Source organism: Anser brachyrhynchus (assembly GCF_964034855.1).
Source record: "Anser brachyrhynchus genome assembly, chromosome: 3".
Lineage (NCBI taxonomy): Eukaryota > Metazoa > Chordata > Aves > Anseriformes > Anatidae > Anser > Anser brachyrhynchus.
In genome coordinates this window covers 90,691,577-90,835,755 of record NC_137696.1, presented here as the reverse complement: position 1 = coordinate 90,835,755, position 144,179 = coordinate 90,691,577, and positions in this window count along the sequence as shown.

The following is a 144,179-nucleotide window of genomic DNA, read 5'->3' as shown; positions in this document are numbered from 1 at the left end:
AGTTCTCCCATCATCTTTTGTGGTTTCAGAGGAAAGAAAAACACACCACGTGTGACAGTCATACATTGTGAACACCTAACAGACACAGTCCACAGCAGGACAGAAACATCAAATCATCCCAACTCATCATCAAAACAGCTTGCATTTGTGACTGGCTTTTCATCCCAAAAGGGGGATTCTCCTGCCATCAGTCACGTGCTCTTAAACACTCACACCACCAGAGCAACGTGCAGACTCCCTGGGTGTGTGGCTGAGACCAGGGGTAAAGCGGACCACTGCAGATCAATGAGGCCAATCGTAAGGTCCACAGACCCTTGCACAAGTTGCTTCCAGTCAGCAGAAAACTACCTGTTCCTCCTCAACCTCAGAAACTCTGCTTGCAGATGTTAGAAGGAACCAACAAATGCAGCCTTCTGGCCTCTGCCCCAACAAGAGTCCATCTCCAAGCTCTGGAGACGGACAACCACCTAGAATGGAAAGCTCCTGGAAAGAGTGGGTGCACAGGACAGCAAGAGAGCGAGCACAAATGGTGTGTGAGCGTGCGTGAGTGAAGGCTGTGCGTGAGTGTAAGCCTTTGCCAGTCCTTCCTTTCCCACAGCATCCCTACCGGCACGGTGCTAAGGAGCCTCTGGGACCCTGAGCCACAGCTGCACAAGTCTGGTGGTGCCCTGGGGCAACAGGCTTCGTAGGCCTGCAGCCCAACAAGGGGCGAGAGCATCTTCTCTGGCTGAAGCGGCCAGCCAGCAGCTAACTCAGCTATCAGCAAAGTCCCTCAGGACAACTTCACTGCCTTCCTGACAAAACAGTCACTGCTGTATTTGCATCTTACTTTTGACAAGAACTTTCCTGCCTATAGGTGAGGCTGTACTATCAGAGTGCATCTTTCCTCCATACAAACCCCCTTTTGAGCAAATGATTCCTTCAGCAGGATTTACACTCCAGCTGAAGTGTGTCAAATCTGTGGCTAGTAATGAGCACATGAAAATATTTTTTCAGTATTTACATATGAAAGATATCAAATAGGATCACTGTAAGATTACTTCTTCAGTGTCGCCTTCTAAAGATGTGGTGGTTTTACTCAGGTGGGCAGCCGAGTTCCACCCGATCCTTTTCCAGAGGAAGATACATAACTGCCTCTAGAGAAGGACTAGCTCACTAAACGGGTTGGCCTACTAGAGAGTCCTTCAAAAGTTTGGTTGGCCAAGGAGCTGTAGCCTGAAAGTCAGAAGTCTGCTCCATACTACGGGAAGAGAGAACGCCCCCAAGGGTAAATTACCCAACATTTTGGTATTTCTCTTAGCTACCAGAAAAGAAACAAACACACCCCAAAACCACCAACATGCGTACGTGAAAGAAAACCAAGCACGGCATGCTAGAGCTGGTCAAACAATTCTGCCAGTTAGCTCTAAGAGAGAATTTGAAGTTAGCTGTGTAGCGGAGAATAAAAACGAAAAACCAGTGCTCTCTGTGTTTGAGGGCTTTTATTATCTACCACAACGGTCTGCCCAAGAACTTGTCCCTCAGGACACCAAGTTCTTTCTGGGAGAGGTTGTGCACCAACAACAGATTCTGTCCCGGGGAGTCTCTGCTCGGAATTTTGGGGTAAGGAAAGCCAGGAGGCTGGCTTGGTTGCCTTGGTTTCCGTATGCCCACGCGTGGAGACGGTAACCTGGACACTGTGGACTGATTGTGTGCTCACCGTGAAGACACGCAGGTTAAAAGGCGGCGCCTCTTCCTGCGGCCATCACTTCTTGGAAGTGAGATTGTGACGGACGAGGTAGGACGAGGCTTTTCTCCAATGCATACTGTGAACTGTCGATCTAGCTTCACATTCGTTAGTCAAATGAGAGCGGTGAATAAGAGAATGTTTACATTTGCCTTCCTTTCAACAGGCACGCAATGTGTGCAGCAGAGTCACAGAAGGAAAATTCAACTGAGAAGAGCCAAGCGGTAAGATTAGCTCCTTACGAATACACAAGTTCATGCACTGTTTTGGACGAAGGTGGTCTAGCGCAAAGCCTGATACTGTTTGTGTGATAAGTGGGCGAGAGGGGGCAAATGAAAAAAAAAAAAAAAAAGAATGCTTCAGATACTTGTGGCTCTGCTTACTTGCAGAAGAAAAACTGCAAGCTCTTCCAGTGACAGTGTCAGAAGCGTGCAGCTAGCTCTCACGTGCACTTTCAGGGAGTCTTTAGTGGAGAAGAGATCCTCTAGTACCGTGGCCAGTGAATATTAGTCACCAGACAGAGGGAAGAACTGAAGCAGCTTCTGGTTCTCCCTCACGCATCCCTCTGCCTTCCTGCCCAGCATGGCCATCGAGCAAAAAGCAGCCAAGCCCTTAGTTTGTGCCTTCCTCCGGCACGTTTTAAGCATGATAACTTTAGAAGTGGCCAGCAAAAGTTAGGAAGTACAGTCGGCAAAGGCGGTGTGAAATGCTAAAGGTCATTGAAGCCCAGCTCCATACCTCTTTGGGTTTTCGTATTCCCCCAATTTTCTTCCTGCATTTTCATAAAGGCTAAGAAGGTTCTGCGAAGCCTGGGAAACAATTCAAGGCCCTGACAGTGTCAGACGTGCAGTCTTCACCAAGTATTTGACTTAAGAATGAATTGCCCTCAGCATTCTGTAGTGATTTAAGCGGCCATGAGCAGCTGGCAAAAGTGACTTAAAGTCAGGTTGAGGCCTAAAGTCAAATTCTTTGCTGACAAGTGCACATGCCCCAAGGGAATTTCCTTCATGAGTACCCTTGGGTTGCAGAAACCTAGCGCTTCTCCTGTGCTTCTTCTTCCCCCGTGAAATACTGCAGACCACTCAAACCCTGGTTAAAGATTTGTCCCAAAACAAAGAGAGCAAAAGTAAAGTGCCCACAAGCGAACAACGCAGACGGAAGCTCAGTCTGAAATACAAGCTATGTCATGAGGTACCCGTTGCATTGGCAGGGCGCGATGGAGCTGCCCGACTTGACCGTGCAGAAGAGCTCTGTGAAGCTCCTCACGAAGAGATGGGAGTCCGCCAGTGCTCTGGCACCCAGCCCGGCCTTCCAACGCCTGCCAGCCCCACGGTCCCTGGCACCAGAGCAAGCCAGCCCAGGCAGCACCGTGGACGAAGCTGCGGCAGACAGCGGGAGGGCGGACGTCACCCTGGGTGGCCCTCGCCGGACTGAGACCTTCCCCATCTCTGTCAAGGAGCTGCAGAGCCACTTTGAGACCCTGGGTGGCAGGAAGGTGAGTGCACGCAGGTTCCGCAGCTGAAAAGGATTCCCGCGCTCTCGCTGAGGACTCGGAGAACACTACTGCCAGAACAGCACCCCCTTCCAATCTGCTGCCTCTTCATATCCTTTCTGCCCCCTGAAAGCCCTACCTGGCTCCTCCCAGTAGCTTCTAACTCACATCCCCTCCATGTCTTCCAACAGGAAGCGGAAAGTGGCAAAAGCTCACTGCCACCAGCACTGGCCACTCAGCCTGGGAGCCAGACAGACATTTCTCTCATGGAAATGTCCAGCGTGAAACGGGGGAGGGCAATCTTTGAGAAGATGTCCTCAGGCAATGGACAGACCACCAACACTGAAGGTTAGCCTTACCACTTGGATCGGATTTCTCCCTTTAGTTCAATGCGCTCCGTCTCTGAGGTGGCAAGGGGCAAGCACACTCACCTCATCAGGGCAGCCCCCAGGCCGCCCAGGGAGAGAACGTGGTGTTCTTCTCAGTGCAAAACAAGCTTTCTAGCCTTCTCCATTTTGTCTGTTGCATTATGGAGCAGTGCCTGATGCCCATTAAATACTTGTTGAGCAAAACACAACAGAATGGTGTCTTATGTTTTGAGAAGATAACTTTTGATGAAGACAGCCCAAATTACAAATAGGATATCAAAACTATGGGCAGCATCCATCAATTACAAAAAAGTGGTATCTTCATTTTCTTCTTTGGTGAAGATAGTTTGGATTTAGCAGTGCGTTGCTTTGGTAACAATGCGTTAACTTTTATTAGTTAAAGGCATTCTGGTTTCCACAAATCAAATGCTCCGTACTTGATGTGCTCTAAAGTAAAAGTGCGACGACACAGTGGGTAAAATGTTGGCAATACTGTTTGTTTTGCTTACTGCTTTTCTTTCAAGCTTTGAAACACATGCACCCATCTCCCTCTCCCCAACTATGACGTCTCTTTGTGGTTGCAGTGGGTGGCTGCAAAGCTGTAGGAGGACTTCCAGAAGACAGCCCTCCCAACACCGGCAATACACTGACGGAATTCCAGGAGAATGTCTCCTTGAAAGACAAAATGGCTCTGTATCAGGCTGCGGTGTCAAAGGCAGAGAACAGCAACCGCTTTGCCAATGTAAGATACCAATGTCTCAATATCTTCTTAATTCTACGTTTGCTTTGCCCAGGGACAGATCGTAACCATCTTTATTTCTACAAGCAAGCTATCAGGTGGATCATAGGGTGGATGAAAATTTAAATCCCAAATTAGGAAACCTATAGAGCAAACATAGTCATCCATCAGTCTCTCTCTCTACCAAAAGAGGTTTCTCACGCTAGATGCCTTTGGTCTTTTGGACAATCCCCGTTATTTCGTGGACGTGCTCTTCCTTTCAGTCCACCTTTGCCTGAACTTCATGTATGAGGATCATGGGTGAGAGAGAGATCAGCAACACGGTTATCCTGTGATGACAAAACAAGGCAGTTTCCTTACCACAACAACTATTCTCTATCGCCAAATAATAAAATCCTGTTCAGGAGCACAGTGACTTTAGAGCTCTTGCTGCTCGAACTGAAGAATTTGAAATTACCGCATGATAAAACAGCTCAGCTATGGGTGCTCAGGTAGCCCAGAAGCCACCTGAGGGAAGCAGCCACCAGCCACGCTCGCCTTCAGAGTCCAGGTGTTTTCAAACCACGCAATTCCTGCCCACTGGCTTCTTGATTTCCTAATTGCCCTTGTGTATTTGGAACAGATTCCTGCAGTTCTTTGGGCCAAGAAGGTTCCAATTCCCTCCTCCCAACACTGCCAGCAATGGTGCTGTTAGCTCTCTCTCCCCAAAAGGAAGAACTGGAGGAAGCCTGACCCAACCGAACTGTGTTGAGAACATATGAACTGCTTCATTTCCACCCTATAACACCTTGCCCTTACTTGTTGAAATGGATGGTATGTTCTTACTGCAAATGGAAAACACCTGGCCTTATTTGATCCCTCTAGACCTCAGAGGAAATCAAGTCCTGCACTGTGCCCGGGGGCCTGGCTGCAGTGAGGAAACACTTTGAGAATGGGCAGATGACCCCTTCAATGACCACCTTTGCTCACTCCCAGCACCAGCACAAAGCTGCAGAGGTAACAATGGCATTTTGAATACTAACAAAATAGGTTTCCCCCGTTAAAGAGCTCGAGAGGAAAATAACACTATTTGCTTGATTCCAGGATTCACCATTCCCGGTGTCCCTGGAAAAATTTGCACCCCATTTTCTTTTCAACTCGCCCTCCTCGAGCCTCACCTAACTTTAACGGTTCAAACTTCTCATCACATGGGTTCCTTGTGGTGCTCGTAATCCCCTAAATCATCACGGTACACTGCCATAAAGGAACCATTTGGGCTTAACATCTGTTAAAGTAGAACTGATTTGTGACAGCCCTTCACAGGCAGAAACACAAATCCAGATTACTGTTAATTACGTGATTCTTTGTATTTGTTTTCAGGAGACCTCAAGAACCACTCAGCTCCCACTATCAAGCAGCACCAGGGAAGCTGAGTGCAGTGCGACGAGCTCCAAAGAAGCCCCACTAGAAGCCTTTCCAAGCAAAGAGGTAAGTTTATCAATTAACAATTATACCATTTGGCAGGTATGTTTTTAAAACAGTGTCCTAGACAGGGTTGTTTGGATGTGGTAATGAATGGGGCTTCCCACTCAGACTTCTCTGTGATGTTTCAAAGACAGCAGCCGAAATATGGAGTATTCTTCCATGTTGCACTAAATCCCGCAGTAACGTGAAGGTTTTGTGCACAGGTTTCTCTCGGGGAGCAAGTGACTCCAGAGACAAACGGGGCTTCTACACTCACCCGGCATACTGATGAAGCAGGTAAGAAGTGGCTTGAGAGTAATGGCTCCCAAAGGAGCACGACAAACCAAGTTCTTGGCAACTGTCTTTACTGGCACAAACGTGGGGCTGCTTTTAGGATACAGATACAGGACATTGCTCCAAGTTGTTCAGTGCCTCCTTCCTCAGCTAAGCACATTCATTGGTCTCAGTGGGACCTAAGAAACAGCTTTCCGTGCTGGTATACAGAGAGGAGTTTGGCAGAAGGAGGTAGCTTCAAATTTGTGCTGAGCTGCTGGAAAGAGCGGGGCATTTTAAGAGATGTCTGAAGACACACGCAAACCCTTGCCCCTGTATAGCCGAAACTGTGGATGATAAAGGCTCAATTTATAGCCAGGCGGAACCGGCCTGGACACCATGAGCACGGTGTAGAGGCGCTGCTTCTGCGGTCTAGTCCTGGTATTAGAATTCACGCGTTCGGTTAACACAAAGACCTCAGTCCTGTGCGAGCCCTGACATTCAGGCAATTCAGGTACGGCAAAACAGCAGGCCATAGATAACGTGTCCCTCAACACTTCTTCCATCCATTTCCTATGTATTTCTTCTCTTCATATTGTCCGTTGTTCATATACTTTTTTTTTTTTTTTAATAATAATAGTAATTATTATACTTTCCATTGCAGTAAGCAATGCAGCTATGGACGTGGAGGTCCCAAAGACTTCCACAGAGGTGTGTGACCATCAGACGGAAAGGACAGCAGAGGAAAACGCTGTTCCCATAGACAGAGAGACTGCAACATCTGTACCAGATGGCAAGGTCTGTGCCTTTATAGTAAGAGTAGACATCAGTCTGTCAAATACAGTCTGAATTTCTATTTTTACCATGTAGTTGCAATTGAAAATGCAACCTGTGAAAGCAGTAGGAATATACGGAGCTTAGCAATGACGGGCACACAAGGTGGTATTTAGTACAACCTGTAATTCAGCAAGTACTTCTATTACATGACAAACACAACTGAAAGTTGAACTCAAACGCTTCTGCTTTTCCTTTCCTTCTCTGATGAAGGAAGCCTCTTCTTTCCCTGCTTTCAGTCTCTAAAAGGCTATGTTTTCTGTCACCAGTTCCTCAGATGCACAGAAACTCTCAACTTGAGGAAAAACGAAGACAAGCGTCAAAATGTCGAGGGCTGTCCGGACCAGACAATTCCACTGACACTGCCGAGCGAAGCGCTGCACCAGCCCAAAAGCACCATGCCGTCTGCTCTTGCCAGAATGAGAGCCATGAATGCGATCATCAAGAGCCATGCACATTCTGTAAGACGGCCACGTCACCAAGGAGCTGCTGGGCTGCCAGTTCAAAGTGTCTGTGAGCAAGAAATCCCAAAGGTTCACAAAGGCGACATCTGTTCAGAGGAGCAGCTCCCTAAGCCTGGGGAGCCGCAGATGAGGGAGCCACTGAGACAACCCAAAAGCAGAAGCACTCGTGCGGCTTCCAGAATTAAGGCCATCAACGACATCCACAGGAACCTACACCATTCTCAAAGGCGTCCAAATCAGGAAGGGGCTGCTTTTCTGGTGGAGGATGCGCAAGGGTTCAAAACAACAGAATCCGGCCTGAAGAACGAAGACGCAAGCGTCACAGTCTCTGTGTTGTGCAGTAATGCACAACAAGTTGACAATAAAGAGATGAAGTGACTCAAAACTAACAGACTTGTCTGAACTTTTGCTGCCTGTCTCAACAGGTTGGAGCATCAGGCGGGGAGAAACTTCATGAAATATAACGAGGGCACGTGTAGAGCCCTGCATCGGGGCAAGAACAACCCCAGACACCAGGATAAGTTGGGGACTGCCCTGCTGGAGAGCAGCAAAGGGGGAAGGGACGTGGGTGTCCTGGCGGAGAGCTGGCTGACCATGAGCCAGCACTGTGCCCTTGTGGCCAAGAAGGCCAATGGCATCCTGGGGTGTATTAGCAGGGCTGTGGTTAGTAGGTCGAGAGAGGTTCTCCTCCCCCTCTACTCTGCCCTAGTGAGACCACATCTGCAATATTGCGTCCAGTTCTGGGCCCCCCAGTTCCAGAAGGACAGGGAACTGCTTGAGAGAGTCCAGCACAGAGCCACAAGGGTGATAAAGGGAGTGGAGCGTCTCCCTTTTGAGGAAAGGCTGAGGGAGCTGGGTCTCTTTAGTTGGAGAAGAGGAGACTGAGGGGTGACCTTCTTAATGTTTATAAATATGTAAAGGGAGAGTGTCAGGAGGACGGAGCCAGGCTCTTCTCAGCGACATCTAACAGTAGGACAGGGGGCACTGGGTGCGTGCTGGGACATAGGAGGTTCCACTTAAATGTGAGACAAAACTTTTTTATGGTGATGGTGACAGAACACCGGAACAGGCTGCACAGGGGGGATGTGGAGTTTCCTTCTCCAGAGGCATTCCAAAGCTGCCTGGACGCGTTCCTGTGTGACCTGATCTAGCTGCTCCTGCTCCGGCAGGGGCATTGGACCAGACGATCTTTCAAGGTCCCTTCCAATCCCTAACATTCAGTGATTCGGTGATTCTGTGATTCGTAGGCATCTCAGCAGTCTTCTACCATCTTTCTTTGGCAAAGGCATGTCTGGAAAGAAAAACTGTAAAAATCACAGTCAGGAGAAGAGCTCTGGATCTCCAAAGTACCAATCTGCAGGTCTGATATACAGGCTGCCATTATGTCAGGATAACAACAATCTGCTGCCCTGGAAGATTAATCTTACTTTGAAATCAGTGGGCACTGCAATACTATGTTCCTCAGAAAATCAGGACAATTATTGCCAGGTTTTGTGATTACCACTCGTTAAAATGAGGGGATACTGGATTGGGTCACCCAGGGCGTCTCTCAGGCTGAAATTTGTCATGTCAGAGCAAGAACAGGTCACACTTAGTGAAGCCGTGTAGTTCTGGGAACAAAACGTCCCTTCCTGCAATCGGCAGCTCGATTCTTTCTAGTCTTGGCTTTAGAGCACTATGCGGAGTTTATTACAATCTCCTGGAATCGGGAAGGCTCACCCTGAGCACTCTCTGGTGCACAAGTATCCAGGAAAGCCCTGCTGGGGCTCTTGTAGCCGCTTGCCTCAAGGCATTTTCCTAATCAAATTCCTACTCCTACCATGCCAGACCAGATATTCTTTCGTGCCCCCTGGCAAAGCTAATGGGCTCTGGGCTGGCTGCATTAGACCTTCTGCCTCAGCACCAGCAATGAGCCTGAGGCTACCAGGTAGCCGAAGCACATCCTCTCCAAGCAGCCCCATTCTGGAAGCATTATAGATTTGCAGTTCCCCTCCTTAGGTATATATGCAACAAGCAAAGCATCATTAGAAGCACAGCGTTTATGAGGGTTCTGAAAAATCACTTTTTTTACTCCTTAGCTAGGGCAAAGACTCCACAGATATGAGAAAAACGGTCAAATCTTTTCTAGCATTTCCCAGTTCATTATTCTTACTACTGTAGTCTTCTTCAGGCTTCACTTCAGAGTTGTGAAGGGCATCCCAAGTTCTCCTCCTCCAACTCAAATCTCTTCTCTTGCATTACCGATTATCTACTATGATCCCCCCCCTTCCCCATCCCTCCCCCTACCCCCCCTCAAACTTCTCATCTGTACTTTCGCAAAGAGAGAAAAAATCTTTTCTCTTAAATTTTCCTGTTTCCTCTGTCAGGTGTGTCCTGACATCTGACCATCTTTGTCAGGTGCTCCTCAGAGAATTTTGTTTGATGACCACTCTCCTGGGGACCAGAAGTGGAAGACCAGTTTGCCTGCAACAGGAACCATCTCCCTGCGTATCGCATTAAAACAATTCATGCAGCTATAGTAATCTTTCCATGCTAGAAGGCAGGAAGTTCTCCCATCATCTTTTGTGGTTTCAGAGGAAAGAAAAACACACCACGTGTGACAGTCATACATTGTGAACACCTAACAGACACAGTCCACAGCAGGACAGAAACATCAAATCATCCCAACTCATCATCAAAACAGCTTGCATTTGTGACTGGCTTTTCATCCCAAAAGGGGGATTCTCCTGCCATCAGTCACGTGCTCTTAAACACTCACACCACCAGAGCAACGTGCAGACTCCCTGGGTGTGTGGCTGAGACCAGGGGTAAAGCGGACCACTGCAGATCAATGAGGCCAATCGTAAGGTCCACAGACCCTTGCACAAGTTGCTTCCAGTCAGCAGAAAACTACCTGTTCCTCCTCAACCTCAGAAACTCTGCTTGCAGATGTTAGAAGGAACCAACAAATGCAGCCTTCTGGCCTCTGCCCCAACAAGAGTCCATCTCCAAGCTCTGGAGACGGACAACCACCTAGAATGGAAAGCTCCTGGAAAGAGTGGGTGCACAGGACAGCAAGAGAGCGAGCACAAATGGTGTGTGAGCGTGCGTGAGTGAAGGCTGTGCGTGAGTGTAAGCCTTTGCCAGTCCTTCCTTTCCCACAGCATCCCTACCGGCACGGTGCTAAGGAGCCTCTGGGACCCTGAGCCACAGCTGCACAAGTCTGGTGGTGCCCTGGGGCAACAGGCTTCGTAGGCCTGCAGCCCAACAAGGGGCGAGAGCATCTTCTCTGGCTGAAGCGGCCAGCCAGCAGCTAACTCAGCTATCAGCAAAGTCCCTCAGGACAACTTCACTGCCTTCCTGACAAAACAGTCACTGCTGTATTTGCATCTTACTTTTGACAAGAACTTTCCTGCCTATAGGTGAGGCTGTACTATCAGAGTGCATCTTTCCTCCATACAAACCCCCTTTTGAGCAAATGATTCCTTCAGCAGGATTTACACTCCAGCTGAAGTGTGTCAAATCTGTGGCTAGTAATGAGCACATGAAAATATTTTTTCAGTATTTACATATGAAAGATATCAAATAGGATCACTGTAAGATTACTTCTTCAGTGTCGCCTTCTAAAGATGTGGTGGTTTTACTCAGGTGGGCAGCCGAGTTCCACCCGATCCTTTTCCAGAGGAAGATACATAACTGCCTCTAGAGAAGGACTAGCTCACTAAACGGGTTGGCCTACTAGAGAGTCCTTCAAAAGTTTGGTTGGCCAAGGAGCTGTAGCCTGAAAGTCAGAAGTCTGCTCCATACTACGGGAAGAGAGAACGCCCCCAAGGGTAAATTACCCAACATTTTGGTATTTCTCTTAGCTACCAGAAAAGAAACAAACACACCCCAAAACCACCAACATGCGTACGTGAAAGAAAACCAAGCACGGCATGCTAGAGCTGGTCAAACAATTCTGCCAGTTAGCTCTAAGAGAGAATTTGAAGTTAGCTGTGTAGCGGAGAATAAAAATGAAAAACCAGTGCTCTCTGTGTTTGAGGGCTTTTATTATCTACCACAACGGTCTGCCCAAGAACTTGTCCCTCAGGACACCAAGTTCTTTCTGGGAGAGGTTGTGCACCAACAACAGATTCTGTCCCGGGGAGTCTCTGCTCGGAATTTTGGGGTAAGGAAAGCCAGGAGGCTGGCTTGGTTGCCTTGGTTTCCGTATGCCCACGCGTGGAGACGGTAACCTGGACACTGTGGACTGATTGTGTGCTCACCGTGAAGACACGCAGGTTAAAAGGCGGCGCCTCTTCCTGCGGCCATCACTTCTTGGAAGTGAGATTGTGACGGACGAGGTAGGACGAGGCTTTTCTCCAATGCATACTGTGAACTGTCGATCTAGCTTCACATTCGTTAGTCAAATGAGAGCGGTGAATAAGAGAATGTTTACATTTGCCTTCCTTTCAACAGGCACGCAATGTGTGCAGCAGAGTCACAGAAGGAAAATTCAACTGAGAAGAGCCAAGCGGTAAGATTAGCTCCTTACGAATACACAAGTTCATGCACTGTTTTGGACGAAGGTGGTCTAGCGCAAAGCCTGATACTGTTTGTGTGATAAGTGGGCGAGAGGGGGCAAATGAAAAAAAAAAAAAAAAGAATGCTTCAGATACTTGTGGCTCTGCTTACTTGCAGAAGAAAAACTGCAAGCTCTTCCAGTGACAGTGTCAGAAGCGTTCAGCTAGCTCTCACGTGCACTTTCAGGGAGTCTTTAGTGGAGAAGAGATCCTCTAGTACCGTGGCCAGTGAATATTAGTCACCAGACAGAGGGAAGAACTGAAGCAGCTTCTGGTTCTCCCTCACGCATCCCTCTGCCTTCCTGCCCAGCATGGCCATCGAGCAAAAAGCAGCCAAGCCCTTAGTTTGTGCCTTCCTCCGGCACGTTTTAAGCATGATAACTTTAGAAGTGGCCAGCAAAAGTTAGGAAGTACAGTCGGCAAAGGCGGTGTGAAATGCTAAAGGTCATTGAAGCCCAGCTCCATACCTCTTTGGGTTTTCGTATTCCCCCAATTTTCTTCCTGCATTTTCATAAAGGCTAAGAAGGTTCTGCGAAGCCTGGGAAACAATTCAAGGCCCTGACAGTGTCAGACGTGCAGTCTTCACCAAGTATTTGACTTAAGAATGAATTGCCCTCAGCATTCTGTAGTGATTTAAGCGGCCATGAGCAGCTGGCAAAAGTGACTTAAAGTCAGGTTGAGGCCTAAAGTCAAATTCTTTGCTGACAAGTGCACATGCCCCAAGGGAATTTCCTTCATGAGTACCCTTGGGTTGCAGAAACCTAGCGCTTCTCCTGTGCTTCTTCTTCCCCCGTGAAATACTGCAGACCACTCAAACCCTGGTTAAAGATTTGTCCCAAAACAAAGAGAGCAAAAGTAAAGTGCCCACAAGCGAACAACGCAGACGGAAGCTCAGTCTGAAATACAAGCTATGTCATGAGGTACCCGTTGCATTGGCAGGGCGTGATGGAGCTGCCCGACTTGACCGTGCAGAAGAGCTCTGTGAAGCTCCTCACGAAGAGATGGGAGTCCGCCAGTGCTCTGGCACCCAGCCCGGCCTTCCAACGCCTGCCAGCCCCACGGTCCCTGGCACCAGAGCAAGCCAGCCCAGGCAGCACCGTGGACGAAGCTGCGGCAGACAGCGGGAGGGCGGACGTCACCCTGGGTGGCCCTCGCCGGACTGAGACCTTCCCCATCTCTGTCAAGGAGCTGCAGAGCCACTTTGAGACCCTGGGTGGCAGGAAGGTGAGTGCACGCAGGTTCCGCAGCTGAAAAGGATTCCCGCGCTCTCACTGAGGACTCGGAGAACACTACTGCCAGAACAGCACCCCCTTCCAATCTGCTGCCTCTTCATATCCTTTCTGCCCCCTGAAAGCCCTACCTGGCTCCTCCCAGTAGCTTCTAACTCACATCCCCTCCATGTCTTCCAACAGGAAGCGGAAAGTGGCAAAAGCTCACTGCCACCAGCACTGGCCACTCAGCCTGGGAGCCAGACAGACATTTCTCTCATGGAAATGTCCAGCGTGAAACGGGGGAGGGCAATCTTTGAGAAGATGTCCTCAGGCAATGGACAGACCACCAACACTGAAGGTTAGCCTTACCACTTGGATCGGATTTCTCCCTTTAGTTCAATGCGCTCCGTCTCTGAGGTGGCAAGGGGCAAGCACACTCACCTCATCAGGGCAGCCCCCAGGCCGCCCAGGGAGAGAACGTGGTGTTCTTCTCAGTGCAAAACAAGCTTTCTAGCCTTCTCCATTTTGTCTGTTGCATTATGGAGCAGTGCCTGATGCCCATTAAATACTTGTTGAGCAAAACACAACAGAATGGTGTCTTATGTTTTGAGAAGATAACTTTTGATGAAGACAGCCCAAATTACAAATAGGATATCAAAACTACGGGCAGCATCCATCAATTACAAAAAAGTGGTATCTTCATTTTCTTCTTTGGTGAAGATAGTTTGGATTTAGCAGTGCGTTGCTTTGGTAACAATGCGTTAACTTTTATTAGTTAAAGGCATTCTGGTTTCCACAAATCAAATGCTCCGTACTTGATGTGCTGTAAAGTAAAAGTGCGACGACACAGTGGGTAAAATGTTGGCAATACTGTTTGTTTTGCTTACTGCTTTTCTTTCAAGCTTTGAAACACATGCACCCATCTCCCTCTCCCCAACTATGACGTCTCTTTGTGGTTGCAGTGGGTGGCTGCAAAGCTGTAGGAGGACTTCCAGAAGAGAGCCCTCCCAACACCGGCAATACACTGACGGAATTCCAGGAGAATGTCTCCTTGAAAGACAAAATGGCTCTGTATCAGGCTGCGGTGTCAAAGGCAGAGAACAGCAACCGCTTTGCCAATGTAAGATACCAATGTCTCAATATCTTCTTAATTCTACGTTTGCTTTGCCCAGGGACAGATCGTAACCATCTTTATTTCTACAAGCAAGCTATCAGGTGGATCATAGGGTGGATGAAAATTTAAATCCCAAATTAGGAAACCTATAGAGCAAACATAGTCATCCATCAGTCTCTCTCTCTACCAAAAGAGGTTTTTCACGCTAGATGCCTTTGGTCTTTTGGACAATCCCCGTTATTTCGTGGACGTGCTCTTCCTTTCAGTCCACCTTTGCCTGAACTTCATGTATGAGGATCATGGGTGAGAGAGAGATCAGCAACACGGTTATCCTGTGATGACAAAACAAGGCAGTTTCCTTACCACAACAACTATTCTCTATCGCCAAATAATAAAATCCTGTTCAGGAGCACAGTGACTTTAGAGCTCTTGCTGCTCGAACTGAAGAATTTGAAATTACCGCATGATAAAACAGCTCAGCTATGGGTGCTCAGGTAGCCCAGAAGCCACCTGAGGGAAGCAGCCACCAGCCACGCTCGCCTTCAGAGTCCAGGTGTTTTCAAACCACGCAATTCCTGCCCACTGGCTTCTTGATTTCCTAATTGCCCTTGTGTATTTGGAACAGATTCCTGCAGTTCTTTGGGCCAAGAAGGTTCCAATTCCCTCCTCCCAACACTGCCAGCAATGGTGCTGTTAGCTCTCTCTCCCCAAAAGGAAGAACTGGAGGAAGCCTGACCCAACCGAACTGTGTTGAGAACATATGAACTGCTTCATTTCCACCCTATAACACCTTGCCCTTACTTGTTGAAATGGATGGTATGTTCTTACTGCAAATGGAAAACACCTGGCCTTATTTGATCCCTCTAGACCTCAGAAGAAATCAAGTCCTGCACTGTGCCCGGGGGCCTGGCTGCAGTGAGGAAACACTTTGAGAATGGGCAGATGACCCCTTCAATGACCACCTTTGCTCACTCCCAGCACCAGCACAAAGCTGCAGAGGTAACAATGGCATTTTGAATACTAACAAAATAGGTTTCCCCCGTTAAAGAGCTCGAGAGGAAAATAACACTATTTGCTTGATTCCAGGATTCACCATTCCCGGTGTCCCTGGAAAAATTTGCACCCCATTTTCTTTTCAACTCGCCCTCCTCGAGCCTCACCTAACTTTAACGGTTCAAACTTCTCATCACATGGGTTCCTTGTGGTGCTCGTAATCCCCTAAATCATCACGGTACACTGCCATAAAGGAACCATTTGGGCTTAACATCTGTTAAAGTAGAACTGATTTGTGACAGCCCTTCACAGGCAGAAACACAAATCCAGATTACTGTTAATTACGTGATTCTTTGTATTTGTTTTCAGGAGACCTCAAGAACCACTCAGCTCCCACTATCAAGCAGCACCAGGGAAGCTGAGTGCAGTGCGACGAGCTCCAAAGAAGCCCCACTAGAAGCCTTTCCAAGCAAAGAGGTAAGTTTATCAATTAACAATTATACCATTTGGCAGGTATGTTTTTAAAACAGTGTCCTAGACAGGGTTGTTTGGATGTGGTAATGAATGGGGCTTCCCACTCAGACTTCTCTGTGATGTTTCAAAGACAGCAGCCGAAATATGGAGTATTCTTCCATGTTGCACTAAATCCCGCAGTAACGTGAAGGTTTTGTGCACAGGTTTCTCTCGGGGAGCAAGTGACTCCAGAGACAAACGGGGCTTCTACACTCACCCGGCATACTGATGAAGCAGGTAAGAAGTGGCTTGAGAGTAATGGCTCCCAAAGGAGCACGACAAACCAAGTTCTTGGCAACTGTCTTTACTGGCACAAACGTGGGGCTGCTTTTAGGATACAGATACAGGACATTGCTCCAAGTTGTTCAGTGCCTCCTTCCTCAGCTAAGCACATTCATTGGTCTCAGTGGGACCTAAGAAACAGCTTTCCGTGCTGGTATACAGAGAGGAGTTTGGCAGAAGGAGGTAGCTTCAAATTTGTGCTGAGCTGCTGGAAAGAGCGGGGCATTTTAAGAGATGTCTGAAGACACACGCAAACCCTTGCCCCTGTATAGCCGAAACTGTGGATGATAAAGGCTCAATTTATAGCCAGGCGGAACCGGCCTGGACACCATGAGCACGGTGTAGAGGCGCTGCTTCTGCGGTCTAGTCCTGGTATTAGAATTCACGCGTTCGGTTAACACAAAGACCTCAGTCCTGTGCGAGCCCTGACATTCAGGCAATTCAGGTACGGCAAAACAGCAGGCCATAGATAACGTGTCCCTCAACACTTCTTCCATCCATTTCCTATGTATTTCTTCTCTTCATATTGTCCGTTGTTCATATACTTTTTTTTTTTTTTTAATAATAATAGTAATTATTATACTTTCCATTGCAGTAAGCAATGCAGCTATGGACGTGGAGGTCCCAAAGACTTCCACAGAGGTGTGTGACCATCAGACGGAAAGGACAGCAGAGGAAAACGCTGTTCCCATAGACAGAGAGACTGCAACATCTGTACCAGATGGCAAGGTCTGTGCCTTTATAGTAAGAGTAGACATCAGTCTGTCAAATACAGTCTGAATTTCTATTTTTACCATGTAGTTGCAATTGAAAATGCAACCTGTGAAAGCAGTAGGAATATACGGAGCTTAGCAATGACGGGCACACAAGGTGGTATTTAGTACAACCTGTAATTCAGCAAGTACTTCTATTACATGACAAACACAACTGAAAGTTGAACTCCAACGCTTCTGCTTTTCCTTTCCTTCTCTGATGAAGGCAGCCTCTTCTTTCCCTGCTTTCAGTCTCTAAAAGGCTATGTTTTCTGTCACCAGTTCCTCAGATGCACAGAAACTCTCAACTTGAGGAAAAACGAAGACAAGCGTCAAAATGTCGAGGGCTGTCCGGACCAGACAATTCCACTGACACTGCCGAGCGAAGCGCTGCACCAGCCCAAAAGCACCATGCCGTCTGCTCTTGCCAGAATGAGAGCCATGAATGCGATCATCAAGAGCCATGCACATTCTGTAAGACGGCCACGTCACCAAGGAGCTGCTGGGCTGCCAGTTCAAAGTGTCTGTGAGCAAGAAATCCCAAAGGTTCACAAAGGCGACATCTGTTCAGAGGAGCAGCTCCCTAAGCCTGGGGAGCCGCAGATGAGGGAGCCACTGAGACAACCCAAAAGCAGAAGCACTCGTGCGGCTTCCAGAATTAAGGCCATCAACGACATCCACAGGAACCTACACCATTCTCAAAGGCGTCCAAACCAGGAAGGGGCTGCTTTTCTGGTGGAGGATGCGCAAGGGTTCAAAACAACAGAATCCGGCCTGAAGAACGAAGACGCAAGCGTCACAGTCTCTGTGTTGTGCAGTAATGCACAACAAGTTGACAATAAAGAGATGAAGTGACTCAAAACTAACAGACTTGTCTGAACTTTTGCTGCCTGTCTCAACAGGTTGGAGCATCAGGCGGGGAGAAACTTCATGAAATATAACGAGGGCACGTGTAGAGCCCTGCATCGGGGCAAGAACAACCCCAGACACCAGGATAAGTTGGGGACTGCCCTGCTGGAGAGCAGCAAAGGGGGAAGGGACGTGGGTGTCCTGGCGGAGAGCTGGCTGACCATGAGCCAGCACTGTGCCCTTGTGGCCAAGAAGGCCAATGGCATCCTGGGGTGTATTAGCAGGGCTGTGGTTAGTAGGTCGAGAGAGGTTCTCCTCCCCCTCTACTCTGCCCTAGTGAGACCACATCTGCAATATTGCGTCCAGTTCTGGGCCCCCCAGTTCCAGAAGGACAGGGAACTGCTTGAGAGAGTCCAGCACAGAGCCACAAGGGTGATAAAGGGAGTGGAGCGTCTCCCTTTTGAGGAAAGGCTGAGGGAGCTGGGTCTCTTTAGTTGGAGAAGAGGAGACTGAGGGGTGACCTTCTTAATGTTTATAAATATGTAAAGGGAGAGTGTCAGGAGGACGGAGCCAGGCTCTTCTCAGCGACATCTAACAGTAGGACAGGGGGCACTGGGTGCGTGCTGGGACATAGGAGGTTCCACTTAAATGTGAGACAAAACTTTTTTATGGTGATGGTGACAGAACACCGGAACAGGCTGCACAGGGGGGATGTGGAGTTTCCTTCTCCAGAGGCATTCCAAAGCTGCCTGGACGCGTTCCTGTGTGACCTGATCTAGCTGCTCCTGCTCCGGCAGGGGCATTGGACCAGACGATCTTTCAAGGTCCCTTCCAATCCCTAACATTCAGTGATTCGGTGATTCTGTGATTCGTAGGCATCTCAGCAGTCTTCTACCATCTTTCTTTGGCAAAGGCATGTCTGGAAAGAAAAACTGTAAAAATCACAGTCAGGAGAAGAGCTCTGGATCTCCAAAGTACCAATCTGCAGGTCTGATATACAGGCTGCCATTATGTCAGGATAACAACAATCTGCTGCCCTGGAAGATTAATCTTACTTTGAAATCAGTGGGCACTGCAATACTATGTTCCTCAGAAAATCAGGACGATTATTGCCAGGTTTTGTGATTACCACTCGTTAAAATGAGGGGATACTGGATTGGGTCACCCAGGGCGTCTCTCAGGCTGAAATTTGTCATGTCAGAGCAAGAACAGGTCACACTTAGTGAAGCCGTGTAGTTCTGGGAACAAAACGTCCCTTCCTGCAATCGGCAGCTCGATTCTTTCTAGTCTTGGCTTTAGAGCACTATGCGGAGTTTATTACAATCTCCTGGAATCGGGAAGGCTCACCCTGAGCACTCTCTGGTGCACAAGTATCCAGGAAAGCCCTGCTGGGGCTCTTGTAGCCGCTTGCCTCAAGGCATTTTCCTAATCAAATTCCTACTCCTACCATGCCAGACCAGATATTCTTTCGTGCCCCCTGGCAAAGCTAATGGGCTCTGGGCTGGCTGCATTAGACCTTCTGCCTCAGCACCAGCAATGAGCCTGAGGCTACCAGGTAGCCGAAGCACATCCTCTCCAAGCAGCCCCATTCTGGAAGCATTATAGATTTGCAGTTCCCCTCCTTAGGTATATATGCAACAAGCAAAACATCATTAGAAGCACAGCGTTTATGAGGGTTCTGAAAAATCACTTTTTTTACTCCTTAGCTAGGGCAAAGACTCCACAGATATGAGAAAAACGGTCAAATCTTTTCTAGCATTTCCCAGTTCATTATTCTTACTACTGTAGTCTTCTTCAGGCTTCACTTCAGAGTTGTGAAGGGCATCCCAAGTTCTCCTCCTCCAACTCAAATCTCTTCTCTTGCATTACCGATTATCTACTATGATCCCCCCCCTTCCCCATCCCTCCCCCTACCCCCCCTCAAACTTCTCATCTGTACTTTCACAAAGAGAGAAAAAATCTTTTCTCTTAAATTATCCTGTTTCCTCTGTCAGGTGTGTCCTGACATCTGACCATCTTTGTCAGGTGCTCCTCAGAGAATTTTGTTTGATGACCACTCTCCTGGGGACCAGAAGTGGAAGACCAGTTTGCCTGCAACAGGAACCATCTCCCTGCGTATCGCATTAAAACAATTCATGCAGCTATAGTAATCTTTCCATGCTAGAAGGCAGGAAGTTCTCCCATCATCTTTTGTGGTTTCAGAGGAAAGAAAAACACACCACGTGTGACAGTCATACATTGTGAACACCTAACAAACACAGTCCACAGCAGGACAGAAACATCAAATCATCCCAACTCATCATCAAAACAGCTTGCATTTGTGACTGGCTTTTCATCCCAAAAGGGGGATTCTCCTGCCATCAGTCACGTGCTCTTAAACACTCACACCACCAGAGCAACGCGCAGACTCCCTGGGTGTGTGGCTGAGACCAGGGGTAAAGGGGACCACTGCAGATCAATGAGGCCAATCGTAAGGTCCACAGACCCTTGCACAAGTTGCTTCCAGTCAGCAGAAAACTACCTGTTCCTCCTCAACCTCAGAAACTCTGCTTGCAGATGTTAGAAGGAACCAACAAATGCAGCCTTCTGGCCTCTGCCCCAACAAGAGTCCATCTCCAAGCTCTGGAGACGGACAACCACCTAGAATGGAAAGCTCCTGGAAAGAGTGGGTGCACAGGACAGCAAGAGAGCGAGCACAAATGGTGTGTGAGCGTGCGTGAGTGAAGGCTGTGCGTGAGTGTAAGCCTTTGCCAGTCCTTCCTTTCCCACAGCATCCCTACCGGCACGGTGCTAAGGAGCCTCTGGGACCCTGAGCCACAGCTGCACAAGTCTGGTGGTGCCCTGGGGCAACAGGCTTCGTAGGCCTGCAGCCCAACAAGGGGCGAGAGCATCTTCTCTGGCTGAAGCGGCCAGCCAGCAGCTAACTCAGCTATCAGCAAAGTCCCTCAGGACAACTTCACTGCCTTCCTGACAAAACAGTCACTGCTGTATTTGCATCTTACTTTTGACAAGAACTTTCCTGCCTATAGGTGAGGCTGTACTATCAGAGTGCATCTTTCCTCCATACAAACCCCCTTTTGAGCAAATGATTCCTTCAGAAGGATTTACACTCCAGCTGAAGTGTGTCAAATCTGTGGCTAGTAATGAGCACATGAAAATATTTTTTCAGTATTTACATATGAAAGATATCAAATAGGATCACTGTAAGATTACTTCTTCAGTGTCGCCTTCTAAAGATGTGGTGGTTTTACTCAGGTGGGCAGCCGAGTTCCACCCGATCCTTTTCCAGAGGAAGATACATAACTGCCTCTAGAGAAGGACTAGCTCACTAAACGGGTTGGCCTACTAGAGAGTCCTTCAAAAGTTTGGTTGGCCAAGGAGCTGTAGCCTGAAAGTCAGAAGTCTGCTCCATACTACGGGAAGAGAGAACGCCCCCAAGAGTAAATTACCCAACATTTTGGTATTTCTCTTAGCTACCAGAAAAGAAACAAACACACCCCAAAACCACCAACATGCGTACGTGAAAGAAAACCAAGCACGGCATGCTAGAGCTGGTCAAACAATTCTGCCAGTTAGCTCTAAGAGAGAATTTGAAGTTAGCTGTGTAGCGGAGAATAAAAACGAAAAACCAGTGCTCTCTGTGTTTGAGGGCTTTTATTATCTACCACAACGGTCTGCCCAAGAACTTGTCCCTCAGGACACCAAGTTCTTTCTGGGAGAGGTTGTGCACCAACAACAGATTCTGTCCCGGGGAGTCTCTGCTCGGAATTTTGGGGTAAGGAAAGCCAGGAGGCTGGCTTGGTTGCCTTGGTTTCCGTATGCCCACGCGTGGAGACGGTAACCTGGACACTGTGGACTGATTGTGTGCTCACCGTGAAGACACGCAGGTTAAAAGGCGGCGCCTCTTCCTGCGGCCATCACTTCTTGGAAGTGAGATTGTGACGGACGAGGTAGGACGAGGCTTTTCTCCAATGCATACTGTGAACTGTCGATCTAGCTTCACATTCGTTAGTCAAATGAGAGCGGTGAATAAGAGAATGTTTACATTTGCCTTCCTTTCAACAGGCACGCAATGTGTGCAGCAGAGTCACAGAAGGAAAATTCAACTGAGAAGAGCCAAGCGGTAAGATTAGCTTCTTACGAATACACAAGTTCATGCACTGTTTTGGACGAAGGTGGTCTAGCGCAAAGCCTGATACTGTTTGTGTGATAAGTGGGCGAGAGGGGGCAAATGAAAAAAAAAAAAAAAAAGAATGCTTCAGATACTTGTGGCTCTGCTTACTTGCAGAAGAAAAACTGCAAGCTCTTCCAGTGACAGTGTCAGAAGCGTGCAGCTAGCTCTCACGTGCACTTTCAGGGAGTCTTTAGTGGAGAAGAGATCCTCTAGTACCGTGGCCAGTGAATATTAGTCACCAGACAGAGGGAAGAACTGAAGCAGCTTCTGGTTCTCCCTCACGCATCCCTCTGCCTTCCTGCCCAGCATGGCCATCGAGCAAAAAGCAGCCAAGCCCTTAGTTTGTGCCTTCCTCCGGCACGTTTTAAGCATGATAACTTTAGAAGTGGCCAGCAAAAGTTAGGAAGTACAGTCGGCAAAGGCGGTGTGAAATGCTAAAGGTCATTGAAGCCCAGCTCCATACCTCTTTGGGTTTTCGTATTCCCCCAATTTTCTTCCTGCATTTTCATAAAGGCTAAGAAGGTTCTGCGAAGCCTGGGAAACAATTCAAGGCCCTGACAGTGTCAGACGTGCAGTCTTCACCAAGTATTTGACTTAAGAATGAATTGCCCTCAGCATTCTGTAGTGATTTAAGCGGCCATGAGCAGCTGGCAAAAGTGACTTAAAGTCAGGTTGAGGCCTAAAGTCAAATTCTTTGCTGACAAGTGCACATGCCCCAAGGGAATTTCCTTCATGAGTACCCTTGGGTTGCAGAAACCTAGCGCTTCTCCTGTGCTTCTTCTTCCCCCGTGAAATACTGCAGACCACTCAAACCCTGGTTAAAGATTTGTCCCAAAACAAAGAGAGCAAAAGTAAAGTGCCCACAAGCGAACAACGCAGACGGAAGCTCAGTCTGAAATACAAGCTATGTCATGAGGTACCCGTTGCATTGGCAGGGCGCGATGGAGCTGCCCGACTTGACCGTGCAGAAGAGCTCTGTGAAGCTCCTCACGAAGAGATGGGAGTCCGCCAGTGCTCTGGCACCCAGCCCGGCCTTCCAACGCCTGCCAGCCCCACGGTCCCTGGCACCAGAGCAAGCCAGCCCAGGCAGCACCGTGGACGAAGCTGCGGCAGACAGCGGGAGGGCGGACGTCACCCTGGGTGGCCCTCGCCGGACTGAGACCTTCCCCATCTCTGTCAAGGAGCTGCAGAGCCACTTTGAGACCCTGGGTGGCAGGAAGGTGAGTGCACGCAGGTTCCGCAGCTGAAAAGGATTCCCGCGCTCTCACTGAGGACTCGGAGAACACTACTGCCAGAACAGCACCCCCTTCCAATCTGCTGCCTCTTCATATCCTTTCTGCCCCCTGAAAGCCCTACCTGGCTCCTCCCAGTAGCTTCTAACTCACATCCCCTCCATGTCTTCCAACAGGAAGCGGAAAGTGGCAAAAGCTCACTGCCACCAGCACTGGCCACTCAGCCTGGGAGCCAGACAGACATTTCTCTCATGGAAATGTCCAGCGTGAAACGGGGGAGGGCAATCTTTGAGAAGATGTCCTCAGGCAATGGACAGACCACCAACACTGAAGGTTAGCCTTACCACTTGGATCGGATTTCTCCCTTTAGTTCAATGCGCTCCGTCTCTGAGGTGGCAAGGGGCAAGCACACTCACCTCATCAGGGCAGCCCCCAGGCCGCCCAGGGAGAGAACGTGGTGTTCTTCTCAGTGCAAAACAAGCTTTCTAGCCTTCTCCATTTTGTCTGTTGCATTATGGAGCAGTGCCTGATGCCCATTAAATACTTGTTGAGCAAAACACAACAGAATGGTGTCTTATGTTTTGAGAAGATAACTTTTGATGAAGACAGCCCAAATTACAAATAGGATATCAAAACTATGGGCAGCATCCATCAATTACAAAAAAGTGGTATCTTCATTTTCTTCTTTGGTGAAGATAGTTTGGATTTAGCAGTGCGTTGCTTTGGTAACAATGCGTTAACTTTTATTAGTTAAAGGCATTCTGGTTTCCACAAATCAAATGCTCCGTACTTGATGTGCTCTAAAGTAAAAGTGCGACGACACAGTGGGTAAAATGTTGGCAATACTGTTTGTTTTGCTTACTGCTTTTCTTTCAAGCTTTGAAACACATGCACCCATCTCCCTCTCCCCAACTATGACGTCTCTTTGTGGTTGCAGTGGGTGGCTGCAAAGCTGTAGGAGGACTTCCAGAAGAGAGCCCTCCCAACACCGGCAATACACTGACGGAATTCCAGGAGAATGTCTCCTTGAAAGACAAAATGGCTCTGTATCAGGCTGCGGTGTCAAAGGCAGAGAACAGCAACCGCTTTGCCAATGTAAGATACCAATGTCTCAATATCTTCTTAATTCTACGTTTGCTTTGCCCAGGGACAGATCGTAACCATCTTTATTTCTACAAGCAAGCTATCAGGTGGATCATAGGGTGGATGAAAATTTAAATCCCAAATTAGGAAACCTATAGAGCAAACATAGTCATCCATCAGTCTCTCTCTCTACCAAAAGAGGTTTTTCACGCTAGATGCCTTTGGTCTTTTGGACAATCCCCGTTATTTCGTGGACGTGCTCTTCCTTTCAGTCCACCTTTGCCTGAACTTCATGTATGAGGATCATGGGTGAGAGAGAGATCAGCAACACGGTTATCCTGTGATGACAAAACAAGGCAGTTTCCTTACCACAACAACTATTCTCTATCGCCAAATAATAAAATCCTGTTCAGGAGCACAGTGACTTTAGAGCTCTTGCTGCTCGAACTGAAGAATTTGAAATTACCGCATGATAAAACAGCTCAGCTATGGGTGCTCAGGTAGCCCAGAAGCCACCTGAGGGAAGCAGCCACCAGCCACGCTCGCCTTCAGAGTCCAGGTGTTTTCAAACCACGCAATTCCTGCCCACTGGCTTCTTGATTTCCTAATTGCCCTTGTGTATTTGGAACAGATTCCTGCAGTTCTTTGGGCCAAGAAGGTTCCAATTCCCTCCTCCCAACACTGCCAGCAATGGTGCTGTTAGCTCTCTCTCCCCAAAAGGAAGAACTGGAGGAAGCCTGACCCAACCGAACTGTGTTGAGAACATATGAACTGCTTCATTTCCACCCTATAACACCTTGCCCTTACTTGTTGAAATGGATGGTATGTTCTTACTGCAAATGGAAAACACCTGGCCTTATTTGATCCCTCTAGACCTCAGAGGAAATCAAGTCCTGCACTGTGCCCGGGGGCCTGGCTGCAGTGAGGAAACACTTTGAGAATGGGCAGATGACCCCTTCAATGACCACCTTTGCTCACTCCCAGCACCAGCACAAAGCTGCAGAGGTAACAATGGCATTTTGAATACTAACAAAATAGGTTTCCCCCGTTAAAGAGCTCGAGAGGAAAATAACACTATTTGCTTGATTCCAGGATTCACCATTCCCGGTGTCCCTGGAAAAATTTGCACCCCATTTTCTTTTCAACTCGCCCTCCTCGAGCCTCACCTAACTTTAACGGTTCAAACTTCTCATCACATGGGTTCCTTGTGGTGCTCGTAATCCCCTAAATCATCACGGTACACTGCCATAAAGGAACCATTTGGGCTTAACATCTGTTAAAGTAGAACTGATTTGTGACAGCCCTTCACAGGCAGAAACACAAATCCAGATTACTGTTAATTACGTGATTCTTTGTATTTGTTTTCAGGAGACCTCAAGAACCACTCAGCTCCCACTATCAAGCAGCACCAGGGAAGCTGAGTGCAGTGCGACGAGCTCCAAAGAAGCCCCACTAGAAGCCTTTCCAAGCAAAGAGGTAAGTTTATCAATTAACAATTATACCATTTGGCAGGTATGTTTTTAAAACAGTGTCCTAGACAGGGTTGTTTGGATGTGGTAATGAATGGGGCTTCCCACTCAGACTTCTCTGTGATGTTTCAAAGACAGCAGCCGAAATATGGAGTATTCTTCCATGTTGCACTAAATCCCGCAGTAACGTGAAGGTTTTGTGCACAGGTTTCTCTCGGGGAGCAAGTGACTCCAGAGACAAACGGGGCTTCTACACTCACCCGGCATACTGATGAAGCAGGTAAGAAGTGGCTTGAGAGTAATGGCTCCCAAAGGAGCACGACAAACCAAGTTCTTGGCAACTGTCTTTACTGGCACAAACGTGGGGCTGCTTTTAGGATACAGATACAGGACATTGCTCCAAGTTGTTCAGTGCCTCCTTCCTCAGCTAAGCACATTCATTGGTCTCAGTGGGACCTAAGAAACAGCTTTCCGTGCTGGTATACAGAGAGGAGTTTGGCAGAAGGAGGTAGCTTCAAATTTGTGCTGAGCTGCTGGAAAGAGCGGGGCATTTTAAGAGATGTCTGAAGACACACGCAAACCCTTGCCCCTGTATAGCCGAAGCTGTGGATGATAAAGGCTCAATTTATAGCCAGGCGGAACCGGCCTGGACACCATGAGCACGGTGTAGAGGCGCTGCTTCTGCGGTCTAGTCCTGGTATTAGAATTCACGCGTTCGGTTAACACAAAGACCTCAGTCCTGTGCGAGCCCTGACATTCAGGCAATTCAGGTACGGCAAAACAGCAGGCCATAGATAACGTGTCCCTCAACACTTCTTCCATCCATTTCCTATGTATTTCTTCTCTTCATATTGTCCGTTGTTCATATACTTTTTTTTTTTTTTAATAATAATAGTAATTATTATACTTTCCATTGCAGTAAGCAATGCAGCTATGGACGTGGAGGTCCCAAAGACTTCCACAGAGGTGTGTGACCATCAGACGGAAAGGACAGCAGAGGAAAACGCTGTTCCCATAGACAGAGAGACTGCAACATCTGTACCAGATGGCAAGGTCTGTGCCTTTATAGTAAGAGTAGACATCAGTCTGTCAAATACAGTCTGAATTTCTATTTTTACCATGTAGTTGCAATTGAAAATGCAACCTGTGAAAGCAGTAGGAATATACGGAGCTTAGCAATGACGGGCACACAAGGTGGTATTTAGTACAACCTGTAATTCAGCAAGTACTTCTATTACATGACAAACACAACTGAAAGTTGAACTCAAACGCTTCTGCTTTTCCTTTCCTTCTCTGATGAAGGCAGCCTCTTCTTTCCCTGCTTTCAGTCTCTAAAAGGCTATGTTTTCTGTCACCAGTTCCTCAGATGCACAGAAACTCTCAACTTGAGGAAAAACGAAGACAAGCGTCAAAATGTCGAGGGCTGTCCGGACCAGACAATTCCACTGGCACTGCCGAGCGAAGCACTGCACCAGCCCAAAAGCACCATGCCGTCTGCTCTTGCCAGAATGAGAGCCATGAATGCGATCATCAAGAGCCATGCACATTCTGTAAGACGGCCACGTCACCAAGGAGCTGCTGGGCTGCCAGTTCAAAGTGTCTGTGAGCAAGAAATCCCAAAGGTTCACAAAGGCGACATCTGTTCAGAGGAGCAGCTCCCTAAGCCTGGGGAGCCGCAGATGAGGGAGCCACTGAGACAACCCAAAAGCAGAAGCACTCGTGCGGCTTCCAGAATTAAGGCCATCAACGACATCCACAGGAACCTACACCATTCTCAAAGGCGTCCAAACCAGGAAGGGGCTGCTTTTCTGGTGGAGGATGCGCAAGGGTTCAAAACAACAGAATCCGGCCTGAAGAACGAAGACGCAAGCGTCACAGTCTCTGTGTTGTGCAGTAATGCACAACAAGTTGACAATAAAGAGATGAAGTGACTCAAAACTAACAGACTTGTCTGAACTTTTGCTGCCTGTCTCAACAGGTTGGAGCATCAGGCGGGGAGAAACTTCACGAAATATAACGAGGGCACGTGTAGAGCCCTGCATCGGGGCAAGAACAACCCCAGACACCAGGATAAGTTGGGGACTGCCCTGCTGGAGAGCAGCAAAGGGGGAAGGGACGTGGGTGTCCTGGCGGAGAGCTGGCTGACCATGAGCCAGCACTGTGCCCTTGTGGCCAAGAAGGCCAATGGCATCCTGGGGTGTATTAGCAGGGCTGTGGTTAGTAGGTCGAGAGAGGTTCTCCTCCCCCTCTACTCTGCCCTAGTGAGACCACATCTGCAATATTGCGTCCAGTTCTGGGCCCCCCAGTTCCAGAAGGACAGGGAACTGCTTGAGAGAGTCCAGCACAGAGCCACAAGGGTGATAAAGGGAGTGGAGCGTCTCCCTTTTGAGGAAAGGCTGAGGGAGCTGGGTCTCTTTAGTTGGAGAAGAGGAGACTGAGGGGTGACCTTCTTAATGTTTATAAATATGTAAAGGGAGAGTGTCAGGAGGACGGAGCCAGGCTCTTCTCAGCGACATCTAACAGTAGGACAGGGGGCACTGGGTGCGTGCTGGGACATAGGAGGTTCCACTTAAATGTGAGACAAAACTTTTTTATGGTGATGGTGACAGAACACCGGAACAGGCTGCACAGGGGGGATGTGGAGTTTCCTTCTCCAGAGGCATTCCAAAGCTGCCTGGACGCGTTCCTGTGTGACCTGATCTAGCTGCTCCTGCTCCGGCAGGGGCATTGGACCAGACGATCTTTCAAGGTCCCTTCCAATCCCTAACATTCAGTGATTCGGTGATTCTGTGATTCGTAGGCATCTCAGCAGTCTTCTACCATCTTTCTTTGGCAAAGGCATGTCTGGAAAGAAAAACTGTAAAAATCACAGTCAGGAGAAGAGCTCTGGATCTCCAAAGTACCAATCTGCAGGTCTGATATACAGGCTGCCATTATGTCAGGATAACAACAACCTGCTGCCCTGGAAGATTAATCTTACTTTGAAATCAGTGGGCACTGCAATACTATGCTCCTCAGAAAATCAGGACAATTATTGCCAGGTTTTGTGATTACCACTCGTTAAAATGAGGGGATACTGGATTAGGTCACCCAGGGCGTCTCTCAGGCTGAAATTTGTCATGTCAGAGCAAGAACAGGTCACACTTAGTGAAGCCGTGTAGTTCTGGGAACAAAACGTCCCTTCCTGCAATCGGCAGCTCGATTCTTTCTAGTCTTGGCTTTAGAGCACTATGCGGAGTTTATTACAATCTCCTGGAATCGGGAAGGCTCACCCTGAGCACTCTCTGGTGCACAAGTATCCAGGAAAGCCCTGCTGGGGCTCTTGTAGCCGCTTGCCTCAAGGCATTTTCCTAATCAAATTCCTACTCCTACCATGCCAGACCAGATATTCTTTCGTGCCCCCTGGCAAAGCTAATGGGCTCTGGGCTGGCTGCATTAGACCTTCTGCCTCAGCACCAGCAATGAGCCTGAGGCTACCAGGTAGCCGAAGCACATCCTCTCCAAGCAGCCCCATTCTGGAAGCATTATAGATTTGCAGTTCCCCTCCTTAGGTATATATGCAACAAGCAAAGCATCATTAGAAGCACAGCGTTTATGAGGGTTCTGAAAAATCACTTTTTTTACTCCTTAGCTAGGGCAAAGACTCCACAGATATGAGAAAAACGGTCAAATCTTTTCTAGCATTTCCCAGTTCATTATTCTTACTACTGTAGTCTTCTTCAGGCTTCACTTCAGAGTTGTGAAGGGCATCCCAAGTTCTCCTCCTCCAACTCAAATCTCTTCTCTTGCATTACCGATTATCTACTATGATCCCCCCCCCTTCCCCGTCCCTCCCCCTACCCCCCCTCAAACTTCTCATCTGTACTTTCGCAAAGAGAGAAAAAATCTTTTCTCTTAAATTTTCCTGTTTCCTCTGTCAGGTGTGTCCTGACACCTGACCATCTTTGTCAGGTGCTCCTCAGAGAATTTTGTTTGATGACCACTCTCCTGGGGACCAGAAGTGGAAGACCAGTTTGCCTGCAACAGGAACCATCTCCCTGCGTATCGCATTAAAACAATTCATGCAGCTATAGTAATCTTTCCATGCTAGAAGGCAGGAAGTTCTCCCATCATCTTTTGTGGTTTCAGAGGAAAGAAAAACACACCACGTGTGACAGTCATACATTGTGAACACCTAACAGACACAGTCCACAGCAGGACAGAAACATCAAATCATCCCAACTCATCATCAAAACAGCTTGCATTTGTGACTGGCTTTTCATCCCAAAAGGGGGATTCTCCTGCCATCAGTCACGTGCTCTTAAGCACTCACACCACCAGAGCAACGCGCAGACTCCCTGGGTGTGTGACTGAGACCAGGGGTAAAGGGGACCACTGCAGATCAATGAGGCCAATCGTAAGGTCCACAGACCCTTGCACAAGTTGCTTCCAGTCAGCAGAAAACTACCTGTTCCTCCTCAACCTCAGAAACTCTGCTTGCAGATGTTAGAAGGAACCAACAAATGCAGCCTTCTGGCCTCTGCCCCAACAAGAGTCCATCTCCAAGCTCTGGAGACGGACAACCACCTAGAATGGAAAGCTCCTGGAAAGAGTGGGTGCACAGGACAGCAAGAGAGCGAGCACAAATGGTGTGTGAGCGTGCGTGAGTGAAGGCTGTGCGTGAGTGTAAGCCTTTGCCAGTCCTTCCTTTCCCACAGCATCCCTACCGGCACGGTGCTAAGGAGCCTCTGGGACCCTGAGCCACAGCTGCACAAGTCTGGTGGTGCCCTGGGGCAACAGGCTTCGTAGGCCTGCAGCCCAACAAGGGGCGAGAGCATCTTCTCTGGCTGAAGCGGCCAGCCAGCAGCTAACTCAGCTATCAGCAAAGTCCCTCAGGACAACTTCACTGCCTTCCTGACAAAACAGTCACTGCTGTATTTGCATCTTACTTTTGACAAGAACTTTCCTGCCTATAGGTGAGGCTGTACTATCAGAGTGCATCTTTCCTCCATACAAACCCCCTTTTGAGCAAATGATTCCTTCAGAAGGATTTACACTCCAGCTGAAGTGTGTCAAATCTGTGGCTAGTAATGAGCACATGAAAATATTTTTTCAGTATTTACATATGAAAGATATCAAATAGGATCACTGTAAGATTACTTCTTCAGTGTCGCCTTCTAAAGATGTGGTGGTTTTACTCAGGTGGGCAGCCGAGTTCCACCCGATCCTTTTCCAGAGGAAGATACATAACTGCCTCTAGAGAAGGACTAGCTCACTAAACGGGTTGGCCTACTAGAGAGTCCTTCAAAAGTTTGGTTGGCCAAGGAGCTGTAGCCTGAAAGTCAGAAGTCTGCTCCATACTACGGGAAGAGAGAACGCCCCCAAGGGTAAATTACCCAACATTTTGGTATTTCTCTTAGCTACCAGAAAAGAAACAAACACACCCCAAAACCACCAACATGCGTACGTGAAAGAAAACCAAGCACGGCATGCTAGAGCTGGTCAAACAATTCTGCCAGTTAGCTCTAAGAGAGAATTTGAAGTTAGCTGTGTAGCGGAGAATAAAAACGAAAAACCAGTGCTCTCTGTGTTTGAGGGCTTTTATTATCTACCACAACGGTCTGCCCAAGAACTTGTCCCTCAGGACACCAAGTTCTTTCTGGGAGAGGTTGTGCACCAACAACAGATTCTGTCCCGGGGAGTCTCTGCTCGGAATTTTGGGGTAAGGAAAGCCAGGAGGCTGGCTTGGTTGCCTTGGTTTCCGTATGCCCACGCGTGGAGACGGTAACCTGGACACTGTGGACTGATTGTGTGCTCACCGTGAAGACACGCAGGTTAAAAGGCGGCGCCTCTTCCTGCGGCCATCACTTCTTGGAAGTGAGATTGTGACGGACGAGGTAGGACGAGGCTTTTCTCCAATGCATACTGTGAACTGTCGATCTAGCTTCACATTCGTTAGTCAAATGAGAGCGGTGAATAAGAGAATGTTTACATTTGCCTTCCTTTCAACAGGCACGCAATGTGTGCAGCAGAGTCACAGAAGGAAAATTCAACTGAGAAGAGCCAAGCGGTAAGATTAGCTCCTTACGAATACACAAGTTCATGCACTGTTTTGGACGAAGGTGGTCTAGCGCAAAGCCTGATACTGTTTGTGTGATAAGTGGGCGAGAGGGGGCAAATGAAAAAAAAAAAAAAAAAAGAATGCTTCAGATACTTGTGGCTCTGCTTACTTGCAGAAGAAAAACTGCAAGCTCTTCCAGTGACAGTGTCAGAAGCGTGCAGCTAGCTCTCACGTGCACTTTCAGGGAGTCTTTAGTGGAGAAGAGATCCTCTAGTACCGTGGCCAGTGAATATTAGTCACCAGACAGAGGGAAGAACTGAAGCAGCTTCTGGTTCTCCCTCTCGCATCCCTCTGCCTTCCTGCCCAGCATGGCCATCGAGCAAAAAGCAGCCAAGCCCTTAGTTTGTGCCTTCCTCCGGCACGTTTTAAGCATGATAACTTTAGAAGTGGCCAGCAAAAGTTAGGAAGTACAGTCGGCAAATGCGGTGCGAAATGCTAAAGGTCATTGAAGCCCAGCTCCATACCTCTTTGGGTTTTCGTATTCCCCCAATTTTCTTCCTGCATTTTCGTAAAGGCTAAGAAGGTTCTGCGAAGCCTGGGAAACAATTCAAGGCCCTGACAGTGTCAGACGTGCAGTCTTCACCAAGTATTTGACTTAAGAATGAATTGCCCTCAGCATTCTGTAGTGATTTAAGCGGCCATGAGCAGCTGGCAAAAGTGACTTAAAGTCAGGTTGAGGCCTAAAGTCAAATTCTTTGCTGACAAGTGCACATGCCCCAAGGGAATTTCCTTCATGAGTACCCTTGGGTTGCAGAAACCTAGCGCTTCTCCTGTGCTTCTTCTTCCCCCGTGAAATACTGCAGACCACTCAAACCCTGGTTAAAGATTTGTCCCAAAACAAAGAGAGCAAAAGTAAAGTGCCCACAAGCGAACAACGCAGACGGAAGCTCAGTCTGAAATACAAGCTATGTCATGAGGTACCCGTTGCATTGGCAGGGCGCGATGGAGCTGCCCGACTTGACCGTGCAGAAGAGCTCTGTGAAGCTCCTCACGAAGAGATGGGAGTCCGCCAGTGCTCTGGCACCCAGCCCGGCCTTCCAACGCCTGCCAGCCCCACGGTCCCTGGCACCAGAGCAAGCCAGCCCAGGCAGCACCGTGGACGAAGCTGCGGCAGACAGCGGGAGGGCGGACGTCACCCTGGGTGGCCCTCGCCGGACTGAGACCTTCCCCATCTCTGTCAAGGAGCTGCAGAGCCACTTTGAGACCCTGGGTGGCAGGAAGGTGAGTGCACGCAGGTTCCGCAGCTGAAAAGGATTCCCGCGCTCTCACTGAGGACTCGGAGAACACTACTGCCAGAACAGCACCCCCTTCCAATCTGCTGCCTCTTCATATCCTTTCTGCCCCCTGAAAGCCCTACCTGGCTCCTCCCAGTAGCTTCTAACTCACATCCCCTCCATGTCTTCCAACAGGAAGCGGAAAGTGGCAAAAGCTCACTGCCACCAGCACTGGCCACTCAGCCTGGGAGCCAGACAGACATTTCTCTCATGGAAATGTCCAGCGTGAAACGGGGGAGGGCAATCTTTGAGAAGATGTCCTCAGGCAATGGACAGACCACCAACACTGAAGGTTAGCCTTACCACTTGGATCGGATTTCTCCCTTTAGTTCAATGCGCTCCGTCTCTGAGGTGGCAAGGGGCAAGCACACTCACCTCATCAGGGCAGCCCCCAGGCCGCCCAGGGAGAGAACGTGGTGTTCTTCTCAGTGCAAAACAAGCTTTCTAGCCTTCTCCATTTTGTCTGTTGCATTATGGAGCAGTGCCTGATGCCCATTAAATACTTGTTGAGCAAAACACAACAGAATGGTGTCTTATGTTTTGAGAAGATAACTTTTGATGAAGACAGCCCAAATTACAAATAGGATATCAAAACTATGGGCAGCATCCATCAATTACAAAAAAGTGGTATCTTCATTTTCTTCTTTGGTGAAGATAGTTTGGATTTAGCAGTGCGTTGCTTTGGTAACAATGCGTTAACTTTTATTAGTTAAAGGCATTCTGGTTTCCACAAATCAAATGCTCCGTACTTGATGTGCTGTAAAGTAAAAGTGCGACGACACAGTGGGTAAAATGTTGGCAATACTGTTTGTTTTGCTTACTGCTTTTCTTTCAAGCTTTGAAACACATGCACCCATCTCCCTCTCCCCAACTATGACGTCTCTTTGTGGTTGCAGTGGGTGGCTGCAAAGCTGTAGGAGGACTTCCAGAAGAGAGCCCTCCCAACACCGGCAATACACTGACGGAATTCCAGGAGAATGTCTCCTTGAAAGACAAAATGGCTCTGTATCAGGCTGCGGTGTCAAAGGCAGAGAACAGCAACCGCTTTGCCAATGTAAGATACCAATGTCTCAATATCTTCTTAATTCTACGTTTGCTTTGCCCAGGGACAGATCGTAACCATCTTTATTTCTACAAGCAAGCTATCAGGTGGATCATAGGGTGGATGAAAATTTAAATCCCAAATTAGGAAACCTATAGAGCAAACATAGTCATCCATCAGTCTCTCTCTCTACCAAAAGAGGTTTTTCACGCTAGATGCCTTTGGTCTTTTGGACAATCCCCGTTATTTCGTGGACGTGCTCTTCCTTTCAGTCCACCTTTGCCTGAACTTCATGTATGAGGATCATGGGTGAGAGAGAGATCAGCAACACGGTTATCCTGTGATGACAAAACAAGGCAGTTTCCTTACCACAACAACTATTCTCTATCGCCAAATAATAAAATCCTGTTCAGGAGCACAGTGACTTTAGAGCTCTTGCTGCTCGAACTGAAGAATTTGAAATTACCGCATGATAAAACAGCTCAGCTATGGGTGCTCAGGTAGCCCAGAAGCCACCTGAGGGAAGCAGCCACCAGCCACGCTCGCCTTCAGAGTCCAGGTGTTTTCAAACCACGCAATTCCTGCCCACTGGCTTCTTGATTTCCTAATTGCCCTTGTGTATTTGGAACAGATTCCTGCAGTTCTTTGGGCCAAGAAGGTTCCAATTCCCTCCTCCCAACACTGCCAGCAATGGTGCTGTTAGCTCTCTCTCCCCAAAAGGAAGAACTGGAGGAAGCCTGACCCAACCGAACTGTGTTGAGAACATATGAACTGCTTCATTTCCACCCTATAACACCTTGCCCTTACTTGTTGAAATGGATGGTATGTTCTTACTGCAAATGGAAAACACCTGGCCTTATTTGATCCCTCTAGACCTCAGAGGAAATCAAGTCCTGCACTGTGCCCGGGGGCCTGGCTGCAGTGAGGAAACACTTTGAGAATGGGCAGATGACCCCTTCAATGACCACCTTTGCTCACTCCCAGCACCAGCACAAAGCTGCAGAGGTAACAATGGCATTTTGAATACTAACAAAATAGGTTTCCCCCGTTAAAGAGCTCGAGAGGAAAATAACACTATTTGCTTGATTCCAGGATTCACCATTCCCGGTGTCCCTGGAAAAATTTGCACCCCATTTTCTTTTCAACTCGCCCTCCTCGAGCCTCACCTAACTTTAACGGTTCAAACTTCTCATCACATGGGTTCCTTGTGGCGCTCGTAATCCCCTAAATCATCACGGTACACTGCCATAAAGGAACCATTTGGGCTTAACATCTGTTAAAGTAGAACTGATTTGTGACAGCCCTTCACAGGCAGAAACACAAATCCAGATTACTGTTAATTACGTGATTCTTTGTATTTGTTTTCAGGAGACCTCAAGAACCACTCAGCTCCCACTATCAAGCAGCACCAGGGAAGCTGAGTGCAGTGCGACGAGCTCCAAAGAAGCCCCACTAGAAGCCTTTCCAAGCAAAGAGGTAAGTTTATCAATTAACAATTATACCATTTGGCAGGTATGTTTTTAAAACAGTGTCCTAGACAGGGTTGTTTGGATGTGGTAATGAATGGGGCTTCCCACTCAGACTTCTCTGTGATGTTTCAAAGACAGCAGCCGAAATATGGAGTATTCTTCCATGTTGCACTAAATCCCGCAGTAACGTGAAGGTTTTGTGCACAGGTTTCTCTCGGGGAGCAAGTGACTCCAGAGACAAACGGGGCTTCTACACTCACCCGGCATACTGATGAAGCAGGTAAGAAGTGGCTTGAGAGTAATGGCTCCCAAAGGAGCACGACAAACCAAGTTCTTGGCAACTGTCTTTACTGGCACAAACGTGGGGCTGCTTTTAGGATACAGATACAGGACATTGCTCCAAGTTGTTCAGTGCCTCCTTCCTCAGCTAAGCACATTCATTGGTCTCAGTGGGACCTAAGAAACAGCTTTCCGTGCTGGTACACAGAGAGGAGTTTGGCAGAAGGAGGTAGCTCCAAATTTGTGCTGAGCTGCTGGAAAAAGCGGGGCATTTTAAGAGATGTCTGAAGACACACGCAAACCCTTGCCCCTGTATAGCCGAAACTGTGGATGATAAAGGCTCAATTTATAGCCAGGCGGAACCGGCCTGGACACCATGAGCACGGTGTAGAGGCGCTGCTTCTGCGGTCTAGTCCTGGTATTAGAATTCACGCGTTCGGTTAACACAAAGACCTCAGTCCTGTGCGAGCCCTGACATTCAGGCAATTCAGGTACGGCAAAACAGCAGGCCATAGATAACGTGTCCCTCAACACTTCTTCCATCCATTTCCTATGTATTTCTTCTCTTCATATTGTCCGTTGTTCATTTACTTTTTTTTTTTTTTTAATAATAATAGTAATTATTATTCTTTCCATTGCAGTAAGCAATGCAGCTATGGACGTGGAGGTCCCAAAGACTTCCACAGAGGTGTGTGACCATCAGACGGAAAGGACAGCAGAGGAAAACGCTGTTCCCATAGACAGAGAGACTGCAACATCTGTACCAGATGGCAAGGTCTGTGCCTTTATAGTAAGAGTAGACATCAGTCTGTCAAATACAGTCTGAATTTCTATTTTTACCATGTAGTTGCAACTGAAAATGCAACCTGTGAAAGCAGTAGGAATATACGGAGCTTAGCAATGACGGGCACACAAGGTGGTATTTAGTACAACCTGTAATTCAGCAAGTACTTCTATTACATGACAAACACAACTGAAAGTTGAACTCCAACGCTTCTGCTTTTCCTTTCCTTCTCTGATGAAGGCAGCCTCTTCTTTCCCTGCTTTCAGTCTCTAAAAGGCTATGTTTTCTGCCACCAGTTCCTCAGATGCACAGAAACTCTCAACTTGATGAAAAACGAAGACAAGCGTCAAAATGTCGAGGGCTGTCCGGACCAGACAATTCCACTGGCACTGCCGAGCGAAGCGCTGCACCAGCCCAAAAGCACCATGCCGTCTGCTCTTGCCAGAATGAGAGCCATGAATGCGATCATCAAGAGCCATGCACATTCTGTAAGACGGCCACGTCACCAAGGAGCTGCTGGGCTGCCAGTTCAAAGTGTCTGTGAGCAAGAAATCCCAAAGGTTCACAAAGGCGACATCTGTTCAGAGGAGCAGCTCCCTAAGCCTGGGGAGCCGCAGATGAGGGAGCCACTGAGACAACCCAAAAGCAGAAGCACTCGTGCGGCTTCCAGAATTAAGGCCATCAACGACATCCACAGGAACCTACACCATTCTCAAAGGCGTCCAAACCAGGAAGGGGCTGCTTTTCTGGTGGAGGATGCGCAAGGGTTCAAAACAACAGAATCCGGCCTGAAGAATGAAGACGCAAGCGTCACAGTCTCTGTGTTGTGCAGTAATGCACAACAAGTTGACAATAAAGAGATGAAGTGACTCAAAACTAACAGACTTGTCTGAACTTTTGCTGCCTGTCTCAACAGGTTGGAGCATCAGGCGGGGAGAAACTTCATGAAATATAACGAGGGCAAGTGTAGAGCCCTGCATCGGGGCAAGAACAACCCCAGACACCAGGATAAGTCGGGGACTGCCCTGCTGGAGAGCAGCAAAGGGGGAAGGGACGTGGGTGTCCTGGCAGAGAGCTGGCTGACCATGAGCCAGCACTGTGCCCTTGTGGCCAAGAAGGCCAATGGCATCCTGGGGTGTATTAGCAGGGCTGTGGTTAGTAGGTCGAGAGAGGTTCTCCTCCCCCTCTACTCTGCCCTAGTGAGACCACATCTGCAATATTGCGTCCAGTTCTGGGCCCCCCAGTTCCAGAAGGACAGGGAACTGCTTGAGAGAGTCCAGCACAGAGCCACAAGGGTGATAAAGGGAGTGGAGCGTCTCCCTTTTGAGGAAAGGCTGAGGGAGCTGGGTCTCTTTAGTTGGAGAAGAGGAGACTGAGGGGTGACCTTCTTAATGTTTATAAATATGTAAAGGGAGAGTGTCAGGAGGACGGAGCCAGGCTCTTCTCAGCGACATCTAACAGTAGGACAGGGGGCACTGGGTGCGTGCTGGAACATAGGAGGTTCCACTTAAATGTGAGACAAAACTTTTTTATGGTGATGGTGACAGAACACCGGAACAGGCTGCACAGGGGGGATGTGGAGTTTCCTTCTCCAGAGGCATTCCAAAGCTGCCTGGACGTGTTCCTGTGTGACCTGATCTAGCTGCTCCTGCTCCGGCAGGGGCATTGGACCAGACGATCTTTCAAGGTCCCTTCCAATCCCTAACATTCAGTGATTCGGTGATTCTGTGATTCGTAGGCATCTCAGCAGTCTTCTACCATCTTTCTTTGGCAAAGGCATGTCTGGAAAGAAAAACTGTAAAAATCACAGTCAGGAGAAGAGCTCTGGATCTTCAAAGTACCAATCTGCAGGTCTGATATACAGGCTGCCATTATGTCAGGATAACAACAACCTGCTGCCCTGGAAGATTAATCTTACTTTGAAATCAGTGGGCACTGCAATACTATGCTCCTCAGAAAATCAGGACAATTATTGCCAGGTTTTGTGATTACCACTCGTTAAAATGAGGGGATACTGGATTAGGTCACCCAGGGCGTCTCTCAGGCTGAAATTTGTCATGTCAGAGCAAGAACAGGTCACACTTAGTGAAGCCGTGTAGTTCTGGGAACAAAACGTCCCTTCCTGCAATCGGCAGCTCGATTCTTTCTAGTCTTGGCTTTAGAGCACTATGCGGAGTTTATTACAATCTCCTGGAATCGGGAAGGCTCACCCTGAGCACTCTCTGGTGCACAAGTATCCAGGAAAGCCCTGCTGGGGCTCTTGTAGCCACTTGCCTCAAGGCATTTTCCTAATCAAATTCCTACTCCTACCATGCCAGACCAGATATTCTTTCGTGCCCCCTGGCAAAGCTAATGGGCTCTGGGCTGGCTGCATTAGACCTTCTGCCTCAGCACCAGCAATGAGCCTGAGGCTACCAGGTAGCCGAAGCACATCCTCTCCAAGCAGCCCCATTCTGGAAGCATTATAGATTTGCAGTTCCCCTCCTTAGGTATATATGCAACAAGCAAAGCATCATTAGAAGCACAGCGTTTATGAGGGTTCTGAAAAATCACTTTTTTTACTCCTTAGCTAGGGCAAAGACTCCACAGATATGAGAAAAACGGTCAAATCTTTTCTAGCATTTCCCAGTTCATTATTCTTACTACTGTAGTCTTCTTCAGGCTTCACTTCAGAGTTGTGAAGGGCATCCCAAGTTCTCCTCCTCCAACTCAAATCTCTTCTCTTGCATTACCGATTATCTACTATGATCCCCCCCCTTCCCCATCCCTCCCCCTACCCCCCCTCAAACTTCTCATCTGTACTTTCGCAAAGAGAGAAAAAATCTTTTCTCTTAAATTTTCCTGTTTCCTCTGTCAGGTGTGTCCTGACACCTGACCATCTTTGTCAGGTGCTCCTCAGAGAATTTTGTTTGATGACCACTCTCCTGGGGACCAGAAGTGGAAGACCAGTTTGCCTGCAACAGGAACCATCTCCCTGCGTATCGCATTAAAACAATTCATGCAGCTATAGTAATCTTTCCATGCTAGAAGGCAGGAAGTTCTCCCATCATCTTTTGTGGTTTCAGAGGAAAGAAAAACACACCACGTGTGACAGTCATACATTGTGAACACCTAACAGACACAGTCCACAGCAGGACAGAAACATCAAATCATCCCAACTCATCATCAAAACAGCTTGCATTTGTGACTGGCTTTTCATCCCAAAAGGGGGATTCTCCTGCCATCAGTCACGTGCTCTTAAACACTCACACCACCAGAGCAACGCGCAGACTCCCTGGGTGTGTGGCTGAGACCAGGGGTAAAGCGGACCACTGCAGATCAATGAGGCCAATCGTAAGGTCCACAGACCCTTGCACAAGTTGCTTCCAGTCAGCAGAAAACTACCTGTTCCTCCTCAACCTCAGAAACTCTGCTTGCAGATGTTAGAAGGAACCAACAAATGCAGCCTTCTGGCCTCTGCCCCAACAAGAGTCCATCTCCAAGCTCTGGAGACGGACAACCACCTAGAATGGAAAGCTCCTGGAAAGAGTGGGTGCACAGGACAGCAAGAGAGCGAGCACAAATGGTGTGTGAGCGTGCGTGAGTGAAGGCTGTGCGTGAGTGTAAGCCTTTGCCAGTCCTTCCTTTCCCACAGCATCCCTACCGGCACGGTGCTAAGGAGCCTCTGGGACCCTGAGCCACAGCTGCACAAGTCTGGTGGTGCCCTGGGGCAACAGGCTTCGTAGGCCTGCAGCCCAACAAGGGGCGAGAGCATCTTCTCTGGCTGAAGCGGCCAGCCAGCAGCTAACTCAGCTATCAGCAAAGTCCCTCAGGACAACTTCACTGCCTTCCTGACAAAACAGTCACTGCTGTATTTGCATCTTACTTTTGACAAGAACTTTCCTGCCTATAGGTGAGGCTGTACTATCAGAGTGCATCTTTCCTCCATACAAACCCCCTTTTGAGCAAATGATTCCTTCAGCAGGATTTACACTCCAGCTGAAGTGTGTCAAATCTGTGGCTAGTAATGAGCACATGAAAATATTTTTTCAGTATTTACATATGAAAGATATCAAATAGGATCACTGTAAGATTACTTCTTCAGTGTCGCCTTCTAAAGATGTGGTGGTTTTACTCAGGTGGGCAGCCGAGTTCCACCCGATCCTTTTCCAGAGGAAGATACATAACTGCCTCTAGAGAAGGACTAGCTCACTAAACGGGTTGGCCTACTAGAGAGTCCTTCAAAAGTTTGGTTGGCCAAGGAGCTGTAGCCTGAAAGTCAGAAGTCTGCTCCATACTACGGGAAGAGAGAACGCCCCCAAGGGTAAATTACCCAACATTTTGGTATTTCTCTTAGCTACCAGAAAAGAAACAAACACACCCCAAAACCACCAACATGCGTACGTGAAAGAAAACCAAGCACGGCATGCTAGAGCTGGTCAAACAATTCTGCCAGTTAGCTCTAAGAGAGAATTTGAAGTTAGCTGTGTAGCGGAGAATAAAAACGAAAAACCAGTGCTCTCTGTGTTTGAGGGCTTTTATTATCTACCACAACGGTCTGCCCAAGAACTTGTCCCTCAGGACACCAAGTTCTTTCTGGGAGAGGTTGTGCACCAACAACAGATTCTGTCCCGGGGAGTCTCTGCTCGGAATTTTGGGGTAAGGAAAGCCAGGAGGCTGGCTTGGTTGCCTTGGTTTCCGTATGCCCACGCGTGGAGACGGTAACCTGGACACTGTGGACTGATTGTGTGCTCACCGTGAAGACACGCAGGTTAAAAGGCGGCGCCTCTTCCTGCGGCCATCACTTCTTGGAAGTGAGATTGTGACGGACGAGGTAGGACGAGGCTTTTCTCCAATGCATACTGTGAACTGTCGATCTAGCTTCACATTCGTTAGTCAAATGAGAGCGGTGAATAAGAGAATGTTTACATTTGCCTTCCTTTCAACAGGCACGCAATGTGTGCAGCAGAGTCACAGAAGGAAAATTCAACTGAGAAGAGCCAAGCGGTAAGATTAGCTCCTTACGAATACACAAGTTCATGCACTGTTTTGGACGAAGGTGGTCTAGCGCAAAGCCTGATACTGTTTGTGTGATAAGTGGGCGAGAGGGGGCAAATGAAAAAAAAAAAAAAAAAGAATGCTTCAGATACTTGTGGCTCTGCTTACTTGCAGAAGAAAAACTGCAAGCTCTTCCAGTGACAGTGTCAGAAGCGTGCAGCTAGCTCTCACGTGCACTTTCAGGGAGTCTTTAGTGGAGAAGAGATCCTCTAGTACCGTGGCCAGTGAATATTAGTCACCAGACAGAGGGAAGAACTGAAGCAGCTTCTGGTTCTCCCTCTCGCATCCCTCTGCCTTCCTGCCCAGCATGGCCATCGAGCAAAAAGCAGCCAAGCCCTTAGTTTGTGCCTTCCTCCGGCACGTTTTAAGCATGATAACTTTAGAAGTGGCCAGCAAAAGTTAGGAAGTACAGTCGGCAAAGGCGGTGTGAAATGCTAAAGGTCATTGAAGCCCAGCTCCATACCTCTTTGGGTTTTCGTATTCCCCCAATTTTCTTCCTGCATTTTCATAAAGGCTAAGAAGGTTCTGCGAAGCCTGGGAAACAATTCAAGGCCCTGACAGTGTCAGACGTGCAGTCTTCACCAAGTATTTGACTTAAGAATGAATTGCCCTCAGCATTCTGTAGTGATTTAAGCGGCCATGAGCAGGTGGCAAAAGTGACTTAAAGTCAGGTTGAGGCCTAAAGTCAAATTCTTTGCTGACAAGTGCACATGCCCCAAGGGAATTTCCTTCATGAGTACCCTTGGGTTGCAGAAACCTAGCGCTTCTCCAGTGCTTCTTCTTCCCCCGTGAAATACTGCAGACCACTCAAACCCTGGTTAAAGATTTGTCCCAAAACAAAGAAAGCAAAAGTAAAGTGCCCACAAGCGAACAACGCAGACGGAAGCTCAGTCTGAAATACAAGCTATGTCATGAGGTACCCGTTGCATTGGCAGGGCGCGATGGAGCTGCCTGACTTGACCGTGCAGAAGAGCTCTGTGAAGCTCCTCACGAAGAGATGGGAGTCCGCCAGTGCTCTGGCACCCAGCCCGGCCTTCCAACGCCTGCCAGCCCCACGGTCCCTGGCACCAGAGCAAGCCAGCCCAGGCAGCACCGTGGACGAAGCTGCGGCAGACAGCGGGAGGGCGGACGTCACCCTGGGTGGCCCTCGCCGGACTGAGACCTTCCCCATCTCTGTCAAGGAGCTGCAGAGCCACTTTGAGACCCTGGGTGGCAGGAAGGTGAGTGCACGCAGGTTCCGCAGCTGAAAAGGATTCCCGCGCTCTCACTGAGGACTCGGAGAACACTACTGCCAGAACAGCACCCCCTTCCAATCTGCTGCCTCTTCATATCCTTTCTGCCCCCTGAAAGCCCTACCTGGCTCCTCCCAGTAGCTTCTAACTCACATCCCCTCCATGTCTTCCAACAGGAAGCGGAAAGTGGCAAAAGCTCACTGCCACCAGCACTGGCCACTCAGCCTGGGAGCCAGACAGACATTTCTCTCATGGAAATGTCCAGCGTGAAACGGGGGAGGGCAATCTTTGAGAAGATGTCCTCAGGCAATGGACAGACCACCAACACTGAAGGTTAGCCTTACCACTTGGATCGGATTTCTCCCTTTAGTTCAATGCGCTCCGTCTCTGAGGTGGCAAGGGGCAAGCACACTCACCTCATCAGGGCAGCCCCCAGGCCGCCCAGGGAGAGAACGTGGTGTTCTTCTCAGTGCAAAACAAGCTTTCTAGCCTTCTCCATTTTGTCTGTTGCATTATGGAGCAGTGCCTGATGCCCATTAAATACTTGTTGAGCAAAACACAACAGAATGGTGTCTTATGTTTTGAGAAGATAACTTTTGATGAAGACAGCCCAAATTACAAATAGGATATCAAAACTATGGGCAGCATCCATCAATTACAAAAAAGTGGTATCTTCATTTTCTTCTTTGGTGAAGATAGTTTGGATTTAGCAGTGCGTTGCTTTGGTAACAATGCGTTAACTTTTATTAGTTAAAGGCATTCTGGTTTCCACAAATCAAATGCTCCGTACTTGATGTGCTGTAAAGTAAAAGTGCGACGACACAGTGGGTAAAATGTTGGCAATACTGTTTGTTTTGCTTACTGCTTTTCTTTCAAGCTTTGAAACACATGCACCCATCTCCCTCTCCCCAACTATGACGTCTCTTTGTGGTTGCAGTGGGTGGCTGCAAAGCTGTAGGAGGACTTCCAGAAGAGAGCCCTCCCAACACCGGCAATACACTGACGGAATTCCAGGAGAATGTCTCCTTGAAAGACAAAATGGCTCTGTATCAGGCTGCGGTGTCAAAGGCAGAGAACAGCAACCGCTTTGCCAATGTAAGATACCAATGTCTCAATATCTTCTTAATTCTACGTTTGCTTTGCCCAGGGACAGATCGTAACCATCTTTATTTCTACAAGCAAGCTATCAGGTGGATCATAGGGTGGATGAAAATTTAAATCCCAAATTAGGAAACCTATAGAGCAAACATAGTCATCCATCAGTCTCTCTCTCTACCAAAAGAGGTTTTTCACGCTAGATGCCTTTGGTCTTTTGGACAATCCCCGTTATTTCGTGGACGTGCTCTTCCTTTCAGTCCACCTTTGCCTGAACTTCATGTATGAGGATCATGGGTGAGAGAGAGATCAGCAACACGGTTATCCTGTGATGACAAAACAAGGCAGTTTCCTTACCACAACAACTATTCTCTATCGCCAAATAATAAAATCCTGTTCAGGAGCACAGTGACTTTAGAGCTCTTGCTGCTCGAACTGAAGAATTTGAAATTACCGCATGATAAAACAGCTCAGCTATGGGTGCTCAGGTAGCCCAGAAGCCACCTGAGGGAAGCAGCCACCAGCCACGCTCGCCTTCAGAGTCCAGGTGTTTTCAAACCACGCAATTCCTGCCCACTGGCTTCTTGATTTCCTAATTGCCCTTGTGTATTTGGAACAGATTCCTGCAGTTCTTTGGGCCAAGAAGGTTCCAATTCCCTCCTCCCAACACTGCCAGCAATGGTGCTGTTAGCTCTCTCTCCCCAAAAGGAAGAACTGGAGGAAGCCTGACCCAACCGAACTGTGTTGAGAACATATGAACTGCTTCATTTCCACCCTATAACACCTTGCCCTTACTTGTTGAAATGGATGGTATGTTCTTACTGCAAATGGAAAACACCTGGCCTTATTTGATCCCTCTAGACCTCAGAGGAAATCAAGTCCTGCACTGTGCCCGGGGGCCTGGCTGCAGTGAGGAAACACTTTGAGAATGGGCAGATGACCCCTTCAATGACCACCTTTGCTCACTCCCAGCACCAGCACAAAGCTGCAGAGGTAACAATGGCATTTTGAATACTAACAAAATAGGTTTCCCCCGTTAAAGAGCTCGAGAGGAAAATAACACTATTTGCTTGATTCCAGGATTCACCATTCCCGGTGTCCCTGGAAAAATTTGCACCCCATTTTCTTTTCAACTCGCCCTCCTCGAGCCTCACCTAACTTTAACGGTTCAAACTTCTCATCACATGGGTTCCTTGTGGCGCTCGTAATCCCCTAAATCATCACGGTACACTGCCATAAAGGAACCATTTGGGCTTAACATCTGTTAAAGTAGAACTGATTTGTGACAGCCCTTCACAGGCAGAAACACAAATCCAGATTACTGTTAATTACGTGATTCTTTGTATTTGTTTTCAGGAGACCTCAAGAACCACTCAGCTCCCACTATCAAGCAGCACCAGGGAAGCTGAGTGCAGTGCGACGAGCTCCAAAGAAGCCCCACTAGAAGCCTTTCCAAGCAAAGAGGTAAGTTTATCAATTAACAATTATACCATTTGGCAGGTATGTTTTTAAAACAGTGTCCTAGACAGGGTTGTTTGGATGTGGTAATGAATGGGGCTTCCCACTCAGACTTCTCTGTGATGTTTCAAAGACAGCAGCCGAAATATGGAGTATTCTTCCATGTTGCACTAAATCCCGCAGTAACGTGAAGGTTTTGTGCACAGGTTTCTCTCGGGGAGCAAGTGACTCCAGAGACAAACGGGGCTTCTACACTCACCCGGCATACTGATGAAGCAGGTAAGAAGTGGCTTGAGAGTAATGGCTCCCAAAGGAGCACGACAAACCAAGTTCTTGGCAACTGTCTTTACTGGCACAAACGTGGGGCTGCTTTTAGGATACAGATACAGGACATTGCTCCAAGTTGTTCAGTGCCTCCTTCCTCAGCTAAGCACATTCATTGGTCTCAGTGGGACCTAAGAAACAGCTTTCCGTGCTGGTACACAGAGAGGAGTTTGGCAGAAGGAGGTAGCTCCAAATTTGTGCTGAGCTGCTGGAAAAAGCGGGGCATTTTAAGAGATGTCTGAAGACACACGCAAACCCTTGCCCCTGTATAGCCGAAACTGTGGATGATAAAGGCTCAATTTATAGCCAGGCGGAACCGGCCTGGACACCATGAGCACGGTGTAGAGGCGCTGCTTCTGCGGTCTAGTCCTGGTATTAGAATTCACGCGTTCGGTTAACACAAAGACCTCAGTCCTGTGCGAGCCCTGACATTCAGGCAATTCAGGTACGGCAAAACAGCAGGCCATAGATAACGTGTCCCTCAACACTTCTTCCATCCATTTCCTATGTATTTCTTCTCTTCATATTGTCCGTTGTTCATTTACTTTTTTTTTTTTTTTAATAATAATAGTAATTATTATTCTTTCCATTGCAGTAAGCAATGCAGCTATGGACGTGGAGGTCCCAAAGACTTCCACAGAGGTGTGTGACCATCAGACGGAAAGGACAGCAGAGGAAAACGCTGTTCCCATAGACAGAGAGACTGCAACATCTGTACCAGATGGCAAGGTCTGTGCCTTTATAGTAAGAGTAGACATCAGTCTGTCAAATACAGTCTGAATTTCTATTTTTACCATGTAGTTGCAACTGAAAATGCAACCTGTGAAAGCAGTAGGAATATACGGAGCTTAGCAATGACGGGCACACAAGGTGGTATTTAGTACAACCTGTAATTCAGCAAGTACTTCTATTACATGACAAACACAACTGAAAGTTGAACTCAAACGCTTCTGCTTTTCCTTTCCTTCTCTGATGAAGGCAGCCTCTTCTTTCCCTGCTTTCAGTCTCTAAAAGGCTATGTTTTCTGCCACCAGTTCCTCAGATGCACAGAAACTCTCAACTTGATGAAAAACGAAGACAAGCGTCAAAATGTCGAGGGCTGTCCGGACCAGACAATTCCACTGGCACTGCCGAGCGAAGCGCTGCACCAGCCCAAAAGCACCATGCCGTCTGCTCTTGCCAGAATGAGAGCCATGAATGCGATCATCAAGAGCCATGCACATTCTGTAAGACGGCCACGTCACCAAGGAGCTGCTGGGCTGCCAGTTCAAAGTGTCTGTGAGCAAGAAATCCCAAAGGTTCACAAAGGCGACATCTGTTCAGAGGAGCAGCTCCCTAAGCCTGGGGAGCCGCAGATGAGGGAGCCACTGAGACAACCCAAAAGCAGAAGCACTCGTGCGGCTTCCAGAATTAAGGCCATCAACGACATCCACAGGAACCTACACCATTCTCAAAGGCGTCCAAACCAGGAAGGGGCTGCTTTTCTGGTGGAGGATGCGCAAGGGTTCAAAACAACAGAATCCGGCCTGAAGAACGAAGACGCAAGCGTCACAGTCTCTGTGTTGTGCAGTAATGCACAACAAGTTGACAATAAAGAGATGAAGTGACTCAAAACTAACAGACTTGTCTGAACTTTTGCTGCCTGTCTCAACAGGTTGGAGCATCAGGCGGGGAGAAACTTCATGAAATATAACGAGGGCACGTGTAGAGCCCTGCATCGGGGCAAGAACAACCCCAGACACCAGGATAAGTTGGGGACTGCCCTGCTGGAGAGCAGCAAAGGGGGAAGGGACGTGGGTGTCCTGGCGGAGAGCTGGCTGACCATGAGCCAGCACTGTGCCCTTGTGGCCAAGAAGGCCAATGGCATCCTGGGGTGTATTAGCAGGGCTGTGGTTAGTAGGTCGAGAGAGGTTCTCCTCCCCCTCTACTCTGCCCTAGTGAGACCACATCTGCAATATTGCGTCCAGTTCTGGGCCCCCCAGTTCCAGAAGGACAGGGAACTGCTTGAGAGAGTCCAGCACAGAGCCACAAGGGTGATAAAGGGAGTGGAGCGTCTCCCTTTTGAGGAAAGGCTGAGGGAGCTGGGTCTCTTTAGTTGGAGAAGAGGAGACTGAGGGGTGACCTTCTTAATGTTTATAAATATGTAAAGGGAGAGTGTCAGGAGGACGGAGCCAGGCTCTTCTCAGCGACATCTAACAGTAGGACAGGGGGCACTGGGTGCGTGCTGGAACATAGGAGGTTCCACTTAAATGTGAGACAAAACTTTTTTATGGTGATGGTGACAGAACACCGGAACAGGCTGCACAGGGGGGATGTGGAGTTTCCTTCTCCAGAGGCATTCCAAAGCTGCCTGGACGCGTTCCTGTGTGACCTGATCTAGCTGCTCCTGCTCCGGCAGGGGCATTGGACCAGACGATCTTTCAAGGTCCCTTCCAATCCCTAACATTCAGTGATTCGGTGATTCTGTGATTCGTAGGCATTTCAGCAGTCTTCTACCATCTTTCTTTGGCAAAGGCATGTCTGGAAAGAAAAACTGTAAAAATCACAGTCAGGAGAAGAGCTCTGGATCTCCAAAGTACCAATCTGCAGGTCTGATATACAGGCTGCCATTATGTCAGGATAACAACAACCTGCTGCCCTGGAAGATTAATCTTACTTTGAAATCAGTGGGCACTGCAATACTATACTCCTCAGAAAATCAGGACAATTATTGCCAGGTTTTGTGATTACCACTCGTTAAAATGAGGGGATACTGGATTAGGTCACCCAGGGCGTCTCTCAGGCTGAAATTTGTCATGTCAGAGCAAGAACAGGTCACACTTAGTGAAGCCGTGTAGTTCTGGGAACAAAACGTCCCTTCCTGCAATCGGCAGCTCGATTCTTTCTAGTCTTGGCTTTAGAGCACTATGCGGAGTTTATTACAATCTCCTGGAATCGGGAAGGCTCACCCTGAGCACTCTCTGGTGCACAAGTATCCAGGAAAGCCCTGCTGGGGCTCTTGTAGCCGCTTGCCTCAAGGCATTTTCCTAATCAAATTCCTACTCCTACCATGCCAGACCAGATATTCTTTCGTGCCCCCTGACAAAGCTAATGGGCTCTGGGCTGGCTGCATTAGACCTTCTGCCTCAGCACCAGCAATGAGCCTGAGGCTACCAGGTAGCCGAAGCACATCCTCTCCAAGCAGCCCCATTCTGGAAGCATTATAGATTTGCAGTTCCCCTCCTTAGGTATATATGCAACAAGCAAAGCATCATTAGAAGCACAGCGTTTATGAGGGTTCTGAAAAATCACTTTTTTTACTCCTTAGCTAGGGCAAAGACTCCACAGATATGAGAAAAACGGTCAAATCTTTTCTAGCATTTCCCAGTTCATTATTCTTACTACTGTAGTCTTCTTCAGGCTTCACTTCAGAGTTGTGAAGGGCATCCCAAGTTCTCCTCCTCCAACTCAAATCTCTTCTCTTGCATTACCGATTATCTACTATGATCCCCCCCCTTCCCCATCCCTCCCCCTACCCCCCCTCAAACTTCTCATCTGTACTTTCGCAAAGAGAGAAAAAATCTTTTCTCTTAAATTTTCCTGTTTCCTCTGTCAGGTGTGTCCTGACACCTGACCATCTTTGTCAGGTGCTCCTCAGAGAATTTTGTTTGATGACCACTCTCCTGGGGACCAGAAGTGGAAGACCAGTTTGCCTGCAACAGGAACCATCTCCCTGCGTATCGCATTAAAACAATTCATGCAGCTATAGTAATCTTTCCATGCTAGAAGGCAGGAAGTTCTCCCATCATCTTTTGTGGTTTCAGAGGAAAGAAAAACACACCACGTGTGACAGTCATACATTGTGAACACCTAACAGACACAGTCCACAGCAGGACAGAAACATCAAATCATCCCAACTCATCATCAAAACAGCTTGCATTTGTGACTGGCTTTTCATCCCAAAAGGGGGATTCTCCTGCCATCAGTCACGTGCTCTTAAGCACTCACACCACCAGAGCAACGCGCAGACTCCCTGGGTGTGTGACTGAGACCAGGGGTAAAGGGGACCACTGCAGATCAATGAGGCCAATCGTAAGGTCCACAGACCCTTGCACAAGTTGCTTCCAGTCAGCAGAAAACTACCTGTTCCTCCTCAACCTCAGAAACTCTGCTTGCAGATGTTAGAAGGAACCAACAAATGCAGCCTTCTGGCCTCTGCCCCAACAAGAGTCCATCTCCAAGCTCTGGAGACGGACAACCACCTAGAATGGAAAGCTCCTGGAAAGAGTGGGTGCACAGGACAGCAAGAGAGCGAGCACAAATGGTGTGTGAGCGTGCGTGAGTGAAGGCTGTGCGTGAGTGTAAGCCTTTGCCAGTCCTTCCTTTCCCACAGCATCCCTACCGGCACGGTGCTAAGGAGCCTCTGGGACCCTGAGCCACAGCTGCACAAGTCTGGTGGTGCCCTGGGGCAACAGGCTTCGTAGGCCTGCAGCCCAACAAGGGGCGAGAGCATCTTCTCTGGCTGAAGCGGCCAGCCAGCAGCTAACTCAGCTATCAGCAAAGTCCCTCAGGACAACTTCACTGCCTTCCTGACAAAACAGTCACTGCTGTATTTGCATCTTACTTTTGACAAGAACTTTCCTGCCTATAGGTGAGGCTGTACTATCAGAGTGCATCTTTCCTCCATACAAACCCCCTTTTGAGCAAATGATTCCTTCAGAAGGATTTACACTCCAGCTGAAGTGTGTCAAATCTGTGGCTAGTAATGAGCACATGAAAATATTTTTTCAGTATTTACATATGAAAGATATCAAATAGGATCACTGTAAGATTACTTCTTCAGTGTCGCCTTCTAAAGATGTGGTGGTTTTACTCAGGTGGGCAGCCGAGTTCCACCCGATCCTTTTCCAGAGGAAGATACATAACTGCCTCTAGAGAAGGACTAGCTCACTAAACGGGTTGGCCTACTAGAGAGTCCTTCAAAAGTTTGGTTGGCCAAGGAGCTGTAGCCTGAAAGTCAGAAGTCTGCTCCATACTACGGGAAGAGAGAACGCCCCCAAGGGTAAATTACCCAACATTTTGGTATTTCTCTTAGCTACCAGAAAAGAAACAAACACACCCCAAAACCACCAACATGCGTACGTGAAAGAAAACCAAGCACGGCATGCTAGAGCTGGTCAAACAATTCTGCCAGTTAGCTCTAAGAGAGAATTTGAAGTTAGCTGTGTAGCGGAGAATAAAAACGAAAAACCAGTGCTCTCTGTGTTTGAGGGCTTTTATTATCTACCACAACGGTCTGCCCAAGAACTTGTCCCTCAGGACACCAAGTTCTTTCTGGGAGAGGTTGTGCACCAACAACAGGTTCTGTCCCGGGGAGTCTCTGCTCGGAATTTTGGGGTAAGGAAAGCCAGGAGGCTGGCTTGGTTGCCTTGGTTTCCGTATGCCCACGCGTGGAGACGGTAACCTGGACACTGTGGACTGATTGTGTGTTCACCGTGAATACACGCAGGTTAAAAGGCGGCGCCTCTTCCTGCGGCCATCACTTCTTGGAAGTAAGATTGTGACGGACGAGGTAGGACGAGGCTTTTCTCCAATGCATACTGTGAACTGTCGATCTAGCTTCACATTCGTTAGTCAAATGAGAGCGGTGAATAAGAGAATGTTTACATTTGCCTTCCTTTCAACAGGCACGCAATGTGTGCAGCAGAGTCACAGAAGGAAAATTCAACTGAGAAGAGCCAAGCGGTAAGATTAGCTCCTTACGAATACACAAGTTCATGCACTGTTTTGGACGAAGGTGGTCTAGCGCAAAGCCTGATACTGTTTGTGTGATAAGTGGGCGAGAGGGGGCAAATGAAAAAAAAAAAAAAAAAGAATGCTTCAGATACTCGTGGCTCTGCTTACTTGCAGAAGAAAAACTGCAAGCTCTTCCAGTGACAGTGTCAGAAGCGTGCAGCTAGCTCTCACGTACACTTTCAGGGAGTCTTTAGTGGAGAAGAGATCCTCTAGTACCGTGGCCAGTGAATATTAGTCACCAGACAGAGGGAAGAACTGAAGCAGCTTCTGGTTCTCCCTCTCGCATCCCTCGGCCTTCCTGCCCAGCATGGCCATCGAGCAAAAAGCAGCCAAGCCCTTAGTTTGTGCCTTCCTCCGGCACGTTTTAAGCATGATAACTTTAGAAGTGGCCAGCAAAAGTTAGGAAGTACAGTCGGCAAATGCGGTGCGAAATGCTAAAGGTCATTGAAGCCCAGCTCCATACCTCTTTGGGTTTTCGTATTCCCCCAATTTTCTTCCTGCATTTTCGTAAAGGCTAAGAAGGTTCTGCGAAGCCTGGGAAACAATTCAAGGCCCTGACAGTGTCAGACGTGCAGTCTTCACCAAGTATTTGACTTAAGAATGAATTGCCCTCAGCATTCTGTAGTGATTTAAGCGGCCATGAGCAGGTGGCAAAAGTGACTTAAAGTCAGGTTGAGGCCTAAAGTCAAATTCTTTGCTGACAAGTGCACATGCCCCAAGGGAATTTCCTTCATGAGTACCCTTGGGTTGCAGAAACCTAGCGCTTCTCCTGTGCTTCTTCTTCCCCCGTGAAATACTGCAGACCACTCAAACCCTGGTTAAAGATTTGTCCCAAAACAAAGAGAGCAAAAGTAAAGTGCCCACAAGCGAACAACGCAGACGGAAGCTCAGTCTGAAATACAAGCTATGTCATGAGGTACCCGTTGCATTGGCAGGGCGCGATGGAGCTGCCCGACTTGACCGTGCAGAAGAGCTCTGTGAAGCTCCTCACGAAGAGATGGGAGTCCGCCAGTGCTCTGGCACCCAGCCCGGCCTTCCAACGCCTGCCAGCCCCACGGTCCCTGGCACCAGAGCAAGCCAGCCCAGGCAGCACCGTGGACGAAGCTGCGGCAGACAGCGGGAGGGCGGACGTCACCCTGGGTGGCCCTCGCCGGACTGAGACCTTCCCCATCTCTGTCAAGGAGCTGCAGAGCCACTTTGAGACCCTGGGTGGCAGGAAGGTGAGTGCACGCAGGTTCCGCAGCTGAAAAGGATTCCCGCGCTCTCACTGAGGACTCGGAGAACACTACTGCCAGAACAGCACCCCCTTCCAATCTGCTGCCTCTTCATATCCTTTCTGCCCCCTGAAAGCCCTACCTGGCTCCTCCCAGTAGCTTCTAACTCACATCCCCTCCATGTCTTCCAACAGGAAGCGGAAAGTGGCAAAAGCTCACTGCCACCAGCACTGGCCACTCAGCCTGGGAGCCAGACAGACATTTCTCTCATGGAAATGTCCAGCGTGAAACGGGGGAGGGCAATCTTTGAGAAGATGTCCTCAGGCAATGGACAGACCACCAACACTGAAGGTTAGCCTTACCACTTGGATCGGATTTCTCCCTTTAGTTCAATGCGCTCCGTCTCTGAGGTGGCAAGGGGCAAGCACACTCACCTCATCAGGGCAGCCCCCAGGCCGCCCAGGGAGAGAACGTGGTGTTCTTCTCAGTGCAAAACAAGCTTTCTAGCCTTCTCCATTTTGTCTGTTGCATTATGGAGCAGTGCCTGATGCCCATTAAATACTTGTTGAGCAAAACACAACAGAATGGTGTCTTATGTTTTGAGAAGATAACTTTTGATGAAGACAGCCCAAATTACAAATAGGATATCAAAACTATGGGCAGCATCCATCAATTACAAAAAAGTGGTATCTTCATTTTCTTCTTTGGTGAAGATAGTTTGGATTTAGCAGTGCGTTGCTTTGGTAACAATGCGTTAACTTTTATTAGTTAAAGGCATTCTGGTTTCCACAAATCAAATGCTCCGTACTTGATGTGCTCTAAAGTAAAAGTGCGACGACACAGTGGGTAAAATGTTGGCAATACTGTTTGTTTTGCTTACTGCTTTTCTTTCAAGCTTTGAAACACATGCACCCATCTCCCTCTCCCCAACTATGACGTCTCTTTGTGGTTGCAGTGGGTGGCTGCAAAGCTGTAGGAGGACTTCCAGAAGAGAGCCCTCCCAACACCGGCAATACACTGACGGAATTCCAGGAGAATGTCTCCTTGAAAGACAAAATGGCTCTGTATCAGGCTGCTGTGTCAAAGGCAGAGAACAGCAACCGCTTTGCCAATGTAAGATACCAATGTCTCAATATCTTCTTAATTCTACGTTTGCTTTGCCCAGGGACAGATCGTAACCATCTTTATTTCTACAAGCAAGCTATCAGGTGGATCATAGGGTGGATGAAAATTTAAATCCCAAATTAGGAAACCTATAGAGCAAACATAGTCATCCATCAGTCTCTCTCTCTACCAAAAGAGGTTTCTCACGCTAGATGCCTTTGGTCTTTTGGACAATCCCCGTTATTTCGTGGACGTGCTCTTCCTTTCAGTCCACCTTTGCCTGAACTTCATGTATGAGGATCATGGGTGAGAGAGAGATCAGCAACACGGTTATCCTGTGATGACAAAACAAGGCAGTTTCCTTACCACAACTATTCTCTATCGCCAAATAATAAAATCCTGTTCAGGAGCACAGTGACTTTAGAGCTCTTGCTGCTCGAACTGAAGAATTTGAAATTACCGCATGATAAAACAGCTCAGCTATGGGTGCTCAGGTAGCCCAGAAGCCACCTGAGGGAAGCAGCCACCAGCCACGCTCGCCTTCAGAGTCCAGGTGTTTTCAAACCACGCAATTCCTGCCCACTGGCTTCTTGATTTCCTAATTGCCCTTGTGTATTTGGAACAGATTCCTGCAGTTCTTTGGGCCAAGAAGGTTCCAATTCCCTCCTCCCAACACTGCCAGCAATGGTGCTGTTAGCTCTCTCTCCCCAAAAGGAAGAACTGGAGGAAGCCTGACCCAACCGAACTGTGTTGAGAACATATGAACTGCTTCATTTCCACCCTATAACACCTTGCCCTTACTTGTTGAAATGGATGGTATGTTCTTACTGCAAATGGAAAACACCTGGCCTTATTTGATCCCTCTAGACCTCAGAGGAAATCAAGTCCTGCACTGTGCCCGGGGGCCTGGCTGCAGTGAGGAAACACTTTGAGAATGGGCAGATGACCCCTTCAATGACCACCTTTGCTCACTCCCAGCACCAGCACAAAGCTGCAGAGGTAACAATGGCATTTTGAATACTAACAAAATAGGTTTCCCCCGTTAAAGAGCTCGAGAGGAAAATAACACTATTTGCTTGATTCCAGGATTCACCATTCCCGGTGTCCCTGGAAAAATTTGCACCCCATTTTCTTTTCAACTCGCCCTCCTCGAGCCTCACCTAACTTTAACGGTTCAAACTTCTCATCACATGGGTTCCTTGTGGTGCTCGTAATCCCCTAAATCATCACGGTACACTGCCATAAAGGAACCATTTGGGCTTAACATCTGTTAAAGTAGAACTGATTTGTGACAGCCCTTCACAGGCAGAAACACAAATCCAGATTACTGTTAATTACGTGATTCTTTGTATTTGTTTTCAGGAGACCTCAAGAACCACTCAGCTCCCACTATCAAGCAGCACCAGGGAAGCTGAGTGCAGTGCGACGAGCTCCAAAGAAGCCCCACTAGAAGCCTTTCCAAGCAAAGAGGTAAGTTTATCAATTAACAATTATACCATTTGGCAGGTATGTTTTTAAAACAGTGTCCTAGACAGGGTTGTTTGGATGTGGTAATGAATGGGGCTTCCCACTCAGACTTCTCTGTGATGTTTCAAAGACAGCAGCCGAAATATGGAGTATTCTTCCATGTTGCACTAAATCCCGCAGTAACGTGAAGGTTTTGTGCACAGGTTTCTCTCGGGGAGCAAGTGACTCCAGAGACAAACGGGGCTTCTACACTCACCCGGCATACTGATGAAGCAGGTAAGAAGTGGCTTGAGAGTAATGGCTCCCAAAGGAGCACGACAAACCAAGTTCTTGGCAACTGTCTTTACTGGCACAAACGTGGGGCTGCTTTTAGGATACAGATACAGGACATTGCTCCAAGTTGTTCAGTGCCTCCTTCCTCAGCTAAGCACATTCATTGGTCTCAGTGGGACCTAAGAAACAGCTTTCCGTGCTGGTACACAGAGAGGAGTTTGGCAGAAGGAGGTAGCTCCAAATTTGTGCTGAGCTGCTGGAAAAAGCGGGGCATTTTAAGAGATGTCTGAAGACACACGCAAACCCTTGCCCCTGTATAGCCGAAACTGTGGATGATAAAGGCTCAATTTATAGCCAGGCGGAACCGGCCTGGACACCATGAGCACGGTGTAGAGGCGCTGCTTCTGCGGTCTAGTCCTGGTATTAGAATTCACGCGCTCGGTTAACACAAAGACCTCAGTCCTGTGCGAGCCCTGACATTCAGGCAATTCAGGTACGGCAAAACAGCAGGCCATAGATAACGTGTCCCTCAACACTTCTTCCATCCATTTCCTATGTATTTCTTCTCTTCATATTGTCCGTTGTTCATTTACTTTTTTTTTTTTTTTAATAATAATAGTAATTATTATTCTTTCCATTGCAGTAAGCAATGCAGCTATGGATGTGGAGGTCCCAAAGACTTCCACAGAGGTGTGTGACCATCAGACGGAAAGGACAGCAGAGGAAAACTCTGTTCCCATAGACAGAGAGACTGCAACATCTCTACCAGATGGCAAGGTCTGTGCCTTTATAGTAAGAGTAGACATCAGTCTGTCAAATACAGTCTGAATTTCTATTTTTACCATGTAGTTGCAACTGAAAATGCAACCTGTGAAAGCAGTAGGAATATACGGAGCTTAGCAATGACGGGCACACAAGGTGGTATTTAGTACAACCTGTAATTCAGCAAGTACTTCTATTACATGACAAACACAACTGAAAGTTGAACTCCAACGCTTCTGCTTTTCCTTTCCTTCTCTGATGAAGGCAGCCTCTTCTTTCCCTGCTTTCAGTCTCTAAAAGGCTATGTTTTCTGCCACCAGTTCCTCAGATGCACAGAAACTCTCAACTTGATGAAAAACGAAGACAAGCGTCAAAATGTCGAGGGCTGTCCGGACCAGACAATTCCACTGGCACTGCCGAGCGAAGCGCTGCACCAGCCCAAAAGCACCATGCCGTCTGCTCTTGCCAGAATGAGAGCCATGAATGCGATCATCAAGAGCCATGCACATTCTGTAAGACGGCCAAGTCACCAAGGAGCTGCTGGGCTGCCAGTTCAAAGTGTCTGTGAGCAAGAAATCCCAAAGGTTCACAAAGGCGACATCTGTTCAGAGGAGCAGCTCCCTAAGCCTGGGGAGCCGCAGATGAGGGAGCCACTGAGACAACCCAAAAGCAGAAGCACTCGTGCGGCTTCCAGAATTAAGGCCATCAACGACATCCACAGGAACCTACACCATTCTCAAAGGCGTCCAAACCAGGAAGGGGCTGCTTTTCTGGTGGAGGATGCGCAAGGGTTCAAAACAACAGAATCCGGCCTGAAGAACGAAGACGCAAGCGTCACAGTCTCTGTGTTGTGCAGTAATGCACAACAAGTTGACAATAAAGAGATGAAGTGACTCAAAACTAACAGACTTGTCTGAACTTTTGCTGCCTGTCTCAACAGGTTGGAGCATCAGGCGGGGAGAAACTTCATGAAATATAACGAGGGCAAGTGTAGAGCCCTGCATCGGGGCAAGAACAACCCCAGACACCAGGATAAGTTGGGGACTGCCCTGCTGGAGAGCAGCAAAGGGGGAAGGGACGTGGGTGTCCTGGCGGAGAGCTGGCTGACCATGAGCCAGCACTGTGCCCTTGTGGCCAAGAAGGCCAATGGCATCCTGGGGTGTATTAGCAGGGCTGTGGTTAGTAGGTCGAGAGAGGTTCTCCTCCCCCTCTGCTCTGCCCTAGTGAGACCACATCTGCAATATTGCGTCCAGTTCTGGGCCCCCCAGTTCCAGAAGGACAGGGAACTGCTTGAGAGAGTCCAGCACAGAGCCACAAGGGTGATAAAGGGAGTGGAGCGTCTCCCTTTTGAGGAAAGGCTGAGGGAGCTGGGTCTCTTTAGTTGGAGAAGAGGAGACTGAGGGGTGACCTTCTTAATGTTTATAAATATGTAAAGGGAGAGTGTCAGGAGGACGGAGCCAGGCTCTTCTCAGCGACATCTAACAGTAGGACAGGGGGCACTGGGTGCGTGCTGGAACATAGGAGGTTCCACTTAAATGTGAGACAAAACTTTTTTATGGTGATGGTGACAGAACACCGGAACAGGCTGCACAGGGGGGATGTGGAGTTTCCTTCTCCAGAGGCATTCCAAAGCTGCCTGGACGCGTTCCTGTGTGACCTGATCTAGCTGCTCCTGCTCCGGCAGGGGCATTGGACCAGACGATCTTTCAAGGTCCCTTCCAATCCCTAACATTCAGTGATTCGGTGATTCTGTGATTCGTAGGCATCTCAGCAGTCTTCTACCATCTTTCTTTGGCAAAGGCATGTCTGGAAAGAAAAACTGTAAAAATCACAGTCAGGAGAAGAGCTCTGGATCTCCAAAGTACCAATCTGCAGGTCTGATATACAGGCTGCCATTATGTCAGGATAACAACAACCTGCTGCCCTGGAAGATTAATCTTACTTTGAAATCAGTGGGCACTGCAATACTATGCTCCTCAGAAAATCAGGACAATTATTGCCAGGTTTTGTGATTACCACTCGTTAAAATGAGGGGATACTGGATTAGGTCACCCAGGGCGTCTCTCAGGCTGAAATTTGTCATGTCAGAGCAAGAACAGGTCACACTTAGTGAAGCCGTGTAGTTCTGGGAACAAAACGTCCCTTCCTGCAATCGGCAGCTCGATTCTTTCTAGTCTTGGCTTTAGAGCACTATGCGGAGTTTATTACAATCTCCTGGAATCGGGAAGGCTCACCCTGAGCACTCTCTGGTGCACAAGTATCCAGGAAAGCCCTGCTGGGGCTCTTGTAGCCGCTTGCCTCAAGGCATTTTCCTAATCAAATTCCTACTCCTACCATGCCAGACCAGATATTCTTTCGTGCCCCCTGGCAAAGCTAATGGGCTCTGGGCTGGCTGCATTAGACCTTCTGCCTCAGCACCAGCAATGAGCCTGAGGCTACCAGGTAGCCGAAGCACATCCTCTCCAAGCAGCCCCATTCTGGAAGCATTATAGATTTGCAGTTCCCCTCCTTAGGTATATATGCAACAAGCAAAGCATCATTAGAAGCACAGCGTTTATGAGGGTTCTGAAAAATCACTTTTTTTACTCCTTAGCTAGGGCAAAGACTCCACAGATATGAGAAAAACGGTCAAATCTTTTCTAGCATTTCCCAGTTCATTATTCTTACTACTGTAGTCTTCTTCAGGCTTCACTTCAGAGTTGTGAAGGGCATCCCAAGTTCTCCTCCTCCAACTCAAATCTCTTCTCTTGCATTACCGATTATCTACTATGATCCCCCCCCCTTCCCCATCCCTCCCCCTACCCCCCCTCAAACTTCTCATCTGTACTTTCGCAAAGAGAGAAAAAATCTTTTCTCTTAAATTTTCCTGTTTCCTCTGTCAGGTGTGTCCTGACATCTGACCATCTTTGTCAGGTGCTCCTCAGAGAATTTTGTTTGATGACCACTCTCCTGGGGACCAGAAGTGGAAGACCAGTTTGCCTGCAACAGGAACCATCTCCCTGCGTATCGCATTAAAACAATTCATGCAGCTATAGTAATCTTTCCATGCTAGAAGGCAGGAAGTTCTCCCATCATCTTTTGTGGTTTCAGAGGAAAGAAAAACACACCACGTGTGACAGTCATACATTGTGAACACCTAACAGACACAGTCCACAGCAGGACAGAAACATCAAATCATCCCAACTCATCATCAAAACAGCTTGCATTTGTGACTGGCTTTTCATCCAAAAAGGGGGATTCTCCTGCCATCAGTCACGTGCTCTTAAGCACTCACACCACCAGAGCAACGCGCAGACTCCCTGGGTGTGTGGCTGAGACCAGGGGTAAAGCGGACCACTGCAGATCAATGAGGCCAATCGTAAGGTCCACAGACCCTTGCACAAGTTGCTTCCAGTCAGCAGAAAACTACCTGTTCCTCCTCAACCTCAGAAACTCTGCTTGCAGATGTTAGAAGGAACCAACAAATGCAGCCTTCTGGCCTCTGCCCCAACAAGAGTCCATCTCCAAGCTCTGGAGACGGACAACCACCTAGAATGGAAAGCTCCTGGAAAGAGTGGGTGCACAGGACAGCAAGAGAGCGAGCACAAATGGTGTGTGAGCGTGCGTGAGTGAAGGCTGTGCGTGAGTGTAAGCCTTTGCCAGTCCTTCCTTTCCCACAGCATCCCTACCGGCACGGTGCTAAGGAGCCTCTGGGACCCTGAGCCACAGCTGCACAAGTCTGGTGGTGCCCTGGAGCAACAGGCTTCGTAGGCCTGCAGCCCAACAAGGGGCGAGAGCATCTTCTCTGGCTGAAGCGGCCAGCCAGCAGCTAACTCAGCTATCAGCAAAGTCCCTCAGGACAACTTCACTGCCTTCCTGACAAAACAGTCACTGCTGTATTTGCATCTTACTTTTGACAAGAACTTTCCTGCCTATAGGTGAGGCTGTACTATCAGAGTGCATCTTTCCTCCATACAAACCCCCTTTTGAGCAAATGATTCCTTCAGAAGGATTTACACTCCAGCTGAAGTGTGTCAAATCTGTGGCTAGTAATGAGCACATGAAAATATTTTTTCAGTATTTACATATGAAAGATATCAAATAGGATCACTGTAAGATTACTTCTTCAGTGTCGCCTTCTAAAGATGTGGTGGTTTTACTCAGGTGGGCAGCCGAGTTCCACCCGATCCTTTTCCAGAGGAAGATACATAACTGCCTCTAGAGAAGGACTAGCTCACTAAACGGGTTGGCCTACTAGAGAGTCCTTCAAAAGTTTGGTTGGCCAAGGAGCTGTAGCCTGAAAGTCAGAAGTCTGCTCCATACTACGGGAAGAGAGAACGCCCCCAAGGGTAAATTACCCAACATTTTGGTATTTCTCTTAGCTACCAGAAAAGAAACAAACACACCCCAAAACCACCAACATGCGTACGTGAAAGAAAACCAAGCACGGCATGCTAGAGCTGGTCAAACAATTCTGCCAGTTAGCTCTAAGAGAGAATTTGAAGTTAGCTGTGTAGCGGAGAATAAAAACGAAAAACCAGTGCTCTCTGTGTTTGAGGGCTTTTATTATCTACCACAACGGTCTGCCCAAGAACTTGTCCCTCAGGACACCAAGTTCTTTCTGGGAGAGGTTGTGCACCAACAACAGATTCTGTCCCGGGGAGTCTCTGCTCGGAATTTTGGGGTAAGGAAAGCCAGGAGGCTGGCTTGGTTGCCTTGGTTTCCGTATGCCCACGCGTGGAGACGGTAACCTGGACACTGTGGACTGATTGTGTGCTCACCGTGAAGACACGCAGGTTAAAAGGCGGCGCCTCTTCCTGCGGCCATCACTTCTTGGAAGTGAGATTGTGACGGACGAGGTAGGACGAGGCTTTTCTCCAATGCATACTGTGAACTGTCGATCTAGCTTCACATTCGTTAGTCAAATGAGAGCGGTGAATAAGAGAATGTTTACATTTGCCTTCCTTTCAACAGGCACGCAATGTGTGCAGCAGAGTCACAGAAGGAAAATTCAACTGAGAAGAGCCAAGCGGTAAGATTAGCTCCTTACGAATACACAAGTTCATGCACTGTTTTGGACGAAGGTGGTCTAGCGCAAAGCCTGATACTGTTTGTGTGATAAGTGGGCGAGAGGGGGCAAATGAAAAAAAAAAAAAAAAAGAATGCTTCAGATACTTGTGGCTCTGCTTACTTGCAGAAGAAAAACTGCAAGCTCTTCCAGTGACAGTGTCAGAAGCGTGCAGCTAGCTCTCACGTGCACTTTCAGGGAGTCTTTAGTGGAGAAGAGATCCTCTAGTACCGTGGCCAGTGAATATTAGTCACCAGACAGAGGGAAGAACTGAAGCAGCTTCTGGTTCTCCCTCTCGCATCCCTCTGCCTTCCTGCCCAGCATGGCCATCGAGCAAAAAGCAGCCAAGCCCTTAGTTTGTGCCTTCCTCCGGCACGTTTTAAGCATGATAACTTTAGAAGTGGCCAGCAAAAGTTAGGAAGTACAGTCGGCAAATGCGGTGCGAAATGCTAAAGGTCATTGAAGCCCAGCTCCATACCTCTTTGGGTTTTCGTATTCCCCCAATTTTCTTCCTGCATTTTCATAAAGGCTAAGAAGGTTCTGCGAAGCCTGGGAAACAATTCAAGGCCCTGACAGTGTCAGACGTGCAGTCTTCACCAAGTATTTGACTTAAGAATGAATTGCCCTCAGCATTCTGTAGTGATTTAAGCGGCCATGAGCAGGTGGCAAAAGTGACTTAAAGTCAGGTTGAGGCCTAAAGTCAAATTCTTTGCTGACAAGTGCACATGCCCCAAGGGAATTTCCTTCATGAGTACCCTTGGGTTGCAGAAACCTAGCGCTTCTCCTGTGCTTCTTCTTCCCCCGTGAAATACTGCAGACCACTCAAACCCTGGTTAAAGATTTGTCCCAAAACAAAGAGAGCAAAAGTAAAGTGCCCACAAGCGAACAACGCAGACGGAAGCTCAGTCTGAAATACAAGCTATGTCATGAGGTACCCGTTGCATTGGCAGGGCGCGATGGAGCTGCCCGACTTGACCGTGCAGAAGAGCTCTGTGAAGCTCCTCACGAAGAGATGGGAGTCCGCCAGTGCTCTGGCACCCAGCCCGGCCTTCCAACGCCTGCCAGCCCCACGGTCCCTGGCACCAGAGCAAGCCAGCCCAGGCAGCACCGTGGACGAAGCTGCGGCAGACAGCGGGAGGGCGGACGTCACCCTGGGTGGCCCTCGCCGGACTGAGACCTTCCCCATCTCTGTCAAGGAGCTGCAGAGCCACTTTGAGACCCTGGGTGGCAGGAAGGTGAGTGCACGCAGGTTCCGCAGCTGAAAAGGATTCCCGCGCTCTCACTGAGGACTCGGAGAACACTACTGCCAGAACAGCACCCCCTTCCAATCTGCTGCCTCTTCATATCCTTTCTGCCCCCTGAAAGCCCTACCTGGCTCCTCCCAGTAGCTTCTAGCTCACATCCCCTCCATGTCTTCCAACAGGAAGCGGAAAGTGGCAAAAGCTCACTGCCACCAGCACTGGCCACTCAGCCTGGGAGCCAGACAGACATTTCTCTCATGGAAATGTCCAGCGTGAAACGGGGGAGGGCAATCTTTGAGAAGATGTCCTCAGGCAATGGACAGACCACCAACACTGAAGGTTAGCCTTACCACTTGGATCGGATTTCTCCCTTTAGTTCAATGCGCTCCGTCTCTGAGGTGGCAAGGGGCAAGCACACTCACCTCATCAGGGCAGCCCCCAGGCCGCCCAGGGAGAGAACGTGGTGTTCTTCTCAGTGCAAAACAAGCTTTCTAGCCTTCTCCATTTTGTCTGTTGCATTATGGAGCAGTGCCTGATGCCCATTAAATACTTGTTGAGCAAAACACAACAGAATGGTGTCTTATGTTTTGAGAAGATAACTTTTGATGAAGACAGCCCAAATTACAAATAGGATATCAAAACTATGGGCAGCATCCATCAATTACAAAAAAGTGGTATCTTCATTTTCTTCTTTGGTGAAGATAGTTTGGATTTAGCAGTGCGTTGCTTTGGTAACAATGCGTTAACTTTTATTAGTTAAAGGCATTCTGGTTTCCACAAATCAAATGCTCCGTACTTGATGTGCTGTAAAGTAAAAGTGCGACGACACAGTGGGTAAAATGTTGGCAATACTGTTTGTTTTGCTTACTGCTTTTCTTTCAAGCTTTGAAACACATGCACCCATCTCCCTCTCCCCAACTATGACGTCTCTTTGTGGTTGCAGTGGGTGGCTGCAAAGCTGTAGGAGGACTTCCAGAAGAGAGCCCTCCCAACACCGGCAATACACTGACGGAATTCCAGGAGAATGTCTCCTTGAAAGACAAAATGGCTCTGTATCAGGCTGCGGTGTCAAAGGCAGAGAACAGCAACCGCTTTGCCAATGTAAGATACCAATGTCTCAATATCTTCTTAATTCTACGTTTGCTTTGCCCAGGGACAGATCGTAACCATCTTTATTTCTACAAGCAAGCTATCAGGTGGATCATAGGGTGGATGAAAATTTAAATCCCAAATTAGGAAACCTATAGAGCAAACATAGTCATCCATCAGTCTCTCTCTCTACCAAAAGAGGTTTTTCACGCTAGATGCCTTTGGTCTTTTGGACAATCCCCGTTATTTCGTGGACGTGCTCTTCCTTTCAGTCCACCTTTGCCTGAACTTCATGTATGAGGATCATGGGTGAGAGAGAGATCAGCAACACGGTTATCCTGTGATGACAAAACAAGGCAGTTTCCTTACCACAACAACTATTCTCTATCGCCAAATAATAAAATCCTGTTCAGGAGCACAGTGACTTTAGAGCTCTTGCTGCTCGAACTGAAGAATTTGAAATTACCGCATGATAAAACAGCTCAGTTATGGGTGCTCAGGTAGCCCAGAAGCCACCTGAGGGAAGCAGCCACCAGCCACGCTCGCCTTCAGAGTCCAGGTGTTTTCAAACCACGCAATTCCTGCCCACTGGCTTCTTGATTTCCTAATTGCCCTTGTGTATTTGGAACAGATTCCTGCAGTTCTTTGGGCCAAGAAGGTTCCAATTCCCTCCTCCCAACACTGCCAGCAATGGTGCTGTTAGCTCTCTCTCCCCAAAAGGAAGAACTGGAGGAAGCCTGACCCAACCGAACTGTGTTGAGAACATATGAACTGCTTCATTTCCACCCTATAACACCTTGCCCTTACTTGTTGAAATGGATGGTATGTTCTTACTGCAAATGGAAAACACCTGGCCTTATTTGATCCCTCTAGACCTCAGAGGAAATCAAGTCCTGCACTGTGCCCGGGGGCCTGGCTGCAGTGAGGAAACACTTTGAGAATGGGCAGATGACCCCTTCAATGACCACCTTTGCTCACTCCCAGCACCAGCACAAAGCTGCAGAGGTAACAATGGCATTTTGAATACTAACAAATTAGGTTTCCCCCGTTAAAGAGCTCGAGAGGAAAATAACACTATTTGCTTGATTCCAGGATTCACCATTCCCGGTGTCCCTGGAAAAATTTGCACCCCATTTTCTTTTCAACTCGCCCTCCTCGAGCCTCACCTAACTTTAACGGTTCAAACTTCTCATCACATGGGTTCCTTGTGGTGCTCGTAATCCCCTAAATCATCACGGTACACTGCCATAAAGGAACCATTTGGGCTTAACATCTGTTAAAGTAGAACTGATTTGTGACAGCCCTTCACAGGCAGAAACACAAATCCAGATTACTGTTAATTACGTGATTCTTTGTATTTGTTTTCAGGAGACCTCAAGAACCACTCAGCTCCCACTATCAAGCAGCACCAGGGAAGCTGAGTGCAGTGCGACGAGCTCCAAAGAAGCCCCACTAGAAGCCTTTCCAAGCAAAGAGGTAAGTTTATCAATTAACAATTATACCATTTGGCAGGTATGTTTTTAAAACAGTGTCCTAGACAGGGTTGTTTGGATGTGGTAATGAATGGGGCTTCCCACTCAGACTTCTCTGTGATGTTTCAAAGACAGCAGCCGAAATATGGAGTATTCTTCCATGTTGCACTAAATCCCGCAGTAACGTGAAGGTTTTGTGCACAGGTTTCTCTCGGGGAGCAAGTGACTCCAGAGACAAACGGGGCTTCTACACTCACCCGGCATACTGATGAAGCAGGTAAGAAGTGGCTTGAGAGTAATGGCTCCCAAAGGAGCACGACAAACCAAGTTCTTGGCAACTGTCTTTACTGGCACAAACGTGGGGCTGCTTTTAGGATACAGATACAGGACATTGCTCCAAGTTGTTCAGTGCCTCCTTCCTCAGCTAAGCACATTCATTGGTCTCAGTGGGACCTAAGAAACAGCTTTCCGTGCTGGTACACAGAGAGGAGTTTGGCAGAAGGAGGTAGCTCCAAATTTGTGCTGAGCTGCTGGAAAAAGCGGGGCATTTTAAGAGATGTCTGAAGACACACGCAAACCCTTGCCCCTGTATAGCCGAAACTGTGGATGATAAAGGCTCAATTTATAGCCAGGCGGAACCGGCCTGGACACCATGAGCACGGTGTAGAGGCGCTGCTTCTGCGGTCTAGTCCTGGTATTAGAATTCACGCGCTCGGTTAACACAAAGACCTCAGTCCTGTGCGAGCCCTGACATTCAGGCAATTCAGGTACGGCAAAACAGCAGGCCATAGATAACGTGTCCCTCAACACTTCTTCCATCCATTTCCTATGTATTTCTTCTCTTCATATTGTCCGTTGTTCATTTACTTTTTTTTTTTTTTAATAATAATAGTAATTATTATTCTTTCCATTGCAGTAAGCAATGCAGCTATGGACGTGGAGGTCCCAAAGACTTCCACAGAGGTGTGTGACCATCAGACGGAAAGGACAGCAGAGGAAAACGCTGTTCCCATAGACAGAGAGACTGCAACATCTGTACCAGATGGCAAGGTCTGTGCCTTTATAGTAAGAGTAGACATCAGTCTGTCAAATACAGTCTGAATTTCTATTTTTACCATGTAGTTGCAACTGAAAATGCAACCTGTGAAAGCAGTAGGAATATACGGAGCTTAGCAATGACAGGCACACAAGGTGGTATTTAGTACAACCTGTAATTCAGCAAGTACTTCTATTACATGACAAACACAACTGAAAGTTGAACTCCAACGCTTCTGCTTTTCCTTTCCTTCTCTGATGAAGGCAGCCTCTTCTTTCCCTGCTTTCAGTCTCTAAAAGGCTATGTTTTCTGTCACCAGTTCCTCAGATGCACAGAAACTCTCAACTTGATGAAAAACGAAGACAAGCGTCAAAATGTCGAGGGCTGTCCGGACCAGACAATTCCACTGGCACTGCCGAGCGAAGCGCTGCACCAGCCCAAAAGCACCATGCCGTCTGCTCTTGCCAGAATGAGAGCCATGAATGCGATCATCAAGAGCCATGCACATTCTGTAAGACGGCCACGTCACCAAGGAGCTGCTGGGCTGCCAGTTCAAAGTGTCTGTGAGCAAGAAATCCCAAAGGTTCACAAAGGCGACATCTGCTCAGAGGAGCAGCTCCCTAAGCCTGGGGAGCCGCAGATGAGGGAGCCACTGAGACAACCCAAAAGCAGAAGCACTCGTGCGGCTTCCAGAATTAAGGCCATCAACGACATCCACAGGAACCTACACCATTCTCAAAGGCGTCCAAACCAGGAAGGGGCTGCTTTTCTGGTGGAGGATGCGCAAGGGTTCAAAACAACAGAATCCGGCCTGAAGAACGAAGACGCAAGCGTCACAGTCTCTGTGTTGTGCAGTAATGCACAACAAGTTGACAATAAAGAGATGAAGTGACTCAAAACTAACAGACTTGTCTGAACTTTTGCTGCCTGTCTCAACAGGTTGGAGCATCAGGCGGGGAGAAACTTCATGAAATATAACGAGGGCAAGTGTAGAGCCCTGCATCGGGGCAAGAACAACCCCAGACACCAGGATAAGTTGGGGACTGCCCTGCTGGAGAGCAGCAAAGGGGGAAGGGACGTGGGTGTCCTGGCGGAGAGCTGGCTGACCATGAGCCAGCACTGTGCCCTTGTGGCCAAGAAGGCCAATGGCATCCTGGGGTGTATTAGCAGGGCTGTGGTTAGTAGGTCGAGAGAGGTTCTCCTCCCCCTCTACTCTGCCCTAGTGAGACCACATCTGCAATATTGCGTCCAGTTCTGGGCCCCCCAGTTCCAGAAGGACAGGGAACTGCTTGAGAGAGTCCAGCACAGAGCCACAAGGGTGATAAAGGGAGTGGAGCGTCTCCCTTTTGAGGAAAGGCTGAGGGAGCTGGGTCTCTTTAGTTGGAGAAGAGGAGACTGAGGGGTGACCTTCTTAATGTTTATAAATATGTAAAGGGAGAGTGTCAGGAGGACGGAGCCAGGCTCTTCTCAGCGACATCTAACAGTAGGACAGGGGGCACTGGGTGCGTGCTGGAACATAGGAGGTTCCACTTAAATGTGAGACAAAACTTTTTTATGGTGATGGTGACAGAACACCGGAACAGGCTGCACAGGGGGGATGTGGAGTTTCCTTCTCCAGAGGCATTCCAAAGCTGCCTGGACGCGTTCCTGTGTGACCTGATCTAGCTGCTCCTGCTCCGGCAGGGGCATTGGACCAGACGATCTTTCAAGGTCCCTTCCAATCCCTAACATTCAGTGATTCGGTGATTCTGTGATTCGTAGGCATCTCAGCAGTCTTCTACCATCTTTCTTTGGCAAAGGCATGTCTGGAAAGAAAAACTGTAAAAATCACAGTCAGGAGAAGAGCTCTGGATCTTCAAAGTACCAATCTGCAGGTCTGATATACAGGCTGCCATTATGTCAGGATAACAACAACCTGCTGCCCTGGAAGATTAATCTTACTTTGAAATCAGTGGGCACTGCAATACTATGCTCCTCAGAAAATCAGGACAATTATTGCCAGGTTTTGTGATTACCACTCGTTAAAATGAGGGGATACTGGATTAGGTCACCCAGGGCGTCTCTCAGGCTGAAATTTGTCATGTCAGAGCAAGAACAGGTCACACTTAGTGAAGCCGTGTAGTTCTGGGAACAAAACGTCCCTTCCTGCAATCGGCAGCTTGATTCTTTCTAGTCTTGGCTTTAGAGCACTATGCGGAGTTTATTACAATCTCCTGGAATCGGGAAGGCTCACCCTGAGCACTCTCTGGTGCACAAGTATCCAGGAAAGCCCTGCTGGGGCTCTTGTAGCCGCTTGCCTCAAGGCATTTTCCTAATCAAATTCCTACTCCTACCATGCCAGACCAGATATTCTTTCGTGCCCCCTGGCAAAGCTAATGGGCTCTGGGCTGGCTGCATTAGACCTTCTGCCTCAGCACCAGCAATGAGCCTGAGGCTACCAGGTAGCCGAAGCACATCCTCTCCAAGCAGCCCCATTCTGGAAGCATTATAGATTTGCAGTTCCCCTCCTTAGGTATATATGCAACAAGCAAAGCATCATTAGAAGCACAGCGTTTATGAGGGTTCTGAAAAATCACTTTTTTTACTCCTTAGCTAGGGCAAAGACTCCACAGATATGAGAAAAACGGTCAAATCTTTTCTAGCATTTCCCAGTTCATTATTCTTACTACTGTAGTCTTCTTCAGGCTTCACTTCAGAGTTGTGAAGGGCATCCCAAGTTCTCCTCCTCCAACTCAAATCTCTTCTCTTGCATTACCGACTATCTACTATGATCCCCCCCCTTCCCCATCCCTCCCCCTACCCCCCCTCAAACTTCTCATCTGTACTTTCGCAAAGAGAGAAAAAATCTTTTCTCTTAAATTTTCCTGTTTCCTCTGTCAGGTGTGTCCTGACACCTGACCATCTTTGTCAGGTGCTCCTCAGAGAATTTTGTTTGATGACCACTCTCCTGGGGACCAGAAGTGGAAGACCAGTTTGCCTGCAACAGGAACCATCTCCCTGCGTATCGCATTAAAACAATTCATGCAGCTATAGTAATCTTTCCATGCTAGAAGGCAGGAAGTTCTCCCATCATCTTTTGTGGTTTCAGAGGAAAGAAAAACACACCACGTGTGACAGTCATACATTGTGAACACCTAACAGACACAGTCCACAGCAGGACAGAAACATCAAATCATCCCAACTCATCATCAAAACAGCTTGCATTTGTGACTGGCTTTTCATCCCAAAAGGGGGATTCTCCTGCCATCAGTCACGTGCTCTTAAGCACTCACACCACCAGAGCAACGCGCAGACTCCCTGGGTGTGTGGCTGAGACCAGGGGTAAAGCGGACCACTGCAGATCAATGAGGCCAATCGTAAGGTCCACAGACCCTTGCACAAGTTGCTTCCAGTCAGCAGAAAACTACCTGTTCCTCCTCAACCTCAGAAACTCTGCTTGCAGATGTTAGAAGGAACCAACAAATGCAGCCTTCTGGCCTCTGCCCCAACAAGAGTCCATCTCCAAGCTCTGGAGACGGACAACCACCTAGAATGGAAAGCTCCTGGAAAGAGTGGGTGCACAGGACAGCAAGAGAGCGAGCACAAATGGTGTGTGAGCGTGCGTGAGTGAAGGCTGTGCGTGAGTGTAAGCCTTTGCCAGTCCTTCCTTTCCCACAGCATCCCTACCGGCACGGTGCTAAGGAGCCTCTGGGACCCTGAGCCACAGCTGCACAAGTCTGGTGGTGCCCTGGGGCAACAGGCTTCGTAGGCCTGCAGCCCAACAAGGGGCGAGAGCATCTTCTCTGGCTGAAGCGGCCAGCCAGCAGCTAACTCAGCTATCAGCAAAGTCCCTCAGGACAACTTCACTGCCTTCCTGACAAAACAGTCACTGCTGTATTTGCATCTTACTTTTGACAAGAACTTTCCTGCCTATAGGTGAGGCTGTACTATCAGAGTGCATCTTTCCTCCATACAAACCCCCTTTTGAGCAAATGATTCCTTCAGAAGGATTTACACTCCAGCTGAAGTGTGTCAAATCTGTGGCTAGTAATGAGCACATGAAAATATTTTTTCAGTATTTACATATGAAAGATATCAAATAGGATCACTGTAAGATTACTTCTTCAGTGTCGCCTTCTAAAGATGTGGTGGTTTTACTCAGGTGGGCAGCCGAGTTCCACCCGATCCTTTTCCAGAGGAAGATACATAACTGCCTCTAGAGAAGGACTAGCTCACTAAACGGGTTGGCCTACTAGAGAGTCCTTCAAAAGTTTGGTTGGCCAAGGAGCTGTAGCCTGAAAGTCAGAAGTCTGCTCCATACTACGGGAAGAGAGAACGCCCCCAAGGGTAAATTACCCAACATTTTGGTATTTCTCTTAGCTACCAGAAAAGAAACAAACACACCCCAAAACCACCAACATGCGTACGTGAAAGAAAACCAAGCACGGCATGCTAGAGCTGGTCAAACAATTCTGCCAGTTAGCTCTAAGAGAGAATTTGAAGTTAGCTGTGTAGCGGAGAATAAAAACGAAAAACCAGTGCTCTCTGTGTTTGAGGGCTTTTATTATCTACCACAACGGTCTGCCCAAGAACTTGTCCCTCAGGACACCAAGTTCTTTCTGGGAGAGGTTGTGCACCAACAACAGATTCTGTCCCGGGGAGTCTCTGCTCGGAATTTTGGGGTAAGGAAAGCCAGGAGGCTGGCTTGGTTGCCTTGGTTTCCGTATGCCCACGCGTGGAGACGGTAACCTGGACACTGTGGACTGATTGTGTGCTCACCGTGAAGACACGCAGGTTAAAAGGCGGCGCCTCTTCCTGCGGCCATCACTTCTTGGAAGTGAGATTGTGACGGACGAGGTAGGACGAGGCTTTTCTCCAATGCATACTGTGAACTGTCGATCTAGCTTCACATTCGTTAGTCAAATGAGAGCGGTGAATAAGAGAATGTTTACATTTGCCTTCCTTTCAACAGGCACGCAATGTGTGCAGCAGAGTCACAGAAGGAAAATTCAACTGAGAAGAGCCAAGCGGTAAGATTAGCTCCTTACGAATACACAAGTTCATGCACTGTTTTGGACGAAGGTGGTCTAGCGCAAAGCCTGATACTGTTTGTGTGATAAGTGGGCGAGAGGGGGCAAATGAAAAAAAAAAAAAAAAAAGAATGCTTCAGATACTTGTGGCTCTGCTTACTTGCAGAAGAAAAACTGCAAGCTCTTCCAGTGACAGTGTCAGAAGCGTGCAGCTAGCTCTCACGTGCACTTTCAGGGAGTCTTTAGTGGAGAAGAGATCCTCTAGTACCGTGGCCAGTGAATATTAGTCACCAGACAGAGGGAAGAACTGAAGCAGCTTCTGGTTCTCTCTCTCGCATCCCTCTGCCTTCCTGCCCAGCATGGCCATCGAGCAAAAAGCAGCCAAGCCCTTAGTTTGTACCTACCTCTGGCATGTTTTAAGCATGATAACTTTAGAAGTGGCCAGCAAAAGTTAGGAAGTACAGTCGGCAAATGCGGTGCGAAATGCTAAAGGTCATTGAAGCCCAGCTCCATACCTCTTTGGGTTTTCGTATTCCCCCAATTTTCTTCCTGCATTTTCATAAAGGCTAAGAAGGTTCTGCGAAGCCTGGGAAACAATTCAAGGCCCTGACAGTGTCAGACGTGCAGTCTTCACCAAGTATTTGACTTAAGAATGAATTGCCCTCAGCATTCTGTAGTGATTTAAGCGGCCATGAGCAGGTGGCAAAAGTGACTTAAAGTCAGGTTGAGGCCTAAAGTCAAATTCTTTGCTGACAAGTGCACATGCCCCAAGGGAATTTCCTTCATGAGTACCCTTGGGTTGCAGAAACCTAGCGCTTCTCCAGTGCTTCTTCTTCCCCCGTGAAATACTGCAGACCACTCAAACCCTGGTTAAAGATTTGTCCCAAAACAAAGAAAGCAAAAGTAAAGTGCCCACAAGCGAACAACGCAGACGGAAGCTCAGTCTGAAATACAAGCTATGTCATGAGGTACTCGTTGCATTGGCAGGGCGCGATGGAGCTGCCCGACTTGACCGTGCAGAAGAGCTCTGTGAAGCTCCTCACGAAGAGATGGGAGTCCGCCAGTGCTCTGGCACCCAGCCCGGCCTTCCAACGCCTGCCAGCCCCACGGTCCCTGGCACCAGAGCAAGCCAGCCCAGGCAGCACCGTGGACGAAGCTGCGGCAGACAGCGGGAGGGCGGACGTCACCCTGGGTGGCCCTCGCCGGACTGAGACCTTCCCCATCTCTGTCAAGGAGCTGCAGAGCCACTTTGAGACCCTGGGTGGCAGGAAGGTGAGTGCACACAGGTTCCGCAGCTGAAAAGGATTCCCGCGCTCTCACTGAGGACTCGGAGAACACTACTGCCAGAACAGCACCCCCTTCCAATCTGCTGCCTCTTCATATCCTTTCTGCCCCCCTGAAAGCCCTACCTGGCTCCTCCCAGTAGCTTTTAGCTCACATCCCCTCCATGTCTTCCAACAGGAAGCGGAAAGTGGCAAAAGCTCACTGCCACCAGCACTGGCCACTCAGCCTGGGAGCCAGACAGACATTTCTCTCATGGAAATGTCCAGCGTGAAACGGGGGAGGGCAATCTTTGAGAAGATGTCCTCAGGCAATGGACAGACCACCAACACTGAAGGTTAGCCTTACCACTTGGATCGGATTTCTCCCTTTAGTTCAATGCGCTCCGTCTCTGAGGTGGCAAGGGGCAAGCACACTCACCTCATCAGGGCAGCCCCCAGGCCGCCCAGGGAGAGAACGTGGTGTTCTTCTCAGTGCAAAACAAGCTTTCTAGCCTTCTCCATTTTGTCTGTTGCATTATGGAGCAGTGCCTGATGCCCATTAAATACTTGTTGAGCAAAACACAACAGAATGGTGTCTTATGTTTTGAGAAGATAACTTTTGATGAAGACAGCCCAAATTACAAATAGGATATCAAAACTATGGGCAGCATCCATCAATTACAAAAAAGTGGTATCTTCATTTTCTTCTTTGGTGAAGATAGTTTGGATTTAGCAGTGCGTTGCTTTGGTAACAATGCGTTAACTTTTATTAGTTAAAGGCATTCTGGTTTCCACAAATCAAATGCTCCGTACTTGATGTGCTCTAAAGTAAAAGTGCGACGACACAGTGGGTAAAATGTTGGCAATACTGTTTGTTTTGCTTACTGCTTTTCTTTCAAGCTTTGAAACACATGCACCCATCTCCCTCTCCCCAACTATGACGTCTCTTTGTGGTTGCAGTGGGTGGCTGCAAAGCTGTAGGAGGACTTCCAGAAGAGAGCCCTCCCAACACCGGCAATACACTGACGGAATTCCAGGAGAATGTCTCCTTGAAAGACAAAATGGCTCTGTATCAGGCTGCGGTGTCAAAGGCAGAGAACAGCAACCGCTTTGCCAATGTAAGATACCAATGTCTCAATATCTTCTTAATTCTACGTTTGCTTTGCCCAGGGACAGATCGTAACCATCTTTATTTCTACAAGCAAGCTATCAGGTGGATCATAGGGTGGATGAAAATTTAAATCCCAAATTAGGAAACCTATAGAGCAAACATAGTCATCCATCAGTCTCTCTCTCTACCAAAAGAGGTTTTTCACGCTAGATGCCTTTGGTCTTTTGGACAATCCCCGTTATTTCGTGGACGTGCTCTTCCTTTCAGTCCACCTTTGCCTGAACTTCATGTATGAGGATCATGGGTGAGAGAGAGATCAGCAACACGGTTATCCTGTGATGACAAAACAAGGCAGTTTCCTTACCACAACAACTATTCTCTATCGCCAAATAATAAAATCCTGTTCAGGAGCACAGTGACTTTAGAGCTCTTGCTGCTCGAACTGAAGAATTTGAAATTACCGCATGATAAAACAGCTCAGCTATGGGTGCTCAGGTAGCCCAGAAGCCACCTGAGGGAAGCAGCCACCAGCCACGCTCGCCTTCAGAGTCCAGGTGTTTTCAAACCACGCAATTCCTGCCCACTGGCTTCTTGATTTCCTAATTGCCCTTGTGTATTTGGAACAGATTCCTGCAGTTCTTTGGGCCAAGAAGGTTCCAATTCCCTCCTCCCAACACTGCCAGCAATGGTGCTGTTAGCTCTCTCTCCCCAAAAGGAAGAACTGGAGGAAGCCTGACCCAACCGAACTGTGTTGAGAACATATGAACTGCTTCATTTCCACCCTATAACACCTTGCCCTTACTTGTTGAAATGGATGGTATGTTCTTACTGCAAATGGAAAACACCTGGCCTTATTTGATCCCTCTAGACCTCAGAGGAAATCAAGTCCTGCACTGTGCCCGGGGGCCTGGCTGCAGTGAGGAAACACTTTGAGAATGGGCAGATGACCCCTTCAATGACCACCTTTGCTCACTCCCAGCACCAGCACAAAGCTGCAGAGGTAACAATGGCATTTTGAATACTAACAAAATAGGTTTCCCCTGTTAAAGAGCTCGAGAGGAAAATAACACTATTTGCTTGATTCCAGGATTCACCATTCCCGGTGTCCCTGGAAAAATTTGCACCCCATTTTCTTTTCAACTCGCCCTCCTCGAGCCTCACCTAACTTTAACGATTCAAACTTCTCATCACATGGGTTCCTTGTGGTGCTCGTAATCCCCTAAATCATCACGGTACACTGCCATAAAGGAACCATTTGGGCTTAACATCTGTTAAAGTAGAACTGATTTGTGACAGCCCTTCACAGGCAGAAACACAAATCCAGATTACTGTTAATTACGTGATTCTTTGTATTTGTTTTCAGGAGACCTCAAGAACCACTCAGCTCCCACTATCAAGCAGCACCAGGGAAGCTGAGTGCAGTGCGACGAGCTCCAAAGAAGCCCCACTAGAAGCCTTTCCAAGCAAAGAGGTAAGTTTATCAATTAACAATTATACCATTTGGCAGGTATGTTTTTAAAACAGTGTCCTAGACAGGGTTGTTTGGATGTGGTAATGAATGGGGCTTCCCACTCAGACTTCTCTGTGATGTTTCAAAGACAGCAGCCGAAATATGGAGTATTCTTCCATGTTGCACTAAATCCCGCAGTAACGTGAAGGTTTTGTGCACAGGTTTCTCTCGGGGAGCAAGTGACTCCAGAGACAAACGGGGCTTCTACACTCACCCGGCATACTGATGAAGCAGGTAAGAAGTGGCTTGAGAGTAATGGCTCCCAAAGGAGCACGACAAACCAAGTTCTTGGCAACTGTCTTTACTGGCACAAACGTGGGGCTGCTTTTAGGATACAGATACAGGACATTGCTCCAAGTTGTTCAGTGCCTCCTTCCTCAGCTAAGCACATTCATTGGTCTCAGTGGGACCTAAGAAACAGCTTTCCGTGCTGGTACACAGAGAGGAGTTTGGCAGAAGGAGGTAGCTCCAAATTTGTGCTGAGCTGCTGGAAAAAGCGGGGCATTTTAAGAGATGTCTGAAGACACACGCAAACCCTTGCCCCTGTATAGCCGAAACTGTGGATGATAAAGGCTCAATTTATAGCCAGGCGGAACCGGCCTGGACACCATGAGCACGGTGTAGAGGCGCTGCTTCTGCGGTCTAGTCCTGGTATTAGAATTCACGCGTTCGGTTAACACAAAGACCTCAGTCCTGTGCGAGCCCTGACATTCAGGCAATTCAGGTACGGCAAAACAGCAGGCCATAGATAACGTGTCCCTCAACACTTCTTCCATCCATTTCCTATGTATTTCTTCTCTTCATATTGTCCATTGTTCATTTACGTTTTTTTTTTTTAATAATAATAGTAATTATTATTCTTTCCATTGCAGTAAGCAATGCAGCTATGGACGTGGAGGTCCCAAAGACTTCCACAGAGGTGTGTGACCATCAGACGGAAAGGACAGCAGAGGAAAACGCTGTTCCCATAGACAGAGAGACTGCAACATCTGTACCAGATGGCAAGGTCTGTGCCTTTATAGTAAGAGTAGACATCAGTCTGTCAAATACAGTCTGAATTTCTATTTTTACCATGTAGTTGCAACTGAAAATGCAACCTGTGAAAGCAGTAGGAATATACGGAGCTTAGCAATGACGGGCACACAAGGTGGTATTTAGTACAACCTGTAATTCAGCAAGTACTTCTATTACATGACAAACACAACTGAAAGTTGAACTCAAACGCTTCTGCTTTTCCTTTCCTTCTCTGATGAAGGCAGCCTCTTCTTTCCCTGCTTTCAGTCTCTAAAAGGCTATGTTTTCTGTCACCAGTTCCTCAGATGCACAGAAACTCTCAACTTGATGAAAAACGAAGACAAGCGTCAAAATGTCGAGGGCTGTCCGGACCAGACAATTCCACTGGCACTGCCGAGCGAAGCACTGCACCAGCCCAAAAGCACCATGCCGTCTGCTCTTGCCAGAATGAGAGCCATGAATGCGATCATCAAGAGCCATGCACATTCTGTAAGACGGCCACGTCACCAAGGAGCTGCTGGGCTGCCAGTTCAAAGTGTCTGTGAGCAAGAAATCCCAAAGGTTCACAAAGGCGACATCTGTTCAGAGGAGCAGCTCCCTAAGCCTGGGGAGCCGCAGATGAGGGAGCCACTGAGACAACCCAAAAGCAGAAGCACTCGTGCGGCTTCCAGAATTAAGGCCATCAACGACATCCACAGGAACCTACACCATTCTCAAAGGCGTCCAAACCAGGAAGGGGCTGCTTTTCTGGTGGAGGATGCGCAAGGGTTCAAAACAACAGAATCCGGCCTGAAGAACGAAGACGCAAGCATCACAGTCTCTGTGTTGTGCAGTAATGCACAACAAGTTGACAATAAAGAGATGAAGTGACTCAAAACTAACAGACTTGTCTGAACTTTTGCTGCCTGTCTCAACAGGTTGGAGCATCAGGCGGGGAGAAACTTCATGAAATATAACGAGGGCAAGTGTAGAGCCCTGCATCGGGGCAAGAACAACCCCAGACACCAGGATAAGTTGGGGACTGCCCTGCTGGAGAGCAGCAAAGGGGGAAGGGACGTGGGTGTCCTGGCGGAGAGCTGGCTGACCATGAGCCAGCACTGTGCCCTTGTGGCCAAGAAGGCCAATGGCATCCTGGGGTGTATTAGCAGGGCTGTGGTTAGTAGGTCGAGAGAGGTTCTCCTCCCCCTCTACTCTGCCCTAGTGAGACCACATCTGCAATATTGCGTCCAGTTCTGGGCCCCCCAGTTCCAGAAGGACAGGGAACTGCTTGAGAGAGTCCAGCACAGAGCCACAAGGGTGATAAAGGGAGTGGAGCGTCTCCCTTTTGAGGAAAGGCTGAGGGAGCTGGGTCTCTTTAGTTGGAGAAGAGGAGACTGAGGGGTGACCTTCTTAATGTTTATAAATATGTAAAGGGAGAGTGTCAGGAGGACGGAGCCAGGCTCTTCTCAGCGACATCTAACAGTAGGACAGGGGGCACTGGGTGCGTGCTGGAACATAGGAGGTTCCACTTAAATGTGAGACAAAACTTTTTTATGGTGATGGTGACAGAACACCGGAACAGGCTGCACAGGGGGGATGTGGAGTTTCCTTCTCCAGAGGCATTCCAAAGCTGCCTGGACGCGTTCCTGTGTGACCTGATCTAGCTGCTCCTGCTCCGGCAGGGGCATTGGACCAGACGATCTTTCAAGGTCCCTTCCAATCCCTAACATTCAGTGATTCGGTGATTCTGTGATTCGTAGGCATCTCAGCAGTCTTCTACCATCTTTCTTTGGCAAAGGCATGTCTGGAAAGAAAAACTGTAAAAATCACAGTCAGGAGAAGAGCTCTGGATCTCCAAAGTACCAATCTGCAGGTCTGATATACAGGCTGCCATTATGTCAGGATAACAACAACCTGCTGCCCTGGAAGATTAATCTTACTTTGAAATCAGTGGGCACTGCAATACTATGCTCCTCAGAAAATCAGGACAATTATTGCCAGGTTTTGTGATTACCACTCGTTAAAATGAGGGGATACTGGATTAGGTCACCCAGGGCGTCTCTCAGGCTGAAATTTGTCATGTCAGAGCAAGAACAGGTCACACTTAGTGAAGCCGTGTAGTTCTGGGAACAAAACGTCCCTTCCTGCAATCGGCAGCTCGATTCTTTCTAGTCTTGGCTTTAGAGCACTATGCGGAGTTTATTACAATCTCCTGAAATCGGGAAGGCTCACCCTGAGCACTCTCTGGTGCACAAGTATCCAGGAAAGCCCTGCTGGGGCTCTTGTAGCCGCTTGCCTCAAGGCATTTTCCTAATCAAATTCCTACTCCTACCATGCCAGACCAGATATTCTTTCGTGCCCCCTGGCAAAGCTAATGGGCTCTGGGCTGGCTGCATTAGACCTTCTGCCTCAGCACCAGCAATGAGCCTGAGGCTACCAGGTAGCCGAAGCACATCCTCTCCAAGCAGCCCCATTCTGGAAGCATTATAGATTTGCAGTTCCCCTCCTTAGGTATATATGCAACAAGCAAAGCATCATTAGAAGCACAGCGTTTATGAGGGTTCTGAAAAATCACTTTTTTTACTCCTTAGCTAGGGCAAAGACTCCACAGATATGAGAAAAACGGTCAAATCTTTTCTAGCATTTCCCAGTTCATTATTCTTACTACTGTAGTCTTCTTCAGGCTTCACTTCAGAGTTGTGAAGGGCATCCCAAGTTCTCCTCCTCCAACTCAAATCTCTTCTCTTGCATTACCGATTATCTACTATGATCCCCCCCCCTTCCCCATCCCTCCCCCTACCCCCCCTCAAACTTCTCATCTGTACTTTCGCAAAGAGAGAAAAAATCTTTTCTCTTAAATTTTCCTGTTTCCTCTGTCAGGTGTGTCCTGACACCTGACCATCTTTGTCAGGTGCTCCTCAGAGAATTTTGTTTGATGACCACTCTCCTGGGGACCAGAAGTGGAAGACCAGTTTGCCTGCAACAGGAACCATCTCCCTGCGTATCGCATTAAAACAATTCATGCAGCTATAGTAATCTTTCCATGCTAGAAGGCAGGAAGTTCTCCCATCATCTTTTGTGGTTTCAGAGGAAAGAAAAACACACCACGTGTGACAGTCATACATTGTGAACACCTAACAGACACAGTCCACAGCAGGACAGAAACATCAAATCATCCCAACTCATCATCAAAACAGCTTGCATTTGTGACTGGCTTTTCATCCCAAAAGGGGGATTCTCCTGCCATCAGTCACGTGCTCTTAAGCACTCACACCACCAGAGCAACGCGCAGACTCCCTGGGTGTGTGGCTGAGACCAGGGGTAAAGGGGACCACTGCAGATCAATGAGGCCAATCGTAAGGTCCACAGACCCTTGCACAAGTTGCTTCCAGTCAGCAGAAAACTACCTGTTCCTCCTCAACCTCAGAAACTCTGCTTGCAGATGTTAGAAGGAACCAACAAATGCAGCCTTCTGGCCTCTGCCCCAACAAGAGTCCATCTCCAAGCTCTGGAGACGGACAACCACCTAGAATGGAAAGCTCCTGGAAAGAGTGGGTGCACAGGACAGCAAGAGAGCGAGCACAAATGGTGTGTGAGCGTGCGTGAGTGAAGGCTGTGCGTGAGTGTAAGCCTTTGCCAGTCCTTCCTTTCCCACAGCATCCCTACCGGCACGGTGCTAAGGAGCCTCTGGGACCCTGAGCCACAGCTGCACAAGTCTGGTGGTGCCCTGGGGCAACAGGCTTCGTAGGCCTGCAGCCCAACAAGGGGCGAGAGCATCTTCTCTGGCTGAAGCGGCCAGCCAGCAGCTAACTCAGCTATCAGCAAAGTCCCTCAGGACAACTTCACTGCCTTCCTGACAAAACAGTCACTGCTGTATTTGCATCTTACTTTTGACAAGAACTTTCCTGCCTATAGGTGAGGCTGTACTATCAGAGTGCATCTTTCCTCCATACAAACCCCCTTTTGAGCAAATGATTCCTTCAGCAGGATTTACACTCCAGCTGAAGTGTGTCAAATCTGTGGCTAGTAATGAGCACATGAAAATATTTTTTCAGTATTTACATATGAAAGATATCAAATAGGATCACTGTAAGATTACTTCTTCAGTGTCGCCTTCTAAAGATGTGGTGGTTTTACTCAGGTGGGCAGCCGAGTTCCACCCGATCCTTTTCCAGAGGAAGATACATAACTGCCTCTAGAGAAGGACTAGCTCACTAAACGGGTTGGCCTACTAGAGAGTCCTTCAAAAGTTTGGTTGGCCAAGGAGCTGTAGCCTGAAAGTCAGAAGTCTGCTCCATACTACGGGAAGAGAGAACGCCCCCAAGGGTAAATTACCCAACATTTTGGTATTTCTCTTAGCTACCAGAAAAGAAACAAACACACCCCAAAACCACCAACATGCGTACGTGAAAGAAAACCAAGCACGGCATGCTAGAGCTGGTCAAACAATTCTGCCAGTTAGCTCTAAGAGAGAATTTGAAGTTAGCTGTGTAGCGGAGAATAAAAACGAAAAACCAGTGCTCTCTGTGTTTGAGGGCTTTTATTATCTACCACAACGGTCTGCCCAAGAACTTGTCCCTCAGGACACCAAGTTCTTTCTGGGAGAGGTTGTGCACCAACAACAGATTCTGTCCCGGGGAGTCTCTGCTCGGAATTTTGGGGTAAGGAAAGCCAGGAGGCTGTCTTGGTTGCCTTGGTTTCCGTATGCCCACGCGTGGAGACGGTAACCTGGACACTGTGGACTGATTGTGTGCTCACCGTGAAGACACGCAGGTTAAAAGGCGGCGCCTCTTCCTGCGGCCATCACTTCTTGGAAGTGAGATTGTGACGGACGAGGTAGGACGAGGCTTTTCTCCAATGCATACTGTGAACTGTCGATCTAGCTTCACATTCGTTAGTCAAATGAGAGCGGTGAATAAGAGAATGTTTACATTTGCCTTCCTTTCAACAGGCACGCAATGTGTGCAGCAGAGTCACAGAAGGAAAATTCAACTGAGAAGAGCCAAGCGGTAAGATTAGCTCCTTACGAATACACAAGTTCATGCACTGTTTTGGACGAAGGTGGTCTAGCGCAAAGCCTGATACTGTTTGTGTGATAAGTGGGAGAGAGGGGGCAAATGAAAAAAAAAAAAAAAAAAAAGAATGCTTCAGATACTTGTGGCTCTGCTTACTTGCAGAAGAAAAACTGCAAGCTCTTCCAGTGACAGTGTCAGAAGCGTGCAGCTAGCTCTCACGTGCACTTTCAGGGAGTCTTTAGTGGAGAAGAGATCCTCTAGTACCGTGGCCAGTGAATATTAGTCACCAGACAGAGGGAAGAACTGAAGCAGCTTCTGGTTCTCCCTCTCGCATCCCTCTGCCTTCCTGCCCAGCATGGCCATCGAGCAAAAAGCAGCCAAGCCCTTAGTTTGTGCCTTCCTCCGGCACGTTTTAAGCATGATAACTTTAGAAGTGGCCAGCAAAAGTTAGGAAGTACAGTCGGCAAATGCGGTGCGAAATGCTAAAGGTCATTGAAGCCCAGCTCCATACCTCTTTGGGTTTTCGTATTCCCCCAATTTTCTTCCTGCATTTTCGTAAAGGCTAAGAAGGTTCTGCGAAGCCTGGGAAACAATTCAAGGCCCTGACAGTGTCAGACGTGCAGTCTTCACCAAGTATTTGACTTAAGAATGAATTGCCCTCAGCATTCTGTAGTGATTTAAGCGGCCATGAGCAGGTGGCAAAAGTGACTTAAAGTCAGGTTGAGGCCTAAAGTCAAATTCTTTGCTGACAAGTGCACATGCCCCAAGGGAATTTCCTTCATGAGTACCCTTGGGTTGCAGAAACCTAGCGCTTCTCCAGTGCTTCTTCTTCCCCCGTGAAATACTGCAGACCACTCAAACCCTGGTTAAAGATTTGTCCCAAAACAAAGAGAGCAAAAGTAAAGTGCCCACAAGCGAACAACGCAGACGGAAGCTCAGTCTGAAATACAAGCTATGTCATGAGGTACCCGTTGCATTGGCAGGGCGCGATGGAGCTGCCCGACTTGACCGTGCAGAAGAGCTCTGTGAAGCTCCTCACGAAGAGATGGGAGTCCGCCAGTGCTCTGGCACCCAGCCCGGCCTTCCAACGCCTGCCAGCCCCACGGTCCCTGGCACCAGAGCAAGCCAGCCCAGGCAGCACCGTGGACGAAGCTGCGGCAGACAGCGGGAGGGCGGACGTCACCCTGGGTGGCCCTCGCCGGACTGAGACCTTCCCCATCTCTGTCAAGGAGCTGCAGAGCCACTTTGAGACCCTGGGTGGCAGGAAGGTGAGTGCACGCAGGTTCCGCAGCTGAAAAGGATTCCCGCGCTCTCACTGAGGACTCGGAGAACACTACTGCCAGAACAGCACCCCCTTCCAATCTGCTGCCTCTTCATATCCTTTCTGCCCCCTGAAAGCCCTACCTGGCTCCTCCCAGTAGCTTCTAACTCACATCCCCTCCATGTCTTCCAACAGGAAGCGGAAAGTGGCAAAAGCTCACTGCCACCAGCACTGGCCACTCAGCCTGGGAGCCAGACAGACATTTCTCTCATGGAAATGTCCAGCGTGAAACGGGGGAGGGCAATCTTTGAGAAGATGTCCTCAGGCAATGGACAGACCACCAACACTGAAGGTTAGCCTTACCACTTGGATCGGATTTCTCCCTTTAGTTCAATGCGCTCCGTCTCTGAGGTGGCAAGGGGCAAGCACACTCACCTCATCAGGGCAGCCCCCAGGCCGCCCAGGGAGAGAACGTGGTGTTCTTCTCAGTGCAAAACAAGCTTTCTAGCCTTCTCCATTTTGTCTGTTGCATTATGGAGCAGTGCCTGATGCCCATTAAATACTTGTTGAGCAAAACACAACAGAATGGTGTCTTATGTTTTGAGAAGATAACTTTTGATGAAGACAGCCCAAATTACAAATAGGATATCAAAACTATGGGCAGCATCCATCAATTACAAAAAAGTGGTATCTTCATTTTCTTCTTTGGTGAAGATAGTTTGGATTTAGCAGTGCGTTGCTTTGGTAACAATGCGTTAACTTTTATTAGTTAAAGGCATTCTGGTTTCCACAAATCAAATGCTCCGTACTTGATGTGCTCTAAAGTAAAAGTGCGACGACACAGTGGGTAAAATGTTGGCAATACTGTTTGTTTTGCTTACTGCTTTTCTTTCAAGCTTTGAAACACATGCACCCATCTCCCTCTCCCCAACTATGACGTCTCTTTGTGGTTGCAGTGGGTGGCTGCAAAGCTGTAGGAGGACTTCCAGAAGAGAGCCCTCCCAACACCGGCAATACACTGACGGAATTCCAGGAGAATGTCTCCTTGAAAGACAAAATGGCTCTGTATCAGGCTGCGGTGTCAAAGGCAGAGAACAGCAACCGCTTTGCCAATGTAAGATACCAATGTCTCAATATCTTCTTAATTCTACGTTTGCTTTGCCCAGGGACAGATCGTAACCATCTTTATTTCTACAAGCAAGCTATCAGGTGGATCATAGGGTGGATGAAAATTTAAATCCCAAATTAGGAAACCTATAGAGCAAACATAGTCATCCATCAGTCTCTCTCTCTACCAAAAGAGGTTTTTCACGCTAGATGCCTTTGGTCTTTTGGACAATCCCCGTTATTTCGTGGACGTGCTCTTCCTTTCAGTCCACCTTTGCCTGAACTTCATGTATGAGGATCATGGGTGAGAGAGAGATCAGCAACACGGTTATCCTGTGATGACAAAACAAGGCAGTTTCCTTACCACAACAACTATTCTCTATCGCCAAATAATAAAATCCTGTTCAGGAGCACAGTGACTTTAGAGCTCTTGCTGCTCGAACTGAAGAATTTGAAATTACCGCATGATAAAACAGCTCAGCTATGGGTGCTCAGGTAGCCCAGAAGCCACCTGAGGGAAGCAGCCACCAGCCACGCTCGCCTTCAGAGTCCAGGTGTTTTCAAACCACGCAATTCCTGCCCACTGGCTTCTTGATTTCCTAATTGCCCTTGTGTATTTGGAACAGATTCCTGCAGTTCTTTGGGCCAAGAAGGTTCCAATTCCCTCCTCCCAATACTGCCAGCAATGGTGCTGTTAGCTCTCTCTCCCCAAAAGGAAGAACTGGAGGAAGCCTGACCCAACCGAACTGTGTTGAGAACATATGAACTGCTTCATTTCCACCCTATAACACCTTGCCCTTACTTGTTGAAATGGATGGTATGTTCTTACTGCAAATGGAAAACACCTGGCCTTATTTGATCCCTCTAGACCTCAGAGGAAATCAAGTCCTGCACTGTGCCCGGGGGCCTGGCTGCAGTGAGGAAACACTTTGAGAATGGGCAGATGACCCCTTCAATGACCACCTTTGCTCACTCCCAGCACCAGCACAAAGCTGCAGAGGTAACAATGGCATTTTGAATACTAACAAAATAGGTTTCCCCCGTTAAAGAGCTCGAGAGGAAAATAACACTATTTGCTTGATTCCAGGATTCACCATTCCCGGTGTCCCTGGAAAAATTTGCACCCCATTTTCTTTTCAACTCGCCCTCCTCGAGCCTCACCTAACTTTAACGGTTCAAACTTCTCATCACATGGGTTCCTTGTGGTGCTCGTAATCCCCTAAATCATCACGGTACACTGCCATAAAGGAACCATTTGGGCTTAACATCTGTTAAAGTAGAACTGATTTGTGACAGCCCTTCACAGGCAGAAACACAAATCCAGATTACTGTTAATTACGTGATTCTTTGTATTTGTTTTCAGGAGACCTCAAGAACCACTCAGCTCCCACTATCAAGCAGCACCAGGGAAGCTGAGTGCAGTGCGACGAGCTCCAAAGAAGCCCCACTAGAAGCCTTTCCAAGCAAAGAGGTAAGTTTATCAATTAACAATTATACCATTTGGCAGGTATGTTTTTAAAACAGTGTCCTAGACAGGGTTGTTTGGATGTGGTAATGAATGGGGCTTCCCACTCTTAGACTTCTCTGTGATGTTTCAAAGACAGCAGCCGAAATATGGAGTATTCTTCCATGTTGCACTAAATCCCGCAGTAACGTGAAGGTTTTGTGCACAGGTTTCTCTCGGGGAGCAAGTGACTCCAGAGACAAACGGGGCTTCTACACTCACCCGGCATACTGATGAAGCAGGTAAGAAGTGGCTTGAGAGTAATGGCTCCCAAAGGAGCACGACAAACCAAGTTCTTGGCAACTGTCTTTACTGGCACAAACGTGGGGCTGCTTTTAGGATACAGATACAGGACATTGCTCCAAGTTGTTCAGTGCCTCCTTCCTCAGCTAAGCACATTCATTGGTCTCAGTGGGACCTAAGAAACAGCTTTCCGTGCTGGTACACAGAGAGGAGTTTGGCAGAAGGAGGTAGCTCCAAATTTGTGCTGAGCTGCTGGAAAAAGCAGGGCATTTTAAGAGATGTCTGAAGACACACGCAAACCCTTGCCCCTGTATAGCCGAAACTGTGGATGATAAAGGCTCAATTTATAGCCAGGCGGAACCGGCCTGGACACCATGAGCACGGTGTAGAGGCGCTGCTTCTGCGGTCTAGTCCTGGTATTAGAATTCACGCGTTCGGTTAACACAAAGACCTCAGTCCTGTGCGAGCCCTGACATTCAGGCAATTCAGGTACGGCAAAACAGCAGGCCATAGATAACGTGTCCCTCAACACTTCTTCCATCCATTTCCTACGTATTTCTTCTCTTCATATTGTCCGTTGTTCATTTACTTTTTTTTTTTTTTTTAATAATAATAGTAATTATTATTCTTTCCATTGCAGTAATCAATGCAGCTATGGACGTGGAGGTCCCAAAGACTTCCACAGAGGTGTGTGACCATCAGACGGAAAGGACAGCAGAGGAAAACGCTGTTCCCATAGACAGAGAGACTGCAACATCTGTACCAGATGGCAAGGTCTGTGCCTTTATAGTAAGAGTAGACATCAGTCTGTCAAATACAGTCTGAATTTCTATTTTTACCATGTAGTTGCAACTGAAAATGCAACCTGTGAAAGCAGTAGGAATATACGGAGCTTAGCAATGACGGGCACACAAGGTGGTATTTAGTACAACCTGTAATTCAGCAAGTACTTCTACTACATGACAAACACAACTGAAAGTTGAACTCAAACGCTTCTGCTTTTCCTTTCCTTCTCTGATGAAGGCAGCCTCTTCTTTCCCTGCTTTCAGTCTCTAAAAGGCTATGTTTTCTGCCACCAGTTCCTCAGATGCACAGAAACTCTCAACTTGATGAAAAACGAAGACAAGCGTCAAAATGTCGAGGGCTGTCCGGACCAGACAATTCCACTGGCACTGCCGAGCGAAGCGCTGCACCAGCCCAAAAGCACCATGCCGTCTGCTCTTGCCAGAATGAGAGCCATGAATGCGATCATCAAGAGCCATGCACATTCTGTAAGACGGCCACGTCACCAAGGAGCTGCTGGGCTGCCAGTTCAAAGTGTCTGTGAGCAAGAAATCCCAAAGGTTCACAAAGGCGACATCTGTTCAGAGGAGCAGCTCCCTAAGCCTGGGGAGCCGCAGATGAGGGAGCCACTGAGACAACCCAAAAGCAGAAGCACTCGTGCGGCTTCCAGAATTAAGGCCATCAACGACATCCACAGGAACCTACACCATTCTCAAAGGCGTCCAAACCAGGAAGGGGCTGCTTTTCTGGTGGAGGATGCGCAAGGGTTCAAAACAACAGAATCCGGCCTGAAGAACGAAGACGCAAGCGTCACAGTCTCTGTGTTGTGCAGTAATGCACAACAAGTTGACAATAAAGAGATGAAGTGACTCAAAACTAACAGACTTGTCTGAACTTTTGCTGCCTGTCTCAACAGGTTGGAGCATCAGGCGGGGAGAAACTTCATGAAATATAACGAGGGCAAGTGTAGAGCCCTGCATCGGGGCAAGAACAACCCCAGACACCAGGATAAGTTGGGGACTGCCCTGCTGGAGAGCAGCAAAGGGGGAAGGGACGTGGGTGTCCTGGCGGAGAGCTGGCTGACCATGAGCCAGCACTGTGCCCTTGTGGCCAAGAAGGCCAATGGCATCCTGGGGTGTATTAGCAGGGCTGTGGTTAGTAGGTCGAGAGAGGTTCTCCTCCCCCTCTACTCTGCCCTAGTGAGACCACATCTGCAATATTGCGTCCAGTTCTGGGCCCCCCAGTTCCAGAAGGACAGGGAACTGCTTGAGAGAGTCCAGCACAGAGCCACAAGGGTGATAAAGGGAGTGGAGCGTCTCCCTTTTGAGGAAAGGCTGAGGGAGCTGGGTCTCTTTAGTTGGAGAAGAGGAGACTGAGGGGTGACCTTCTTAATGTTTATAAATATGTAAAGGGAGAGTGTCAGGAGGACGGAGCCAGGCTCTTCTCAGCGACATCTAACAGTAGGACAGGGGGCACTGGGTGCGTGCTGGAACATAGGAGGTTCCACTTAAATGTGAGACAAAACTTTTTTATGGTGATGGTGACAGAACACCGGAACAGGCTGCACAGGGGGGATGTGGAGTTTCCTTCTCCAGAGGCATTCCAAAGCTGCCTGGACGCGTTCCTGTGTGACCTGATCTAGCTGCTCCTGCTCCGGCAGGGGCATTGGACCAGACGATCTTTCAAGGTCCCTTCCAATCCCTAACATTCAGTGATTCGGTGATTCTGTGATTCGTAGGCATCTCAGCAGTCTTCTACCATCTTTCTTTGGCAAAGGCATGTCTGGAAAGAAAAACTGTAAAAATCACAGTCAGGAGAAGAGCTCTGGATCTTCAAAGTACCAATCTGCAGGTCTGATATACAGGCTGCCATTATGTCAGGATAACAACAACCTGCTGCCCTGGAAGATTAATCTTACTTTGAAATCAGTGGGCACTGCAATACTATGCTCCTCAGAAAATCAGGACAATTATTGCCAGGTTTTGTGATTACCACTCGTTAAAATGAGGGGATACTGGATTAGGTCACCCAGGGCGTCTCTCAGGCTGAAATTTGTCATGTCAGAGCAAGAACAGGTCACACTTAGTGAAGCCGTGTAGTTCTGGGAACAAAACGTCCCTTCCTGCAATCGGCAGCTCGATTCTTTCTAGTCTTGGCTTTAGAGCACTATGCGGAGTTTATTACAATCTCCTGGAATCGGGAAGGCTCACCCTGAGCACTCTCTGGTGCACAAGTATCCAGGAAAGCCCTGCTGGGGCTCTTGTAGCCGCTTGCCTCAAGGCATTTTCCTAATCAAATTCCTACTCCTACCATGCCAGACCAGATATTCTTTCGTGCCCCCTGGCAAAGCTAATGGGCTCTGGGCTGGCTGCATTAGACCTTCTGCCTCAGCACCAGCAATGAGCCTGAGGCTACCAGGTAGCCGAAGCACATCCTCTCCAAGCAGCCCCATTCTGGAAGCATTATAGATTTGCAGTTCCCCTCCTTAGGTATATATGCAACAAGCAAAGCATCATTAGAAGCACAGCGTTTATGAGGGTTCTGAAAAATCACTTTTTTTACTCCTTAGCTAGGGCAAAGACTCCACAGATATGAGAAAAACGGTCAAATCTTTTCTAGCATTTCCCAGTTCATTATTCTTACTACTGTAGTCTTCTTCAGGCTTCACTTCAGAGTTGTGAAGGGCATCCCAAGTTCTCCTCCTCCAACTCAAATCTCTTCTCTTGCATTACCGATTATCTACTATGATCCCCCCCCCTTCCCCATCCCTCCCCCTACCCCCCCTCAAACTTCTCATCTGTACTTTCGCAAAGAGAGAAAAAATCTTTTCTCTTAAATTTTCCTGTTTCCTCTGTCAGGTGTGTCCTGACACCTGACCATCTTTGTCAGGTGCTCCTCAGAGAATTTTGTTTGATGACCACTCTCCTGGGGACCAGAAGTGGAAGACCAGTTTGCCTGCAACAGGAACCATCTCCCTGCGTATCGCATTAAAACAATTCATGCAGCTATAGTAATCTTTCCATGCTAGAAGGCAGGAAGTTCTCCCATCATCTTTTGTGGTTTCAGAGGAAAGAAAAACACACCACGTGTGACAGTCATACATTGTGAACACCTAACAAACACAGTCCACAGCAGGACAGAAACATCAAATCATCCCAACTCATCATCAAAACAGCTTGCATTTGTGACTGGCTTTTCATCCCAAAAGGGGGATTCTCCTGCCATCAGTCACGTGCTCTTAAACACTCACACCACCAGAGCAACGCGCAGACTCCCTGGGTGTGTGGCTGAGACCAGGGGTAAAGCGGACCACTGCAGATCAATGAGGCCAATCGTAAGGTCCACAGACCCTTGCACAAGTTGCTTCCAGTCAGCAGAAAACTACCTGTTCCTCCTCAACCTCAGAAACTCTGCTTGCAGATGTTAGAAGGAACCAACAAATGCAGCCTTCTGGCCTCTGCCCCAACAAGAGTCCATCTCCAAGCTCTGGAGACGGACAACCACCTAGAATGGAAAGCTCCTGGAAAGAGTGGGTGCACAGGACAGCAAGAGAGCGAGCACAAATGGTGTGTGAGCGTGCGTGAGTGAAGGCTGTGCGTGAGTGTAAGCCTTTGCCAGTCCTTCCTTTCCCACAGCATCCCTACCGGCACGGTGCTAAGGAGCCTCTGGGACCCTGAGCCACAGCTGCACAAGTCTGGTGGTGCCCTGGGGCAACAGGCTTCGTAGGCCTGCAGCCCAACAAGGGGCGAGAGCATCTTCTCTGGCTGAAGCGGCCAGCCAGCAGCTAACTCAGCTATCAGCAAAGTCCCTCAGGACAACTTCACTGCCTTCCTGACAAAACAGTCACTGCTGTATTTGCATCTTACTTTTGACAAGAACTTTCCTGCCTATAGGTGAGGCTGTACTATCAGAGTGCATCTTTCCTCCATACAAACCCCCTTTTGAGCAAATGATTCCTTCAGAAGGATTTACACTCCAGCTGAAGTGTGTCAAATCTGTGGCTAGTAATGAGCACATGAAAATATTTTTTCAGTATTTACATATGAAAGATATCAAATAGGATCACTGTAAGATTACTTCTTCAGTGTCGCCTTCTAAAGATGTGGTGGTTTTACTCAGGTGGGCAGCCGAGTTCCACCCGATCCTTTTCCAGAGGAAGATACATAACTGCCTCTAGAGAAGGACTAGCTCACTAAACGGGTTGGCCTACTAGAGAGTCCTTCAAAAGTTTGGTTGGCCAAGGAGCTGTAGCCTGAAAGTCAGAAGTCTGCTCCATACTACGGGAAGAGAGAACGCCCCCAAGGGTAAATTACCCAACATTTTGGTATTTCTCTTAGCTACCAGAAAAGAAACAAACACACCCCAAAACCACCAACATGCGTACGTGAAAGAAAACCAAGCACGGCATGCTAGAGCTGGTCAAACAATTCTGCCAGTTAGCTCTAAGAGAGAATTTGAAGTTAGCTGTGTAGCGGAGAATAAAAACGAAAAACCAGTGCTCTCTGTGTTTGAGGGCTTTTATTATCTACCACAACGGTCTGCCCAAGAACTTGTCCCTCAGGACACCAAGTTCTTTCTGGGAGAGGTTGTGCACCAACAACAGGTTCTGTCCCGGGGAGTCTCTGCTCGGAATTTTGGGATAAGGAAAGCCAGGAGGCTGGCTTGGTTGCCTTGGTTTCCGTATGCCCACGCGTGGAGACGGTAACCTGGACACTGTGGACTGATTGTGTGTTCACCGTGAAGACACGCAGGTTAAAAGGCGGCGCCTCTTCCTGCGGCCATCACTTCTTGGAAGTGAGATTGTGACGGACGAGGTAGGACGAGGCTTTTCTCCAATGCATACTGTGAACTGTCGATCTAGCTTCACATTCGTTAGTCAAATGAGAGCGGTGAATAAGAGAATGTTTACATTTGCCTTCCTTTCAACAGGCACGCAATGTGTGCAGCAGAGTCACAGAAGGAAAATTCAACTGAGAAGAGCCAAGCGGTAAGATTAGCTCCTTACGAATACACAAGTTCATGCACTGTTTTGGACGAAGGTGGTCTAGCGCAAAGCCTGATACTGTTTGTGTGATAAGTGGGCGAGAGGGGGCAAATGAAAAAAAAAAAAAAAAAAAGAACGCTTCAGATACTTGTGGCTCTGCTTACTTGCAGAAGAAAAACTGCAAGCTCTTCCAGTGACAGTGTCAGAAGCGTGCAGCTAGCTCTCACGTGCACTTTCAGGGAGTCTTTAGTGGAGAAGAGATCCTCTAGTACCGTGGCCAGTGAATATTAGTCACCAGACAGAGGGAAGAACTGAAGCAGCTTCTGGTTCTCTCTCTCGCATCCCTCTGCCTTCCTGCCCAGCATGGCCATCGAGCAAAAAGCAGCCAAGCCCTTAGTTTGTGCCTTCCTCCGGCACGTTTTAAGCATGATAACTTTAGAAGTGGCCGGCAAAAGTTAGGAAGTACAGTCGGCAAATGCGGTGCGAAATGCTAAAGGTCATTGAAGCCCAGCTCCATACCTCTTTGGGTTTTCGTATTCCCCCAATTTTCTTCCTGCATTTTCGTAAAGGCTAAGAAGGTTCTGCGAAGCCTGGGAAACAATTCAAGGCCCTGACAGTGTCAGACGTGCAGTCTTCACCAAGTATTTGACTTAAGAATGAATTGCCCTCAGCATTCTGTAGTGATTTGAGCGGCCATGAGCAGGTGGCAAAAGTGACTTAAAGTCAGGTTGAGGCCTAAAGTCAAATTCTTTGCTGACAAGTGCACATGCCCCAAGGGAATTTCCTTCATGAGTACCCTTGGGTTGCAGAAACCTAGCGCTTCTCCTGTGCTTCTTCTTCCCCCGTGAAATACTGCAGACCACTCAAACCCTGGTTAAAGATTTGTCCCAAAACAAAGAGAGCAAAAGTAAAGTGCCCACAAGCGAACAACGCAGACGGAAGCTCAGTCTGAAATACAAGCTATGTCATGAGGTACCCATTGCATTGGCAGGGCGCGATGGAGCTGCCCGACTTGACCGTGCAGAAGAGCTCTGTGAAGCTCCTCACGAAGAGATGGGAGTCCGCCAGTGCTCTGGCACCCAGCCCGGCCTTCCAACGCCTGCCAGCCCCACGGTCCCTGGCACCAGAGCAAGCCAGCCCAGGCAGCACCGTGGACGAAGCTGCGGCAGACAGCGGGAGGGCGGACGTCACCCTGGGTGGCCCTCGCCGGACTGAGACCTTCCCCATCTCTGTCAAGGAGCTGCAGAGCCACTTTGAGACCCTGGGTGGCAGGAAGGTGAGTGCACGCAGGTTCCGCAGCTGAAAAGGATTCCCGCGCTCTCACTGAGGACTCGGAGAACACTACTGCCAGAACAGCACCCCCTTCCAATCTGCTGCCTCTTCATATCCTTTCTGCCCCCTGAAAGCCCTACCTGGCTCCTCCCAGTAGCTTCTAACTCACATCCCCTCCATGTCTTCCAACAGGAAGCGGAAAGTGGCAAAAGCTCACTGCCACCAGCACTGGCCACTCAGCCTGGGAGCCAGACAGACATTTCTCTCATGGAAATGTCCAGCGTGAAACGGGGGAGGGCAATCTTTGAGAAGATGTCCTCAGGCAATGGACAGACCACCAACACTGAAGGTTAGCCTTACCACTTGGATCGGATTTCTCCCTTTAGTTCAATGCGCTCCGTCTCTGAGGTGGCAAGGGGCAAGCACACTCACCTCATCAGGGCAGCCCCCAGGCCGCCCAGGGAGAGAACGTGGTGTTCTTCTCAGTGCAAAACAAGCTTTCTAGCCTTCTCCATTTTGTCTGTTGCATTATGGAGCAGTGCCTGATGCCCATTAAATACTTGTTGAGCAAAACACAACAGAATGGTGTCTTATGTTTTGAGAAGATAACTTTTGATGAAGACAGCCCAAATTACAAATAGGATATCAAAACTATGGGCAGCATCCATCAATTACAAAAAAGTGGTATCTTCATTTTCTTCTTTGGTGAAGATAGTTTGGATTTAGCAGTGCGTTGCTTTGGTAACAATGCGTTAACTTTTATTAGTTAAAGGCATTCTGGTTTCCACAAATCAAATGCTCCGTACTTGATGTGCTGTAAAGTAAAAGTGCGACGACACAGTGGGTAAAATGTTGGCAATACTGTTTGTTTTGCTTACTGCTTTTCTTTCAAGCTTTGAAACACATGCACCCATCTCCCTCTCCCCAACTATGACGTCTCTTTGTGGTTGCAGTGGGTGGCTGCAAAGCTGTAGGAGGACTTCCAGAAGAGAGCCCTCCCAACACCGGCAATACACTGACGGAATTCCAGGAGAATGTCTCCTTGAAAGACAAAATGGCTCTGTATCAGGCTGCGGTGTCAAAGGCAGAGAACAGCAACCGCTTTGCCAATGTAAGATACCAATGTCTCAATATCTTCTTAATTCTACGTTTGCTTTGCCCAGGGACAGGTCGTAACCATCTTTATTTCTACAAGCAAGCTATCAGGTGGATCATAGGGTGGATGAAAATTTAAATCCCAAATTAGGAAACCTATAGAGCAAACATAGTCATCCATCAGTCTCTCTCTCTACCAAAAGAGGTTTTTCACGCTAGATGCCTTTGGTCTTTTGGACAATCCCCGTTATTTCGTGGACGTGCTCTTCCTTTCAGTCCACCTTTGCCTGAACTTCATGTATGAGGATCATGGGTGAGAGAGAGATCAGCAACACGGTTATCCTGTGATGACAAAACAAGGCAGTTTCCTTACCACAACAACTATTCTCTATCGCCAAATAATAAAATCCTGTTCAGGAGCACAGTGACTTTAGAGCTCTTGCTGCTCGAACTGAAGAATTTGAAATTACCGCATGATAAAACAGCTCAGCTATGGGTGCTCAGGTAGCCCAGAAGCCACCTGAGGGAAGCAGCCACCAGCCACGCTCGCCTTCAGAGTCCAGGTGTTTTCAAACCACGCAATTCCTGCCCACTGGCTTCTTGATTTCCTAATTGCCCTTGTGTATTTGGAACAGATTCCTGCAGTTCTTTGGGCCAAGAAGGTTCCAATTCCCTCCTCCCAACGCTGCCAGCAATGGTGCTGTTAGCTCTCTCTCCCCAAAAGGAAGAACTGGAGGAAGCCTGACCCAACCGAACTGTGTTGAGAACATATGAACTGCTTCATTTCCACCCTATAACACCTTGCCCTTACTTGTTGAAATGGATGGTATGTTCTTACTGCAAATGGAAAACACCTGGCCTTATTTGATCCCTCTAGACCTCAGAGGAAATCAAGTCCTGCACTGTGCCCGGGGGCCTGGCTGCAGTGAGGAAACACTTTGAGAATGGGCAGATGACCCCTTCAATGACCACCTTTGCTCACTCCCAGCACCAGCACAAAGCTGCAGAGGTAACAATGGCATTTTGAATACTAACAAATTAGGTTTCCCCCGTTAAAGAGCTCGAGAGGAAAATAACACTATTTGCTTGATTCCAGGATTCACCATTCCCGGTGTCCCTGGAAAAATTTGCACCCCATTTTCTTTTCAACTCGCCCTCCTCGAGCCTCACCTAACTTTAACGGTTCAAACTTCTCATCACATGGGTTCCTTGTGGTGCTCGTAATCCCCTAAATCATCACGGTACACTGCCATAAAGGAACCATTTGGGCTTAACATCTGTTAAAGTAGAACTGATTTGTGACAGCCCTTCACAGGCAGAAACACAAATCCAGATTACTGTTAATTACGTGATTCTTTGTATTTGTTTTCAGGAGACCTCAAGAACCACTCAGCTCCCACTATCAAGCAGCACCAGGGAAGCTGAGTGCAGTGCGACGAGCTCCAAAGAAGCCCCACTAGAAGCCTTTCCAAGCAAAGAGGTAAGTTTATCAATTAACAATTATACCATTTGGCAGGTATGTTTTTAAAACAGTGTCCTAGACAGGGTTGTTTGGATGTGGTAATGAATGGGGCTTCCCACTCAGACTTCTCTGTGATGTTTCAAAGACAGCAGCCGAAATATGGAGTATTCTTCCATGTTGCACTAAATCCCGCAGTAACGTGAAGGTTTTGTGCACAGGTTTCTCTCGGGGAGCAAGTGACTCCAGAGACAAACGGGGCTTCTACACTCACCCGGCATACTGATGAAGCAGGTAAGAAGTGGCTTGAGAGTAATGGCTCCCAAAGGAGCACGACAAACCAAGTTCTTGGCAACTGTCTTTACTGGCACAAACGTGGGGCTGCTTTTAGGATACAGATACAGGACATTGCTCCAAGTTGTTCAGTGCCTCCTTCCTCAGCTAAGCACATTCATTGGTCTCAGTGGGACCTAAGAAACAGCTTTCCGTGCTGGTACACAGAGAGGAGTTTGGCAGAAGGAGGTAGCTCCAAATTTGTGCTGAGCTGCTGGAAAAAGCGGGGCATTTTAAGAGATGTCTGAAGACACACGCAAACCCTTGCCCCTGTATAGCCGAAACTGTGGATGATAAAGGCTCAATTTATAGCCAGGCGGAACCGGCCTGGACACCATGAGCACGGTGTAGAGGCGCTGCTTCTGCAGTCTAGTCCTGGTATTAGAATTCACGCGTTCGGTTAACACAAAGACCTCAGTCCTGTGCGAGCCCTGACATTCAGGCAATTCAGGTACGGCAAAACAGTAGGCCATAGATAACGTGTCCCTCAACACTTCTTCCATCCATTTCCTATGTATTTCTTCTCTTCATATTGTCCGTTGTTCATTTACTTTTTTTTTTTTTTTAATAATAATAGTAATTATTATTCTTTCCATTGCAGTAATCAATGCAGCTATGGACGTGGAGGTCCCAAAGACTTCCACAGAGGTGTGTGACCATCAGACGGAAAGGACAGCAGAGGAAAACGCTGTTCCCATAGACAGAGAGACTGCAACATCTGTACCAGATGGCAAGGTCTGTGCCTTTATAGTAAGAGTAGACATCAGTCTGTCAAATACAGTCTGAATTTCTATTTTTACCATGTAGTTGCAACTGAAAATGCAACCTGTGAAAGCAGTAGGAATATACGGAGCTTAGCAATGACGGGCACACAAGGTGGTATTTAGTACAACCTGTAATTCAGCAAGTACTTCTATTACATGACAAACACAACTGAAAGTTGAACTCAAACGCTTCTGCTTTTCCTTTCCTTCTCTGATGAAGGCAGCCTCTTCTTTCCCTGCTTTCAGTCTCTAAAAGGCTATGTTTTCTGTCACCAGTTCCTCAGATGCACAGAAACTCTCAACTTGAGGAAAAACGAAGACAAGCGTCAAAATGTCGAGGGCTGTCCGGACCAGACAATTCCACTGGCACTGCCGAGCGAAGCGCTGCACCAGCCCAAAAGCACCATGCCGTCTGCTCTTGCCAGAATGAGAGCCATGAATGCGATCATCAAGAGCCATGCACATTCTGTAAGACAGCCACGTCACCAAGGAGCTGCTGGGCTGCCAGTTCAAAGTGTCTGTGAGCAAGAAATCCCAAAGGTTCACAAAGGCGACATCTGTTCAGAGGAGCAGCTCCCTAAGCCTGGGGAGCCGCAGATGAGGGAGCCACTGAGACAACCCAAAAGCAGAAGCACTCGTGCGGCTTCCAGAATTAAGGCCATCAACGACATCCACAGGAACCTACACCATTCTCAAAGGCGTCCAAACCAGGAAGGGGCTGCTTTTCTGGTGGAGGATGCGCAAGGGTTCAAAACAACAGAATCCGGCCTGAAGAACGAAGACGCAAGCGTCACAGTCTCTGTGTTGTGCAGTAATGCACAACAAGTTGACAATAAAGAGATGAAGTGACTCAAAACTAACAGACTTGTCTGAACTTTTGCTGCCTGTCTCAACAGGTTGGAGCATCAGGCGGGGAGAAACTTCATGAAATATAACGAGGGCAAGTGTAGAGCCCTGCATCGGGGCAAGAACAACCCCAGACACCAGGATAAGTTGGGGACTGCCCTGCTGGAGAGCAGCAAAGGGGGAAGGGACGTGGGTGTCCTGGCGGAGAGCTGGCTGACCATGAGCCAGCACTGTGCCCTTGTGGCCAAGAAGGCCAATGGCATCCTGGGGTGTATTAGCAGGGCTGTGGTTAGTAGGTCGAGAGAGGTTCTCCTCCCCCTCTACTCTGCCCTAGTGAGACCACATCTGCAATATTGCGTCCAGTTCTGGGCCCCCCAGTTCCAGAAGGACAGGGAACTGCTTGAGAGAGTCCAGCACAGAGCCACAAGGGTGATAAAGGGAGTGGAGCGTCTCCCTTTTGAGGAAAGGCTGAGGGAGCTGGGTCTCTTTAGTTGGAGAAGAGGAGACTGAGGGGTGACCTTCTTAATGTTTATAAATATGTAAAGGGAGAGTGTCAGGAGGACGGAGCCAGGCTCTTCTCAGCGACATCTAACAGTAGGACAGGGGGCACTGGGTGCGTGCTGGAACATAGGAGGTTCCACTTAAATGTGAGACAAAACTTTTTTATGGTGATGGTGACAGAACACCGGAACAGGCTGCACAGGGGGGATGTGGAGTTTCCTTCTCCAGAGGCATTCCAAAGCTGCCTGGACGCGTTCCTGTGTGACCTGATCTAGCTGCTCCTGCTCCGGCAGGGGCATTGGACCAGACGATCTTTCAAGGTCCCTTCCAATCCCTAACATTCAGTGATTCGGTGATTCTGTGATTCGTAGGCATCTCAGCAGTCTTCTACCATCTTTCTTTGGCAAAGGCATGTCTGGAAAGAAAAACTGTAAAAATCACAGTCAGGAGAAGAGCTCTGGATCTCCAAAGTACCAATCTGCAGGTCTGATATACAGGCTGCCATTATGTCAGGATAACAACAACCTGCTGCCCTGGAAGATTAATCTTACTTTGAAATCAGTGGGCACTGCAATACTATGCTCCTCAGAAAATCAGGACAATTATTGCCAGGTTTTGTGATTACCACTCGTTAAAATGAGGGGATACTGGATTAGGTCACCCAGGGCGTCTCTCAGGCTGAAATTTGTCATGTCAGAGCAAGAACAGGTCACACTTAGTGAAGCCGTGTAGTTCTGGGAACAAAACGTCCCTTCCTGCAATCGGCAGCTCGATTCTTTCTAGTCTTGGCTTTAGAGCACTATGCGGAGTTTATTACAATCTCCTGGAATCGGGAAGGCTCACCCTGAGCACTCTCTGGTGCACAAGTATCCAGGAAAGCCCTGCTGGGGCTCTTGTAGCCGCTTGCCTCAAGGCATTTTCCTAATCAAATTCCTACTCCTACCATGCCAGACCAGATATTCTTTCGTGCCCCCTGGCAAAGCTAATGGGCTCTGGGCTGGCTGCATTAGACCTTCTGCCTCAGCACCAGCAATGAGCCTGAGGCTACCAGGTAGCCGAAGCACATCCTCTCCAAGCAGCCCCATTCTGGAAGCATTATAGATTTGCAGTTCCCCTCCTTAGGTATATATGCAACAAGCAAAGCATCATTAGAAGCACAGCGTTTATGAGGGTTCTGAAAAATCCCTTTTTTTACTCCTTAGCTAGGGCAAAGACTCCACAGATATGAGAAAAACGGTCAAATCTTTTCTAGCATTTCCCAGTTCATTATTCTTACTACTGTAGTCTTCTTCAGGCTTCACTTCAGAGTTGTGAAGGGCATCCCAAGTTCTCCTCCTCCAACTCAAATCTCTTCTCTTGCATTACCGATTATCTACTATGATCCCCCCCCCTTCCCCATCCCTCCCCCTACCCCCCCTCAAACTTCTCATCTGTACTTTCGCAAAGAGAGAAAAAATCTTTTCTCTTAAATTTTCCTGTTTCCTCTGTCAGGTGTGTCCTGACACCTGACCATCTTTGTCAGGTGCTCCTCAGAGAATTTTGTTTGATGACCACTCTCCTGGGGACCAGAAGTGGAAGACCAGTTTGCCTGCAACAGGAACCATCTCCCTGCGTATCGCATTAAAACAATTCATGCAGCTATAGTAATCTTTCCATGCTAGAAGGCAGGAAGTTCTCCCATCATCTTTTGTGGTTTCAGAGGAAAGAAAAACACACCACGTGTGACAGTCATACATTGTGAACACCTAACAAACACAGTCCACAGCAGGACAGAAACATCAAATCATCCCAACTCATCATCAAAACAGCTTGCATTTGTGACTGGCTTTTCATCCCAAAAGGGGGATTCTCCTGCCATCAGTCACGTGCTCTTAAACACTCACACCACCAGAGCAACGCGCAGACTCCCTGGGTGTGTGGCTGAGACCAGGGGTAAAGCGGACCACTGCAGATCAATGAGGCCAATCGTAAGGTCCACAGACCCTTGCACAAGTTGCTTCCAGTCAGCAGAAAACTACCTGTTCCTCCTCAACCTCAGAAACTCTGCTTGCAGATGTTAGAAGGAACCAACAAATGCAGCCTTCTGGCCTCTGCCCCAACAAGAGTCCATCTCCAAGCTCTGGAGACGGACAACCACCTAGAATGGAAAGCTCCTGGAAAGAGTGGGTGCACAGGACAGCAAGAGAGCGAGCACAAATGGTGTGTGAGCGTGCGTGAGTGAAGGCTGTGCGTGAGTGTAAGCCTTTGCCAGTCCTTCCTTTCCCACAGCATCCCTACCGGCACGGTGCTAAGGAGCCTCTGGGACCCTGAGCCACAGCTGCACAAGTCTGGTGGTGCCCTGGGGCAACAGGCTTCGTAGGCCTGCAGCCCAACAAGGGGCGAGAGCATCTTCTCTGGCTGAAGCGGCCAGCCAGCAGCTAACTCAGCTATCAGCAAAGTCCCTCAGGACAACTTCACTGCCTTCCTGACAAAACAGTCACTGCTGTATTTGCATCTTACTTTTGACAAGAACTTTCCTGCCTATAGGTGAGGCTGTACTATCAGAGTGCATCTTTCCTCCATACAAACCCCCTTTTGAGCAAATGATTCCTTCAGAAGGATTTACACTCCAGCTGAAGTGTGTCAAATCTGTGGCTAGTAATGAGCACATGAAAATATTTTTTCAGTATTTACATATGAAAGATATCAAATAGGATCACTGTAAGATTACTTCTTCAGTGTCGCCTTCTAAAGATGTGGTGGTTTTACTCAGGTGGGCAGCCGAGTTCCACCCGATCCTTTTCCAGAGGAAGATACATAACTGCCTCTAGAGAAGGACTAGCTCACTAAACGGGTTGGCCTACTAGAGAGTCCTTCAAAAGTTTGGTTGGCCAAGGAGCTGTAGCCTGAAAGTCAGAAGTCTGCTCCATACTACGGGAAGAGAGAACGCCCCCAAGGGTAAATTACCCAACATTTTGGTATTTCTCTTAGCTACCAGAAAAGAAACAAACACACCCCAAAACCACCAACATGCGTACGTGAAAGAAAACCAAGCACGGCATGCTAGAGCTGGTCAAACAATTCTGCCAGTTAGCTCTAAGAGAGAATTTGAAGTTAGCTGTGTAGCGGAGAATAAAAACGAAAAACCAGTGCTCTCTGTGTTTGAGGGCTTTTATTATCTACCACAACGGTCTGCCCAAGAACTTGTCCCTCAGGACACCAAGTTCTTTCTGGGAGAGGTTGTGCACCAACAACAGATTCTGTCCCGGGGAGTCTCTGCTCGGAATTTTGGGGTAAGGAAAGCCAGGAGGCTGTCTTGGTTGCCTTGGTTTCCGTATGCCCACGCGTGGAGACGGTAACCTGGACACTGTGGACTGATTGTGTGCTCACCGTGAAGACACGCAGGTTAAAAGGCGGCGCCTCTTCCTGCGGCCATCACTTCTTGGAAGTGAGATTGTGACGGACGAGGTAGGACGAGGCTTTTCTCCAATGCATACTGTGAACTGTCGATCTAGCTTCACATTCGTTAGTCAAATGAGAGCGGTGAATAAGAGAATGTTTACATTTGCCTTCCTTTCAACAGGCACGCAATGTGTGCAGCAGAGTCACAGAAGGAAAATTCAACTGAGAAGAGCCAAGCGGTAAGATTAGCTCCTTACGAATACACAAGTTCATGCACTGTTTTGGACGAAGGTGGTCTAGCGCAAAGCCTGATACTGTTTGTGTGATAAGTGGGCGAGAGGGGGCAAATGAAAAAAAAAAAAAAAAAAGAACGCTTCAGATACTTGTGGCTCTGCTTACTTGCAGAAGAAAAACTGCAAGCTCTTCCAGTGACAGTGTCAGAAGCGTGCAGCTAGCTCTCACGTGCACTTTCAGGGAGTCTTTAGTGGAGAAGAGATCCTCTAGTACCGTGGCCAGTGAATATTAGTCACCAGACAGAGGGAAGAACTGAAGCAGCTTCTGGTTCTCTCTCTCGCATCCCTCTGCCTTCCTGCCCAGCATGGCCATCGAGCAAAAAGCAGCCAAGCCCTTAGTTTGTGCCTTCCTCCGGCACGTTTTAAGCATGATAACTTTAGAAGTGGCCGGCAAAAGTTAGGAAGTACAGTCGGCAAATGCGGTGCGAAATGCTAAAGGTCATTGAAGCCCAGCTCCATACCTCTTTGGGTTTTCGTATTCCCCCAATTTTCTTCCTGCATTTTCGTAAAGGCTAAGAAGGTTCTGCGAAGCCTGGGAAACAATTCAAGGCCCTGACAGTGTCAGACGTGCAGTCTTCACCAAGTATTTGACTTAAGAATGAATTGCCCTCAGCATTCTGTAGTGATTTGAGCGGCCATGAGCAGGTGGCAAAAGTGACTTAAAGTCAGGTTGAGGCCTAAAGTCAAATTCTTTGCTGACAAGTGCACATGCCCCAAGGGAATTTCCTTCATGAGTACCCTTGGGTTGCAGAAACCTAGCGCTTCTCCTGTGCTTCTTCTTCCCCCGTGAAATACTGCAGACCACTCAAACCCTGGTTAAAGATTTGTCCCAAAACAAAGAGAGCAAAAGTAAAGTGCCCACAAGCGAACAACGCAGACGGAAGCTCAGTCTGAAATACAAGCTATGTCATGAGGTACCCGTTGCATTGGCAGGGCGCGATGGAGCTGCCCGACTTGACCGTGCAGAAGAGCTCTGTGAAGCTCCTCACGAAGAGATGGGAGTCCGCCAGTGCTCTGGCACCCAGCCCGGCCTTCCAACGCCTGCCAGCCCCACGGTCCCTGGCACCAGAGCAAGCCAGCCCAGGCAGCACCGTGGACGAAGCTGCGGCAGACAGCGGGAGGGCGGACGTCACCCTGGGTGGCCCTCGCCGGACTGAGACCTTCCCCATCTCTGTCAAGGAGCTGCAGAGCCACTTTGAGACCCTGGGTGGCAGGAAGGTGAGTGCACGCAGGTTCCGCAGCTGAAAAGGATTCCCGCGCTCTCACTGAGGACTCGGAGAACACTACTGCCAGAACAGCACCCCCTTCCAATCTGCTGCCTCTTCATATCCTTTCTGCCCCCTGAAAGCCCTACCTGGCTCCTCCCAGTAGCTTCTAACTCACATCCCCTCCATGTCTTCCAACAGGAAGCGGAAAGTGGCAAAAGCTCACTGCCACCAGCACTGGCCACTCAGCCTGGGAGCCAGACAGACATTTCTCTCATGGAAATGTCCAGCGTGAAACGGGGGAGGGCAATCTTTGAGAAGATGTCCTCAGGCAATGGACAGACCACCAACACTGAAGGTTAGCCTTACCACTTGGATCGGATTTCTCCCTTTAGTTCAATGCGCTCCGTCTCTGAGGTGGCAAGGGGCAAGCACACTCACCTCATCAGGGCAGCCCCCAGGCCGCCCAGGGAGAGAACGTGGTGTTCTTCTCAGTGCAAAACAAGCTTTCTAGCCTTCTCCATTTTGTCTGTTGCATTATGGAGCAGTGCCTGATGCCCATTAAATACTTGTTGAGCAAAACACAACAGAATGGTGTCTTATGTTTTGAGAAGATAACTTTTGATGAAGACAGCCCAAATTACAAATAGGATATCAAAACTATGGGCAGCATCCATCAATTACAAAAAAGTGGTATCTTCATTTTCTTCTTTGGTGAAGATAGTTTGGATTTAGCAGTGCGTTGCTTTGGTAACAATGCGTTAACTTTTATTAGTTAAAGGCATTCTGGTTTCCACAAATCAAATGCAACGTACTTGATGTGCTGTAAAGTAAAAGTGCGACGACACAGTGGGTAAAATGTTGGCAATACTGTTTGTTTTGCTTACTGCTTTTCTTTCAAGCTTTGAAACACATGCACCCATCTCCCTCTCCCCAACTATGACGTCTCTTTGTGGTTGCAGTGGGTGGCTGCAAAGCTGTAGGAGGACTTCCAGAAGAGAGCCCTCCCAACACCGGCAATACACTGACGGAATTCCAGGAGAATGTCTCCTTGAAAGACAAAATGGCTCTGTATCAGGCTGCGGTGTCAAAGGCAGAGAACAGCAACCGCTTTGCCAATGTAAGATACCAATGTCTCAATATCTTCTTAATTCTACGTTTGCTTTGCCCAGGGACAGGTCGTAACCATCTTTATTTCTACAAGCAAGCTATCAGGTGGATCATAGGGTGGATGAAAATTTAAATCCCAAATTAGGAAACCTATAGAGCAAACATAGTCATCCATCAGTCTCTCTCTCTACCAAAAGAGGTTTTTCACGCTAGATGCCTTTGGTCTTTTGGACAATCCCCGTTATTTCGTGGACGTGCTCTTCCTTTCAGTCCACCTTTGCCTGAACTTCATGTATGAGGATCATGGGTGAGAGAGAGATCAGCAACACGGTTATCCTGTGATGACAAAACAAGGCAGTTTCCTTACCACAACAACTATTCTCTATCGCCAAATAATAAAATCCTGTTCAGGAGCACAGTGACTTTAGAGCTCTTGCTGCTCGAACTGAAGAATTTGAAATTACCGCATGATAAAACAGCTCAGCTATGGGTGCTCAGGTAGCCCAGAAGCCACCTGAGGGAAGCAGCCACCAGCCACGCTCGCCTTCAGAGTCCAGGTGTTTTCAAACCACGCAATTCCTGCCCACTGGCTTCTTGATTTCCTAATTGCCCTTGTGTATTTGGAACAGATTCCTGCAGTTCTTTGGGCCAAGAAGGTTCCAATTCCCTCCTCCCAACGCTGCCAGCAATGGTGCTGTTAGCTCTCTCTCCCCAAAAGGAAGAACTGGAGGAAGCCTGACCCAACCGAACTGTGTTGAGAACATATGAACTGCTTCATTTCCACCCTATAACACCTTGCCCTTACTTGTTGAAATGGATGGTATGTTCTTACTGCAAATGGAAAACACCTGGCCTTATTTGATCCCTCTAGACCTCAGAGGAAATCAAGTCCTGCACTGTGCCCGGGGGCCTGGCTGCAGTGAGGAAACACTTTGAGAATGGGCAGATGACCCCTTCAATGACCACCTTTGCTCACTCCCAGCACCAGCACAAAGCTGCAGAGGTAACAATGGCATTTTGAATACTAACAAAATAGGTTTCCCCCGTTAAAGAGCTCGAGAGGAAAATAACACTATTTGCTTGATTCCAGGATTCACCATTCCCGGTGTCCCTGGAAAAATTTGCACCCCATTTTCTTTTCAACTCGCCCTCCTCGAGCCTCACCTAACTTTAACGGTTCAAACTTCTCATCACATGGGTTCCTTGTGGTGCTCGTAATCCCCTAAATCATCACGGTACACTGCCATAAAGGAACCATTTGGGCTTAACATCTGTTAAAGTAGAACTGATTTGTGACAGCCCTTCACAGGCAGAAACACAAATCCAGATTACTGTTAATTACGTGATTCTTTGTATTTGTTTTCAGGAGACCTCAAGAACCACTCAGCTCCCACTATCAAGCAGCACCAGGGAAGCTGAGTGCAGTGCGACGAGCTCCAAAGAAGCCCCACTAGAAGCCTTTCCAAGCAAAGAGGTAAGTTTATCAATTAACAATTATACCATTTGGCAGGTATGTTTTTAAAACAGTGTCCTAGACAGGGTTGTTTGGATGTGGTAATGAATGGGGCTTCCCACTCAGACTTCTCTGTGATGTTTCAAAGACAGCAGCCGAAATATGGAGTATTCTTCCATGTTGCACTAAATCCCGCAGTAACGTGAAGGTTTTGTGCACAGGTTTCTCTCGGGGAGCAAGTGACTCCAGAGACAAACGGGGCTTCTACACTCACCCGGCATACCGATGAAGCAGGTAAGAAGTGGCTTGAGAGTAATGGCTCCCAAAGGAGCACGACAAACCAAGTTCTTGGCAACTGTCTTTACTGGCACAAACGTGGGGCTGCTTTTAGGATACAGATACAGGACATTGCTCCAAGTTGTTCAGTGCCTCCTTCCTCAGCTAAGCACATTCATTGGTCTCAGTGGGACCTAAGAAACAGCTTTCCGTGCTGGTACACAGAGAGGAGTTTGGCAGAAGGAGGTCGCTCCAAATTTGTGCTGAGCTGCTGGAAAAAGCGGGGCATTTTAAGAGATGTCTGAAGACACACGCAAACCCTTGCCCCTGTATAGCCGAAACTGTGGATGATAAAAACTCAATTTATAGCCAGGCGGAACCGGCCTGGACACTATGAGCACGGTGTAGAGGCGCTGCTTCTGCGGTCTAGTCCTGGTATTAGAATTCACGCGCTCGGTTAACACAAAGACCTCAGTCCTGTGCGAGCCCTGACATTCAGGCAATTCAGGTACGGCAAAACAGCAGGCCATAGATAACGTGTCCCTCAACACTTCTTCCATCCATTTCCTACGTATTTCTTCTCTTCATATTGTCCGTTGTTCATTTACTTTTTTTTTTTTTTAATAATAATAGTAATTATTATTCTTTCCATTGCAGTAAGCAATGCAGCTATGGACGTGGAGGTCCCAAAGACTTCCACAGAGGTGTGTGACCATCAGACGGAAAGGACAGCAGAGGAAAACGCTGTTCCCATAGACAGAGAGACTGCAACATCTGTACCAGATGGCAAGGTCTGTGCCTTTATAGTAAGAGTAGACATCAGTCTGTCAAATACAGTCTGAATTTCTATTTTTACCATGTAGTTGCAACTGAAAATGCAACCTGTGAAAGCAGTAGGAATATACGGAGCTTAGCAATGACGGGCACACAAGGTGGTATTTAGTACAACCTGTAATTCAGCAAGTACTTCTATTACATGACAAACACAACTGAAAGTTGAACTCCAACGCTTCTGCTTTTCCTTTCCTTCTCTGATGAAGGCAGCCTCTTCTTTCCCTGCTTTCAGTCTCTAAAAGGCTATGTTTTCTGTCACCAGTTCCTCAGATGCACAGAAACTCTCAACTTGATGAAAAACGAAGACAAGCGTCAAAATGTCGAGGGCTGTCCGGACCAGACAATTCCACTGACACTGCCGAGCGAAGCGCTGCACCAGCCCAAAAGCACCATGCCGTCTGCTCTTGCCAGAATGAGAGCCATGAATGCGATCATCAAGAGCCATGCACATTCTGTAAGACGGCCACGTCACCAAGGAGCTGCTGGGCTGCCAGTTCAAAGTGTCTGTGAGCAAGAAATCCCAAAGGTTCACAAAGGCGACATCTGTTCAGAGGAGCAGCTCCCTAAGCCTGGGGAGCCGCAGATGAGGGAGCCACTGAGACAACCCAAAAGCAGAAGCACTCGTGCGGCTTCCAGAATTAAGGCCATCAACGACATCCACAGGAACCTACACCATTCTCAAAGGCGTCCAAACCAGGAAGGGGCTGCTTTTCTGGTGGAGGATGCGCAAGGGTTCAAAACAACAGAATCCGGCCTGAAGAACGAAGACGCAAGCGTCACAGTCTCTGTGTTGTGCAGTAATGCACAACAAGTTGACAATAAAGAGATGAAGTGACTCAAAACTAACAGACTTGTCTGAACTTTTGCTGCCTGTCTCAACAGGTTGGAGCATCAGGCGGGGACAAACTTCATGAAATATAACGAGGGCAAGTGTAGAGCCCTGCATCGGGGCAAGAACAACCCCAGACACCAGGATAAGTTGGGGACTGCCCTGCTGGAGAGCAGCAAAGGGGGAAGGGACGTGGGTGTCCTGGCGGAGAGCTGGCTGACCATGAGCCAGCACTGTGCCCTTGTGGCCAAGAAGGCCAATGGCATCCTGGGGTGTATTAGCAGGGCTGTGGTTAGTAGGTCGGGAGAGGTTCTCCTCCCCCTCTGCTCTGCCCTAGTGAGACCACATCTGCAATATTGCGTCCAGTTCTGGGCCCCCCAGTTCCAGAAGGACAGGGAACTGCTTGAGAGAGTCCAGCACAGAGCCACAAGGGTGATAAAGGGAGTGGAGCGTCTCCCTTTTGAGGAAAGGCTGAGGGAGCTGGGTCTCTTTAGTTGGAGAAGAGGAGACTGAGGGGTGACCTTCTTAATGTTTATAAATATGTAAAGGGAGAGTGTCAGGAGGACGGAGCCAGGCTCTTCTCAGCGACATCTAACAGTAGGACAGGGGGCACTGGGTGCGTGCTGGAACATAGGAGGTTCCACTTAAATGTGAGACAAAACTTTTTTATGGTGATGGTGACAGAACACCGGAACAGGCTGCACAGGGGGGATGTGGAGTTTCCTTCTCCAGAGGCATTCCAAAGCTGCCTGGACGCGTTCCTGTGTGACCTGATCTAGCTGCTCCTGCTCCGGCAGGGGCATTGGACCAGACGATCTTTCAAGGTCCCTTCCAATCCCTAACATTCAGTGATTCGGTGATTCTGTGATTCGTAGGCATCTCAGCAGTCTTCTACCATCTTTCTTTGGCAAAGGCATGTCTGGAAAGAAAAACTGTAAAAATCACAGTCAGGAGAAGAGCTCTGGATCTCCAAAGTACCAATCTGCAGGTCTGATATACAGGCTGCCATTATGTCAGGATAACAACAACCTGCTGCCCTGGAAGATTAATCTTACTTTGAAATCAGTGGGCACTGCAATACTATGCTCCTCAGAAAATCAGGACAATTATTGCCAGGTTTTGTGATTACCACTCGTTAAAATGAGGGGATACTGGATTAGGTCACCCAGGGCGTCTCTCAGGCTGAAATTTGTCATGTCAGAGCAAGAACAGGTCACACTTAGTGAAGCCGTGTAGTTCTGGGAACAAAACGTCCCTTCCTGCAATCGGCAGCTCGATTCTTTCTAGTCTTGGCTTTAGAGCACTATGCGGAGTTTATTACAATCTCCTGGAATCGGGAAGGCTCACCCTGAGCACTCTCTGGTGCACAAGTATCCAGGAAAGCCCTGCTGGGGCTCTTGTAGCCGCTTGCCTCAAGGCATTTTCCTAATCAAATTCCTACTCCTACCATGCCAGACCAGATATTCTTTCGTGCCCCCTGGCAAAGCTAATGGGCTCTGGGCTGGCTGCATTAGACCTTCTGCCTCAGCACCAGCAATGAGCCTGAGGCTACCAGGTAGCCGAAGCACATCCTCTCCAAGCAGCCCCATTCTGGAAGCATTATAGATTTGCAGTTCCCCTCCTTAGGTATATATGCAACAAGCAAAGCATCATTAGAAGCACAGCGTTTATGAGGGTTCTGAAAAATCACTTTTTTTACTCCTTAGCTAGGGCAAAGACTCCACAGATATGAGAAAAACGGTCAAATCTTTTCTAGCATTTCCCAGTTCATTATTCTTACTACTGTAGTCTTCTTCAGGCTTCACTTCAGAGTTGTGAAGGGCATCCCAAGTTCTCCTCCTCCAACTCAAATCTCTTCTCTTGCATTACCGATTATCTACTATGATCCCCCCCCTTCCCCATCCCTCCCCCTACCCCCCCTCAAACTTCTCATCTGTACTTTCGCAAAGAGAGAAAAAATCTTTTCTCTTAAATTTTCCTGTTTCCTCTGTCAGGTGTGTCCTGACACCTGACCATCTTTGTCAGGTGCTCCTCAGAGAATTTTGTTTGATGACCACTCTCCTGGGGACCAGAAGTGGAAGACCAGTTTGCCTGCAACAGGAACCATCTCCCTGCGTATCACATTAAAACAATTCATGCAGCTATAGTAATCTTTCCATGCTAGAAGGCAGGAAGTTCTCCCATCATCTTTTGTGGTTTCAGAGGAAAGAAAAACACACCACGTGTGACAGTCATACATTGTGAACACCTAACAGACACAGTCCACAGCAGGACAGAAACATCAAATCATCCCAACTCATCATCAAAACAGCTTGCATTTGTGACTGGCTTTTCATCCCAAAAGGGGGATTCTCCTGCCATCAGTCACGTGCTCTTAAACACTCACACCACCAGAGCAACGCGCAGACTCCCTGGGTGTGTGGCTGAGACCAGGGGTAAAGGGGACCACTGCAGATCAATGAGGCCAATCGTAAGGTCCACAGACCCTTGCACAAGTTGCTTCCAGTCAGCAGAAAACTACCTGTTCCTCCTCAGCCTCAGAAACTCTGCTTGCAGATGTTAGAAGGAACCAACAAATGCAGCCTTCTGGCCTCTGCCCCAACAAGAGTCCATCTCCAAGCTCTGGAGACGGACAACCACCTAGAATGGAAAGCTCCTGGAAAGAGTGGGTGCACAGGACAGCAAGAGAGCGAGCACAAATGGTGTGTGAGCGTGCGTGAGTGAAGGCTGTGCGTGAGTGTAAGCCTTTGCCAGTCCTTCCTTTCCCACAGCATCCCTACCGGCACGGTGCTAAGGAGCCTCTGGGACCCCGAGCCACAGCTGCACAAGTCTAGTGGTGCCCTGGGGCAACAGGCTTCGTAGGCCTGCAGCCCAACAAGGGGCGAGAGCATCTTCTCTGGCTGAAGCGGCCAGCCAGCAGCTAACTCAGCTATCAGCAAAGTCCCTCAGGACAACTTCACTGCCTTCCTGACAAAACAGTCACTGCTGTATTTGCATCTTACTTTTGACAAGAACTTTCCTGCCTATAGGTGAGGCTGTACTATCAGAGTGCATCTTTCCTCCATACAAACCCCCTTTTGAGCAAATGATTCCTTCAGAAGGATTTACACTCCAGCTGAAGTGTGTCAAATCTGTGGCTAGTAATGAGCACATGAAAATATTTTTTCAGTATTTACATATGAAAGATATCAAATAGGATCACTGTAAGATTACTTCTTCAGTGTCGCCTTCTAAAGATGTGGTGGTTTTACTCAGGTGGGCAGCCGAGTTCCACCCGATCCTTTTCCAGAGGAAGATACATAACTGCCTCTAGAGAAGGACTAGCTCACTAAACGGGTTGGCCTACTAGAGAGTCCTTCAAAAGTTTGGTTGGCCAAGGAGCTGTAGCCTGAAAGTCAGAAGTCTGCTCCATACTACGGGAAGAGAGAACGCCCCCAAGGGTAAATTACCCAACATTTTGGTATTTCTCTTAGCTACCAGAAAAGAAACAAACACACCCCAAAACCACCAACATGCGTACATGAAAGAAAACCAAGCACGGCATGCTAGAGCTGGTCAAACAATTCTGCCAGTTAGCTCTAAGAGAGAATTTGAAGTTAGCTGTGTAGCGGAGAATAAAAACGAAAAACCAGTGCTCTCTGTGTTTGAGGGCTTTTATTATCTACCACAACGGTCTGCCCAAGAACTTGTCCCTCAGGACACCAAGTTCTTTCTGGGAGAGGTTGTGCACCAACAACAGATTCTGTCCCGGGGAGTCTCTGCTCGGAATTTTGGGGTAAGGAAAGCCAGGAGGCTGGCTTGGTTGCCTTGGTTTCCGTATGCCCACGCGTGGAGACGGTAACCTGGACACTGTGGACTGATTGTGTGCTCACCGTGAAGACACGCAGGTTAAAAGGCGGCGCCTCTTCCTGCGGCCATCACTTCTTGGAAGTGAGATTGTGACGGACGAGGTAGGACGAGGCTTTTCTCCAATGCATACTGTGAACTGTCGATCTAGCTTCACATTCGTTAGTCAAATGAGAGCGGTGAATAAGAGAATGTTTACATTTGCCTTCCTTTCAACAGGCACGCAATGTGTGCAGCAGAGTCACAGAAGGAAAATTCAACTGAGAAGAGCCAAGCGGTAAGATTAGCTCCTTACGAATACACAAGTTCATGCACTGTTTTGGACGAAGGTGGTCTAGCGCAAAACCTGATACTGTTTGTGTGATAAGTGGGCGAGAGGGGGCAAATGAAAAAAAAAAAAAAAAAAGAATGCTTCAGATACTTGTGGCTCTGCTTACTTGCAGAAGAAAAACTGCAAGCTCTTCCAGTGACAGTGTCAGAAGCGTGCAGCTAGCTCTCACGTGCACTTTCAGGGAGTCTTTAGTGGAGAAGAGATCCTCTAGTACCGTGGCCAGTGAATATTAGTCACCAGACAGAGGGAAGAACTGAAGCAGCTTCTGGTTCTCTCTCTCGCATCCCTCTGCCTTCCTGCCCAGCATGGCCATCGAGCAAAAAGCAGCCAAGCCCTTAGTTTGTGCCTTCCTCCGGCACGTTTTAAGCATGATAACTTTAGAAGTGGCCAGCAAAAGTTAGGAAGTACAGTCGGCAAAGGCGGTGTGAAATGCTAAAGACCATTTTAGCCCAGCTCCGTACCTCTTTGGGTTTTCGTATTCCCCCAATTTTCTTCCTGCATTTTCATAAAGGCTAAGAAGGTTCTGCGAAGCCTGGGAAACAATTCAAGGCCCTGACAGTGTCAGACGTGCAGTCTTCACCAAGTATTTGACTTAAGAATGAATTGCCCTCAGCATTCTGTAGTGATTTAAGCGGCCATGAGCAGCTGGCAAAAGTGACTTAAAGTCAGGTTGAGGCCTAAAGTCAAATTCTTTGCTGACAAGTGCACATGCCCCAAGGGAATTTCCTTCATGAGTACCCTTGGGTTGCAGAAACCTAGCGTTTCTCCTGTGCTTCTTCTTCCCCCGTGAAATACTGCAGACCACTCAAACCCTGGTTAAAGATTTGTCCCAAAACAAAGAGAGCAAAAGTAAAGTGCCCACAAGCGAACAACGCAGACGGAAGCTCAGTCTGAAATACAAGCTATGTCATGAGGTACCCGTTGCATTGGCAGGGCGCGATGGAGCTGCCCGACTTGACCGTGCAGAAGAGCTCTGTGAAGCTCCTCACGAAGAGATGGGAGTCCGCCAGTGCTCTGGCACCCAGCCCGGCCTTCCAACGCCTGCCAGCCCCACGGTCCCTGGCACCAGAGCAAGCCAGCCCAGGCAGCACCGTGGACGAAGCCGCGGCAGACAGCGGGAGGGCGGACGTCACCCTGGGTGGCCCTCGCCGGACTGAGACCTTCCCCATCTCTGTCAAGGAGCTGCAGAGCCACTTTGAGACCCTGGGTGGCAGGAAGGTGAGTGCACGCAGGTTCCGCAGCTGAAAAGGATTCCCGCGCTCTCACTGAGGACTCGGAGAACACTACTGCCAGAACAGCACCCCCTTCCAATCTGCTGCCTCTTCATATCCTTTCTGCCCCCTGAAAGCCCTACCTGGCTCCTCCCAGTAGCTTCTAACTCACATCCCCTCCATGTCTTCCAACAGGAAGCGGAAAGTGGCAAAAGCTCACTGCCACCAGCACTGGCCACTCAGCCTGGGAGCCAGACAGACATTTCTCTCATGGAAATGTCCAGCGTGAAACGGGGGAGGGCAATCTTTGAGAAGATGTCCTCAGGCAATGGACAGACCACCAACACTGAAGGTTAGCCTTACCACTTGGATCGGATTTCTCCCTTTAGTTCAATGCGCTCCGTCTCTGAGGTGGCAAGGGGCAAGCACACTCACCTCATCAGGGCAGCCCCCAGGCCGCCCAGGGAGAGAACGTGGTGTTCTTCTCAGTGCAAAACAAGCTTTCTAGCCTTCTCCATTTTGTCTGTTGCATTATGGAGCAGTGCCTGATGCCATTAAATACTTGTTGAGCAAAACACAACAGAATGGTGTCTTATGTTTTGAGAAGATAACTTTTGATGAAGACAGCCCAAATTACAAATAGGATATCAAAACTATGGGCAGCATCCATCAATTACAAAAAAGTGGTATCTTCATTTTCTTCTTTGGTGAAGATAGTTTGGATTTAGCAGTGCGTTGCTTTGGTAACGATGCGTTAACTTTTATTAGTTAAAGGCATTCTGGTTTCCACAAATCAAATGCTCCGTACTTGATGTGCTGTAAAGTAAAAGTGCGACGACACAGTGGGTAAAATGTTGGCAATACTGTTTGTTTTGCTTACTGCTTTTCTTTCAAGCTTTGAAACACATGCACCCATCTCCCTCTCCCCAACTATGACGTCTCTTTGTGGTTGCAGTGGGTGGCTGCAAAGCTGTAGGAGGACTTCCAGAAGAGAGCCCTCCCAACACCGGCAATACACTGACGGAATTCCAGGAGAATGTCTCCTTGAAAGACAAAATGGCTCTGTATCAGGCTGCGGTGTCAAAGGCAGAGAACAGCAACCGCTTTGCCAATGTAAGATACCAATGTCTCAATATCTTCTTAATTCTACGTTTGCTTTGCCCAGGGACAGATCGTAACCATCTTTATTTCTACAAGCAAGCTATCAGGTGGATCATAGGGTGGATGAAAATTTAAATCCCAAATTAGGAAACCTATAGAGCAAACATAGTCATCCATCAGTCTCTCTCTCTACCAAAAGAGGTTTCTCACGCTAGATGCCTTTGGTCTTTTGGACAATCCCCGTTATTTCGTGGACGTGCTCTTCCTTTCAGTCCACCTTTGCCTGAACTTCATATATGAGGATCATGGGTGAGAGTGAGATCAGCAACACGGTTATCCTGTGATGACAAAACAAGGCAGTTTCCTTACCACAACAACTATTCTCTATCGCCAAATAATAAAATCCTGTTCAGGAGCACAGTGACTTTAGAGCTCTTGCTGCTCGAACTGAAGAATTTGAAATTACCGCATGATAAAACAGCTCTGCTATGGGTGCTCAGGTAGCCCAGAAGCCACCTGAGGGAAGCAGCCACCAGCCACGCTCGCCTTCAGAGTCCAGGTGTTTTCAAACCACGCAATTCCTGCCCACTGGCTTCTTGATTTCCTAATTGCCCTTGTGTATTTGGAACAGATTCCTGCAGTTCTTTGGGCCAAGAAGGTTCCAATTCCCTCCTCCCAACGCTGCCAGCAATGGTGCTGTTAGCTCTCTCTCCCCAAAAGGAAGAACTGGAGGAAGCCTGACCCAACCGAACTGTGTTGAGAACATATGAACTGCTTCATTTCCACCCTATAACACCTTGCCCTTACTTGTTGAAATGGATGGTATGTTCTTACTGCAAATGGAAAACACCTGGCCTTATTTGATCCCTCTAGACCTCAGAGGAAATCAAGTCCTGCACTGTGCCCGGGGGCCTGGCTGCAGTGAGGAAACACTTTGAGAATGGGCAGATGACCCCTTCAATGACCACCTTTGCTCACTCCCAGCACCAGCACAAAGCTGCAGAGGTAACAATGGCATTTTGAATACTAACAAAATAGGTTTCCCCCGTTAAAGAGCTCGAGAGGAAAATAACACTATTTGCTTGATTCCAGGATTCACCATTCCCGGTGTCCCTGGAAAAATTTGCACCCCATTTTCTTTTCAACTCGCCCTCCTCGAGCCTCACCTAACTTTAACGGTTCAAACTTCTCATCACATGGGTTCCTTGTGGCGCTCGTAATCCCCTAAATCATCACGGTACACTGCCATAAAGGAACCATTTGGGCTTAACATCTGTTAAAGTAGAACTGATTTGTGACAGCCCTTCACAGGCAGAAACACAAATCCAGATTACTGTTAATTACGTGATTCTTTGTATTTGTTTTCAGGAGACCTCAAGAACCACTCAGCTCCCACTATCAAGCAGCACCAGGGAAGCTGAGTGCAGTGCGACGAGCTCCAAAGAAGCCCCACTAGAAGCCTTTCCAAGCAAAGAGGTAAGTTTATCAATTAACAATTATACCATTTGGCAGGTATGTTTTTAAAACAGTGTCCTAGACAGGGTTGTTTGGATGTGGTAATGAATGGGGCTTCCCACTCAGACTTCTCTGTGATGTTTCAAAGACAGCAGCCGAAATATGGAGTATTCTTCCATGTTGCACTAAATCCCGCAGTAACGTGAAGGTTTTGTGCACAGGTTTCTCTCGGGGAGCAAGTGACTCCAGAGACAAACGGGGCTTCTACACTCACCCGGCATACTGATGAAGCAGGTAAGAAGTGGCTTGAGAGTAATGGCTCCCAAAGGAGCACGACAAACCAAGTTCTTGGCAACTGTCTTTACTGGCACAAACGTGGGGCTGCTTTTAGGATACAGATACAGGACATTGCTCCAAGTTGTTCAGTGCCTCCTTCCTCAGCTAAGCACATTCATTGGTCTCAGTGGGACCTAAGAAACAGCTTTCCGTGCTGGTACACAGAGAGGAGTTTGGCAGAAGGAGGTAGCTCCAAATTTGTGCTGAGCTGCTGGAAAAAGCGGGGCATTTTAAGAGATGTCTGAAGACACACGCAAACCCTTGCCCCTGTATAGCCGAAACTGTGGATGATAAAGGCTCAATTTATAGCCAGGCGGAACCGGCCTGGACACCATGAGCACGGTGTAGAGGCGCTGCTTCTGCGGTCTAGTCCTGGTATTAGAATTCACGCGCTCGGTTAACACAAAGACCTCAGTCCTGTGCGAGCCCTGACATTCAGGCAATTCAGGTACGGCAAAACAGCAGGCCATAGATAACGTGTCCCTCAACACTTCTTCCATCCATTTCCTACGTATTTCTTCTCTTCATATTGTCCGTTGTTCATTTACTTTTTTTTTTTTTTAATAATAATAGTAATTATTATTCTTTCCATTGCAGTAAGCAATGCAGCTATGGACGTGGAGGTCCCAAAGACTTCCACAGAGGTGTGTGACCATCAGACGGAAAGGACAGCAGAGGAAAACGCTGTTCCCATAGACAGAGAGACTGCAACATCTGTACCAGATGGCAAGGTCTGTGCCTTTATAGTAAGAGTAGACATCAGTCTGTCAAATACAGTCTGAATTTCTATTTTTACCATGTAGTTGCAACTGAAAATGCAACCTGTGAAAGCAGTAGGAATATACGGAGCTTAGCAATGACGGGCACACAAGGTGGTATTTAGTACAACCTGTAATTCAGCAAGTACTTCTATTACATGACAAACACAACTGAAAGTTGAACTCAAACGCTTCTGCTTTTCCTTTCCTTCTCTGATGAAGGCAGCCTCTTCTTTCCCTGCTTTCAGTCTCTAAAAGGCTATGTTTTCTGCCACCAGTTCCTCAGATGCACAGAAACTCTCAACATGATGAAAAACGAAGACAAGCGTCAAAATGTCGAGGGCTGTCCGGACCAGACAATTCCACTGGCACTGCCGAGCGAAGCGCTGCACCAGCCCAAAAGCACCATGCCGTCTGCTCTTGCCAGAATGAGAGCCATGAATGCGATCATCAAGAGCCATGCACATTCTGTAAGACGGCCACGTCACCAAGGAGCTGCTGGGCTGCCAGTTCAAAGTGTCTGTGAGCAAGAAATCCCAAAGGTTCACAAAGGCGACATCTGTTCAGAGGAGCAGCTCCCTAAGCCTGGGGAGCCGCAGATGAGGGAGCCACTGAGACAACCCAAAAGCAGAAGCACTCGTGCGGCTTCCAGAATTAAGGCCATCAACGACATCCACAGGAACCTACACCATTCTCAAAGGCGTCCAAACCAGGAAGGGGCTGCTTTTCTGGTGGAGGATGCGCAAGGGTTCAAAACAACAGAATCCGGCCTGAAGAACGAAGACGCAAGCGTCACAGTCTCTGTGTTGTGCAGTAATGCACAACAAGTTGACAATAAAGAGATGAAGTGACTCAAAACTAACAGACTTGTCTGAACTTTTGCTGCCTGTCTCAACAGGTTGGAGCATCAGGCGGGGAGAAACTTCATGAAATATAATGAGGGCACGTGTAGAGCCCTGCATCGGGGCAAGAACAACCCCAGACACCAGGATAAGTTGGGGACTGCCCTGCTGGAGAGCAGCAAAGGGGGAAGGGACGTGGGTGTCCTGGCGGAGAGCTGGCTGACCATGAGCCAGCACTGTGCCCTTGTGGCCAAGAAGGCCAATGGCATCCTGGGGTGTATTAGCAGGGCTGTGGTTAGTAGGTCGAGAGAGGTTCTCCTCCCCCTCTACTCTGCCCTAGTGAGACCACATCTGCAATATTGCGTCCAGTTCTGGGCCCCCCAGTTCCAGAAGGACAGGGAACTGCTTGAGAGAGTCCAGCACAGAGCCACAAGGGTGATAAAGGGAGTGGAGCGTCTCCCTTTTGAGGAAAGGCTGAGGGAGCTGGGTCTCTTTAGTTGGAGAAGAGGAGACTGAGGGGTGACCTTCTTAATGTTTATAAATATGTAAAGGGAGAGTGTCAGGAGGACGGAGCCAGGCTCTTCTCAGCGACATCTAACAGTAGGACAGGGGGCACTGGGTGCGTGCTGGAACATAGGAGGTTCCACTTAAATGTGAGACAAAACTTTTTTATGGTGATGGTGACAGAACACCGGAACAGGCTGCACAGGGGGGATGTGGAGTTTCCTTCTCCAGAGGCATTCCAAAGCTGCCTGGACGCGTTCCTGTGTGACCTGATCTAGCTGCTCCTGCTCCGGCAGGGGCATTGGACCAGACGATCTTTCAAGGTCCCTTCCAATCCCTAACATTCAGTGATTCGGTGATTCTGTGATTCGTAGGCATCTCAGCAGTCTTCTACCATCTTTCTTTGGCAAAGGCATGTCTGGAAAGAAAAACTGTAAAAATCACAGTCAGGAGAAGAGCTCTGGATCTCCAAAGTACCAATCTGCAGGTCTGATATACAGGCTGCCATTATGTCAGGATAACAACAACCTGCTGCCCTGGAAGATTAATCTTACTTTGAAATCAGTGGGCACTGCAATACTATGCTCCTCAGAAAATCAGGACAATTATTGCCAGGTTTTGTGATTACCACTCGTTAAAATGAGGGGATACTGGATTAGGTCACCCAGGGCGTCTCTCAGGCTGAAATTTGTCATGTCAGAGCAAGAACAGGTCACACTTAGTGAAGCCGTGTAGTTCTGGGAACAAAACGTCCCTTCCTGCAATCGGCAGCTCGATTCTTTCTAGTCTTGGCTTTAGAGCACTATGCGGAGTTTATTACAATCTCCTGGAATCGGGAAGGCTCACCCTGAGCACTCTCTGGTGCACAAGTATCCAGGAAAGCCCTGCTGGGGCTCTTGTAGCCGCTTGCCTCAAGGCATTTTCCTAATCAAATTCCTACTCCTACCATGCCAGACCAGATATTCTTTCGTGCCCCCTGGCAAAGCTAATGGGCTCTGGGCTGGCTGCATTAGACCTTCTGCCTCAGCACCAGCAATGAGCCTGAGGCTACCAGGTAGCCGAAGCACATCCTCTCCAAGCAGCCCCATTCTGGAAGCATTATAGATTTGCAGTTCCCCTCCTTAGGTATATATGCAACAAGCAAAGCATCATTAGAAGCACAGCGTTTATGAGGGTTCTGAAAAATCACTTTTTTTACTCCTTAGCTAGGGCAAAGACTCCACAGATATGAGAAAAACGGTCAAATCTTTTCTAGCATTTCCCAGTTCATTATTCTTACTACTGTAGTCTTCTTCAGGCTTCACTTCAGAGTTGTGAAGGGCATCCCAAGTTCTCCTCCTCCAACTCAAATCTCTTCTCTTGCATTACCGATTATCTACTATGATCCCCCCCCTTCCCCATCCCTCCCCCTACCCCCCCTCAAACTTCTCATCTGTACTTTCGCAAAGAGAGAAAAAATCTTTTCTCTTAAATTTTCCTGTTTCCTCTGTCAGGTGTGTCCTGACACCTGACCATCTTTGTCAGGTGCTCCTCAGAGAATTTTGTTTGATGACCACTCTCCTGGGGACCAGAAGTGGAAGACCAGTTTGCCTGCAACAGGAACCATCTCCCTGCGTATCGCATTAAAACAATTCATGCAGCTATAGTAATCTTTCCATGCTAGAAGGCAGGAAGTTCTCCCATCATCTTTTGTGGTTTCAGAGGAAAGAAAAACACACCACGTGTGACAGTCATACATTGTGAACACCTAACAGACACAGTCCACAGCAGGACAGAAACATCAAATCATCCCAACTCATCATCAAAACAGCTTGCATTTGTGACTGGCTTTTCATCCCAAAAGGGGGATTCTCCTGCCATCAGTCACGTGCTCTTAAGCACTCACACCACCAGAGCAACGCGCAGACTCCCTGGGTGTGTGGCTGAGACCAGGGGTAAAGCGGACCACTGCAGATCAATGAGGCCAATCGTAAGGTCCACAGACCCTTGCACAAGTTGCTTCCAGTCAGCGGAAAACTACCTGTTCCTCCTCAACCTCAGAAACTCTGCTTGCAGATGTTAGAAGGAACCAACAAATGCAGCCTTCTGGCCTCTGCCCCAACAAGAGTCCATCTCCAAGCTCTGGAGACGGACAACCACCTAGAATGGAAAGCTCCTGGAAAGAGTGGGTGCACAGGACAGCAAGAGAGCGAGCACAAATGGTGTGTGAGCGTGCGTGAGTGAAGGCTGTGCGTGAGTGTAAGCCTTTGCCAGTCCTTCCTTTCCCACAGCATCCCTACCGGCACGGTGCTAAGGAGCCTCTGGGACCCTGAGCCACAGCTGCACAAGTCTGGTGGTGCCCTGGGGCAACAGGCTTCGTAGGCCTGCAGCCCAACAAGGGGCGAGAGCATCTTCTCTGGCTGAAGCGGCCAGCCAGCAGCTAACTCAGCTATCAGCAAAGTCCCTCAGGACAACTTCACTGCCTTCCTGACTAAACAGTCACTGCTGTATTTGCATCTTACTTTTGACAAGAACTTTCCTGCCTATAGGTGAGGCTGTACTATCAGAGTGCATCTTTCCTCCATACAAACCCCCTTTTGAGCAAATGATTCCTTCAGAAGGATTTACACTCCAGCTGAAGTGTGTCAAATCTGTGGCTAGTAATGAGCACATGAAAATATTTTTTCAGTATTTACATATGAAAGATATCAAATAGGATCACTGTAAGATTACTTCTTCAGTGTCGCCTTCTAAAGATGTGGTGGTTTTACTCAGGTGGGCAGCCGAGTTCCACCCGATCCTTTTCCAGAGGAAGATACATAACTGCCTCTAGAGAAGGACTAGCTCACTAAACGGGTTGGCCTACTAGAGAGTCCTTCAAAAGTTTGGTTGGCCAAGGAGCTGTAGCCTGAAAGTCAGAAGTCTGCTCCATACTACGGGAAGAGAGAACGCCCCCAAGGGTAAATTACCCAACATTTTGGTATTTCTCTTAGCTACCAGAAAAGAAACAAACACACCCCAAAACCACCAACATGCGTACATGAAAGAAAACCAAGCACGGCATGCTAGAGCTGGTCAAACAATTCTGCCAGTTAGCTCTAAGAGAGAATTTGAAGTTAGCTGTGTAGCGGAGAATAAAAACGAAAAACCAGTGCTCTCTGTGTTTGAGGGCTTTTATTATCTACCACAACGGTCTGCCCAAGAACTTGTCCCTCAGGACACCAAGTTCTTTCTGGGAGAGGTTGTGCACCAACAACAGATTCTGTCCCGGGGAGTCTCTGCTCGGAATTTTGGGGTAAGGAAAGCCAGGAGGCTGGCTTGATTGCCTTGGTTTCCGTATGCCCACGCGTGGAGACGGTAACCTGGACACTGTGGACTGATTGTGTGCTCACCGTGAAGACACGCAGGTTAAAAGGCGGCGCCTCTTCCTGCGGCCATCACTTCTTGGAAGTGAGATTGTGACGGACGAGGTAGGACGAGGCTTTTCTCCAATGCATACTGTGAACTGTCGATCTAGCTTCACATTCGTTAGTCAAATGAGAGCGGTGAATAAGAGAATGTTTACATTTGCCTTCCTTTCAACAGGCACGCAATGTGTGCAGCAGAGTCACAGAAGGAAAATTCAACTGAGAAGAGCCAAGCGGTAAGATTAGCTCCTCACGAATACACAAGTTCATGCACTTTTTTGGCCGAAGGTGGTCTAGCGCAAAGCCTGATACTGTTTGTGTGATAAGTGGGCGAGAGGGGGCAAATGAAAAAAAAAAAAAAAAAAGAATGCTTCAGATACTTGTGGCTCTGCTTACTTGCAGAAGAAAAACTGCAAGCTCTTCCAGTGACAGTGTCAGAAGCGTGCAGCTAGCTCTCACGTGCACTTTCAGGGAGTCTTTAGTGGAGAAGAGATCCTCTAGTACCGTGGCCAGTGAATATTAGTCACCAGACAGAGGGAAGAACTGAAGCAGCTTCTGGTTCTCCCTCTCGCATCCCTCTGCCTTCCTGCCCAGCATGGCCATCGAGCAAAAAGCAGCCAAGCCCTTAGTTTGTGCCTTCCTCCGGCACGTTTTAAGCATGATAACTTTAGAAGTGGCCAGCAAAAGTTAGGAAGTACAGTCAGCAAAGGCGGTGTGAAATGCTAAAGGTCATTGAAGCCCAGCTCCATACCTCTTTGGGTTTTCGTATTCCCCCAGTTTTCTTCCTGCATTTTCATAAAGGCTAAGAAGGTTCTGCGAAGCCTGGGAAACAATTCAAGGCCCTGACAGTGTCAGACGTGCAGTCTTCACCAAGTATTTGACTTAAGAATGAATTGCCCTCAGCATTCTGTAGTGATTTAAGCGGCCATGAGCAGCTGGCAAAAGTGACTTAAAGTCAGGTTGAGGCCTAAAGTCAAATTCTTTGCTGACAAGTGCACATGCCCCAAGGGAATTTCCTTCATGAGTACCCTTGGGTTGCAGAAACCTAGCGCTTCTCCAGTGCTTCTTCTTCCCCCGTGAAATACTGCAGACTACTCAAACCCTGGTTAAAGATTTGTCCCAAAACAAAGAGAGCAAAAGTAAAGTGCCCACAAGCGAACAACGCAGACGGAAGCTCAGTCTGAAATACAAGCTATGTCATGAGGTACCCGTTGCATTGGCAGGGCGCGATGGAGCTGCCCGACTTGACCGTGCAGAAGAGCTCTGTGAAGCTCCTCACGAAGAGATGGGAGTCCGCCAGTGCTCTGGCACCCAGCCCGGCCTTCCAACGCCTGCCAGCCCCACGGTCCCTGGCACCAGAGCAAGCCAGCCCAGGCAGCACCGTGGACGAAGCTGCGGCAGACAGCGGGAGGGCGGACGTCACCCTGGGTGGCCCTCGCCGGACTGAGACCTTCCCCATCTCTGTCAAGGAGCTGCAGAGCCACTTTGAGACCCTGGGTGGCAGGAAGGTGAGTGCACGCAGGTTCCGCAGCTGAAAAGGATTCCCGCGCTCTCACTGAGGACTCGGAGAACACTACTGCCAGAACAGCACCCCCTTCCAATCTGCTGCCTCTTCATATCCTTTCTGCCCCCTGAAAGCCCTACCTGGCTCCTCCCAGTAGCTTCTAACTCACATCCCCTCCATGTCTTCCAACAGGAAGCGGAAAGTGGCAAAAGCTCACTGCCACCAGCACTGGCCACTCAGCCTGGGAGCCAGACAGACATTTCTCTCATGGAAATGTCCAGCGTGAAACGGGGGAGGGCAATCTTTGAGAAGATGTCCTCAGGCAATGGACAGACCACCAACACTGAAGGTTAGCCTTACCACTTGGATCGGATTTCTCCCTTTAGTTCAATGCGCTCCGTCTCTGAGGTGGCAAGGGGCAAGCACACTCACCTCATCAGGGCAGCCCCCAGGCCGCCCAGGGAGAGAACGTGGTGTTCTTCTCAGTGCAAAACAAGCTTTCTAGCCTTCTCCATTTTGTCTGTTGCATTATGGAGCAGTGCCTGATGCCATTAAATACTTGTTGAGCAAAACACAACAGAATGGTGTCTTATGTTTTGAGAAGATAACTTTTGATGAAGACAGCCCAAATTACAAATAGGATATCAAAACTATGGGCAGCATCCATCAATTACAAAAAAGTGGTATCTTCATTTTCTTCTTTGGTGAAGATAGTTTGGATTTAGCAGTGCGTTGCTTTGGTAACGATGCGTTAACTTTTATTAGTTAAAGGCATTCTGGTTTCCACAAATCAAATGCTCCGTACTTGATGTGCTGTAAAGTAAAAGTGCGACGACACAGTGGGTAAAATGTTGGCAATACTGTTTGTTTTGCTTACTGCTTTTCTTTCAAGCTTTGAAACACATGCACCCATCTCCCTCTCCCCAACTATGACGTCTCTTTGTGGTTGCAGTGGGTGGCTGCAAAGCTGTAGGAGGACTTCCAGAAGAGAGCCCTCCCAACACCGGCAATACACTGACGGAATTCCAGGAGAATGTCTCCTTGAAAGACAAAATGGCTCTGTATCAGGCTGCGGTGTCAAAGGCAGAGAACAGCAACCGCTTTGCCAATGTAAGATACCAATGTCTCAATATCTTCTTAATTCTACGTTTGCTTTGCCCAGGGACAGATCGTAACCATCTTTATTTCTACAAGCAAGCTATCAGGTGGATCATAGGGTGGATGAAAATTTAAATCCCAAATTAGGAAACCTATAGAGCAAACATAGTCATCCATCAGTCTCTCTCTCTACCAAAAGAGGTTTCTCACGCTAGATGCCTTTGGTCTTTTGGACAATCCCCGTTATTTCGTGGACGTGCTCTTCCTTTCAGTCCACCTTTGCCTGAACTTCATGTATGAGGATCATGGGTGAGAGAGAGATCAGCAACACGGTTATCCTGTGATGACAAAACAAGACAGTTTCCTTACCACAACAACTATTCTCTATCGCCAAATAATAAAATCCTGTTCAGGAGCACAGTGACTTTAGAGCTCTTGCTGCTCGAACTGAAGAATTTGAAATTACCGCATGATAAAACAGCTCTGCTATGGGTGCTCAGGTAGCCCAGAAGCCACCTGAGGGAAGCAGCCACCAGCCACGCTCGCCTTCAGAGTCCAGGTGTTTTCAAACCACGCAATTCCTGCCCACTGGCTTCTTGATTTCCTAATTGCCCTTGTGTATTTGGAACAGATTCCTGCAGTTCTTTGGGCCAAGAAGGTTCCAATTCCCTCCTCCCAACGCTGCCAGCAATGGTGCTGTTAGCTCTCTCTCCCCAAAAGGAAGAACTGGAGGAAGCCTGACCCAACCGAACTGTGTTGAGAACATATGAACTGCTTCATTTCCACCCTATAACACCTTGCCCTTACTTGTTGAAATGGATGGTATGTTCTTACTGCAAATGGAAAACACCTGGCCTTATTTGATCCCTCTAGACCTCAGAGGAAATCAAGTCCTGCACTGTGCCCGGGGGCCTGGCTGCAGTGAGGAAACACTTTGAGAATGGGCAGATGACCCCTTCAATGACCACCTTTGCTCACTCCCAGCACCAGCACAAAGCTGCAGAGGTAACAATGGCATTTTGAATACTAACAAATTAGGTTTCCCCCGTTAAAGAGCTCGAGAGGAAAATAACACTATTTGCTTGATTCCAGGATTCACCATTCCCGGTGTCCCTGGAAAAATTTGCACCCCATTTTCTTTTCAACTCGCCCTCCTCGAGCCTCACCTAACTTTAACGGTTCAAACTTCTCATCACATGGGTTCCTTGTGGCGCTCGTAATCCCCTAAATCATCACGGTACACTGCCATAAAGGAACCATTTGGGCTTAACATCTGTTAAAGTAGAACTGATTTGTGACAGCCCTTCACAGGCAGAAACACAAATCCAGATTACTGTTAATTACGTGATTCTTTGTATTTGTTTTCAGGAGACCTCAAGAACCACTCAGCTCCCACTATCAAGCAGCACCAGGGAAGCTGAGTGCAGTGCGACGAGCTCCAAAGAAGCCCCACTAGAAGCCTTTCCAAGCAAAGAGGTAAGTTTATCAATTAACAATTATACCATTTGGCAGGTATGTTTTTAAAACAGTGTCCTAGACAGGGTTGTTTGGATGTGGTAATGAATGGGGCTTCCCACTCAGACTTCTCTGTGATGTTTCAAAGACAGCAGCCGAAATATGGAGTATTCTTCCATGTTGCACTAAATCCCGCAGTAACGTGAAGGTTTTGTGCACAGGTTTCTCTCGGGGAGCAAGTGACTCCAGAGACAAACGGGGCTTCTACACTCACCCGGCATACTGATGAAGCAGGTAAGAAGTGGCTTGAGAGTAATGGCTCCCAAAGGAGCACGACAAACCAAGTTCTTGGCAACTGTCTTTACTGGCACAAACGTGGGGCTGCTTTTAGGATACAGATACAGGACATTGCTCCAAGTTGTTCAGTGCCTCCTTCCTCAGCTAAGCACATTCATTGGTCTCAGTGGGACCTAAGAAACAGCTTTCCGTGCTGGTACACAGAGAGGAGTTTGGCAGAAGGAGGTAGCTCCAAATTTGTGCTGAGCTGCTGGAAAAAGCGGGGCATTTTAAGAGATGTCTGAAGACACACGCAAACCCTTGCCCCTGTATAGCCGAAACTGTGGATGATAAAGGCTCAATTTATAGCCAGACGGAACCGGCCTGGACACCATGAGCACGGTGTAGAGGCGCTGCTTCTGCGGTCTAGTCCTGGTATTAGAATTCACGCGCTCGGTTAACACAAAGACCTCAGTCCTGTGCGAGCCCTGACATTCAGGCAATTCAGGTACGGCAAAACAGCAGGCCATAGATAACGTGTCCCTCAACACTTCTTCCATCCATTTCCTACGTATTTCTTCTCTTCATATTGTCCGTTGTTCATTTACTTTTTTTTTTTTTTAATAATAATAGTAATTATTATTCTTTCCATTGCAGTAAGCAATGCAGCTATGGACGTGGAGGTCCCAAAGACTTCCACAGAGGTGTGTGACCATCAGACGGAAAGGACAGCAGAGGAAAACGCTGTTCCCATAGACAGAGAGACTGCAACATCTGTACCAGATGGCAAGGTCTGTGCCTTTATAGTAAGAGTAGACATCAGTCTGTCAAATACAGTCTGAATTTCTATTTTTACCATGTAGTTGCAACTGAAAATGCAACCTGTGAAAGCAGTAGGAATATACGGAGCTTAGCAATGACGGGCACACAAGGTGGTATTTAGTACAACCTGTAATTCAGCAAGTACTTCTATTACATGACAAACACAACTGAAAGTTGAACTCAAACGCTTCTGCTTTTCCTTTCCTTCTCTGATGAAGGCAGCCTCTTCTTTCCCTGCTTTCAGTCTCTAAAAGGCTATGTTTTCTGTCACCAGTTCCTCAGATGCACAGAAACTCTCAACTTGAGGAAAAACGAAGACAAGCGTCAAAATGTCGAGGGCTGTCCGGACCAGACAATTCCACTGGCACTGCCGAGCGAAGCACTGCACCAGCCCAAAAGCACCATGCCGTCTGCTCTTGCCAGAATGAGAGCCATGAATGCGATCATCAAGAGCCATGCACATTCTGTAAGACGGCCACGTCACCAAGGAGCTGCTGGGCTGCCAGTTCAAAGTGTCTGTGAGCAAGAAATCCCAAAGGTTCACAAAGGCGACATCTGTTCAGAGGAGCAGCTCCCTAAGCCTGGGGAGCCGCAGATGAGGGAGCCACTGAGACAACCCAAAAGCAGAAGCACTCGTGCGGCTTCCAGAATTAAGGCCATCAACGACATCCACAGGAACCTACACCATTCTCAAAGGCGTCCAAACCAGGAAGGGGCTGCTTTTCTGGTGGAGGATGCGCAAGGGTTCAAAACAACAGAATCCGGCCTGAAGAACGAAGACGCAAGCGTCACAGTCTCTGTGTTGTGCAGTAATGCACAACAAGTTGACAATAAAGAGATGAAGTGACTCAAAACTAACAGACTTGTCTGAACTTTTGCTGCCTGTCTCAACAGGTTGGAGCATCAGGCGGGGAGAAACTTCATGAAATATAACGAGGGCACGTGTAGAGCCCTGCATCGGGGCAAGAACAACCCCAGACACCAGGATAAGTTGGGGACTGCCCTGCTGGAGAGCAGCAAAGGGGGAAGGGACGTGGGTGTCCTGGCGGAGAGCTGGCTGACCATGAGCCAGCACTGTGCCCTTGTGGCCAAGAAGGCCAATGGCATCCTGGGGTGTATTAGCAGGGCTGTGGTTAGTAGGTCGGGAGAGGTTCTCCTCCCCCTCTGCTCTGCCCTAGTGAGACCACATCTGCAATATTGCGTCCAGTTCTGGGCCCCCCAGTTCCAGAAGGACAGGGAACTGCTTGAGAGAGTCCAGCACAGAGCCACAAGGGTGATAAAGGGAGTGGAGCGTCTCCCTTTTGAGGAAAGGCTGAGGGAGCTGGGTCTCTTTAGTTGGAGAAGAGGAGACTGAGGGGTGACCTTCTTAATGTTTATAAATATGTAAAGGGAGAGTGTCAGGAGGACGGAGCCAGGCTCTTCTCAGCGACATCTAACAGTAGGACAGGGGGCACTGGGTGCGTGCTGGAACATAGGAGGTTCCACTTAAATGTGAGACAAAACTTTTTTATGGTGATGGTGACAGAACACCGGAACAGGCTGCACAGGGGGGATGTGGAGTTTCCTTCTCCAGAGGCATTCCAAAGCTGCCTGGACGCGTTCCTGTGTGACCTGATCTAGCTGCTCCTGCTCCGGCAGGGGCATTGGACCAGACGATCTTTCAAGGTCCCTTCCAATCCCTAACATTCAGTGATTCGGTGATTCTGTGATTCGTAGGCATCTCAGCAGTCTTCTACCATCTTTCTTTGGCAAAGGCATGTCTGGAAAGAAAAACTGTAAAAATCACAGTCAGGAGAAGAGCTCTGGATCTCCAAAGTACCAATCTGCAGGTCTGATATACAGGCTGCCATTATGTCAGGATAACAACAACCTGCTGCCCTGGAAGATTAATCTTACTTTGAAATCAGTGGGCACTGCAATACTATGCTCCTCAGAAAATCAGGACAATTATTGCCAGGTTTTGTGATTACCACTCGTTAAAATGAGGGGATACTGGATTAGGTCACCCAGGGCGTCTCTCAGGCTGAAATTTGTCATGTCAGAGCAAGAACAGGTCACACTTAGTGAAGCCGTGTAGTTCTGGGAACAAAACGTCCCTTCCTGCAATCGGCAGCTCGATTCTTTCTAGTCTTGGCTTTAGAGCACTATGCGGAGTTTATTACAATCTCCTGGAATCGGGAAGGCTCACCCTGAGCACTCTCTGGTGCACAAGTATCCAGGAAAGCCCTGCTGGGGCTCTTGTAGCCGCTTGCCTCAAGGCATTTTCCTAATCAAATTCCTACTCCTACCATGCCAGACCAGATATTCTTTCGTGCCCCCTGGCAAAGCTAATGGGCTCTGGGCTGGCTGCATTAGACCTTCTGCCTCAGCACCAGCAATGAGCCTGAGGCTACCAGGTAGCCGAAGCACATCCTCTCCAAGCAGCCCCATTCTGGAAGCATTATAGATTTGCAGTTCCCCTCCTTAGGTATATATGCAACAAGCAAAGCATCATTAGAAGCACAGCGTTTATGAGGGTTCTGAAAAATCACTTTTTTTACTCCTTAGCTAGGGCAAAGACTCCACAGATATGAGAAAAACGGTCAAATCTTTTCTAGCATTTCCCAGTTCATTATTCTTACTACTGTAGTCTTCTTCAGGCTTCACTTCAGAGTTGTGAAGGGCATCCCAAGTTCTCCTCCTCCAACTCAAATCTCTTCTCTTGCATTACCGATTATCTACTATGATCCCCCCCCTTCCCCATCCCTCCCCCTACCCCCCCTCAAACTTCTCATCTGTACTTTCGCAAAGAGAGAAAAAATCTTTTCTCTTAAATTTTCCTGTTTCCTCTGTCAGGTGTGTCCTGACACCTGACCATCTTTGTCAGGTGCTCCTCAGAGAATTTTGTTTGATGACCACTCTCCTGGGGACCAGAAGTGGAAGACCAGTTTGCCTGCAACAGGAACCATCTCCCTGCGTATCACATTAAAACAATTCATGCAGCTATAGTAATCTTTCCATGCTAGAAGGCAGGAAGTTCTCCCATCATCTTTTGTGGTTTCAGAGGAAAGAAAAACACACCACGTGTGACAGTCATACATTGTGAACACCTAACAGACACAGTCCACAGCAGGACAGAAACATCAAATCATCCCAACTCATCATCAAAACAGCTTGCATTTGTGACTGGCTTTTCATCCCAAAAGGGGGATTCTCCTGCCATCAGTCACGTGCTCTTAAACACTCACACCACCAGAGCAACGCGCAGACTCCCTGGGTGTGTGGCTGAGACCAGGGGTAAAGGGGACCACTGCAGATCAATGAGGCCAATCGTAAGGTCCACAGACCCTTGCACAAGTTGCTTCCAGTCAGCAGAAAACTACCTGTTCCTCCTCAGCCTCAGAAACTCTGCTTGCAGATGTTAGAAGGAACCAACAAATGCAGCCTTCTGGCCTCTGCCCCAACAAGAGTCCATCTCCAAGCTCTGGAGACGGACAACCACCTAGAATGGAAAGCTCCTGGAAAGAGTGGGTGCACAGGACAGCAAGAGAGCGAGCACAAATGGTGTGTGAGCGTGCGTGAGTGAAGGCTGTGCGTGAGTGTAAGCCTTTGCCAGTCCTTCCTTTCCCACAGCATCCCTACCGGCACGGTGCTAAGGAGCCTCTGGGACCCCGAGCCACAGCTGCACAAGTCTAGTGGTGCCCTGGGGCAACAGGCTTCGTAGGCCTGCAGCCCAACAAGGGGCGAGAGCATCTTCTCTGGCTGAAGCGGCCAGCCAGCAGCTAACTCAGCTATCAGCAAAGTCCCTCAGGACAACTTCACTGCCTTCCTGACAAAACAGTCACTGCTGTATTTGCATCTTACTTTTGACAAGAACTTTCCTGCCTATAGGTGAGGCTGTACTATCAGAGTGCATCTTTCCTCCATACAAACCCCCTTTTGAGCAAATGATTCCTTCAGAAGGATTTACACTCCAGCTGAAGTGTGTCAAATCTGTGGCTAGTAATGAGCACATGAAAATATTTTTTCAGTATTTACATATGAAAGATATCAAATAGGATCACTGTAAGATTACTTCTTCAGTGTCGCCTTCTAAAGATGTGGTGGTTTTACTCAGGTGGGCAGCCGAGTTCCACCCGATCCTTTTCCAGAGGAAGATACATAACTGCCTCTAGAGAAGGACTAGCTCACTAAACGGGTTGGCCTACTAGAGAGTCCTTCAAAAGTTTGGTTGGCCAAGGAGCTGTAGCCTGAAAGTCAGAAGTCTGCTCCATACTACGGGAAGAGAGAACGCCCCCAAGGGTAAATTACCCAACATTTTGGTATTTCTCTTAGCTACCAGAAAAGAAACAAACACACCCCAAAACCACCAACATGCGTACATGAAAGAAAACCAAGCACGGCATGCTAGAGCTGGTCAAACAATTCTGCCAGTTAGCTCTAAGAGAGAATTTGAAGTTAGCTGTGTAGCGGAGAATAAAAACGAAAAACCAGTGCTCTCTGTGTTTGAGGGCTTTTATTATCTACCACAACGGTCTGCCCAAGAACTTGTCCCTCAGGACACCAAGTTCTTTCTGGGAGAGGTTGTGCACCAACAACAGATTCTGTCCCGGGGAGTCTCTGCTCGGAATTTTGGGGTAAGGAAAGCCAGGAGGCTGGCTTGGTTGCCTTGGTTTCCGTATGCCCACGCGTGGAGACGGTAACCTGGACACTGTGGACTGATTGTGTGCTCACCGTGAAGACACGCAGGTTAAAAGGCGGCGCCTCTTCCTGCGGCCATCACTTCTTGGAAGTGAGATTGTGACGGACGAGGTAGGACGAGGCTTTTCTCCAATGCATACTGTGAACTGTCGATCTAGCTTCACATTCGTTAGTCAAATGAGAGCGGTGAATAAGAGAATGTTTACATTTGCCTTCCTTTCAACAGGCACGCAATGTGTGCAGCAGAGTCACAGAAGGAAAATTCAACTGAGAAGAGCCAAGCGGTAAGATTAGCTCCTTACGAATACACAAGTTCATGCACTGTTTTGGACGAAGGTGGTCTAGCGCAAAACCTGATACTGTTTGTGTGATAAGTGGGCGAGAGGGGGCAAATGAAAAAAAAAAAAAAAAAAGAATGCTTCAGATACTTGTGGCTCTGCTTACTTGCAGAAGAAAAACTGCAAGCTCTTCCAGTGACAGTGTCAGAAGCGTGCAGCTAGCTCTCACGTGCACTTTCAGGGAGTCTTTAGTGGAGAAGAGATCCTCTAGTACCGTGGCCAGTGAATATTAGTCACCAGACAGAGGGAAGAACTGAAGCAGCTTCTGGTTCTCTCTCTCGCATCCCTCTGCCTTCCTGCCCAGCATGGCCATCGAGCAAAAAGCAGCCAAGCCCTTAGTTTGTGCCTTCCTCCGGCACGTTTTAAGCATGATAACTTTAGAAGTGGCCAGCAAAAGTTAGGAAGTACAGTCGGCAAAGGCGGTGTGAAATGCTAAAGACCATTTTAGCCCAGCTCCGTACCTCTTTGGGTTTTCGTATTCCCCCAATTTTCTTCCTGCATTTTCATAAAGGCTAAGAAGGTTCTGCGAAGCCTGGGAAACAATTCAAGGCCCTGACAGTGTCAGACGTGCAGTCTTCACCAAGTATTTGACTTAAGAATGAATTGCCCTCAGCATTCTGTAGTGATTTAAGCGGCCATGAGCAGCTGGCAAAAGTGACTTAAAGTCAGGTTGAGGCCTAAAGTCAAATTCTTTGCTGACAAGTGCACATGCCCCAAGGGAATTTCCTTCATGAGTACCCTTGGGTTGCAGAAACCTAGCGTTTCTCCTGTGCTTCTTCTTCCCCCGTGAAATACTGCAGACCACTCAAACCCTGGTTAAAGATTTGTCCCAAAACAAAGAGAGCAAAAGTAAAGTGCCCACAAGCGAACAACGCAGACGGAAGCTCAGTCTGAAATACAAGCTATGTCATGAGGTACCCGTTGCATTGGCAGGGCGCGATGGAGCTGCCCGACTTGACCGTGCAGAAGAGCTCTGTGAAGCTCCTCACGAAGAGATGGGAGTCCGCCAGTGCTCTGGCACCCAGCCCGGCCTTCCAACGCCTGCCAGCCCCACGGTCCCTGGCACCAGAGCAAGCCAGCCCAGGCAGCACCGTGGACGAAGCCGCGGCAGACAGCGGGAGGGCGGACGTCACCCTGGGTGGCCCTCGCCGGACTGAGACCTTCCCCATCTCTGTCAAGGAGCTGCAGAGCCACTTTGAGACCCTGGGTGGCAGGAAGGTGAGTGCACGCAGGTTCCGCAGCTGAAAAGGATTCCCGCGCTCTCACTGAGGACTCGGAGAACACTACTGCCAGAACAGCACCCCCTTCCAATCTGCTGCCTCTTCATATCCTTTCTGCCCCCTGAAAGCCCTACCTGGCTCCTCCCAGTAGCTTCTAACTCACATCCCCTCCATGTCTTCCAACAGGAAGCGGAAAGTGGCAAAAGCTCACTGCCACCAGCACTGGCCACTCAGCCTGGGAGCCAGACAGACATTTCTCTCATGGAAATGTCCAGCGTGAAACGGGGGAGGGCAATCTTTGAGAAGATGTCCTCAGGCAATGGACAGACCACCAACACTGAAGGTTAGCCTTACCACTTGGATCGGATTTCTCCCTTTAGTTCAATGCGCTCCGTCTCTGAGGTGGCAAGGGGCAAGCACACTCACCTCATCAGGGCAGCCCCCAGGCCGCCCAGGGAGAGAACGTGGTGTTCTTCTCAGTGCAAAACAAGCTTTCTAGCCTTCTCCATTTTGTCTGTTGCATTATGGAGCAGTGCCTGATGCCATTAAATACTTGTTGAGCAAAACACAACAGAATGGTGTCTTATGTTTTGAGAAGATAACTTTTGATGAAGACAGCCCAAATTACAAATAGGATATCAAAACTATGGGCAGCATCCATCAATTACAAAAAAGTGGTATCTTCATTTTCTTCTTTGGTGAAGATAGTTTGGATTTAGCAGTGCGTTGCTTTGGTAACGATGCGTTAACTTTTATTAGTTAAAGGCATTCTGGTTTCCACAAATCAAATGCTCCGTACTTGATGTGCTGTAAAGTAAAAGTGCGACGACACAGTGGGTAAAATGTTGGCAATACTGTTTGTTTTGCTTACTGCTTTTCTTTCAAGCTTTGAAACACATGCACCCATCTCCCTCTCCCCAACTATGACGTCTCTTTGTGGTTGCAGTGGGTGGCTGCAAAGCTGTAGGAGGACTTCCAGAAGAGAGCCCTCCCAACACCGGCAATACACTGACGGAATTCCAGGAGAATGTCTCCTTGAAAGACAAAATGGCTCTGTATCAGGCTGCGGTGTCAAAGGCAGAGAACAGCAACCGCTTTGCCAATGTAAGATACCAATGTCTCAATATCTTCTTAATTCTACGTTTGCTTTGCCCAGGGACAGATCGTAACCATCTTTATTTCTACAAGCAAGCTATCAGGTGGATCATAGGGTGGATGAAAATTTAAATCCCAAATTAGGAAACCTATAGAGCAAACATAGTCATCCATCAGTCTCTCTCTCTACCAAAAGAGGTTTCTCACGCTAGATGCCTTTGGTCTTTTGGACAATCCCCGTTATTTCGTGGACGTGCTCTTCCTTTCAGTCCACCTTTGCCTGAACTTCATGTATGAGGATCATGGGTGAGAGAGAGATCAGCAACACGGTTATCCTGTGATGACAAAACAAGACAGTTTCCTTACCACAACAACTATTCTCTATCGCCAAATAATAAAATCCTGTTCAGGAGCACAGTGACTTTAGAGCTCTTGCTGCTCGAACTGAAGAATTTGAAATTACCGCATGATAAAACAGCTCTGCTATGGGTGCTCAGGTAGCCCAGAAGCCACCTGAGGGAAGCAGCCACCAGCCACGCTCGCCTTCAGAGTCCAGGTGTTTTCAAACCACGCAATTCCTGCCCACTGGCTTCTTGATTTCCTAATTGCCCTTGTGTATTTGGAACAGATTCCTGCAGTTCTTTGGGCCAAGAAGGTTCCAATTCCCTCCTCCCAACGCTGCCAGCAATGGTGCTGTTAGCTCTCTCTCCCCAAAAGGAAGAACTGGAGGAAGCCTGACCCAACCGAACTGTGTTGAGAACATATGAACTGCTTCATTTCCACCCTATAACACCTTGCCCTTACTTGTTGAAATGGATGGTATGTTCTTACTGCAAATGGAAAACACCTGGCCTTATTTGATCCCTCTAGACCTCAGAGGAAATCAAGTCCTGCACTGTGCCCGGGGGCCTGGCTGCAGTGAGGAAACACTTTGAGAATGGGCAGATGACCCCTTCAATGACCACCTTTGCTCACTCCCAGCACCAGCACAAAGCTGCAGAGGTAACAATGGCATTTTGAATACTAACAAATTAGGTTTCCCCTGTTAAAGAGCTCGAGAGGAAAATAACGCTATTTGCTTGATTCCAGGATTCACCATTCCCGGTGTCCCTGGAAAAATTTGCACCCCATTTTCTTTTCAACTCGCCCTCCTCGAGCCTCACCTAACTTTAACGGTTCAAACTTCTCATCACATGGGTTCCTTGTGGTGCTCGTAATCCCCTAAATCATCACGGTACACTGCCATAAAGGAACCATTTGGGCTTAACATCTGTTAAAGTAGAACTGATTTGTGACAGCCCTTCACAGGCAGAAACACAAATCCAGATTACTGTTAATTACGTGATTCTTTGTATTTGTTTTCAGGAGACCTCAAGAACCACTCAGCTCCCACTATCAAGCAGCACCAGGGAAGCTGAGTGCAGTGCGACGAGCTCCAAAGAAGCCCCACTAGAAGCCTTTCCAAGCAAAGAGGTAAGTTTATCAATTAACAATTATACCATTTGGCAGGTATGTTTTTAAAACAGTGTCCTAGACAGGGTTGTTTGGATGTGGTAATGAATGGGGCTTCCCACTCAGACTTCTCTGTGATGTTTCAAAGACAGCAGCCGAAATATGGAGTATTCTTCCATGTTGCACTAAATCCCGCAGTAACGTGAAGGTTTTGTGCACAGGTTTCTCTCGGGGAGCAAGTGACTCCAGAGACAAACGGGGCTTCTACACTCACCCGGCATACTGATGAAGCAGGTAAGAAGTGGCTTGAGAGTAATGGCTCCCAAAGGAGCACGACAAACCAAGTTCTTGGCAACTGTCTTTACTGGCACAAACGTGGGGCTGCTTTTAGGATACAGATACAGGACATTGCTCCAAGTTGTTCAGTGCCTCCTTCCTCAGCTAAGCACATTCATTGGTCTCAGTGGGACCTAAGAAACAGCTTTCCGTGCTGGTACACAGAGAGGAGTTTGGCAGAAGGAGGTAGCTTCCAATTTGTGCTGAGCTGCTGGAAAGAGCGGGGCATTTTAAGAGATGTCTGAAGACACACGCAAACCCTTGCCCCTGTATAGCCGAAACTGTGGATGATAAAGGCTCAATTTATAGCCAGGCGGAACAGGCCTGGACACCATGAGCACGGTGTAGAGGCGCTGCTTCTGCGGTCTAGTCCTGGTATTAGAATTCACGCGCTCGGTTAACACAAAGACCTCAGTCCTGTGCGAGCCCTGACATTCAGGCAATTCAGGTACGGCAAAACAGCAGGCCATAGATAACGTGTCCCTCAACACTTCTTCCATCCATTTCCTACGTATTTCTTCTCTTCATATTGTCCGTTGTTCATTTACTTTTTTTTTTTTTTTTTTTAATAATAATAGTAATTATTATTCTTTCCATTGCAGTAAGCAATGCAGCTATGGACGTGGAGGTCCCAAAGACTTCCACAGAGGTGTGTGACCATCAGACGGAAAGGACAGCAGAGGAAAACGCTGTTCCCATAGACAGAGAGACTGCAACATCTGTACCAGATGGCAAGGTCTGTGCCTTTATAGTAAGAGTAGACATCAGTCTGTCAAATACAGTCTGAATTTCTATTTTTACCATGTAGTTGCAACTGAAAATGCAACCTGTGAAAGCAGTAGGAATATACGGAGCTTAGCAATGACGGGCACACAAGGTGGTATTTAGTACAACCTGTAATTCAGCAAGTACTTCTATTACATGACAAACACAACTGAAAGTTGAACTCCAACGCTTCTGCTTTTCCTTTCCTTCTCTGATGAAGGCAGCCTCTTCTTTCCCTGCTTTCAGTCTCTAAAAGGCTATGTTTTCTGTCACCAGTTCCTCAGATGCACAGAAACTCTCAACTTGAGGAAAAACGAAGACAAGCGTCAAAATGTCGAGGGCTGTCCGGACCAGACAATTCCACTGGCACTGCCGAGCGAAGCACTGCACCAGCCCAAAAGCACCATGCCGTCTGCTCTTGCCAGAATGAGAGCCATGAATGCGATCATCAAGAGCCATGCACATTCTGTAAGACGGCCACGTCACCAAGGAGCTGCTGGGCTGCCAGTTCAAAGTGTCTGTGAGCAAGAAATCCCAAAGGTTCACAAAGGCGACATCTGTTCAGAGGAGCAGCTCCCTAAGCCTGGGGAGCCGCAGATGAGGGAGCCACTGAGACAACCCAAAAGCAGAAGCACTCGTGCGGCTTCCAGAATTAAGGCCATCAACGACATCCACAGGAACCTACACCATTCTCAAAGGCGTCCAAACCAGGAAGGGGCTGCTTTTCTGGTGGAGGATGCGCAAGGGTTCAAAACAACAGAATCCGGCCTGAAGAACGAAGACGCAAGCGTCACAGTCTCTGTGTTGTGCAGTAATGCACAACAAGTTGACAATAAAGAGATGAAGTGACTCAAAACTAACAGACTTGTCTGAACTTTTGCTGCCTGTCTCAACAGGTTGGAGCATCAGGCGGGGAGAAACTTCATGAAATATAACGAGGGCACGTGTAGAGCCCTGCATCGGGGCAAGAACAACCCCAGACACCAGGATAAGTTGGGGACTGCCCTGCTGGAGAGCAGCAAAGGGGGAAGGGACGTGGGTGTCCTGGCGGAGAGCTGGCTGACCATGAGCCAGCACTGTGCCCTTGTGGCCAAGAAGGCCAATGGCATCCTGGGGTGTATTAGCAGGGCTGTGGTTAGTAGGTCGAGAGAGGTTCTCCTCCCCCTCTGCTCTGCCCTAGTGAGACCACATCTGCAATATTGCGTCCAGTTCTGGGCCCCCCAGTTCCAGAAGGACAGGGAACTGCTTGAGAGAGTCCAGCACAGAGCCACAAGGGTGATAAAGGGAGTGGAGCGTCTCCCTTTTGAGGAAAGGCTGAGGGAGCTGGGTCTCTTTAGTTGGAGAAGAGGAGACTGAGGGGTGACCTTCTTAATGTTTATAAATATGTAAAGGGAGAGTGTCAGGAGGACGGAGCCAGGCTCTTCTCAGCGACATCTAACAGTAGGACAGGGGGCACTGGGTGCGTGCTGGAACATAGGAGGTTCCACTTAAATGTGAGACAAAACTTTTTTATGGTGATGGTGACAGAACACCGGAACAGGCTGCACAGGGGGGATGTGGAGTTTCCTTCTCCAGAGGCATTCCAAAGCTGCCTGGACGCGTTCCTGTGTGACCTGATCTAGCTGCTCCTGCTCCGGCAGGGGCATTGGACCAGACGATCTTTCAAGGTCCCTTCCAATCCCTAACATTCAGTGATTCGGTGATTCTGTGATTCGTAGGCATCTCAGCAGTCTTCTACCATCTTTCTTTGGCAAAGGCATGTCTGGAAAGAAAAACTGTAAAAATCACAGTCAGGAGAAGAGCTCTGGATCTCCAAAGTACCAATCTGCAGGTCTGATATACAGGCTGCCATTATGTCAGGATAACAACAACCTGCTGCCCTGGAAGATTAATCTTACTTTGAAATCAGTGGGCACTGCAATACTATGCTCCTCAGAAAATCAGGACAATTATTGCCAGGTTTTGTGATTACCACTCGTTAAAATGAGGGGATACTGGATTAGGTCACCCAGGGCGTCTCTCAGGCTGAAATTTGTCATGTCAGAGCAAGAACAGGTCACACTTAGTGAAGCCGTGTAGTTCTGGGAACAAAACGTCCCTTCCTGCAATCGGCAGCTCGATTCTTTCTAGTCTTGGCTTTAGAGCACTATGCGGAGTTTATTACAATCTCCTGGAATCGGGAAGGCTCACCCTGAGCACTCTCTGGTGCACAAGTATCCAGGAAAGCCCTGCTGGGGCTCTTGTAGCCGCTTGCCTCAAGGCATTTTCCTAATCAAATTCCTACTCCTACCATGCCAGACCAGATATTCTTTCGTGCCCCCTGGCAAAGCTAATGGGCTCTGGGCTGGCTGCATTAGACCTTCTGCCTCAGCACCAGCAATGAGCCTGAGGCTACCAGGTAGCCGAAGCACATCCTCTCCAAGCAGCCCCATTCTGGAAGCATTATAGATTTGCAGTTCCCCTCCTTAGGTATATATGCAACAAGCAAAGCATCATTAGAAGCACAGCGTTTATGAGGGTTCTGAAAAATCACTTTTTTTACTCCTTAGCTAGGGCAAAGACTCCACAGATATGAGAAAAACGGTCAAATCTTTTCTAGCATTTCCCAGTTCATTATTCTTACTACTGTAGTCTTCTTCAGGCTTCACTTCAGAGTTGTGAAGGGCATCCCAAGTTCTCCTCCTCCAACTCAAATCTCTTCTCTTGCATTACCGATTATCTACTATGATCCCCCCCCTTCCCCATCCCTCCCCCTACCCCCCCTCAAACTTCTCATCTGTACTTTCGCAAAGAGAGAAAAAATCTTTTCTCTTAAATTTTCCTGTTTCCTCTGTCAGGTGTGTCCTGACACCTGACCATCTTTGTCAGGTGCTCCTCAGAGAATTTTGTTTGATGACCACTCTCCTGGGGACCAGAAGTGGAAGACCAGTTTGCCTGCAACAGGAACCATCTCCCTGCGTATCACATTAAAACAATTCATGCAGCTATAGTAATCTTTCCATGCTAGAAGGCAGGAAGTTCTCCCATCATCTTTTGTGGTTTCAGAGGAAAGAAAAACACACCACGTGTGACAGTCATACATTGTGAACACCTAACAGACACAGTCCACAGCAGGACAGAAACATCAAATCATCCCAACTCATCATCAAAACAGCTTGCATTTGTGACTGGCTTTTCATCCCAAAAGGGGGATTCTCCTGCCATCAGTCACGTGCTCTTAAACACTCACACCACCAGAGCAACGCGCAGACTCCCTGGGTGTGTGGCTGAGACCAGGGGTAAAGGGGACCACTGCAGATCAATGAGGCCAATCGTAAGGTCCACAGACCCTTGCACAAGTTGCTTCCAGTCAGCAGAAAACTACCTGTTCCTCCTCAGCCTCAGAAACTCTGCTTGCAGATGTTAGAAGGAACCAACAAATGCAGCCTTCTGGCCTCTGCCCCAACAAGAGTCCATCTCCAAGCTCTGGAGACGGACAACCACCTAGAATGGAAAGCTCCTGGAAAGAGTGGGTGCACAGGACAGCAAGAGAGCGAGCACAAATGGTGTGTGAGCGTGCGTGAGTGAAGGCTGTGCGTGAGTGTAAGCCTTTGCCAGTCCTTCCTTTCCCACAGCATCCCTACCGGCACGGTGCTAAGGAGCCTCTGGGACCCCGAGCCACAGCTGCACAAGTCTAGTGGTGCCCTGGGGCAACAGGCTTCGTAGGCCTGCAGCCCAACAAGGGGCGAGAGCATCTTCTCTGGCTGAAGCGGCCAGCCAGCAGCTAACTCAGCTATCAGCAAAGTCCCTCAGGACAACTTCACTGCCTTCCTGACAAAACAGTCACTGCTGTATTTGCATCTTACTTTTGACAAGAACTTTCCTGCCTATAGGTGAGGCTGTACTATCAGAGTGCATCTTTCCTCCATACAAACCCCCTTTTGAGCAAATGATTCCTTCAGAAGGATTTACACTCCAGCTGAAGTGTGTCAAATCTGTGGCTAGTAATGAGCACATGAAAATATTTTTTCAGTATTTACATATGAAAGATATCAAATAGGATCACTGTAAGATTACTTCTTCAGTGTCGCCTTCTAAAGATGTGGTGGTTTTACTCAGGTGGGCAGCCGAGTTCCACCCGATCCTTTTCCAGAGGAAGATACATAACTGCCTCTAGAGAAGGACTAGCTCACTAAACGGGTTGGCCTACTAGAGAGTCCTTCAAAAGTTTGGTTGGCCAAGGAGCTGTAGCCTGAAAGTCAGAAGTCTGCTCCATACTACGGGAAGAGAGAACGCCCCCAAGGGTAAATTACCCAACATTTTGGTATTTCTCTTAGCTACCAGAAAAGAAACAAACACACCCCAAAACCACCAACATGCGTACATGAAAGAAAACCAAGCACGGCATGCTAGAGCTGGTCAAACAATTCTGCCAGTTAGCTCTAAGAGAGAATTTGAAGTTAGCTGTGTAGCGGAGAATAAAAACGAAAAACCAGTGCTCTCTGTGTTTGAGGGCTTTTATTATCTACCACAACGGTCTGCCCAAGAACTTGTCCCTCAGGACACCAAGTTCTTTCTGGGAGAGGTTGTGCACCAACAACAGATTCTGTCCCGGGGAGTCTCTGCTCGGAATTTTGGGGTAAGGAAAGCCAAGAGGCTGGCTTGGTTGCCTTGGTTTCCGTATGCCCACGCGTGGAGACGGTAACCTGGACACTGTGGACTGATTGTGTGCTCACCGTGAAGACACGCAGGTTAAAAGGCGGCGCCTCTTCCTGCGGCCATCACTTCTTGGAAGTGAGATTGTGACGGACGAGGTAGGACGAGGCTTTTCTCCAATGCATACTGTGAACTGTCGATCTAGCTTCACATTCGTTAGTCAAATGAGAGCGGTGAATAAGAGAATGTTTACATTTGCCTTCCTTTCAACAGGCACGCAATGTGTGCAGCAGAGTCACAGAAGGAAAATTCAACTGAGAAGAGCCAAGCGGTAAGATTAGCTCCTTACGAATACACAAGTTCATGCACTGTTTTGGACGAAGGTGGTCTAGCGCAAAACCTGATACTGTTTGTGTGATAAGTGGGCGAGAGGGGGCAAATGAAAAAAAAAAAAAAAAAAAGAATGCTTCAGATACTTGTGGCTCTGCTTACTTGCAGAAGAAAAACTGCAAGCTCTTCCAGTGACAGTGTCAGAAGCGTGCAGCTAGCTCTCACGTGCACTTTCAGGGAGTCTTTAGTGGAGAAGAGATCCTCTAGTACCGTGGCCAGTGAATATTAGTCACCAGACAGAGGGAAGAACTGAAGCAGCTTCTGGTTCTCTCTCTCGCATCCCTCTGCCTTCCTGCCCAGCATGGCCATCGAGCAAAAAGCAGCCAAGCCCTTAGTTTGTACCTACCTCTGGCATGTTTTAAGCATGATAACTTTAGAAGTGGCCAGCAAAAGTTAGGAAGTACAGTCGGCAAAGGCGGTGTGAAATGCTAAAGGCCATTTTAGCCCAGCTCCGTACCTCTTTGGGTTTTCGTATTCCCCCAATTTTCTTCCTGCATTTTCATAAAGGCTAAGAAGGTTCTGCGAAGCCTGGGAAACAATTCAAGGCCCTGACAGTGTCAGACGTGCAGTCTTCACCAAGTATTTGACTTAAGAATGAATTGCCCTCAGCATTCTGTAGTGATTTAAGCGGCCATGAGCAGGTGGCAAAAGTGACTTAAAGTCAGGTTGAGGCCTAAAGTCAAATTCTTTGCTGACAAGTGCACATGCCCCAAGGGAATTTCCTTCATGAGTACCCTTGGGTTGCAGAAACCTAGCGCTTCTCCTGTGCTTCTTCTTCCCCCGTGAAATACTGCAGACCACTCAAACCCTGGTTAAAGATTTGTCCCAAAACAAAGAGAGCAAAAGTAAAGTGCCCACAAGCGAACAACGCAGACGGAAGCTCAGTCTGAAATACAAGCTATGTCATGAGGTACCCGTTGCATTGGCAGGGCGCGATGGAGCTGCCCGACTTGACCGTGCAGAAGAGCTCTGTGAAGCTCCTCACGAAGAGATGGGAGTCCGCCAGTGCTCTGGCACCCAGCCCGGCCTTCCAACGCCTGCCAGCCCCACGGTCCCTGGCACCAGAGCAAGCCAGCCCAGGCAGCACCGTGGACGAAGCCGCGGCAGACAGCGGGAGGGCGGACGTCACCCTGGGTGGCCCTCGCCGGACTGAGACCTTCCCCATCTCTGTCAAGGAGCTGCAGAGCCACTTTGAGACCCTGGGTGGCAGGAAGGTGAGTGCACGCAGGTTCCGCAGCTGAAAAGGATTCCCGCGCTCTCACTGAGGACTCGGAGAACACTACTGCCAGAACAGCACCCCCTTCCAATCTGCTGCCTCTTCATATCCTTTCTGCCCCCTGAAAGCCCTACCTGGCTCCTCCCAGTAGCTTCTAACTCACATCCCCTCCATGTCTTCCAACAGGAAGCGGAAAGTGGCAAAAGCTCACTGCCACCAGCACTGGCCACTCAGCCTGGGAGCCAGACAGACATTTCTCTCATGGAAATGTCCAGCGTGAAACGGGGGAGGGCAATCTTTGAGAAGATGTCCTCAGGCAATGGACAGACCACCAACACTGAAGGTTAGCCTTACCACTTGGATCGGATTTCTCCCTTTAGTTCAATGCGCTCCGTCTCTGAGGTGGCAAGGGGCAAGCACACTCACCTCATCAGGGCAGCCCCCAGGCCGCCCAGGGAGAGAACGTGGTGTTCTTCTCAGTGCAAAACAAGCTTTCTAGCCTTCTCCATTTTGTCTGTTGCATTATGGAGCAGTGCCTGATGCCATTAAATACTTGTTGAGCAAAACACAACAGAATGGTGTCTTATGTTTTGAGAAGATAACTTTTGATGAAGACAGCCCAAATTACAAATAGGATATCAAAACTATGGGCAGCATCCATCAATTACAAAAAAGTGGTATCTTCATTTTCTTCTTTGGTGAAGATAGTTTGGATTTAGCAGTGCGTTGCTTTGGTAACGATGCGTTAACTTTTATTAGTTAAAGGCATTCTGGTTTCCACAAATCAAATGCTCCGTACTTGATGTGCTGTAAAGTAAAAGTGCGACGACACAGTGGGTAAAATGTTGGCAATACTGTTTGTTTTGCTTACTGCTTTTCTTTCAAGCTTTGAAACACATGCACCCATCTCCCTCTCCCCAACTATGACGTCTCTTTGTGGTTGCAGTGGGTGGCTGCAAAGCTGTAGGAGGACTTCCAGAAGAGAGCCCTCCCAACACCGGCAATACACTGACGGAATTCCAGGAGAATGTCTCCTTGAAAGACAAAATGGCTCTGTATCAGGCTGCGGTGTCAAAGGCAGAGAACAGCAACCGCTTTGCCAATGTAAGATACCAATGTCTCAATATCTTCTTAATTCTACGTTTGCTTTGCCCAGGGACAGATCGTAACCATCTTTATTTCTACAAGCAAGCTATCAGGTGGATCATAGGGTGGATGAAAATTTAAATCCCAAATTAGGAAACCTATAGAGCAAACATAGTCATCCATCAGTCTCTCTCTCTACCAAAAGAGGTTTCTCACGCTAGATGCCTTTGGTCTTTTGGACAATCCCCGTTATTTCGTGGACGTGCTCTTCCTTTCAGTCCACCTTTGCCTGAACTTCATGTATGAGGATCATGGGTGAGAGAGAGATCAGCAACACGGTTATCCTGTGATGACAAAACAAGACAGTTTCCTTACCACAACAACTATTCTCTATCGCCAAATAATAAAATCCTGTTCAGGAGCACAGTGACTTTAGAGCTCTTGCTGCTCGAACTGAAGAATTTGAAATTACCGCATGATAAAACAGCTCTGCTATGGGTGCTCAGGTAGCCCAGAAGCCACCTGAGGGAAGCAGCCACCAGCCACGCTCGCCTTCAGAGTCCAGGTGTTTTCAAACCACGCAATTCCTGCCCACTGGCTTCTTGATTTCCTAATTGCCCTTGTGTATTTGGAACAGATTCCTGCAGTTCTTTGGGCCAAGAAGGTTCCAATTCCCTCCTCCCAACGCTGCCAGCAATGGTGCTGTTAGCTCTCTCTCCCCAAAAGGAAGAACTGGAGGAAGCCTGACCCAACCGAACTGTGTTGAGAACATATGAACTGCTTCATTTCCACCCTATAACACCTTGCCCTTACTTGTTGAAATGGATGGTATGTTCTTACTGCAAATGGAAAACACCTGGCCTTATTTGATCCCTCTAGACCTCAGAGGAAATCAAGTCCTGCACTGTGCCCGGGGGCCTGGCTGCAGTGAGGAAACACTTTGAGAATGGGCAGATGACCCCTTCAATGACCACCTTTGCTCACTCCCAGCACCAGCACAAAGCTGCAGAGGTAACAATGGCATTTTGAATACTAACAAATTAGGTTTCCCCTGTTAAAGAGCTCGAGAGGAAAATAACGCTATTTGCTTGATTCCAGGATTCACCATTCCCGGTGTCCCTGGAAAAATTTGCACCCCATTTTCTTTTCAACTCGCCCTCCTCGAGCCTCACCTAACTTTAACGGTTCAAACTTCTCATCACATGGGTTCCTTGTGGTGCTCGTAATCCCCTAAATCATCACGGTACACTGCCATAAAGGAACCATTTGGGCTTAACATCTGTTAAAGTAGAACTGATTTGTGACAGCCCTTCACAGGCAGAAACACAAATCCAGATTACTGTTAATTACGTGATTCTTTGTATTTGTTTTCAGGAGACCTCAAGAACCACTCAGCTCCCACTATCAAGCAGCACCAGGGAAGCTGAGTGCAGTGCGACGAGCTCCAAAGAAGCCCCACTAGAAGCCTTTCCAAGCAAAGAG